Source organism: Typopeltis vanoorti, chromosome 9 (genome assembly GCF_054136105.1).
Source record: "Typopeltis vanoorti isolate ZY-2024b chromosome 9, IOZ_Tvanoo_1.0, whole genome shotgun sequence".
Lineage (NCBI taxonomy): Eukaryota > Metazoa > Arthropoda > Arachnida > Uropygi > Thelyphonidae > Typopeltis > Typopeltis vanoorti.
The window spans coordinates 144,509,953-144,654,131 of record NC_143557.1 but is presented as its reverse complement, the minus strand read 5'-3'; the positions used below and the strand labels follow the sequence as shown (position 1 = coordinate 144,654,131).

General features: G+C 38.0%; 1 protein-coding gene and 1 non-coding gene across 4 annotated transcripts; both read left to right on the top strand.

Moving 5' to 3' along the window:
* Nucleotides 1–26,229: 26,229 nt before the first annotated feature.
* LOC150103654 (QRFP-like peptide receptor) lies at nt 26,230–115,222 on the top strand. Of its 3 annotated transcripts, XM_090397805.1 has the most exons (6): nt 26,230–26,861; nt 77,757–77,944; nt 85,172–85,429; nt 106,823–106,921; nt 109,363–109,525; nt 113,477–115,222. In XM_090397805.1, exons 1-6 carry the CDS (start codon nt 26,531–26,533, stop codon nt 113,518–113,520), a joined length of 1,083 nt encoding a protein of 360 aa, XP_090253931.1. In that variant the 5' UTR covers nt 26,230–26,530; the 3' UTR covers nt 113,521–115,222. The 3 variants fall into 3 exon arrangements, with proteins under 3 accessions (XP_090253931.1, XP_090253933.1, XP_090253932.1); XM_090397807.1 differs by lacking the exon at nt 85,172–85,429; XM_090397806.1 differs by lacking the exon at nt 106,823–106,921.
* Nucleotides 115,223–127,876: 12,654 nt separating this feature from the next.
* TRNAL-UAG (transfer RNA leucine (anticodon UAG)) lies at nt 127,877–127,957 on the top strand. Its single transcript has one exon. It is a non-coding gene; the product is annotated as a tRNA-Leu (tRNA).
* Nucleotides 127,958–144,179: the final 16,222 nt, after the last annotated feature.

Below are 144,179 nucleotides of genomic sequence, written 5' to 3'. Positions count from 1 at the left end.
AAGACTTCGGATTAGCGTGGATTACAATTAATGAGGCCGCAGAGTAATTTAAAAGCGAAGGTTATTTGCGCAAATTACTTCCCCGCTTAAAAATAACTGAGGACACGAAGTTGCAGCAAGATGATGGGTTCAAAATACACCATTATACATACATATTAGAGGGTGGCAAGATCTTTGCAAGGTAGCAGAGGTCCTTCCCCCAAATAACATTGTGGCCAAAAGTTAGTTGGTTTAGTTTTGGTAATAAACGCATTGCAACAAACCCACAATGGTAAAGTGCCAAAGACGGTCAGATTCCTTACTTTTTAAATCTCATCCTGCCTTAAACAATGGCTAACTCTCCTTGAGGATGTTTCTTGATCTATTCAGTCTAGGTTGAATGCTATCGAGGCTTTCTTCTTCTTTTTTTTGGTCGTGACCCGAGCTGAATTAGATGTAGCTTAGACTTTTATTTTTTTGGCATTACGGAGTACGACAAATTCCTTTACTAATGCATTTTCTCATTTGCAAGGTTTCAGCAGGAAAAACCCTGTTACATCCGTATGGGACTGACTAATTCACCTTCTTTCTCGAGTTCCTTATCCCAGATGGAGTTTGAACGAAGGACTTTCCAAATAAAGACCGTCTTCGTTACTGACCAGTCAGCTGAGATGTGTGGCAACGTGCAATTCCCAGTGCAGTTCGTACTTCAAGCTTGAAGGGGAAAATCTGTACACAAATGTGTCCCATCGCATAGTCAAACGTTTTCGAAGTTAATTTTTTTTTCGCAGATGGCATTAAAAACGCCTTTATAATACGTTTTCTACGTATTGTAAAGGCGTCATCACGTTAACAAGTGTTGCGTGCGAACGCACCATTTGTTAACGTGATGATTGAAATGTTTTAGAAAAATCAAATAATTTTAGGATAAAATTTTATAAAAAAAACTCTTTAATGAAGTAGAGGAGAAGTGAAAACGTAGGACTTGACAAAAATTTTGGAAAAGAATATGGGTTTTAGGGTTTAGGACACATCAAGCGATGGTGACAGATGCCTACTGTACTATCGTCCCAATGTTTATAAAGCATCGATGGCCATATGCTTACAATTGGTAGAGACAAGGGAAGAGACCTGCCGCCCACTGATTTCAAACTTTAGGAATAAAAACACCCCCACTGTTGTGGGAATCTGAATGAGATGATGGCGGATTTTTATATAAAAAGTGGAGGTCAGAAAAGAGATGTTGATGGACTGTTTTAGATAAAAATTGTTGATCATTCCCATTTTTATTTGAGTTGAATTATTTCAAGCACAAAGGGTCAAATGCGTCGAAATAATATATTGTATTATTATTATAATTATTATAATTATTATTATTATTATTATTATTATTATTATTATTACGGGCACCTCCAAGGAGTAATTAGACTCATCGAGGGAGGCCCTAACATTATGTCAAGAACAACTATTCAACGTCCACACAGTATCTATCATAATTTGCCTTGAACTCATTCACGGTTGTAGCACCCACAACAGACTCTGGCAACTTATTCCACTCATTCACCACTCTCCAACTAAAAAACCTAGTTCTAACATCCTTGCTAACTACAGTCTTGCTCAGTTTCCATGGATGGTCCCCTAGTCCTCCGACCACCAGTCCTATTTTCAAAAATATCTTCTGGATTAATCTTATAGAAACCCTTCAGTAATTTGAATGTCTCAATCATATCACCCCTTTCTGCCTATCGACCAATTTCTGCAACCCACAAATCTTCAAACTGTTATCATAAGGTTCATTCCATAGACCTGTTATCATCTTGGTCACTCGCCTATGGATCCTCTTCACCTCCTCCCCATCAAGAAGAAACCCTGACGCCCAGATCTGGGCACAGTAGTCAAGATGGGGTTTTATCAAGGCTCTATACAGAGGAACAATAACTTGCTTATCTCTGCTCGTCAAAGTATTCTTCAGTAACCAAGTGATTTGATGAGCTGATTTGGCCCCTTTTGCAATGTGCCCCCTAAACTTGAACTCCCTATCCACCAACACTCCCAAATCCCTGGCATCGTCAATCTCCTGGAGTACAGTTCCACCAATGTGGTATACTGCTGCTAATTGTTTCACCCAAAAATGCATAACATTACACTTTGCCACATTAAATTGACATCCATTCTCCTTAGCCCAGTCCTGCAATCTATTCAAATCATCCTGAAAAATGTTGACATCATATGCATTCACTATTGCTCTACCCAACTTTGCATCATCAGCAAACAAATGAACAGTTCTTCTCAGATCCTTTCCTATATCATTAATGAACAAATTAAACAGCAGTGGTCCAAGACAGAACCCTGCGGCACGCCACTAGTCACAAGTCCTCTTTTGGACTCTACCCCTGAATAAACTACTCTCTGATATCTCTCCATCAACCACCCTCCTATCCATCTCACCAACCCTATACCCCCATCCCCCATATGCTGTAGTTTACTGATTAGAATTCCATGTGGTATCCTGTCAATGGCCTTAGCAAGGCATTTGACAGGATACATATTATTATTATTTTTTTTTTATTATTATATCACACCTTCAGGGAGTCCAAAGACTCATTGAGGGAGGGCATCAACTCTACAACTCTTCGTCTCACTACTCCACCAACCTTCATCATCTAACACCAACGCCATCTACCGCCGACTATCACCACTAGTACTTTCACAGACAATCACAAACATCCATGCCCACGGCGGGATTCGAACCCGCAGCCTTTTGGCTGGAGAGCGAATACGCTAACCTCGGCAACCAGGCCGGCTTATATCTTTTGAGATAGAGTTGATTTCGCTTTCCGTTAGCTCCTTATTATTGGAAAATTGCCGAAATGATTCAAAATTAGGTTATGAATAATTCCATAGTATGGAGTACTTGAATGGAGTTTAATCAAATTTGTTATTTAGGATATCTTGTAATAATTTGTCAAGTCTCCTCAATTTCAATGGGACCATTTATAGTAGCAAAATCAGGCGAAACAATCAAATATGGAAAGTGTATATAAGCCAACTGATCGATGTGTCGGGAATGCACTATACCTTTTAACCGCCACTTCAGATTTTTACGAAAGAACGCGCACTCAATGGACTTCTTTCGATGATATATCTGCGTAGCCCTATGAACATGGCATTTATCTCCATGGACTGCATTGACCCGAATGATTGTTATAAGTTCGATTCTAGTTGCTGATCAAAGGTGTTTTTTTCTAGGACTTTTTCAACCCATTTCTGGAATGAGACGATCTCTGGTACCGGCGAAGTAGTTTTTCATCCAGCAGAAAGATCAGTCTGAGTTCAATTGTAGTCACCAACTGGAGGAACGTTTTCAAGTCCTTTTTTTTTTGTCTATCCTCGAGTTAGTCTATCTTTAGCACTGGCAATAAGTTTATTTCTCTTCGGAGCCAGCTCGGTTTTTAACATCAGAACTCAAGAAAATCGACTGTAGAACATGCACCATTTCACAATATGTAGTTAGGATTAGAGACCATGAGATGACTACAATTATCAGTCGTGCTGTGCTCTCTGGATGCTTATGGAATCATTAATAGTCTTCAGCTGGCCATCAGCGACAGTTGAGAGTGGCGTTTGGCTGTCTGATAATCTTCAGAAAATTTGTAAAGCTAAAACGTCTTTGCCTACTCGCTTTGGAATAAAAGACAATTTTGTTTTGTTTTTAACTCACAGACAGGACCGTACTTATGCACAAATGCACGAGACACTAGCTGAGGGCGCCGAAAAATTAGAGCGAATTTAAGGGCCCCAAACAATGTGAGAGGGATCCAAAGCCCTCTAGCGCCTAGGCCCTTCCCGCCTCGGGAAAAGTGTAAGTACGGCCCTGCTCACAGACAGTTCTAGCGTAAATTACAGTAATATCAACAATCGAAAATTCAGGTCTTTGATAATATTACAGCATATACAAATAATAATTTGTTTTTGTGCTTAAAGAAGTGCTTAGCTGAAATCTATCAGAGAAGTTTCGTTTTTATATAGATTATTATATTTTATATTAGCAAAACGATTTCAAAGAATTTTTTTTTTTTTTTTGTATAATTGCTGAGAATGAATGCCGCTAAGAAGGAGTGAGATCTAAATTGTTCTCTCATAGAGTGGTGCGTGATTGGAATGGATTACCACTAGATGTTGTGTGTGTGCAAGCAGTGTGAACGAATTCAAGAACAAGCATAATAGCAGGTACGTGTAGTATGTGGCCTCCCTCGATGAGTGCCTGGAGATCACTCTAATAATAATAATAATAATAATAATAATAATAATAATAATAATAATAATAATAATAATAATAATAGGGTTCCGTTGCTCTAAGCATTGGAAGACTAGAAGCAGCCAATCTCCAACAGTAGCCATCAACGAATTTCATGGCAATCTGGGCAGGAGATTATATCAGATAATTGCCACCATCTCATGGTTCCAAACCTTAACAATATGTCTGAAATGAAAGTTCTGTGGTCGATTTTCTTGAAGTGGTTGAAGAAAAAAAAACTAGACTCGAACTTAGAACACTCTTTCTTTGGGACGCCCACGCATGCAAACGTCACTTCCACAGGACTACTCGGACACCCTTCAAGTATGTTACAGCATTTTTTAAATTTGTTTATTATTTTCATTTTATATAAAAATTAAAATTTTTCAATTCTACCGATTTTTTAATTTGAAATATTTTGATATTATTGTATATTTTTTAAATTAACAATTTCAGTTTTCAGTTTACAATTTATAATGATGCACTATTTCGTTGAGAAATCTGTTTACATTACCTTAGCATAAATATTGCGTCAGATGTAATTTTTAACCAATTTTATTGTCAGAATAACAATTATTATTATTAGTAGTAATAGTATTAATAGTAATAGTAGTAGTTATTAGTAAGCAGAGAAATTACTTCTCATCCAAGATGTATCCTATGTAACCAAATGCATGTAATGTACGTATCACATGTAATCAAATATATGTAAAGTATGTATTATATGTAAACAAATGTATGTAATGTATGTAATAACTGTAACAAATGTATGCAATGTAATAAAAATATTATTATTGTATTATTATTAATGTATATGGATATGTACAGAATGTATTTGTATAGAAAAAAATTATTATTATTAAAAAAATATGTTAGCAGTACGTGTAAATACCTGTATGCAGATTAGTGTGCAAGTACGTATTGTAAATATTATATGTGAATAATAATAATAAAGTTATTATTATTAAAAAAAAGAGTAGTAGTAGTAATCTCGTGGTAAAACTCATTCTTCAATGTCAGAATGTCAGACATGTTTCATAATAATAATAATAATAACTTTCATTGACTTAATGGTTTAATAATGATTTGATTTTATAATTCTAAGGCGTCTCGTACGTTAATAAATTCCTTACGAAACGAATTTCATTTATTTTATTAACGCAGGGATTTTTTGAAATATAGGGAAAATATATCCCACCTAAATTTTAGGGATTTTCCTGGAGGAAAAAAAACTGACAATTATTGTTCAGTTGCTAATATGCCGTGAAACGTGTTTAATAAATGTTGGTTGTTTTCTATGAATGTTTGTTTATCTGATTTAAATTATGATTAATCGAGAAAAATAATGTGTCGAAATATTCAGTCAGTTTATGTAATATTTTGAGAAAGGTAAGATAACTATTTTTCATACTTTAAATAGCATTTATCAGCCACAAGATTATTTATTTTGTATTATACAAGCGCGGTATTGTAATACCGGAATTCTAGTAAGGAATGCATGCCACATGTCGCTGAATACTAGGACTGTTTGGATTTTTTTTTTTATCTTTGCCTTATGTGTTTGCCACTCAAAAACCAGAATATATGATTTTCAAGTGATTTTAATTCTTGCCACATTATGTTTATATTTTAGTTATATATTTTATTAATTGAACAACAGCCGGGTCGTTTTACTCCTAAATTGGTTTAAGCCTTTTTTTTTTGTTTTGTTTTGCATTTATTTGTTACCTGTCATCCATGTTTCATAGCAAACCAAGGAGTGGTTCCATTAAAATTTTATTGAAAATTATATGATACGCTGGAAGAAATATAAGAGGAAAGCAAAAAAAAAAAAAATTATTATTATTATTATTATGTAACCCAATATGATTGAAAATGGGGGGGGGGGCTCCGCCCCCTAGTTAAAATATAAAATCTCTTCCGTAAACAACTTAAAAGATTGCATCAAATAGATGATCATCCTTCCGCTTAAGAATTTTTCAAGAGTCATTTTCATTAGTAATTATAGTAAATACTTAATTTCTTTTTTAAATTTATTTATTTAGTAATAGTAAACATTAAATTGGAAGTCTATTTTAACCTTGTTTAAAATAGGCTTCAAAATGAGCTAGACGTATAATTAATAAATATCGCGGATTTGAGCCGATGATCACACACCTAGACGTAATAGGTTTAGCAGAAACATGGCGTCATCCTGATATTCGGAACTCCTCATCTGAAAATGGAACTTGCCTCTACACTTTCCGGAATGTTTCCTTCTCATACAGATATCCAGGTGATGCACAAAAATCAATAGTAACTTGATTAGTGTGCTTATTCAGTTTCACCACTTGTCACCTTTCTTCTCTTTGTAGCAGCAATTTTCTGCGTAACCTTTGGGACTTTTATAATCTGTCTCTTGTACTTTGGTTCCCTATATGTACACCCAACTCCCTCCATCTCCTGGAGGGAGGTTTACATCTCATTCATCTTTTCGGTTCAAAATTCGGGCTTTACACTTAGCAACGTTGAACTTACCCACAGCGGCAACCTCTTCCAATCCTCATGTAACATCCCATTAGAGCCCCCCCACATTCCTCCCCTTAATTGAGCATCATCAGCAAACAGCTGAATATCTCCTTTTAATCTCGGTGTAGAATCGCAGGTCAAAACCGTTTGGTGCACTGCTTTTTTATTTTTATTTTTAAGGCATTGCTCTTCTACGCCTATCGCGCTGGCTTCTATCAGCAAACCATCTCATCCTTGTATCCACAGCTACCTATCAGGAAACGAAACCACACATGCCGGTCGCTGAATGAGAAACCTTCATGCAGATGGACGTAAACATCACTTACGCAGCGTATATGCAAAACACTTGGTCACGTGCATCGCCACGTATTCCAGGCAACTATTTAAGAATGATACTAGTCAGTAATCGTCAATAGCGTTGATCACACTAATAAAAACAAAGGATCTTTCGGAGTTCGAGAAAGGGCTTATTGTGGGTGTCCGTCTGGCTGCAGCCACGATTTTGAAAATAGCAGAGCTGAGTGGTTTCTCGAGAGGTGAAATATCAGTGGAAAAATAATCCCCGTTACTTGTCTAAGAGGCGTAACTATGGTCCCAAGATAGTCTATCAGGAACGAGATCGTCGTCGTCCGAGATTGCTTGTATGGGCAAACAGAACTTTCTGTGTACAGCATCGACCCAACCATTTAACGAAGGCTGTTCCCTCCCAGATCTCACCGAAGTATGCGCAGAGAACTGAAGAGTATTGGCAATCGCATGCCCCTGTACGGAAAAACCACTGATGAATGACAGGTTGCAATTCATTAGGCGGGATGTGCAGCTTACTGAAATAATCTTTCTTAATAAGCCTACAACTGCTCTTTGGAAAGATTCGAGATGCAGAAACGAGTTTCGATATCAATTTATATTTTAGTAAGACATTCGTTATTGCACAAAGTATGTATTGTACAATATACAAAAAACATACAAAGTATGTGAATACAATATCCATTTTATTAACAAACTTGGGAAATATGGCATTCAGCAAGGGACACCGAAGTGGTTCAAAGGATGGCGAAGGCAGAAAGTGATGATTCTGAATAGTTATGCTCCGACTTTACTCAAGTAAGTGGAGTTTTTCAGGTCGTCCGCTATTGTCCTGAATTTTTATCACTTTTCATTGATAATGCAAATAAGGTTGTCTAAATGTGAATGACACCAAAGTGGGTTGGATAGTTTATATTATTCCTTTATGGAGATTTGAAGAAGATATTTCGTCACTCTGAGAGGAAGTTAGCATTAAATTGCTTACAGTGTGATTGGTTTATGGTTGGTTTATAGTTTATTTGGCACAAAGACAACACAGGTTATTTTGCGCCATACCAAAGGTTACAACTAACTAGTTACAGAAAATTGTAAACAAAATGTCTGTACAAAAATCTCGTTCCACAAAGCAGCTTCTACAGATAAACAGAACTGCTGCAGAGGGCACAGCAACACACAAGGTCAGAGGTTATTACGGTAGTGTAAAAATAGTTAACAATATAAATTAATACATAATATACGAAACACTAAGCCAAGGAATGCAGTATCTACATATATGTAAAATTATAATAGATGCCTTTATAGCAGTACAAAAAAAAATAGGCAAAAAGGGATTATTATTCAATATGCATGGATGAAAATTAAATTTAGCAAAGCAGTAGAAACAGAATTAGCAATACATATAAACGGAATTACTAAAAGGTACACAAATAGACAAGGTGTCTTACAGCAATACACGATTATTCGAAAAATAAAGTAGTAAATAAGATGCACAAACAAAATGTATGTTAAGCAATGCAGTATCTACATATAAACAAAATTACTGCAGAGGTTTCAGAGGTTTCAGAAGTACATAAATAGATAACAGTAGGTTAACATATGCATATACAAAACAAGTCAAGGAAAGCAGTGTCTACATCTAGTAAGATTACAACAAACATTATTATACTAATACTTAGAGAGTCAGAATGGAATTATTATACAGCACATATGCATAAAAATTAAGTTTAGCATTATGGTATTTACATATTAACAAAATTACAGCAGGGTGATACAAATATACAAGATCAAGGCCCATGGTAATACATAATTGGGCAGATTTAACTTAATGAATAATATGTATGTATAAAAGTTAAGTTAAGCAAAAAAACAGTATTTACATATAAACAAATTTATGATCAAATGTGTTCGTACAAATTAATTCTTTCTAAAAAATTAAAAACTTCGTGCAATTTGCCTGAGTCTGCTAGCATTTCCCCGAGTGTATATGGCTTGGTTAGACAGGTGAAAATTTCGTTCCTCTCTCGTGTACATTTTTGACAATCTACCAGAATATGATGAATAGTGAGATGTGTGTTGCATTTTTCACATATGGGAGGGTTATCAGCTCTCAGTAAATGAGAATGCATAAGTTGACTGTGACCTATGCAGAGCCTAGCAAGGACAACCTTCTCCCTTCTCTTTGTACGTTGACTAGAATGCCAGTGCTTATTTTCAGGTTTAATGTCATATAATTTGTTTGTCAATGTTTCCTGCCATGTTAACTCCCACTGAGCAATTAGCTTTGATCTTATAAGTTGTCTGTAGTCTGTATATGGAACTGTCAAATAGTATGTGGAGAAGGTATGGGCTGATTTAGCAGCTGCATCTGCAGCCTCATTGCCTTTGATTCCGATGTGGCTGGGAATCCAGCAGAACTGAACATCAAAATTATGGATTTTCATTTTGTGAAGCAGGTGTAGCACTTCATAAAGTACTGGATGTGGACTGTACATAGGAGAGGAGATAGCCTGTAAAGAGCTCAATGAGTCTGTATAAATTATACACTTTTGGCAGCAGTTTTCTTTTATATGCATAAGTGCAAGCTGAATGGCATGTAACTCTGCTGTATAATTACTGCAGTCTGGTGGGACCTGATTTGAGATAATAATGTCAGGAAACACAGCAGCACAGCCAACAGAGGTGTTAGTTCTTGAACCATCAGTTTACAGTGCGAAGTGTGTGTGGCCCTGTGTTTTGAAATGGCCTTTGGGTCTAGAGCGCTAGGCTTTCTTAAGAAAGTCTGTTATAGATTCCATTCTAGTTACCGAGGAAGGAAACTTTTTTAGCCTTTTTTCCGGCTGATTCCTGAGTTAATCGAACTTTTGACATGGCTAAATCGAGTTTTTAACCCCTCATCTCAAAATTGACAGATTATTTCATTCTATTACAGTACGAGGGTTTCCGTTTAGGATCACAAGATGGTGGCAGTTATTTTTCATAACGTGTGAAGTCCATCTAGATAGCAAAAATCCAAAGGTACAAATCCATAATATGATATTTATATAAAGTAACATAATATTTGGATAAACTGTAAACAGTAGAGGATGAAGTGAAACCAGGAATAGTAGTGCAGTCCAGTATGAAATTTTCTAAACAATATGGTAAAAGGCATTCTTTCCTTGATGCGCAATAATTTTGCTCGTGTACCAGAGGTTTACCACCTTTCGTGCGTGGGAATCTCATTAAAAAATAGGCACAAAAAAATGTTATTCCCCTATACAAAACATTGGCTTGGAATCATTGGATGTAATTTCGCTATAAAAGAGAAACAGGAAATTAAAAAAAAACGTCCAAAATCTTTCCCTTACTATTTGGTTTGCAATGCCCTGTCGACAGGGCCATCGCCAGATGAGATCGCGACCTGAGGCAAACAATTATATATCGTCCCTGATGGATTATAAGACAAAAATATAAGAAAATCTCCAATTGCTATTTTGTTTTTATTACAAGAGAAACATTAATGCAAAATGATTACATAATAACATTAATCAAATGTTGGCTCTACGGGGATATCGCACAATTAAAATGTTTATAAGCTCTTCTAAATTTAAATTATAAGCTGTGTCCGCCTCTGCCGATATAGTTGCTACACCGACCAATCTTTCTTGGGTCATTGCTGTTCGCGAATAGTTTTTAATCAGTTTAAGCTTGGAAAAACTGCTTTCCGCACTTGCTACGCTAACAGGAATTGTTAGCGAAGCGACGGCGCCTACCGCAATATGGCTGAACGAGCTCCCTTATTAAGCCGCGCCGTGAGGAAGGCTACCTCTATGCTACACCCTGTCCACGGTACTGCCTGTCGAAAACTCAGACCCACTCGTGCTTATGATCTTTCTACCAACTGTTAGCTTATGACATTCCCATGACGACATCCAGAGCGCACGAGAACGGTCCCATTCAGTCTTCTGTTAGTGCTGAGTTGCTCTTCGTTTCATTCGTTTTATTTAAATGTATTTCATAATTTGCTACAATTCGTGTTACAAGCTGATTGTGTTGTGCTTTCCTTTTTTCTAGTGCGACTTCTAATGGCTGCAGTTAGACAAGGTTTTCAGTCGGAACGAACGCTCCAGTTTTTTGTCCCCGCCGATATTAGCGAAAGGGATGTATTTAAAGATGTCATTGATTGCGTTGGCGACGTGAGTCAGGTGGAGGCCTTGGTCACTTACCCGAAAGGAAGGTACAAACTGACTTTGTTTTCTCCCGAAATCTGCAAGCATTTGCTGAACGGAATCACCGTGCGTGGAGATCGCATCGAGACCGCCAGGATTGACGACGTTTTTCAGTACATCGTTTTGCACCGGTGTCCAGAGACACTTTCGGATAACACTGTCAAGACCGCCGTATCGGGTTGGGGGAAGGTCCTGCAGTACGGCAGGGGTGCTTTTCATAATCCCGTTTTTCAGGCCAATCACAGACACCTTCGCGTCATCATGAAACGGGTGCCTTTTCCGTCCAATCTTAACATCGGCGGACAGACACTTCTCGTCTCCTATCACGGAATTGTTCTGCAGTGCTTCAGCTGTGCGGCAGTTGGCCACACGGCTTCCGTGTGTCCCCGGTCGAGGTGCACCAATTGTTCTGTCGTGGGGCACACTGCTAGGAAGTGTCCCGTGCGCTTTCCTGATTTCTCCTGCGCTGATCGCACCACCCATCCCCAGAGAGTGCAGCCCTTCGGAGGAACTGGTGGCTTAGCTATGAAATGCCTCAGCTTCCAAGAAGAACCATCGGAGCCTTTCGGTGATGAACCAGACGACTTCCCTCTCCGCTCTGTTTCTGCCGAAGAAGCGATATCAGCGCGTATTTCTTCTGTCCAACGATCTTTCTCGTCCCTTGCAATCGGGGCTCCAAGCGAAAAACCTTTTGCTCATCTGGCACCAGCGGCGTTTCGCTCTGCAAGGTGCGCCAACTGTCGCGGCAGGGGACACACCATCGAGACCTGTTCCGTCCACTGCTGTAGATGTTACAATGTCATTCATGCCAGCAGTGCACCCCGAGAAAAGTTTCGAGCACCGAGCAGTCCTCGCAGATGTATCACTTACGAAGAGAGCTCTTCTCGAGACGTGCTGGAGGAGTTTCAGCCACCTTTCTCCGGAAGAACCCGCAAAGTGAAAAAGCGGAGACTCAAGAAAAGAAATTGCAACAGGACCAAGGCAAGTCGCAAACGTTGCCGTAGTGGAAAAGCTACTCAGCGATGAAGTGCGACAATTTTAGAACTTTTTTTTTTTTGGCTCTTTTCCATAAACATTCTCCTATTAATGGTTTCCTTTTTTTTTTCTCTCAGAGGATGTTTGTTTTTCGCGTAAAAAATGAGAAACAAATCTCTTTTTTTGTGTAAAAAACAATGGAAATCGTTAAGGAAGGTAAATATTTTAGCTGTTATTAGTAGCATGCACTGACTTTCTTTAAATTTACTGTTCTTGAATAAAATAGTGTTAAATCCCCGTTCAAGTGTTATTTTTTAATATTTTGACAAGCGGAGATGGAGCCTCCGGTGACAATACAATTTCTCATAACCTACGTAACCATCCAATACTCACCTGCGGTGGGACCACCCACGCTCCAGTTGTCAGGCTACACCGGAGTATATCCAGCCAACTCATCCATTTTTATTGCGACACCCTAACTATAAAGGCTTTCTGAAGGACAAGGACCGCTTGAACTCTTGGAGTGCAAGAAATAATCGAAAGTTGGATGCCAAAAGTGTCCAAGGGGAAGCGTTTTACCAAATCGTTGTTTATTGTCGCTTTTTACACTATTTTGCTGTCGGCCTCACTTGGAAACTCGGGGGTTTGTACCCATCTGCAAACACGGCAGCACAATTCACTGTATCGCAGTCAGTAATACTCTGTGTAATAATCAGTTTGTGCGACAGCATAAACTGATTATTACACAAATAATCAGGAAAATATTACACATTATATTTATAAAATTTATAAAAATTTTTTATTTATAAAACTATTACAGAATAATAGGAAAATATCCTACAGAGACTCTGTGGCACAACCGGTGGTTCAAGAGCCTCTACCCTCCAGACAACAGCCCTTGTCCTGATATTCTCAAGTGCTGATTATTGTGCTTCTGTGTGGCTAAATAGCCCTCACATGAGGATTATCGATTCTCAATTGAATAATACCTTAAGATTAATTACAGGCTCTATTAGATCGACTCCAACATACTGGTTACCTCTTTTAGCAGGCATTATCCTTACGGAACTACATAGATTGAATTCTTTAGTCCGTGAATTCCAAAAAATTGCTGGTAATCCGAACCTACCTATTCATCAGGATCTCCAAACTCTTAGCGTCAGTAGATTGAAATCTCGCCATCCATCACTACGAGCAGCAGAAGAACTAGTGCTAAATAATTTTAATCCTTTATCAAAGTGGGAAGAAAGATGGAAGGAAAATACGAAAGAACATTTGCATAACATCTTTAAAGGTGATCAAATCATCACAGGATCAGATCTACCTCGCAAAACATGGACGGTACTAAATAGAATTCGGACAAATCATGGCCTATGTGGAGATACTCTCTATAAATGGAACAGACAAACATCTCCAGAATGCGACTGTGGTGCTCCACGACAGACTATGCAACATATTGTAACAGAATGCATCTTCCGTGCTTACCAGAATGAATGGAATGACTTTTTACAAACGGCTCCTGAAGCTGTGACCTGGATTACGAACTTAGATCTGAATTTATAATGATCTATATATGTTACTTTTCCTTATTATAACATATTAAGACTTTAAATTTAACTTATTTTAATTTTCCAACTTCTTCGATTAGATCTGTGTTTTCCTTCAAAGTTTTAACTTAAAATATTTTAAATTCTTCACTTCTGTTAATATATAATGACATCATGCTTCTCTTTTTTAACATCATGTTTTTGCCATGAGCTATGTATACATGTATGTATGTGCGACAGCACAGGAACCTTTTTCATTTTTCCCGCTTATCGTAAAAGGTTTTCATTAAATATTGATTTTGAAATTTGTAAATTTACAAATGATTAGTGACCATTTAAATCGTTTAAGCCAGTGGCCATTTAAATGGTCACTGGCTTAATGGATCAGATATGTTAACTGTGAAACTGAGTGTTTTACTTGCGTATGTTATCTAGCGTGCAACTCACATCCAGTGCTCTTACGAGGATCACATTCTTTAATTATGTTTATAAGATGAGGGCGCTTAGCTAGTCAAGTAGTTCGTTTCTTGTGTATTCCCAGCCACATTGGAATCAGAGGGAAAGTAGACCAAATCTGCACCCACTTACCGTTTGCCAGTTACAGACTGCATACAGTCAACAAAAGTCCATTTAACTGTTAGTGGCAATGATCCTAGCAGGAGCAGGCTTTGACGCTCCAGTCTACGTAGGAATAGGAGACAGGAAGTTTTTCTTGATAGACTCTGCGTAGGTCACGGTCAGGTTACTCATTCTTTCTTTATCACTCATCTTACCATTTGTCATCAGTAGTAGGGGTGGCACTTTGAACAAGATCAAGAAAAGATAAGGAATCGTGACGTCATTGGTTGATAAGAATGCGACATCATGTGCTTGGAATGTTTGGAATTTCCCTGGGGGAATATGTGTCAGTAACGTGATTTCTTCTGTTTTGGTTCACGTATGGAATTTTGGCTGATGGTAGAGATAAGGATTCGTGTTGTGATTGGGGGTACACCTCTGACAAGATCAAGATAAGATAAGGAATCGTGACGTGAATGTTTGTTGCTATCAGATGAAGATAAGTGACGTCATTTGTTAGTTGTAAATAAGTGACGTTATTGTTTTGAATGGAAAAGGGAGATATATTAGTGGATAAGGAATCGTGTCGTGATTGGTGGGACACTTCTGACAAGATCAAGATAAGATAAGGAATCGTGACGTGGATATTTGTTATTATAGATTTTGGAATGTTTGGAATTTCGCTGGGCTCTCATCTGTCAGGGACATCACCTCGTGTTTTTGGTTCGCTTGTTGCATTTTGGGTGATATTTAGAGATAAGAATCGTGACGTTATGTGTTTGGAAATTTCTGGGGAACATATGTCCCTCTGTGATATCATATGGTGTTTTAGTTTAGCTATGGAATAGTGGGCAATGTTTTTGAGATAAGATATCTTGGAATTTTCCCAGAGTGATACACATCCGGCATTGTCGTCATGTTTTGTGCTTGGTTGTCTATAGATGGCTGTACTAATTTTCTAATACATTTTGGGGTATTTCTTTTCTGTTAACACTTTCATTGCCAAGCTGAAAATTGGAATTTCGTGTGGTGGCCAAATTTGTTTTATTTTTTTATTTAGTTAGCGACGTCAACGCGATAACGCGTGATCGGCCGCTTGGTGAGAACTCGCATCGCGCGATATCGCGTGATTGGCAATGAACGTGTTAAAGGGGTGGGAATTCTTACAGTAGATTCGTGATGGCGGGTGTGTTTAGGGTTTTCTGAATAATTTAATTATATGCTAATGTCACTCAAACATACAGTTTTTTCCTTCTAGAGATGGCTGTACCAATTTTCCAATACATTTTGGGATATTTCTTTTCTGTTAAAGGTGGAAATTGTTAGAGTAGAGTCTAGTGGCGGCACTGTTTCGAGGTTTTCTGAATAATTTAATTATATGTTGGTGTCCCTCAAACACACATTATTTTTTTAAACATTTTGGGGTATTTCTTTCCTGTTAAAGGGTGGGAATTTTTAGAGTACAGTAGAGTCTGGTGGCAGTTGTGATTTGACTTTTCTGAATAATTCAATTATATGCCGGTGTCCCTGAAATATACACTTTTCTTTTCTTTTTTTTTGCTCCGATGTTATCACTATCAGTTGGAGGTGACATCACTAAAAGATTATTCTCAAATGACAACCTCTTTTCGAATTAACGTTATGTTTTTTTACAAATGTTTGGGTAATGGTGTTTTTTAGTTTACATGAAGAGAAAAAACCAAACGGTATTTTAAAAAATAAATTAAAAATAAACGGAGACTTAAACGCTTACAATAACTTTTTTGTATTCTAATGCTAATTTAAATTTACTTACAGTTTTCCAGAATGATTCTTCTTAATGCAAATAGATATTCCAAAATAGTTGAATTTTTATCCTCCACAGCAGAACACACACACACACACACACACACACACACACACACACACACACACACACACACACACACACACACACACACACACACACACACACACACACACACACACACACACACACACACACACACACACACACACACACACACACACACACACACACACACACACACACACACACACACACACACACACACACACACACACACACACACACACACACACACACACACACACACACACACACACACACACACACACACACACACACACACACACACACACACACACACACACACACACACACACACACACACACACACACACACACACAGATGTTGAAAGAACGAAATTTCTGTAATAACCTGAAAAACTATTTGACCGTTAATTCCTACGCATTGGGTCATTCTGTCTTTTGCTGACTAATATATCCAGCAGCGATCGGTGATTGTTGTGTCTACTTGAGAACTTTTCTGACTGGCAGGGATTGGAATTCTCCTGGTCTTACTTGAGGGTTTGATAATACATTCCAAATGTCATATTTTTCACGACTCATATTCTTCCTTTGATGTTTTGCGTGATATTATCAGTTCGAGGAAGTACCTGACTATTTAATTTAGATTACTATCCGATTGGTTCTCTGTTAAAAATTCCTTCCTACAGTTGTTCATGCTATGTTTTCCTCAGCTTGGTGGGAAAGTCTATGCGTTAGGATATGGAATTCTGACAAGTGAAATTTAATTTTTTTTTTTCAAATTGAATGGTTATTTTCTGTATTTTACTTTTAAAATTCAGTTTAACTACATATTCTAACAGAATAACTGAGCAAAATTAATGAATAAATAAAATATATGTGAATTTATTTTCCAACACTATAGATTTCCCTTTAAGTCTTATCTTAAAGATCTCTCTCTTATGTGGTCGCCTATTTTGTTGTACGTAGGTGAGAGTCTTTAGGTTGGAGCTCTTCGTTCCCGTGGGAAATTATTGCTGTAGTAAATTAATGCTTACATTTATTATTTTTTTTAAAACCAATATGACTATTAATTTTACCTTCGATTCCCGGTGCTGTTAACCTATTTCTGTAACTGGAATTTATTTACTTTATTTATTTTTTCTTTAGCATTAATAATTTTAAGTAACAGATATGAGACATACAAGGTTTTGAACTCTCTGCACAGTTTTTCTACAGCAATCTTTTTAAGAGTTTTAGTAATGTGTCGGCTTAAAATATCTAATGGCTGTGTAAAATAACCAAACTCTAACAGTATTGTGACTTTTTAGGTGAAATCTTCTCCACTAAACTTCTGCCTATTAATTTAATACCCGATTATTCCTTTTGGTTCCAAGAGTTGACAGTTTCATGAAATATTTGAGGGCTTGCATGAACAAATAAGACTTTTAATTCACTGAGTCAAAATAAAAGTCTCTGGCTACTTTGTGGCATGAAATTTCACAAGGGAAAAAATGTTATGGTCTTACTTAAATTTGTATAACACATCAACAACAGCCAATTGTTCATTTAAATTGACAAATTTTATTTGAGTGAAATATTATTTACAAATTGTATTTACTGAATCTAACAATACAGAAAATAAATAAATTGAAAAATACATCAAAAGTTCTTCCCATGCTTGTCGAATTGCCATCATGTGGTTTTTGACAATGTGACTCTCATCTGAAAGTTACTTTTTAATTTGGTGATCGTTGGAAATTTATTACTGTAGTAAAATTATGGGTTGCATATTTATTTTTTTGAAACCAATACATATACTTCTGAGAATTATTAAGAGCTCAGAATCTTTCGTTATGTTACCAAAAGCATTTAAAAGTACACGTTATGTTATCACGTTTTGGGCATCAAATTTCATTTAAATCAAGAACAGGCCTCCCTATTAACTTCGTTAATGTTTTTGATTTTTCTCTTCCTTTGGTGAGTAATATTCGATATTTGCATGTTGATTCTATCATCCAATTTCTTAGTTTGTCCAGAGATAGTGAACCAATTTCCCACTTCAGCTGATGGTTATATTTTATTACCCAAGAATTCTGTTTTTTAACTCTTTCAGGTAATTCTTTCCAAGTACAAGGTGATTTTGTCAATGTATATCTTACAATAATTCCATCAGAAATACAAATTTGTTCAGGAAATAAATTTGATGTCTTATTGAAAAGAAATTGACAATCAATCATAGAAATGATAACCGAAAATTCATATTTTTTTTCACCCACTGTCGATTTTTCATAATCGTTTTCCTTCATTCTTCTTCTTTGGTTACTTCATATGGCACCACAAATAAATAGTTATTTATTATTATTATTATTATTATTATTATTATTATTATTATTATTATTATTATTATTATTATTATTTCACTGATTATTAGCTCTGATCTTATATTTTGTGTTAATGTTCTGTTACAAAATTCTGAATAATTAGAACTTTTCACAAAGAAACTTGCAAAGAATTTTGTGGCTCACCCATTATTTTTACATTACGAAACAAAACACCACAACACAAAACAGCAGCTGCAGTGGATGATCGATTACCTTAAGTCCAAACTCACTTGACTCTATGGTTTTTTTTTATAGTAATGTTTACCCTTACTATATGCCCTACCCTGACCGTTCCTTCAAAAATGAACCTTTTGCACAGATGACTCAACGATATGCTTTCACATACTGTTGGATATACTGTTGGTGTGTTTTTATCTTACTTTGTGTAGGGAAAGGTAAAATTTGTATATGTGTTATCTGGAGAGTACAAACATTTTTCTATACCAAACTTTAAGAGTTAAAGTCACATTTTGGGTTAATTATCAGGTATGTCTCTGTAAAACAACCAAATTCTAACAGTTCGGATTTTCTATTATGTGAACGAATTGTGTTCAGATAACTCAAATAATGTCAATAGGTAGCATTAGACAATTTCTAAAATAATCAATACATGGATATCAGTTTTCAACACGTTTTTTCCAATTCCTGGCATTAATTTCACAGTTGTGATTTTTTTATAATTATTAAAAAGAATTGCATTGAGGTATAAAGTTGTGAATTTAATATCAAGTTCTAATCAGAATAACTGAGTAAAAATTCACTTTGGAAAAACGCAACAACAAAAACACACATCTTTGTTCATTTAAGTTTACAAATGCACATTTTATTTTGCTGAAATACTATTTACAAGTATATTCACAGAGAAAAATTCGAAACATGCAATTACCTAAAAATATTTCACAATATTTAGTTTAGACTCAATATTTTCCAGAGAGTTCAATGAATAAAATTTTTTGTTACTCAATGTTACTTGGTTACATTACATCAAAATAGCTGGTCATGCAAAAGAGTTTTTAAATCAGATACCATGGTAACCACACTTTCCATACATTTGATATTGTGTTGTCAGTCTGGAAATGACACCATGCTTCCATAAACATTCTGTGTATTCTTTTGTCACCAAATATACACAAACAGTTTTCATAAAATGTTTGTAAATGTTCCAAAATAAAGAATCTTTATCGAATTGGATAAAATCTTGAAAGTCTCATTTTACCATTGATGAATTTAAATGAATAGCGATAATTTTCCCCATGATACGAATAGATGGTAATTCAGTTTCCAAAAATAGTAAATGATTATCAGTGTCATACATTTTTGGTGAAAATCTCTCAGCTTCTTCACAACTAATAGAAAAAACTTTACTTCCATCAGCTCCTGTATCATCAAGTATTAGTTCCCCATCTTAGCATTTCAGAATATAACACTGACCGATGTCCATTTCGTAGTCAACTCTTCTTTGCAAGTAGCCGAGGATATCAGAGCACTTCCTGCATAACTTTTCCCAAGTGGTCCTGGATCAATACATCACAATGTACGTGTCTTCTAAAATAATAATCATTTTCCATCCTTTTAGAGCTATGTGAAGAGTTTTGTCTCGTGCTGTTTTCCTGAAGAAAGAAAATTTCAATGACTTTTTTGGCTCACCCATTATTTTACTTTACTTTCCGGGATACAAAATACCAGAACACAATACAATAGCTGCACAGGATGAATGAATTGCCATAACTGCAAAGACACTTGACTCGTTTGTTGTTCCATATAGTACTGTTTACCTGACCCCTAACCCTGACCATTCCTTCCAAAATGAAACTTTCGCACAGATGATTAATCACGGACATGTTTCTACATGCTGTTGGATATGATATTTATGTGAGATTATCTTGCTTTGAGACATCATAGGGCAAATCTTATCTCTGTGGCTCGAAGGGTATTCTATATTATTTGTCCTTATTATGTTAAGTATTTTATCCTCAAAAAATGTTTTTGATGTTAGACCACGTGACTCTTTCTCGAACTCATATGTCCGAAATTGTTGGGATGGGAAAAAAAATAGCATTAGGTGGTGGAAGTGAAAAGGTCGTCAAGAGGGTGACAGAGGTCTTCACTGCAATGCTCCCCCACCCCCTTAACCCATCATCCCTCTATTCTCCACACTCTCCTCCAGAAGATGTCTGCTCAGGCTAATGGAGATGAGGGAGCTTATCATTTGCGGATATCTTTTAGTGATGTCACCTCCAACTGATACTGATAGCTTTGGAGGGGAAAAAATAGTATTAGTTGGTGGAAGTGAAAGGGTGGGCAAGAGGTTGACAGAGGTCTTCCCTGCAATACTCCCCCCCTCATCCCCTCTCTTCCAGAAGATGTCTGCTCAAGCTAGTGGAGATGAGCGAGCTCATTATTTGCGGATATCTTTTAGTGATGTTTCCTCCAACTGATACTGATAACTTTGGGAGGAAAAAAAATAAAAACCACGTTTTTTTATTTTATTATTATTAGTTTTATTTTATATGTTAAGTATTTTATCATCAAAAAGTGTTTTTGATGTTAGACCATGTGACTATATCTCTCACTTATATGTCCGAAATTGTTGGGATGGGGGAAAAAAATAGCATTAGGTGGTGGAAGTGAAAAGGTCGTCAAGAGGGTGACAGAGGCCTTCGCTGCAATGATCCCCATCCCACATCCTAACCCCAGCACCCCCTATTCTTCCCCCTTTCCTCCAGAAGATGTCTGTTCAGGCTAGTGGAGATGAGCGAGCTCATCTTTGGCGGATATCTTTTAGTGATGTCACTTCCAACTGATACTGATAACTTTTTGAGGGAAAATAAAAAAAAAAAAACGCGTTTTTTTTATTCTGCCGTTGCGTACAGAAGGAATCTGCTGATTTTTTTATTTTTTTATTTATTTTTTTTGAACAAGACCGTAGTCCTGAGCAAAAACTGTATGCTGGAGACTTTTCTAGGTTAGAAGAAGTGAAAAAGATCCCCTAAATCAAGAATATTCAGTACACGGTGAACCCCTTGAAACTTCTCTGCTTCTGTTGTATCAGAGAAAGCGCAGTTAAAGCAAATACACTTCAGACACTGTAAGGAACGAGGCGCGACATTAAATCAACTTAGTAATTCTTTTCCAGTCATCCCGAATCCCTTTAGGAGTGGTCGATTCTTATCTTTGTCACTAACTGACACTCTCGTTTGAAATCCGCCACGATCTCTTTTGCTCAGACTTACCTCGAATTTTGATTCGAGGTAAGTCTGTTGTTCATTTCTGCGAATCGCACCGAAGATACGCACTAATTTATGAACAGAACTCAGCCAATCTATTCTACATTCATTTAATGCTTCAAATATTCATCGGAGCTCATCTTAGTTAAATTCTCGTAGTCATCAAACGAGGTATTGAGGGTTTGTTGCATTCCATCTGATTTTGAAGAAAGCTTCCCACTTTTTTTTTTAGATATTTTTTATTTTAAGCTTCGTATTATAACGCAAAAGTTTGAACGATCTGATGTGTAACGTAAGAGCAACAGCTCGTCCAGGTTACGATATGCATAAAGTCACAAAACGTTATGTAATGCATATTCATTATACACACACACACATGTACATTCATATAGTATACACATTATATATTATTGTAATATAATAACATAATAAAATCACACGAGACATGCTAATATGTACTGAAAAGGTAGCATAGCATTAATTAGGTTTTGGAACCGAGTAGTTAAATCCCTTTTTAATAGTTCGATAGCATTCTTTAGATGCAGTCAAGTTTATCTTTCATGGACTTTTTACGGTTTTTTTAACCTGGCAACGCGTTTGTTTTTTATTTAAGAGCGGATGAATGAAAGCAATAATACAGCAGATGTTTTTGCGATGAGCAGAGAACATGTAAATCCTCGTGCATGTAAATCCCGCTCTTCTTTATTAAAGATATGCACGCTCTCGAATTACGAAGAAAGGTAAAAAAAAAAAATCCGCTCTTGGCAACAATTTTTAACGGCACCGCGAGGGTATTGTGGAACCAGTCGCAGAAAAAGAGTAATATTTGGATTATGAATCGTCCCTTAAGAGGGCTTCCCCAATACTCGAATGAAAGGCGAACAAACCCAGCGGGGATTTGATCGCACTGTGAGCACGGAAGTTCATTTCGCTTCTATGAAAACAGTTTCGTGAAAGGTTTTCATGGAAACGATGATCTTTACTCGCACCGTTTACTTAAACCCACCCGTTATGCAAATGCCAGTGCCATGGCAACGGAAACAACTTGCGGAAGCCGTTGTTACGTTATCAAGAAAACCCTCTCGGTGACATGCCTCGAGAAAGTGCGACAGAAATGACATCAGAGGCGGAAATCGATCAACGCAGATTACACTTTCCAGTGTTAGCGAGAAAATGCGCGGAAAACCATTTCAGAAATTAAAAAAAAAAAAAATTGTTGGTGAGCGTAGTCCTCACAAACAGAAGATTTTCCACAAACTGTATCGAATGTAAATGAGTACAAGTTTTTATTTATTTTTTTAAGCACTACCAGCCTAAACATGCCTCTCCGATTTCAGAATTCGGCCCTCCGTTCCACGGCATTCGAACATTGTGCTGTCCAGTGACGACGAGCTTTGCACCACACAAACGAAACATTGTTTTCGGTGATATTTCCCTTGCGTACCGAACGACACGTCCAGAGAATGGATACGAAGAAAATAAGCAGACCTGTAAGAGCTAATGCCCTGCAACTCTTGCATGAGAAACTCAGAGATGAATCATCCAACGACAGCTTTTTCACCAGCTACCTGTTTTCTTCTTTTTTTTTTCTTTCATCATCAGGATTTTTTTAACGACGTTAGTCCCAGTTCATCACCGATTTTGTGTGTGTGTGTGTGTGTGTGTGTGACACAATCAGAGCATTGGTGATGAATTATCCCCTCTATCTCGGCTTTAACAGGTCTTTAAGGCCCACAACCTTCCAAGCATGCTCGGATTTCGTAACCGAAATACGAGGATAGAATGGTCACTCCCTGAAGGTATTTTTGGCTGTATCCGTGTGTGTTCACGGGGCCGGTTTGCCTGCTTGCGGGATGAAAAACACCAGATAAACTGGCGAAAAAAACCCTACTGCCCGCGCCCAAGACCGGCTAACTTGGCTATGGCTGAGGAAGATCCTTCAGCTCCTCACGTCTCCGACGGGAATCGAACCTAGGACACTCCTTCCCCAGGCATATGATTGCGAAGCGCAAAGCTACTGGGCTAACCGCGCGGACATTGGTGATGAACTGCGAACTAATATTGTTAGAAAAAAAAAAAAAGACATCCTGATGATGTTAAAAAAAAAGAAGAAGAAATTGGTAACTGGTGAAAAAAGCTGCCTTTTGATGTTTCATTCTGTGGGTTTCTCATGCAAGAGTTTGTAGGGCATTAGCTGCCCTACAAATGCTGCCCAGTACATATTGTCAGAACAAGCCGAATAGCATTTTCTTTCATTATTATTATTTCAATTTTATTGATTTTATACATAAAATTCATTCGTTTGGTGAAGTGAGGCCGTTCTGTTAGGGAAAAATTTACGTGAATTCCCTTAATCGCATCCCCAAGAGCGATCTTTGATTTATGGACAAGCATTTTCTTAAAGTGCTTATGTAATAATTTTTTCTTCTCTTTGTGCCTCCCCCCATCACGCAGATAAGCCTCACAGCAGTGCCATTTGCAGAGACGTGTGTGGAGAAGAGACAGTTGTTGTCCGCACATTTGTTTGGGTCGCTTTAGGGGTTCGCGGGCAGCAACGAAGCTCAGTTGCTTCTCCGCGAATACCGTGAAGTGTCCATTTAACGACAAAACCCAAAATGAGTGATGTGGCAAACGAAACACTTTGAAATCAAAGCACTTGTGACGGCTGCAACTGCAGGATAAAATATTTTGCTGGTAGCTCCGTAGCTGCGAAACTGACAAAGATATTCGTCGAAACTGAGGGGCGTTGAGACGTCATTTGAGCTTTTAGAAATCAAATTTCAAACGAGTGAGTGAATAAAATGTGAAGGGAGAAATTCGTTTTCTCTTTTCAGTTTTGCAGTTTGCAGCCTCCCATTAATTCAAAATACCTTTTGTGCTTCATCCGAAATCAGTAAGTTTTCCCATTTGTTTCAAAATTCGAAAAGGATCATGACAGTAAAAAAAAAAAAATAATAATAAAATAAATAAAAAATAAAAATTCGACCAATTGAAAATATTGTGTCGATTTTTTTCTTCCTATTTTCATAGATTTCAGAGCGCGAATTCTTTACCGTTCCTCTTATAGGCCTGCCCTCAGAACCAATGATTTTTTTTTTTTTTTTTGTTATGTGCATATTTTCACTGTCTATCGAGATTTGTATCATGTTTCTTGAACCACACCAATACGAGCCTTCTCTTAGCTCAGTTGGTGCTGGCGTTGCTTCGGAAAGACCTAGGGATAGTTTAGGAAGTAAAGAACATTCCGAAGGGCTTGTTTTAACTGAATATGAGTTAGCAGGTCTCGTGTGGCGGTGAAAGGATTTCCCAGAAACCCATCAGAAGAATGCACGCACCTTACATACAAAAACAGTGAACAAATTAATCACTTAAAGTTCGGTCAAATAAGCCAATCTTGGCAGGTCGAAACCCTTAAACGCGTGTAAGTATGAGTATATTACTCAATTAATGTTTATTGGACGTGTTGGATCCATACCGGACGATTTATTCTTCGCCAAGGAGTTCGTAACACAAAACAGCCTCTTTTGGACAGCAGGTCATTCGTACATCTGCTACAAAGGAAACGGAAAGAGAGGTTAGAGATGTACGGCAAGGTAGAAGAATGCTCGCCAGCTAAAATAATAATAATAATAAAAATAATAACGAGCAGGCAGAAGCGTAACACTAGTAGTGAGAGAAATGGCCTGGAAATGAACAGACCGAGGATACGAAACGGTCGTCTTGGAGAAAGACCAGAAGTACGGAGTGTGAAGCGTCTTCGTTGTTAACCGAGCCTTCTCATTGGTGCAGCTCAGTTGCACGAGAAGAGCTTTGACTTCCATTCAAGAATGCAGCAGCGAAGCTGTTGCGAGGATCTGCCTCGAACAATGGATCAGACGGAAAGGTCAATTAATTAGGCGGCTTCTGGATCACCCGGCGAGTGAAGTGACGCCGACTGCGCTTGGAGAGAGTCCAACTGGAGAAGTGTGAGACTCCAGCGTGGAAAGACGCGACCTTCTCGACAGACAGACAGACAGTGCAGCTAAAAATTTCATTTCTCACTTCTTTCAACCAGACGGTGCCAAGCGCACGAGATGTTTGGCAGGCTCTGGTCGTCGCTTCATTCCGTTTATCCGTTTGCCTGCTCGTAAACAAATAAATAAACAGAAAAGGCCATTTTGACCAAGGGCTGTGGGAAAAGCACTCTCCTTAACACAAACCGTCCTCGTAAACAACCTTTCGCAAGATAGGACATTCCTTTTTAATAAGATTTAGAAAAACGATTTCGTAATGGATTACTAAAGTTGTTTGTATTCAATACGTGAACGATCTTCGCTCGATCACCCCTTTGACGACCGAAAAAAATCAAAAACGCAATTTCTCTTCAACTGTGATCACGAAGGAAATTGTTCACCACTCAACCCTTTTCCAACTATGTTTACCACGAGCACGTCCTCCTCCTTCGCCGTAGCGACGCTCGAGTGAGCAGCCCAGAAGGGAATCGGCGCATCTCGTTGATAACACAGAACGCTGTTCGTCCGTGGCTACAATGAACGCGACTGCGCGAGAATTGATAGATAAAACGAGTGCACCCTCTTCCGCCGAGAGGAGAAGAGATGTCGCGGGACGGGACCGCTTGGCACGACACGCCATCCGAAAAGTGCTTCGGGAATTTAATCTTCGACGGCGATCAAAGAAGTCGTCTTCGCCGATAGGTGACGCGGGAAGGACTTTAATCCGTCCCTCACGGAGATGAACGACACGTCTTGTCCGGTCCTGAATGCTTCTCATTACGCGTACCGAGGGTCAACGGAGGTGTTCCGACCCTTTCTCGTTGGCGATTACTTCAAGATCGCTTTCTGTGTGATGATGATGGCGATCGCCCTCGTCGGCAACATCACCGTGATTCTGACCGTGGCTTTCGTTCGATCCATGAGGACCACCACGAACTTTTACGTGGCGAATTTGGCCTTCGCCGACATCACGATTTGCGTTTGCTGCATGTGGGTTCATCTCGTCGACTCCCTCACTAATTATTACGTGCTGGGAGAGCTCGTGTGCAAGGTCGGCCCCTTTGTCCAAAGTGAGTTATTTTACTCTTTGCATTTGTTATTGTTTATTTTCATGTCAAGCTTTTTCAAGCGCATGTTTGTGGTGTGCATACTACTGCTGCTCGGTAGCGTCGCGCAAGAGCCACACTCCCTGTCTGCATGCCCTGTCTACCTTCCACAAAAAGTTCAAAGGACCACTGAGATACTTTAGTACAGAAAATTAGATCCGAAAAATACTTTACAAATATTCCCAAATATGCATCTAAGCAGCCTAAGTTTGTGATCCAGCTTAGTGCCGACGGTGAAGCTTGGAGAAAATCGACCCGTCACTTGGAGTAGCACGCGAGCTGCATTCAGCGATGATGTGACGAATGGTTTGTTTAGGAGCACCGCAGTCACATTGGGGAGAAAGGCGTTTTCTCCACTTTAAGAAGTCTGCACACATTCCGTGGTTCGTACGAATTCTATTCAGGCTCACTCAAGTCTTACAGGGAAGTTCAGGAACAGAAGATTGCTCACCTACACCTCGAAACCACATTTGTAGTTCAGGACCGTCAGCGTTTGTAACCCGCCATCTTATTCTTCTCTGGAGATGAAACTTTTGTGATTGAATTTTCTACTTCACACGTTGGTGGTCTTCTACATTTTAATCAACTTACTCTCGATGTCCATCCCTGTGTGTAGTCACAAGAGGATTATCACGAATCTTCTTGTACTCTAGAAGGAGAGCTTCAGCTCTTCGAAGATGTGGAGACAGGATGTTGCTCGAGGCAGGGAGGCAACAAGTGTTTGTTGATTTCGTTGCACCAGATGTCAGCCGCAGGTGTTAAGAAGAGTGGCGTTGCTGAGCCAAATAGGTGACCCACATTCGGCAACAGAGAATACCCCACCTAGAAGTGATGAACGTGAGATGGTAGCAGAGGATCCACAAAGTTTTTGTTTGATCTTGTTGAGAGTGTTGGTTTCAGCCGCTGAGTTCTCCCGGTGTTCCAGCGTACGGTCCCGTGTGACACCTCAATACTTGGGAAACTTCTTATGTCATAATGTTTCCTTAATTATTTAAGGTGATCTCAGTTGGAATTGAGCACAGTCTCCATTTCTTAAAGCAGTTCCGTGCAGTCCGTAGATCAGATTGTCTTCCATACTTTTAAATAGACAACGTCTGGTAGCAAGAGCGATGACAGTTTTGTGGCTTGCGTATCAGAGAGGTCTGAAATATAAAAAGGAGAGGGGCGAGCACTGACCCCTGGGACAGACTTTTTTCTGTTTAATAATTTCTTTGCACTCGAAGCTATGTATTGCTCAGCAGATTGTTTACTAGGCGGATTGCAGTTAGGTAAGGGATGGCGTTAATAAGTTTATATATTAGACCCTCCCTCCGTACGGTGTCATAAGCCGCTCTGAGATCGATGATTTACTGCAGATGTTTTTAGTTGTTGTTTTTTTTAAATTCCTGCTTGTATGAATGATGTCAAAGATATGAGCTGATCACATCAGCTACGGTTGAGCTTAAAACCTACTTGTTGCAGAGGTATTTGATCTGCGATAATGTGGTGAATTAGATAGGGGAAGCATTTCGATTGATTATGTGTAAAATATAATTTATTTTTATGGCATCATTTAAGGAATTCCAGAATTATGCCCTGTCCCGTCATAAGGATATTATGTTTAGACATTGTGTAACCGTGGTTGCACTCCTCTGGTATTATCATTGTGTTATTGTATCTTCTTGATCTTCTTTCGATGCCTCCATTATTTTTGTGAGTTCTCACAAAAGTAATGGAGGCATCGAAAATTCATTACAAATGTCTTCGATGTAAAGAAAGGCTGACCCTGCTTGGTCGAAGGCAATCATTTTCGTTGTTAAACTAGACATACGTTAAATGTTTTTCTATTCTATCGGACAAGCGATTTGAAATTGTAATATTTTTCTTCCTTTTTCACTCCAACTGACCCTTTTATTAGCGCTAATACGAAGAAGAGAATTCCCACTTCGCCAATATCGTGTAATGCAAAAAGAGGTTCAGAGTTGCTGCAGTAGCGAATGCTGTTCATTGCGCCATTAGCCAATAAAAGTTCTCTTTATGAAGTCGGTCGCCGAAGTGTCTCCCCCCCCCCTGTAGATTTTTGTATTCTTAAATTGTTTCGGTGTCTTCAGAATATTAGCTGTATTGTGCAAGCCACTTGTGGTTCAGGAGAAATTCCGTACGAAGGCCATCTAAGCTAAGTTAAATCAACGTCCTTGGTAGAGGAGGTGTCGATACTTTCGATTCCGATGGACTAATTGATTTAAAATGGTAAAGTTCTCTTTGAATAAGTTTTGTGCGTTTTTTTTTTAATCTTTCACAGACCTTGAAGTATTTGGGATCTGGTGGTGTTTCCATTTAGTGAACTTTCAGGTTGCTTCATGGATCTCGCGTAAAACGCTGCGTGCTTTTCTGCCTGAGGGTTTCCGCAAACTTTCTCCACGGCTTCAAGAAGGCTTGGCCTTCTTGAAGCCGTGGAGAAAGTTTGCGCAACCTCAGACGTCGCTCTTAATGAAATCATCATTATAGTCGCTTTATCTTCATTCCGGCCAGGGACTTTATCCTTTCGGTTATGCCGTAGGGATTGTCGATATCATCGTTCAGACAAACACCACGATTGGTGTGGCGAATAACCTTTTGTAAAGCTCGCCAGAAGTTTTAACAGTGCTGTTGTACATCCCCGTGCATGCTGTGCCGAATAGTTTAACACTGGTAAGTGGTAGTTCGTGGCATCCTTCGTTCACTTACGCTGCCACCACACTTTCCTGTTTGCAATTAATCCGAATTTAAGCGGGTCCTTTTCCCCTCCTTCCATGCATCCTACGATACTTCCTCTCATAGAGAGAGAGAGAGAGAAGAAGGGACATTTTCTCTATTGAATAAACTGCTGCGGATGTGCAGTGGTGAAATGTAAAACTCGCTGCATGTTAAGCGCTAAGAACATGACGGAGAAGCCCCCATAACTGCGCGTCATTATATCCGCCAAGCTCAACTTAATGTGTTATTTTGAACCAGAACAACTTCCCTCGACTGTGGGGTGGGGGGGGGCACTTCGGCGACCGACGTCATAAAGAGAACTTTTATTGGCTAATGGTGCAATGAACAGCATTCGCTACTGCAGCAACTCTGAACCTCTTTTTGCATTACACGATATTGGCGAAGTGGGAATTCTCTTCTTCGTATTAGCGCTAATAAAAGGGTCAGTTGGAGTGAAAAAGGAAGAAAAATTACAATTTCAAATCTCTTGTCCAATAGAATAGAAAAACGTTCATCGTACGTCTAGTTTAACAACGAAAATGATTGCCTTCGACCAAGCAGGGTCAGCCTTATTTACATCGAAGGCATTTGTAATGAATTTTCGATGTCCCCATTATTTTTGTGAGAACACTTGCGATGCCACGCGATGGTAGAGTTCAAAGCATTCGATAGAGAAAGGTTATTTCTATAAAAACCGGATCAGTAGTGAGTATTGGGGGGGGGGGGGGAAACGCGCCTTTCATCACGTTGATCTGCTTTTAGCATGTGTAACAATTTGGCTCGAAACATATTTATTATTATTATTATTTTATTTTATTTACTGCTTACAAACTAGTCCGAACGAAAAATAAATGAAAATTGAAATGATCCCACTTTCATTGACATTCTGAACACTCAAATTTATTTCAGTTCTATCCAGCCAGTCCACGGGTAATAAATATCAGTTCGAATGAGCGAGTGTGTGTGTGTGCGTGTTATTTTCCTCCATATTTTTCCAATAAAATTATGTGATTGAAGCCAGAATTGGAAGCATCGTAAATCCAAGATGTTATTAAATTGTTTTGACTAAAACGAGTCCAAGCAGGGACGTTTTGTCCCTTTGCGCCCCCCCCCCCCCGCAATTTAAGCGAACTGAGAGGAAAAGAGGACTTTTACTGTTTGTTTTGCACGTTATGCCAAAAGAACACACCGAAATTAAAAGGAAGCAAGAACACCCTTGGAACAAAAGTCTCATCTCAGCAAATACACACGAAATACGGAAGGTTATTTTGGTGCTTACGCTGAGATGGCTGAACACACATAGGGCTGCCCGTAGCATGGTGGCGGTGCATTGCCGTAGCTCTGTGGTCAATTTTCGCACGAAACTTTCATAGTTGCTGTATTCGGCTTTGAAATGATGTTGCATTTATTATCCGCTTAATTTATACCGAAGGTTATCCTAGAATCACTACTCTCTCTCACTCTCTCTCTCTCTCTCCCGAGTATTCGGAGACAAACGTCTGCGGGATCGCTGACGGAGGAGCTTTCAATTTTCGATCGATCTGTTCCTAATTCAATATTTATTTCTGCGTAACCCGGCGGTCATCGCAGTCACCAAATGTGAACGGTCACAGTGAGCTCCGTTTGCTAATTCAAACAAGCGTCCTAAATATACTGTAAATTCAGTTCGTTTTGGTAGAAATTGAAATCTTTTCTTATCTTTTTAACATTTTCGGGGGGGGGGGGTTCATTTCTTACTGGCTACTAAAACTTTTGATGTTTAAAAGGTTTTCTTAAAAGTGTATTGTGACTTATGTTCATTCCTCTCTTTCCTTATAATGCGATGTGTGTTATCCCAATTTCGGGAAATTTGACCATAAAGAAAAACAAAAATACCCTTACTCCTAGTTTCCGCCGTCTCCTTCGAAGTAGTCCCCTTGCGGTGGTAGTACATAATGGTTATTAATTGCCTTCATTGGGTTTCACATAGAGACCTGAATTTGTGGGAGTATTTTTAGTGATATAAAATTTTCCACTGTTATGCTTTGCTTTGCTGATTTTGTTTTGCTGTTGATTTATGTTGCGTCTCCATTCATCCCTGGAAGTCCTCTTGTGTGACTGTATTGAGCACCCTGCGATTCTGCATGCGTCTCTTCAAAACGCTCTTTCAGCCATCGTGGGGAAAAAGGGAAAAGTCTCAGGGGGGCGAGTTGACGAAAAGAAGGGATGGAGAATGACTGTCGTGTTTTTGCAAGCCAGGACCTGTAGAAAAGCGAGTGACGTGGGTGGGCACATTTTTTCCGCGATGAATTTGGTGACTTCCAAACACTTTTTTTAGGTATTTGATGGATTTTTGCAGCAGTTTTTGTTTTCTTTTTTTGATGTTGAAGCAAAATTTGATGAAGATTTTTTGCTCCTTAAAATTCGCCATTTTAGTTGGAGAAGAAAAGCATGGAAATGATAGGAGAAGCTAATAATAGAACGATAAAAAAGCTTTTGTAATGGCATCCGTGACTTTATTCATCATCGCAGAAATTGAATCTAAGTTTATCCATCTCTTTTTTGTTCTTTTTTTTTTTTATTAGACCCGTTTCCGCAACAACCCACTGAATTCATCGCATATTTGGTTGAGCTGCAAAATGCAGTTACCATTTCGGCAACGCGTCTTGCCAAATTGTAAATGATCACGTGGTGATTAAACAAACTTCAGATAGCTGAGCACATTTGAACACACTTTAATAAAGAGTTTCAAGAATTTCATTAAAAGTTGACGTCATCGTGACATGCGCGCGAAATGAAGTTAATCAGCGCAGTTTGCGAAAAAATGAATTTTGTTAAAAACCAATGCAAATTCTTTATTTACGTTTAAAGTGGCAAATTACGTCATCTTTAAATTACGAAATTAATATAATGCAAGTCGACTCATGCAGTACTACCGTAGCATCTGCTTAAATGATAGCAATCAATACAATTTCTGAGCGGCAATTCAGAGAATATCGCTCAACTGGTTTTTTTGCCCACAGGATGACGTCATTTGTAGCGTCAGTGCTAATACCGTGGCAGAAAGCATTTCTTTGAACCTTCCGGCGTTCGATGGCAAAAAAAGATTTTGTTTTTATCATTTTTGAAATCAATCACGTTTTTTGCAAATTGCTGTCTTTTATGTCGTCTGGGGAGAATTCCACAGAACTATCCACCCTAAGTGAAGACCCTGCTTTCATCTACTCAATACAGGCATTAATCACTTGTCAAAATATGGTTAATTAAGCAATTAATTAACCATATTTTGACAAGTGCAGCCTCACGTATGGAAGAGCATTGATAAATGTTATCGCGATGCAAGCTGTCACTCACTGACATTTCCGCATTCAGTGTAAACTGGCGAAATCCTCCGTCAAGGAGATGCGATCTTCTCTTTGAGGAGCTCACATCTCCCCGACCTCAAAGAAAACTTTATTTATTTAAAACACTAAATTAGCTGTGTACAAGACAGTGTTCAAACCAGTTTTAACTTATGGATCTGAGAGCTGGGTCAGAAGTAAAACACTTGACCAAAGACTAGAGACCGCAGATATGAGAGGCCTGTACAAGGGACCGAACAAATGGCATTAATAGCAATGTCATATTAAATACGAGGATATTAGGAAAGAACTTGACATTGTCAGCATCCAGGAATGCATTAGCAGAACTAATCAGGTGGTATGGTCACTTAAACAGAATGGGAGAGGATAGATTAGCAAAACAAGTGTTCTTTGCCAGGTTAGAAGGGAAAAGACCCAGAGGAAGACCAAGATATAGGTAGATTGATACGGTACAAAGTGCCTTAGACGATAGAAATATAAGATCTGGTAATGTTGGAGTCTTGACAGATAACAGAGAAAATTCTGAGAAAAATTACTGATTGGAAATTAGTAATAGTGTAACTTTTTCATGTAGCACTATCATATCCTGTACACCCCTTGTGGATACATGGCAGGAATTTGATTATGATGTAGAAATAAAGAGTCTTAATCTGAAAAACAAAACAACAAATTATCATCACCCAAAAGGAGTGAATTTTTTCTAGTTTGCTTTTTCTAGTCAAAGAACTAAATTTTTTAGGGAAAATGTGAGCAGTTTTTCTCACGGACTGCGAAGGGTCGATTAGTAACGCACTTCAGGAACTTGCTACATATAAACGCAAATTCCGACTTTTCCTTTCATTTCCAGATTTGAACCGGAGAACACTGGATTTGGACGTTCATCTTCATGCTCCAAGATTAATACTGAAATATCTGAATTTGATTTCTTTTTTTTTTTTTTTTAATTTTCAAACGTGTTGACGAAAACTGTTTATTTTTGCGAGAAACATAATATCATCTGTACTTTATCCAATTAATTTTTTTATTTTATATATATATATATATATATACAGGGTGTTCGGGATAAATTTGACAGTTTCGTAAGGAAAAAGAAAATCTTCTTTGTATCTATTAAATTTAATGAATTGACAAAAAAACATTACACGCAGAGTTAATTACAATACTATCAACAAGATTTACTCAAAATAACCACCATTAGCATCGATCACAGCTTCAATTCTGCTTCGGAACCTCGAACAAGCTGATGCTACAGTCTCCCTGGGAAGGGCCGCAAAAACTGTTTTAATTTTATCCATTAACTGGGCTTTTGTATTACTGGAAGTGCGATTGGTGTCTTTTTCAACTGCGCCCCATACAAAATAATCCATGGGGTTAAGGTCTGGGGAGTTTGGAGGCCAAACATTTGGACTGGTGAAGTCGTAGAAATTTTCAGACAACCATTTTTGACTTTTCCCAGAGGTGTGGCAAGGGGCCGAATCCTGCTGCCATACATACGGCCTACCATTGGCTACCCTTGTTATCCAGGGCTTGACTACAGTTAGCAACTCCACGAACAAAGCCCGAATTCCAATGCCAGGGTTCTTCAACACCTGTTCCTGCAGATTTGCGAGGAATTCTGCTGTACGAACTCAATCAGATCGTCTGCTAGGGATCTTTCTTCTTGCTACATCCTCGTAGTCACCATTGCAAGTCTCTAGTTCATGCCTGATTGTTTTTACTGTATTCAGGGAGCATTGGGCAGCAGTCGTAATATCCTTATTTTGATGGCGGGCACGAATCATCATGATACAAGTTATTCTCTTCCATGATTCAGGTGGGTTCCAGCTATCCATCCTTTCTGACATCTTGTATATGAATGAAGAAAGGTCCAAACTTTTAAATGAAGAGAAGTGTGTGTTAATACATGTAACTTACGGAAAAATATAATTAATTATAAATATGTCAAATTTATCCCGAACACCCTGTATATATATATACACACACACACAAGAGTATATATATATATATATATATATATATATTTATAAAAGCGTACGTGTGTGTGTGTGTGTGTGTGTGTGTGTGTGTGTGTGTGTGTGTGTGTGTGTGTGTGTGTGTGTGTGTGTGTGCCTTAAAGAAGAAATCCTCAAATGTGTAAGACATGTTTTTGTTAACACTCTCAGTTGTACACAAAGTGGGTCACATTTACTGTTGCAAATAAGCCTTTTGATAGCAGCATCTTCATAATGTACACTGATTTCCATAAATTAAGGAACAAACAGAAAAATAAGAAAAAAAGGAAAGGACATCTGAAAAGCAGGTATATTTTGTAAAAAAGTGACGATGAGTCTGATTATCGTCAGACATATGAATGGCGCTGTCAGCAGTATACGAGGGTGATCTGAAACGTCCTGGCCTAACAATGAAACAACGAATTTTAATTTCAAAATTATGTTTATTATTTTTCAACATAATCTCCCTTAAGACTAATACATTCATTCCAACAATGCTCCAGCGCCATTATCCCGTCCCTGTAGTGGTTCTCAGTAAGATCTGCAAAATACCCGTCTACAGCTGCAATCACCTCTTGATTCGAAGAAAAACGCTGACCAGCGAGGAAGAGTTTTAGTTTTGGGAAGAGACAGAAGTAAGAGGGAGCCAAATCTGGGGAATAGGCTGGATGGTCCAACAATTCATAGTTCCTTAATCCCTTAATTTTTCCATTGCCAAAACACCTTTGTGCGCAGGTGCATTGTCCTGATAAACGATGACTTTTTTCTTATTCAAACCAGGTCTTTTATCACGAAATTTCGTCTAGTCTGGTTAGAAGATCGGAATAATATTCCCCGGTTAATGTTTTCCCCTTTTCAAGATAATTAATAAACAAAATGCCTTTAGCATCCCAAAACACCAATGCCATAACATTTCCTGCTGATGCAGCCAACTTTGTCTTCTTTGGTGCTGAACAAGCGGCTTCTGTCCATTGTTTTGACTGCTGTTTGGATTCTGGTGCATAATGGGGAATCCAAATCTCATCCATAGTAAAAATAGACGCACAAAGTCAGTTTTATTTTTGTTAAAAAGTTCCAAGCACTGTTCAGAGATTTTCATGCGAGTGCATTTTTGATCTACTATGAGCAAGTGCGGCACCCATCTTGCGCAAAGCTTTTTCATTTGCAATTCTTCATTCAAAATATATCCTACACGTTCTTTTGAAATGCCTATAGTCTCAGCAATTTCACTCAGCAACACAAATCAAAAGTGTTGATACACTTTTTGGACGTCCTTCACGTGGATCATCTTGAAGGCTGGTACGGCAACGTTTAAACTCGGCAGCCGATTTGTCGAAAACTAAGGAGAAGAGTGCCAATAAACTTCGAATGAATTTATTTTGGCGTAAAACCTCCTTTTACGAAGAATTTTATAACCACACGATACTCAACTTTATCCATTTCAAAGGATGCAGACTACACTTTTGCTTCAGACAGCTGTATAAAACAAACAGCTTGATAGCATGACTTGCAGTTTCACATGGATGCGTATGAGTGCCAACTTAAAAAAAAAAGTCTTGTCGATAGTGTTGCTATCTATGGTTAAGGCTGAGAACTTTTCAGACCACCCTCGTATGCAAATAAGTCACGGCATAAAAGTGGACGTTTTGGAGTGGTTTTCCATTTTGTATTGGACGAAACAACATGAAACATCTGGAGTGAGAACAGGACATTTCGAAATTCTTGCGCATAGCTGCTAAAGATGAGTTTAGGTGGTGAGCTATTGGAAGTTCAGAGTCAGCCAAATGGTTGCATGCGAGTCGTTCCGTGGTTCACAGACTGTAGAACCGATTCCAACAGTCACCGACATCATTCCGGAGATAAGTGAAGGAAGGTTACAGGATACAATCGCTGCGCTTGACCAATACTTCGATTATCTGATATCTGATATCTGAAGCGGGAGTGCTGGCCCAAATTGGTATCTGCTTCCACTGTTCGCAGAAAGGCTTCAGGAAGGTGGTCTGTATGCTAGACGACCGTTTGCGTGCCCTTATCCCCATGCAACGGAGAGAACTTTTGGAATGGATAAGGCTACACGTTGAGTGCACCCGAAACCCATGGGAGTTAGAATTACAGCCGAGTCCCGACTTGCTCTAGAAAGCGATACCAGGCGTGATCTGATCTGAACCGAATTAGGGACAAGTCATCATCTAATCGGCGAATGGGATATTTAATGTGGAGGTAGCGCAATAGTTTGGGGAGGCATCTCATTGGGTGGACGCACCGACATATATGCGCTTCCTAGCTGAACCATGAATGCCGCAACTTATAGAGATGTGGTCCTGTAACCTCTTTACGTTCGTTCGTATGTGGATGCGATAGGAGAAACATTTATCCTACAACTTGGTAATCTAGCGGAGCTCACGGACAAATATCTTCAACTGGTCAGCCAGGTCTTGTGTTCTTAATCCTAATGAAGATGTCTCGAATGCTGTAGGTAGACGTGTTGCTGCTCCAACCTGTTTGTAATCCAAACTTTCATAGACTTAGGATAGCTTTGAAAAAGCAATCAACTTGAGTTTGTGGACACCATCATAAACAACATGAAACATCGTCGTGAGCGCTGCGGGAATGATCCCATTCCTTAGGCACTTTAACAATCTCATTTTGACCTCTTGTTTTTGAACATTGTTTTGATGTACCCATTTGTTACGCGTTATTCTTTCACATCTCATATCGTATTCTCCTATGAGAGAATAATTCAGGAATAGCTTGCCGTTGGATGCTGTGTATGTGTGTGTGTGTGTGTGTGTGTGTGTGTGTGTGTGTGTGTGTGTGTGTGTGTGTGTGTGTGTGTGTGTGCGAGCAGCGTGTATGAATCCAAGAACAGATATTACAGCTGGTGCAAGTAGTATGACCTCTCTCGACGAGTTCCCCTAATAATAATAATACTGCCTTTGACCTAATTGCATAAAAATTCATCATACGGTTTTTGAGTTATTGTGATTTTTCTCTTTGTTCTTAATTTATGGAAACCAGTGTAGATGAAGGCAACAATTATCTGTTACGCAATAGAAACTATGAGGATGCCTCCTCAGCTGAGAAAGGCACTGACACCAATGCCGACGGATCAACGTGATGGTATGTAGATGATATTTGTCCACGAGCTTCGCTCGCTTACGGTCTTTCCAAAATTTCCAGAGAATTTCGACACCGCTTTTAATTCTGGAAAGAGGGAAAAAATTATCCTACACCGCGGTAATCGAGCGAAGCGCGTGGTCAAATGTCGTCTAATAACGTACCATATGGCACGTGAATGATGGACGATTTTTTTTAATTATAAAAGCATGAAAAATAAACTACTAAACATTCCACCCCGTCTAAAGAAAAATGATTATTTGTTTTACTTGTCTTTTTGAAGTCTGAAAATCGTCAAAAATAAATAAATAAACGTTTTTCAGCAGCCTGTGATATGTGCGCGAAGTTGTTTTGTCGGTAGTTACACTAGTGAAGGGAGGCCCATTCTCCGTTGCCACGAAAAGCAGCTGCTCGTAATCCAAACGTCAACTGTGACAATCAACTGCATAAATTTCATCGATGTAAAAACTCTCAGGGGACCCTGTAACCCCTAGAGAGCGCGTCCCCTGGGTGGCAGATAGGGGAGCCCACCATGTGTGTGTGTGTGTATATATATATATGGTGGGGTGGTCCGAATATACTGAATAAGGACTCGTGGACCAACAGGGCCATAAGGGCAATCATCTTGATTGTAAGGGAAGCGGCACTCCCATGGACCCCTAGCTGGATCTATCCTCTCCTTCTTCTACTTTGAGGAAGACCCACTTACTTTAATCTTTCCTATAAGGCCTTATCAGCCAACTCTTCTTACTTTATGACCCTTCTGCTATTAGAGTACTCGAGGGCCATGGGGTCTTTTCATTTCTGGCTTTACAACTATGTCCTCTCTATAAACCTTACTATATTTCTTCTATAATCTACTCTTTCCCCTTCATTATACCCTATTCCTCCTATGGGTTTAAATTCGGAAGAAGGCTAGTTTAGAAGCCTTAAGGTAGCAGCCCTACCACTGAACTATTCCATCGTCAGGCTAGTCCCCTGACATGGAGAAACATAATCCTACTTGTAAGCTGACAGAAAAAGATAATCGGATTGAATCTATGGGAAACGACCCTGGAATGGAAAAGGGAAAACGAAAATGGAAACGACAAAATATAATACACATAGCAAACTGGAATGCAAGAGGAATAGCATATAAAGAAATAGAATTAGACCAGTTATTAAATGAAAGAAATTTTAAAATAGCAGTAATCACTGAAACAAAAAAGAAATTAAAAGGAACTATGAGAACTGAAAATTTTAATGTGATATACAGTGGAGTTGACAGAGACCAAAGAGCACAAGCAGGAGTCATGATTTGGATTCATAACTCCCTTTCAAAACAGTTAACACATTATAAATTATGGAATGAAAGAATAATATAAGCTAGAATAAAAATAGATAGAGGCTATTTAACAATAATTGGTTTATATGCCCCAGAAGAAGGAAGAGAACAGGATAATATTGATTTTTATAATCAGCTACAAAACATATATAATAAAATAAATTAAAATCATTACATAATTTTAGCAGGAGACTTAAATGCAAGAATTGGAAACACGAAAATTAATAAAAATATAGGAATACATGGAGAACATACTCTAAACAGAAATGGTAAAAAATTGATTGACTTCGTAGTTTATAATAACCTAAAAATAATGAATTCCTTCTATAAACATAAAGACATACATAAATATACTTGGGCAGCAAGAGGATGGAAATCAATATTAGATTACTTCATATTAAATGAAAAGACATCAAAATTTTCACTAGATGTTAGAGTTCACAGAGGATATCAAATAAGCAGTGACCACTTCCTTGTTAAAATAAAATTAAGATTACCACCTAAATGGCTACAAGTAACAAGAACAGAAAGAAAAATTGAAACATTTGTTTATAGAGTATTGAATGACACAAATGTACATGGCTATATGAACAAAGAATTAACCAGTATCTAGATAAAATAAAACCAAATGAAGAAATAGAAATAGAATGGCTTAATATAAAAACGATACTAAATGCAGCAGCAAATGAAAGCTTAGGAAAGACCAAAAAATTCAATAAAAGGAAAAAACTGAAGATCTGGGATGATACAATCAAAGAAATAATCAAAAAGAAAAAAGAAGCCTATCACAAATGGTTAAGCAGTAAACGATTAGAAGATGAAATAGAATATAAAGGAATAAGAGCCGTAGCTCTTATTCCTTTATATTCTATTTCAGAAAAAGACATTGAGAATCATGGAATAAATTTGTTTCTAATTTAGAACATGATTTGCATAAAATAAGACCCAATGTATATAAGATTTTGAAACACCTAAATGCAGATACCAAAGAAAACATAAAATTAACACTGAATTGAAATTAGAAGAATTTCTAAATTACTACACAGAATTGTGGACAGACAAATATTTTAAAAAAGACAACTGGCAAACAATTAACGAAAATGAAAAGGAAATAACTGAAGAAGAATTCGAAATCAGCCTGAAAGAAACAAGAAACGGAAAATCACCTGGAGAAGATAAGCTAGGTTCAGAACTATATAAATACGCAGGAACAAGATTCAAAGGAAGACTCTTATTATTTTTAAATAAAATTTACTCAACTGGTATCCCCCCAATAGAATGGAAAAAGCAATTGTGATTCCTCTCTTTAAGAAAGGTAATAGAGATGACCCTAAAAACTATAGAGGTATCAGTATACTAAATTCATGTTACAAAATATACAGCAGAATCTTAAATAACAAACTAATGAAATATTCCGAAAACTTTATTCTAGAGGTACAAAATGGATTTAGAAAAGGATATAGACCCAGCTTTCTGCCTAAAATTAATAATAGAGAAAAGAAGAGAATATAATTTAGAAACACATATTGCATTTATTGACTTTGAAAAAGCATTTGACAAAGTTAAAAGAAACATATTATTTAACATATTAAAAGAAAGACAAATACCAAATAATATCCTAAAAGCTGTCACAAGTATATATGAAAATAATCAAATACAAATAAGATTAAATCACAAGCTATCATATACAAGAGAGATAAACCAAGTGGTTCAACAGGGATGTCCCCTCTCAGCAACTCTTTTTAATGTCTACTTAAATGAAATAATAATAAAATGGAATAAAAATTTACATCAAGGAATTAAACTTTCACCTACAGTTAACTTAAACACTCTCCTCTTTGCCGACGACCAAATAATAATTACAAATTCTGAAGATAACTTGCAAAAAGCTATTTTAAATCTAAATAAGATATCCAAAGATTATGGTATGATAATATCAACAGAAAAATCAAAAAGGATGGCCTTTAAAGGACAAGATCCAGCAAGAACTAAAATAGTATTAAATAACAAGATCTTAGAACAGGTGAATTCATTTAACTACCTAGGATGTATGATCACTTATGAAAATGAAAAAGATATAAACGTAAAAATTGCAAAATATTTAAAAATAACAGGAGTAATTAACTCTATATTTAAACCAAACCTAGTTCAAAAACAAACCAGGCTAAAAGTATACAATGCATTAGCCCTACCGGTCTTAATGTATGGAAGCGAAATCTGGACAATAAAACAAAAAGACAAACAAAGATTAACAACAGCAGAAATGAAGTTTATGAGGAAAACTGCAAAGTATACCCTATTTGATCACAAAAGAAACGAAGAAATTATGAAAGAATTAAACCAAGAACCGGTAATAGAAAAAATTAAAAAATATAAACATAGATGGATGGAACACGTTCAAAGAATGAAAACAGAAAGATTACCAAAACAAGCCTTAAAGTACAAGCCATTAGGAAAAAGAAAACCAGGACGTCCTCTTAAACGATTCAACGACGACTTCTAAGGCCGGAACAGGCCATACTAGGCCTAAATCCTTGATACGTATGATGATGATGATGATGATGTAAAAACGTTGCTGCTGTCAGCAGAGCGGCGTTGGAAGTGCGTGATATGGAGTTACACTCTTCTGCGCTCGTATGGGCGGAAGTGGTGTAGGGGTAACTGAGGAACCCCATTCACTTAGGAGACTAATAGATTAACATGGACATGAAATCAAACCGTGTAAGGTGAGCCCTCATAGATGCGGTCACTGGACTCGCAGTGACTGTTTCGAACTAATTAATTCTCTAGTAACCAGTGTGGCTACGGCCCTTGGTTACACATAAATACACAAAGTAACTTACTTTATCACTAAAACCAGTAACTTATTACAAACTACGAAAACTATTCGAAATGTATTCTACTCTATTTGTATATATATACATATGGGGGGGGGGGGGGGGACTCTGGCGCCTACGGCGCCAAATCCCTCGAGTTCCGCGCTGGTTGGCCGGTTCTTTATGAACCTTACTTTAATTATTCAACATCACGAAATGAAAATAAAATATTATTCAGTATATAATCAGTCATGACATGCGCGTTATGCTAATTTCAGTAATGAATCCTAACACGTACTGTTCTAATGGTCGACAATGAGTTTGATTGTTGTAATCCTGAAACGATAAAAGTGTTGTCTCATGAAGGCAAACACATTGTTGGACGTTTCAAAACAATGAAGACGTGACATAAAAAACTTGACAAATTTCGTTTCAAATTTCGGCTTATCTTTAAGCCTTCAGCTTATCGGCTTAACAAATTTTTGCTCATGAAGGCAAACACATTGTTGGACGTTTCAAAACGTGACATAAAAACTATTATGCTTTTTTTATAATGTTAGTTAAGTTGATATTTATTTTATCGTCCTACATGTTTCGCCAATGTTTCTATCGGCATCTTCAGGATATACAAACTAGTAAGCTAAAATGAAGGTTACAGACTAGGTTATAACCGATGGTTCTAATTCATACAAAAAAATTAGTATTGAACGAGGCAATGCGCGCGTCTCGGGAACGTGATTTATTCGTTATGGTTCATGATGTAATTGTCATGAAAGTTTATTTCTTTGATGTTTAATGATCTGATTAAAGCTTTCCAAATTTCTGGTAAGGTTAGACCTTGATTCTTGTTTAGGTTTTCAGTTTTACGGGTGACTGTAGCTACTTCCTTGAAGGTTCTTGAATTGTAGTTATCTTCTATATAGGGCATAAGGCTTTTATCCCACTCAATGTGATGGTTAGTAGAGGCAAAGTGGCAAGAAAGGCCTGAAATGTCTTGTCTGTTGTTTCTGACATATCCTATGTGTTCTTTCCTTCTCGTTTCAAAGCTTCTAGATGTCTGACCTACGTAACTAATACCACATGAGCAAGGTATATTATATACTCCAGAGTACTTGTAGAATGGATGAGGGTCTTTAGGTGATCTTAAAAATTTCCGAATAGTATTGATTGGTTTGAATGCCACTCTGATATTATGTGGTTTTAGAAGGTTAACTAATTTTTTGGAAATGCTGCTAACAAATGGAATAGTAATAGTACTGATGTATTGGACGTCATCACGTTGTCTTTGTGGTATATCAGTCAAGAGAATCTTGTTGTAGAGTCTTTTTGGATAACCATTTAAAGATAGCTCTCTGGATATTGTAGTTAATTCCGTTTGTAGGTCATCTTGGTCTGTTGTGTATTGTATAGCTCTTTTCTTGAGCATATGGATAATGCTAAGTTTCTGCGCTATATGATGAGACGAGTTGAAATGGAGGTAACGTCCAGTATTTGTAGATTTTCTATAAACAGATAGGTTGATACTATTATTGGTTTGTTTCTTTATTAGGATGTCAAGGAATGGCAGTTTTCCATCTTTTTCAATTTCTAATGTGAATTTGATGGTATGGTGGAAACTATTGATTTGGTTGAGTTAATCCATTAGTTCTTCTTTCGTATGAATGCCATCACACCAAATGAGAAAGATATCATCCACATATCTGTACCAAATTTTCGGTTTTGGAATGATCTGGGATAAGCTTTTTTCTTCTAGATCTTCCATGAATACGTTAGCACAAGGAGGGGAGAGGGGGGGGGGGCTACCCATGGCTAATCCGGGGAGTTGTTTGTAGACAGTTGATCGCCAAATAAAATAGTTAGAAGTAAAAAGTAACCAATCATACTTCGCGACGTGGTTCATGGGAAATATTTGTGTGGAAAAACTTCACCGTCCTGAACGGAGTCGAAAACGATCTCAATCCAATGCACTGCCTTTGGAATGGAATATCGGCTGAAGGGCAAACTATCAGCTCGAGCATTGTTAGAGGAAGAATCGTCCAAAATATCACTTATGACACACACTCTGGTAGAGAGAATGAAAAGCGAAAAAAGTGTGATGGCAGTGCACGCACGCACACACACACACACACACACACACACTGACAACTGTATCAAACCTCGGATATAGAATAATTGTTTCGAACAGCGAAATAGAAGTTTCCTTCCCCATTCAGCGCAACAACCGAAGATCTCATCGCATATGCACGCTGGAAAGTTTCAAACTGCTTAAGGTTTTGGCTGTTCACGCCCTCCTCAGGATTCGTTCAATGGGAAAGTATTCTGCTCTCTTTCACTCCTCATTCTGCATATCTCTCTGTCTACATGCGCAATGTGTTTGTTCAAAGGGAAAACACCGTTTGGACCTGCTGCTAATGCTAATCATTGAATCATCGCGCAGTTAGCACGCGAACCATTCGACTGGATGACGTTGAAATACGTTTTTTGTTTTTTTTAAAATCGGGTTTGTCCTGTTGCTGAATTGCATTGCTGTTTTGATGCCTCGAAGCTGCTATCTGTAGCGTTTGCAACCAACGAAGGGGTGTTATGGAGTGATCATTAAACGTAACGTTCCTGACTCTCATCCTCAGCACAACAAGAGAGGGCCCCCTCCTTTGTCACGTGTTACAGTTTAAAATATACACAAAATTCTGCCTTTATAAATTCTACGTCAATTTATTTCCATTTCCGACGCTTCAACATCAACATTTTCATTCACGTAACCGAATATTCACACGCGCAGAGAATTATTTTAATTCAAATTCCAACACGAATATATATTTCGTTTTATGGTTCAGCATGTTACATACTTTGATTCAAGTTTATTAAGTAAAGGTAAACACTTTATCCACGTCAAATCTTCAAAAAAAAATCATACCTCCCCCCCCCCAACAGTTGTTCTGTTCTTGTTTCGTTTATTCTGTTGATGCTTCTGCACGAATTCTCGAAGTCTCAGGCAAGGAAACATCTGAGGACATCTTCACACTGAGCATCTATTACGATATATATATGTGTGTGTGTGTGTGTGTGTGTGTGTGTGTGTGTGTGTGTGTGTGTGTGTGTGTGTGTGTGTAGAGAGAGTTTTTGAAAGAAACTCTCTACATCTATCTCTCATCCTGAGATTTTGTTTAATAAGGTCAAAGCAACTTGTGGCAACTTGTTTAGGTAAAATTCATATAAGCCCTGCATTACTTCAACCTTGGCATTGTCAGTTCTGGCTCCCACTGACGAGACCTTAATAAAGGTCGAAACCGATTGGAAGCTTGGGTGATGACTGGCAATGCTGTAGCCTGTGAAGTTAATTGACGCAGGGCTGTTGCTGTTACCCCTTCCAAATGAGCGGCTGTGCTCGGTGGTGGGGGAGCCAACTGAGTTTCTGACTTTCTGATCCTGCGAGTCCGTAATTACTGGTGATCCGGGATATTTTACGAGTTTTTGGAAAGGTATCCCCGCACTTAAACAAAGGTATGGGTAGTGGCCGTTACCTTTAATGCATAGCATCATGCATCTCCGCAAGGGGATGTGCTTTACATTAAGGGAAAAATACGAAGGAAAGTGATCAGAGCTTAGTCCACCTTTACCACGAGTTGCCCAGAGTGGTACTACCACGAGTTGCCTTGCACTTGCACTACGTGCAGGCGCAAACTTGACTTTCTTGTCTATTTGCTCGCTTGGGAAATAGGATTAAAAACCAAGTTTATATAAAAATTACTTGGGATCTTGAATGTATATATAAAATATTTTCACAGAAAGCGTATAAAGCCCTGATGATGAGTGTTTGTTTTGTGCAGTTACAGATGGTTTTTATTCTCTATAGCAGCGCGTGCGTGGTAAAAAGACTTGGTGGTATGTAAATGACGGAGTTTTGAATTTTTTTAAATTATCCAAGTATGAAGAATAAAATACCAAAAATCCCCAACGATGTACAACGACTTGTTCATTTCCACCCCCTAATTTAGAGGAGCCGACAAATCACTTGCTGAATTTCAAATATTTTGTTTGTTCGACCTCCGAGTGGTAGCAATATTTTTCTCGGAAAGCTTAAATATCGCTAGCGAATCTTATCTCGCGTTCATTTCTGTTCCTTCCTGGAGAACAGTTTTACACGGCAATGTTGCTGTCCGTACGCATTGTTGCTTTAATAAGTTACCGTGCAGCGTTGAGGATTTAGCAAAGTCAAGGTCTCGTCAATTGACGTAATCCGTGTCCTGAGTGTGTCCACATAATTTAACGTCACATCAACATTTCCTTTCGTTCTTCGACTACATTACGCTTTCGGGCGAATCGTGGCAACAGACATGCGCAGAAATTAACTCGCTCATCATGCCAATACCCTATTTTATGGTTCCTTTTGCATTGTACGCTTTTAATAAGTGGTACCGATTTTTTTTTGTTTTTTCGCTTTGGTTGAACGAGTATTAAAAAAGGTTCAGAACCTTTTTGAGGTTGAGAACCTTTTTTAATTTTCCGTAGCTTGCAATCCAGCGTTTGCTTTTTATACAATCTTTCTGTCTATTCCCATTTAGATCAGTTAAGTCCGCGGTATCGTCTTGCAGTGATCTACGCCAGCGCTTCCCAAATTGTGGGCTGCGCCCCCCCCCCCCTTGAGGGCCGTTAGATTTGTTAAGGGAAGGACCGTGAAAGAATGAAAACAAATTTAAAATGTTTTAAGACTAAGTGGGCCATGTGAAATGTGCATGTAAGATGCTAAAAATGCAATATTTGCATTTGATGCTTGCAATATTCGCTGCGTATGTTTTGTATTGAATATAAATACAATAAATATTAGAATAATATATGTCTGTATTACGATTTTTTTTTCCGATGGAGGTCGTGAAATATTTTAATTTTTCCAAGGGGCCTTGACATCCATAAGTTTGGGAAGCACTGATCTGCGCGATAGTTTGGGTTTCACTGGAGTAGTTTGTGTTTTGTGGGCTCATCTCACGATCAGTCGGAGTATTTAAAATCATTTTATGAGAACCTCTTTCAGCAGACAAAGAAAAGTAAAAGCAGACACGAAGCCCATTCGAATCGAATGTTTTGCACATCTGAATAGGTTATCGCATTAAAAGGAACATTAATCATGTGGAAAAGAATGAGAACAACCCCATCAATCAATCGGGGGGCCAAATCACTCCTTAATACATTGGCTACTGCCATATCGTTGCCACAGGCTTCCATGCAGAGAGGACATGCTCAGTTTTTTGTTTGTTTGTTGTTGTTCTTTGTGTGCGTGTGTTATTCGACAGGAATGAGCCAGATGGGATAGAATGCAAATTTTATTGACTATTCGACCAGTTTAGTGAAAATTCTAGTTTCCCATCACCGGGAGAAATACGTTATCTGTTTTTTTAGTTGATTCGCGCATTTCTCCTCATGCGAAACACAAGAATTTCCACGAAACCAGTAGCGTGATGAATAACAAAAAAATAATAATATTCGACTACATTTTGGTTGTTTCATGTGGAGTTCACATACCGGCGAAAAACATTTCGAAAAGCCATATTCTGGACTCGATAATTATTTGCTTGAAAGCGGTGCTATGACAGAGAAAATGGACTTTCTGCATATCTTCCACCTAATATTAGAAATCCTGTCTCCTCCTAAAGGCTTGTCTGAAGAGTTATTATCTACATATATCGCTAGGGATTAATCAAGCGATCTGAGTGGATTAGTCTTAACCGAAGTTTTCCGAACAAACAAGGAAGCGACCCCTCGGTGACTTTCATCAACAGTAAACCAAACAGTGCAGTGGAATAACAAATGCAGTCTTTTGTGGGATATCTGGATTAAAATTCAGATATACGAAAAGTTTAAAATATTTAAATGAAGCTAAGAACTTAATAACGCGTTATTTGTAAAGTCGATAGTTAAACGTTTGTTTACATAAGTATGCCCTCACGAGCCACACGTTTTGAAATGTTTTTATTTTTCGCTACTGAAGTCTTGCTTAGATAACAAATAAATTCATTTAAATTAGCGGTCAACATTATAACGTCGTACGAGATGTCAAAAGTTCTGTAATGTTGGTGCTGTTTATCTAAACCATAGGTTCCCAAAGTGGGCAGTACCTCCCCCCCCCCCCCAGAGGGAGCTGAAGCCTTCTAGGGGGGGGGGGGGGAGGGGGCTATAGTGGGATCAGAAGCATTTGGGGGCGTTCAGGCGGTCTAGGAGTCGGTGGCTCTTTATAGAAGAAATTAATAATATATATTTAAAAATTAATTATTTTCGTGATTTTGCGATTAGATAATCGTTTAAAATTTAAATATTGCATTTTAATTCATCTTATGCCCGTCTTACACGATCAATTTTTTTTATCAGTTTTCTATTTCAATTATTTAATCATTTGAAAATTTACCATGTCAGATAGAAATAGATGTCAATTTTCTGTCAATGAGAAAATAGAGCATGTATACATGTGTGTATAATCGGTTATGTTTACAGTAGCAAATATATTCGTTATATTTCATTTCAAGATATATATAAAACCACTTTTCTAATTGATTTGTACAAAAATAAACCCAATTTTATATAATTTAATATTACGAGTAAAAATAACAATGGCAAGAAAGAAATAAAATCGTAAATTTTAGTTAGCCTAGTTAGTACGAACTTATATTGCTAACTAGAGGGAAAAAACAAAGCAAATATTATTCGAAACTTATTATACTGCTTTCTGTGGTTATGTTTTGTAGGTTTGTTGTTTATATCTTGTGTAATTATTTTATTTATTAATTATTATTTATAATTATTCGGACAATGTCGTGGTCGGACGAACAAAATGCGCTTGCGTGCAAAATAAAAAACTGAACGTGTCATACAGGATATTTTAACTTCTATTTTTTATATACTTAAAACATTTATTCATTTTTTGCTATTGTAAAAATTGATTGTGCCATACAGGCTTTAGTCGATCCACGCAGCAGACGAGTCTTAACTAGTAGTATGTCGGTCAACTATTACGTAGGTAATTCACTCAATTCAGCATGTTTTGACAGGAATGTGGGTGCTTGCAGTGACTTTTCAAACCACGAGTACGATGGTATCGCAAACAAGTCAACGCATGCAAGTCGATTCGAGCTAGATTTCAAATCTATAAAGACCAGTGGTTTAGGAATAAGTTTCATTATTTTTTGTGCGCTTTGCCAACAATCATCAGTCGAAAGTGTGATAGATAAGTGGAGTCATACAAAGTGTAAATTAAATCTTATATTTTGTGAATATTTTTGCAAATTTTATTACTTCATTATGTCTGAATATAAGAAGAAATGTCGACAGTACAGTATTGAGTATTTGAAGTATGGTTTTATTCAGTCTCCTACGAACCAGTTATTACCCATGTGCTTGATTTGCCAAAAAGTGTTTTTAAATGAAGCCTTCTAGGCTAGAAGAGCATTTGACTAAAATGCATGCTGACAAAAAGGATAAAGATTTGTCCTATTTTCAAGTACTAGAAGAAAAATATTTTAAACGTCTAACTATATCAAAACTTTTTACGTCGTCCACTAAACAAGATAATGACGGATTACAAGCTTCTTATAATATTTCATTATTAATCGCAAAAGCGGGACAACCACACACAATTGGTGAGGAATTAATCTTGCCGGCAGTAAAAGAAGTAATAAACATTGTGCTTCATAAGCCAGTGTCAGATATCATCAGGAAAATTCCTTCGAGCAATAACTCAGTGCAAAGAAGAAGAATCGATGAAATGGCTGAAGTCGTTGAAAAATCATTGTGCGGTTATTTGAAGCCATGCCAATTTTCCATTCAACTCGATGAATCAACTCTCCCAAATAATGAACCACTACTCTTATCATACGTACGATTCATAAAAGAAGAAAACGTTTGTCAAGAATTATTATTTGCTAAAAACTTGGAAACGGATACAAAGGGAGAATCTGTTTAATATCATGAATAAGTTTTCTCAAGAGAAAGACATTCCTATTGGTAATACTTTGTCTGCTGCTACTGATGGTGCTCCAGCAATGCAGAACGCCACAAGGGTTTCATAGCGCATTTGAAACAAGCAGTACCAAATGCACTCGCTATACATTGTGTTCTTCATCGTCAACATTTGGTTGCGAAAAATTTAAACGAACGCCTGCACACGTCGCTCCATTACGTTATTAGACTAGTCAACAAGATTAGAAGCAATTCATTGAGTGACAGATTGGTTAGCCAACTTTGTAGTGAAAACGATGAAGATTTCAATCGTTTGCTGCTTCATACAGAAGTTCGCTGGCTTTCAAAAGGTATTTGTCTGAATCGATTTTACAATTTGTTTGATTCAGTACTAGAGTTCCTAGAAAACAGAGACGACGGATTGCGGGCCAACCTGATTACATCCAAAAATGACATCGCTTATTTGACAAACCTCTATAAAATATTTAATGAAGTCAATCTACAACTACAAGGGGATGAATTGAATTGAATTAAAACAAAAAATGTTATTGCCGCTTTTGTAGGGAAATTTCTTCTGTTCGAGCGGAATATGGGCCGAGGGGAATATAGCCACTTTTCAAATTTATCAGCAGTGTCTCTCAAAAGGGAAGATTTACTTACATACTGCCAGCACTTGGAGGTTCTCCATGCTGATTTCAATGAGCGATTCAAGGATATTCTAAACATGAATATACCAAATTGGGTTCTAAATCCTTTCTCACATGTAAGCACAGCAGGATCGTCAAATTTAGAAGTGGAACTCATAGAACAAATGAAGAACTAAAAAGAAAATTCAAAATTGGATACCAAGAGTTCTGGCTTCAAAAATCAATGTCGATACTGCACCCTGGATCATGGGAAATAATGCAGATATTTTTAATTGCATTTCGATCTTCTTATTTGGATGAGGGTGGGTTTAGTGCTGTAGTGAATTTACTATCTAAGAAAAGGAACCGATTGCATATAACTGATCGTGGCGATTTACGACTGTTTTTAACGAAAGTTGAACCCGATATTAACAAACTTTTAAAAATGCACGAGGTTCATCCTTCACATTAATTTGTTATTTTTTCTTTGTATTTTTACTTTGTAAGTTCGAAATAAACAATTTTCTAATACATTTGATGATGTTTTAATTATTACAATAAGATTCTTACTAATGTAATGCAATCTCTTAATATGTATTTCGAATTTTCATATTTAAACCATTGTATGAAACTGTGCATAATGTTATTCGAGGATACATTTTACAATCTTTACATGTGGGCTACGTTTCACCAAAATCGGTGTAGCAATAACTGTGTTCAAGATGAAGCACACATTGCCCACTTCTTTTTAAAAATTTTACGCCATAAGCAGTAAGGTATCATCAGTTGCTATTTACGTCAAAAATATCAAACGGCTTGAACGCGGAAAACTTTATTATGGGGGCGTTACAAAATTTTTCTTGCAAAGTGGGCGGTGGCCCGAAAAAGTTTGGGAACCTATGATCTAAACCAGGGGTCGCCAAACGTCTTTGGCCGTCGACCCCTTGAAGAGTTTCTTGATGCTTTATCGACCCCCTCTATTTTACTATTACGTAATTATAAGAGGACACGCAAAAAAAGACGCTTATGAGAGTTTTTAAATTGTTTATTTTATAGTTGCAGTGTTTATTGTATGTATACTATAGTATATATTATTATATTACTATTACTACTACTATTGCTATCACTAGTAATATCACTGGTATTATTAGTGATATTAATGAACTACTGATATTAATATCACTGGTATTACTACTAGCGCTTCTCAACTCTTCAACATAGAGAAGTTTAGTTCGTGAATGAATAACGATTGAATTATAATATGTATGTTGATAAATTTGAGAACATCAACGCTCACTTGTATGTCGATGCGCAAAAATGAGACCGGGATCAAATACGTATAAGTAAATAAGCAACCGCGCACGTGTTGCCATCTCGCTCCCGCCGCGCCGGACGGGAGCGAACACAGACATCCGTTTATTGCTAAATACGTCATTTTGGCCTACTTGATTGGCCTCCGTAACTATTTTCATGACCTTGCTCCATCTTACAGGTCCTGTTCATGTCACTGTTCCCACGATTCACTCTTAATTGCGTTATCATTCAGGATGGAGGTAATCCAAGTTAACCGAATTAAATATTACCCGTACAATGATGTCTTATATTTTTCTGTCGACCCCTGAGCCCGAATCGACCCCTAACAATGTTATATCGACCCCTGGGGGGGTCGATATCGACCACTTTGGCGACGAATGATCTAAACAAACGTTGTTTACGAAATGTCGAATGAAGAGGGAAGCGAAAATCACTGCTGTCTTATCGGAAGTGATCGAACGAGCTTACCTCAGCGTGAGAAGATTGTGAAGTTACGAATTGTTATCAGTTTTGGCCGTTTCGTTACGAAATTGCGATTAATTAAACGTTTCTGTACTTTGAAAAAGAACTTCGTCAGTAGTATGGGAGGCGGTTTGAACCAAATGCTTCCGGTGGGCGTGGCTTCCTGACGTCATGAGTTTGGAATGTTCGGAATTTCCCTGTGGGCATATGTGTCAATGGCTTCAGTTGTTGTGTTTTGGTTCGCGTATGGCATTATGGGTGATGATAGAGATAAGGAATCGTGTTGTGATTGGTGGGACATTTTGAACAAAATGCTTCCGGCGTGCGTGGCTTCCTGAGTCAGGAATTTCCCTGGGAACATATGTGGTCAATGGCTTCAGTTCTAGTGTTTTGGTTTGTTTGTAAATAACTGTCGTCATTTGTTAGTTGTAAATAAGTGGCGTTGTTGTTTTGAATGGAAAAAGGAGATATATTAGAGATAAGTATTCGTGTTGTGATTGGTGGGACAGTTTAAACCAAATGCTTCCAGTGTGCGTGGGTTCATGGGTGTGGAATGTTTGGAATTTCCCTGTGGGCATATGTGTCACTGGCTTCAGTTCTTGTGTTTTGGTTCGCGTATGGCATTATGGGTGATGGTAGAGATAAGGATTCGTGTTGTGATTGGTGGGACACTTCTGACAAAAGGCTTCCGGTGGGCGTGGCTTCCTGACGTCATTGTGAGTGACGTCATGAGTTTGGAATGTGTTGGTATTTCCCTGTGGGCATATGTGTCAATGGCTTCAGTTCTCGTGTTGTGGTTCGCGTATGGCATTATGGGTGATGATAGAGATAAGGAATCGTGTTGTGATTGGTGGGACATTTTGAACAAAATGCTTCCGGCGTGCGTGGCTTCCTGAGTCAGGAATTTCCCTGGGAACATATGTGGTCAATGGCTTCAGTTCTAGTGTTTTGGTTTGTTTGTAAATAAATATCGTCATTTGTTAGTTGTAAATAAGTGGCGTTGTTGTTTTGAATGGAAAAAGGAGATATATTAGAGATAAGTATTCGTGTTGTGATTGGTGGGACAGTTTAAACCAAATGCTTCCAGTGTGCGTGGGTTCATGGGTGTGGAATGTTTGGAATTTCCCTGTGGGCATATGTGTCACTGGCTTCAGTTCTTGTGTTTTGGTTCGCGTATGGCATTATGGGTGATGGTAGAGATAAGGATTCGTGTTGTGATTGGTGGGACACTTCTGACAAAATGCTTCCGGTGTGCACGGCTTCATGGGTGTGGAATGTTTGGAATTTCCCTGTGGGCATATGTGTCACTGGCTTCAGTTCTTGTGTTTTGGTTCACGTATGGAATTATGGGTGATGGTAGAGATAAGGAATCGTGTCGTGGGTGTGTGTTGTTTTCAGATGTAGATAAGTGACGTAATTTGTTATTTGTAAATAAGTGATGTTGTTGTTTTGAATGGAAAGGATGATATTAGTGGATAAGAAATCGTGTCGTGATTAGTGGGACACTTTAAACAAGATCAAGATCAAGATAAGATAAGGAATCGTGACGTGAATGTTTGTTGTTGTCAGATGAATATCAGTGACATCATTTGTTAGTTGTAAATAAGTGACGTTGTTGTTTTGAATGGAAAGGATGATATTAGTGTATAAGAAATCGTGTCGTGATTGTTGGGACACTTTAAACAAGATCAAGATAAGATAAGGAATCGTGACGCGAATGTTTATTGAGTTTGGAATTTCGCTGGGGCCCTTGTCTGTCGGGGACATCACGTGGTGTGTTTGGTGATATTTAGAGATAAGAATCGTGACGTTATGTGTTTGGAAATTCACAGTTTCGAGATTTTCTGAATAATTTAATTATATGGTATGTCACTCAAACATACAGTGTTTTTGTTTTTTTTCTTCTATAGATGGTAGTACTAATTTCCAATTCATTATGGGGTATTTCTTTCCTGTTAAAGGGTGGGAATTCTTAGAGTAAGTCGCGATGGTGGCAGTCTTTCGAGCTTTTCTGAATAATTAATTATATACTTAAAATACCTGTCCTTAAACACACACAAACACACATACACATTAGACATAAAAAATCGCTAATGTATCCATGTTGATACTCTAATATATACCCTATGATTATTCTTATGGAAAAAAAACTATTCAGTATTAGAATTACGCTTACCAAAAACCATACGAGCAGTTGTTATGTTTAAGTTAAAAAAGTACTTACAGCTTTCCAGATGACTCTTCTAAATAAGAATATTCCAAAATAGTTCAATTTTATATCCACAACACAACACAAACACAAAAACCACAAAGAATGAAATTTCTGTAAATACTGTAACCTGAACTAGTTACTTCGTCCTTTAGATTACAGACCATAGATGCTGTGGTTTCGTCATTTGCAATATCCCCCAGCGAGCGGTTTTCTTCAAAGGGGATGACATGAGTCACATCCGTAAATTGGGGTATTGTTCAAAAGGTAGCATTTCCTCAAGTTTGGATATTTCTCAAATAATTACATATGACTAAGGGATTAGTATCCACATGTTTGAATGACACATATTCTAAAATTATTCATTCTTCGTTACCGTCGGAATTCATTGGTGTAGTAAATTAATGCTTACATTTAATTTTAATTTAGAGCACTATCTGATTGGTTGTCTGTATTAATTCTTTGCCACTGTTGCCCAAGCTTGGTGGGAAAGTCTATGCACCGTTTTGTTTAGGTTAAGTGTTATTTCCGGTTTCGAATTCCGATTGTTGTTAGAGTATGGAATTCTGACAAGTGAAATTATTATTTTTTTTTTCAAACTGAATGGCTATTTTCTGTATTTTACTTTTAAAGGTCATTTTCTAACAGAATAACTGAGCAGAATTAATAAATATATAAAGCATATGTGAATTTATTTTCCAACACTGAATATTTCTCATTACGTCTTATCTTAAAGTTGCCCAAGCTTGGTGGGAAAGTCTATGCGCCGTTTTGTTTAGGGTAAGTGTTATTTCCGGTTTCGAATTCAGATTGCTGTTAGAGTATGGAATTCTGACAAGTGAAATTATGATTATTTTTTTTCAAATTGATTCGTTATTTTCTGTATTTTACTTTTACAGGTCATATTCTAACAGAATAACTGAGCAGAATTAATAAATATATAAAGTATATGTGAATTTATTTTCCAACACTGTATATTTCTCAGTAAGTCTTATCTTTAAGGTATCTATCTTAACTGGTCACCTTTTGTTGTACGTAGGTGAGAAATCGTGTGTTTTGTTTCGAACTCTTGGTTTCCTTTGGGAAATTACCAATATAACTATTAATTTTACCTTCGATTCATTGTGCTCTTAACCTGTTTCTGTAAGTAGAATATATTTGTGAATTATTTTCCCACACTGTTAATTTTCATTAACCTTGTTTGTAGATAACAAACAAATAAGACTTTTAATTCAATGAATCAAAAAAAAAATTCTCTGGTTACATTGTGGCATGAAATTTCACAAGGGAAAAAAAATGTTACCTTCCTGCTTAAATTTTTATAACACATATACTACACCCCATTTGTTCATTTAAATTTACACATTTTATTGAACAAAATATTATTTACAAATTGTATTTACTGAATCTTACAATACAGAAAATAAATAAATTGAAAAATACATCAAAGGTTCTTATATGGTTGTGGAATTGCCATCGTATGGTTTTGACAATGTGACTCTAATCTGAAAGTTAATTTTTCGTTTGGCGTTCGTTGGGAATTTATTACTGTAGTAAAATTAAGGGTTGTGTATTTATTTCTTTGAATCCAATACGTATACTTCGGAGAATTATTAAAAGCACAGAATCATTCGTTATGTTTCCAAAAGCATTTAAACGTACACGTTATGTTTTCACGTTTTGGGCATCCAATTTCATTTAAATCAAGAACAGGCCTCCCTATTAACTTCGTTAATGTTTTTGATTTTGCTCTTCCTTTAGCAAGTAATATATGATATTTGCATGTTGATTCTATCATCCAATCTCTTAGTTTGTCCAAAGCTAGTGAACCAATTTCCCACTTCAGCTGATGGTTATATTTTATTAACCAAGAATTCTGTTTTTTAACTCTTTCAGGTAATTCTTTCCAACTACAAGGTGATTTTGTCACTGCATATCTTACACTAATTCCATCAGAAATACAAATTTCTTTAGGAAATAAATTTGAACTGTTATTCAACAAAAATTGTACATCAATTATCCCAATGATAACTGAAAATTCGTATTTTTCACCCACTGTCGATTTTTCATAATCGTTTTCCTTCATTCTTCTTCTTCTTCTTCTTAGATTACTTCATATGACACCACAAATAAATAGTTATTTATTATTATTTCACCGATTATTAGCTCTGATCGTATATTTTATGGTAACTTTCGTTTACAAAATTCTAAACAATTAGAACTTTTCACAAAGAAACTTTCAAAGAATTTGTGGCTCACCCATTATTTTTGCATTACCAACACAAATCACAAAACAGCAGCTGCAGTGGATGAACGATTACCTTAAGTTCAAAGTCACTCGACTCTATGGTATTTTCTTATAGTACTCTTTACACTTACCATCCCCTACCCTGACCGTTCCTTCAAAAATGAACCTTTTGCACAGATGACTCAACGACATGTTTTCACATGCTGTTGGATATACTGTTGGTGTGTTTTTATCTTACTTTGTGTAGGGAAAGGTAAAATTTGTATATGTGTTATCTGTAGAGTACAAACATTTTCTCTATGCCAAACTTTAAAGAAGTGTTAAAGTCACGTTTTGTTGGTTTAATTAGGTGCTTCTCTCTCTCTCTCTCTCTCTCTGTAAAATAACCGAATTCTAACAGTTCGGATTTTCGATTATGTGAACGATTTGTTTTCAGATAACTCAAATAATATCAATAGGTAGCATTAGACAATTTCTAAAATAATCAATACATGGATATTCGTTTTCAACACTTTTTTTTCCTGTCCTGGCATTAATTTCACAGTTGTGATTTTTTTAATAATTAAACAGAATTGCATTAAGATATAAAGTTGTGGATTTAAATATCAAGATCTAATCAGAATAACTGAGTAAAAATTCACTGTGGAAAAACACAACAACAAAAACACACATCTTTGTTCATTTAAGTTTACAAATGCACATTTTATTTTGCTGAAATACTATTTACAAGTATATTCATGGAGAAAAATTCGAAACCTGTAATTACTTAAAAATATTTCACAATATTTAGTTTAGACTCTTAACATTTTCCAAAGAGTTCAATGAATAACATTTTTGTTACTCACTGTTTCTTGGTTACATTACATCAAAATAGCTGGTCACGCAAAAGAATTTTTAAATCAGATACCATGGTAACCACACTTCCATACGTTTGATATTGTGTCAGTCTGGAAATGACACCATGCCTCACTAAACATTCTGTGTATTCTTTTGTCAGCAAATATACACAAACAGTTTTTGTAAAATGTTCGTAAATGTCCCAAAATAAAGAATCTTTATCGAATTGGATAAAATCTTGAAAGTCTAATTTTACCATTGATGAATTTAAATGTTGAGCGATAATTTTTCCCATTATACGAACAGATGGTAATTCAGTTTCCAAAAATAGTAAATGATTATCAATGTCGTACATTTTTGTTGAAAATCTCTCAGCTTCTTCACAACTAATAGAAAAAACCTTACTTCCATCAGCTCCTGTATCATCAAGTATTAGTTCCCCATCTTGGCATTTCAGAATATAACACTCACCGAGGTCCATTTCGTAATCAACTTTTCTTTGCAAGTAGCTGAGGATATCACACCACTTCCTGCGTAATTTTTCCCAAGTGGTCCTGGATAAATACATCACAATGTACATGTCTTCTAAAATAATAATCATTTTCCATCCTTTTAGAGCTAGGTGAAGAGTTTTGTCTCGTGCTTTTTCCTGAAGAGAGAAAATTTCAATGACTTTTGTGGCTCACCCATTATTTTACTTTACTTTACTTTCCTGGATACCAATCACCACAACACAATACGGTAACTTCACAGGATGAACGAATTGTCGTAACTGCAAAGACACTTGACTCGTTTATTTTTCCTTATAGTACTGTTTACCTGACCCTTAACCCTGACCGTTCCTTCCAAAATGAAACTTTTGTGCAGATGATTCATGGACATGTTTCTGCATGGTGTTGGATAAACCATGACGACAATGACGGATGTGTGTCACCCTGTGAAAATTCCAAGATATCTTATCTCAAAAACATCACCCACAATTCCATAGCCAAACAAAACATGACAACAATGTCGTTATGTGTTTGGATATTTCTGGGGAACATATGTCTCTCATACTGTGATATCACAGAGGATGACAGATGTCTTCCCTGCAATGCTCCCCCACCTAACCCCATCACCCTAGTCTCTCACCATCCCCTCTCCTCCAGAAGATGTCTGCTCAGCCTAGTGGAGATGAGTGAGCTCATCGTTTGCGGATATCTTTTAGCGATATCACCTCCAATTGATACTGATAACTTTTTTGGGAAAAAAAATTTAAATAACTGTTTTTTTATGATAACTTTTTAGGAAAAAACGTGTTTTTTATGAAAACTTTTTTGGAAAAAAAATAAAAAAACGCGTTTTTTTATTTTTTTAGGAAAAAACGCATTTTCTCCTAAAAGTTATCATAAAAAACCAGTTTTTTAAATTTTTTTTTCCCAAAAAAGTTATCAGTATCAATTGGAGGTGATATCACTAAAAGATATCCACAAACAATGAGCTCACTCATCTCCACTAGGCTGAGCAGACATCTTCTGGAGGAGAGGGGATGGTGAGAGACTAGGGTGATGGGGTTATTTGGGGGAGCATTGCAGGGAAGACATCTGTCATCCTCTGTGATATCACAGTATGAGAGACATATGTTCCCCAGAAATATCCAAACACATAACGACATTGTTGTCATGTTTTGTTTGGCTATGGAATTGTGGGTGATGTTTTTGAGATAAGATATCTTGGAATTTTCCCAGTGTGACACACACATCCATCATTGTCGTCATGGTTTATCCAACACCATGTAGAAACATGTCCATGAATCATCTGCACAAAAGTTTCATTTTGGAAGGAACGGTCAGGGTTAAGGGTCAGGTAAACAGTACTATAAGGAAAAATAATCGAGTCAAGTGTCTTTGCAGTTACGAAAATTCGTTCATCCTCTGAAGTTATCATATTGTGTTGTGGTGATTGGTATCCAGGAAAGTAAAGTAAAGTAAAATAATGGGTGAGCCACAAAAGTCATTGAAATTTTCTTTCTTCAGGAAAATAGCACGAGACAAAACTCTTCACCTAGCTCTAAAAGGATGGAAAATGATTATTATTTTAGAAGACACGTACATTGTGATGTATTTATCCAGGACCACTTGGGAAAAATTATGCAGGAAGTGGTGTGATATCCTCGGCTACTTGCAAAGAAGAGTTGACTACAAAATGGACCTCAGTGAGTGTTATATTCTGAAATGCCAAGATGGGGAACTAATACTTGATGATACAGGAGCTGATGGAAGTAAGGTTTTTTCTATTAGTTGTGAAGAAGCTGAGAGATTTTCAACAAAAATGTACGACATTGATAATCATTTACTATTTTTGGAAACTGAATTACCATCTGTTCGTATAATGGGAAAAATTATCACTCAACATTTAAATTCATCAATGGTAAAATTAGACTTTCAAGATTTTATCCAATTCGATAAAGATTCTTTATTTTGGGACATTTACGAACATTTTACAAAAACTGTTTGTGTATATTTGCTGACAAAAGAATACACAGAATGTTTAGTGAGGAATGGTGTCATTACCAGACTGACACAATATCAAACGTATGGAAGTGTGGTTACCATGGTATCTGATTTAAAAATTCTTTTGCGTGACCAGCTATTTTGATGTAATGTAACCAAGAAACAGTGAGTAACAAAAATGTTATTCATTGAACTCTTTGGAAAATGTTAAGAGTCTAAACTAAATATTGTGAAATATTTTTAGGTAATTACATGTTTCGAATTTTTCTCAGTGAATATACTTGTAAATAGTATTTCAGCAAAATAAAATGTGCATTTGTATACTTAAATGAACAAAGATGTGTGTTTTTGTTGTTGTGTTTTTCCACAGTGAATTTTTACTCAGTTATTCTGATTAGATCTTGATATTTAAATCCACAACTTTATATCTTAATGCAATTCTCTTTAATTATTAAAAAAAATCACAACTGTGAAATTAATGCCAGGACAGGAAAAAAAAGTGTTGAAAACGAATATCCATGTATTGATTATTTTAGAAATTGTCTAATGCTACCTATTGATATTATTTGAGTTATCTGAAAACAAATCGTTCACATAATCGAAAATCCGAACTGTTAAAATTTGGTTATTTTACAGAGAGAGAGAGAGAAGCACCTAATTAAACCAACAAAACGTGACTTTAACACTTCTTTAAAGTTTGGCATAGAGAAAATGTTTGTACTCTACAGATAACACATATACAAATTTTACCTTTCCCTACACAAAGTAAGATAAAAACACACCAACAGTATATCCAACAGCATGTGAAAACATGTCGTTGAGTCATCTGCGCAAAAGGTTCATTTTTGAAGGAACGGTCAGGGTAGGGGATGGTAAGTGGAAACAGTACTATAAGAAAATACCATAGAGTGGAGTGACTTTTGACTTAAGGTAATCGTTCATCCACTGCAGCTGCTGTTTTGTGATTTGTGTTGGTAATGCAAAAATAATGGGTGAGCCACAAATTCTTTGAAAGTTTCTTTGTGAAAAGTTCTAATTGTTTAGAATTTTGTAAACGAAAGTTACCATAAAGTATACGATCAGAGCTAATAATCAGTGAAATAATAATAAATAACTATTTATTTGTGGTGTCATATGAAGTAATCTAAGAAGAAGGAGAAGAATGAAGGAAAACGATTATGAGAAATCGACAGTGGGTGAAAAATACGAATTTTCAGTTATCATTGGGATAATTGATGTACAATTTTTGTTGAATAACAGTTCAAATTTATTTCCTAAAGAAATTTGTATTTCTGATGGAATTAGTGTAAGATATGCAGTGACAAAATCACCTTGTAGTTGGAAAGAATTACCTGAAAGAGTTAAAAAACAGAATTCTTGGTTAATAAAATATAACCATCAGCTGAAGTGGGAAATTGGTTCACTAGCTTTGGACAAACTAAGAGATTGGATGATAGAATCAACATGCAAATATCATATATTACTTGCCAAAGGAAGAGAAAAATCAAAAACATTAACGAAGTTAATAGGGGGCCTGTTCTTGATTTAAATGAAATTGGATGCCCAAAACGTGAAAACATAACGTGTACTTTTAAATGCTTTTGGAAACATAACGAATGATTCTGTGCTTTTAATAATTCTCCGAAGTATACGTATTGGATTCAAAGAAATAAATACACAACCCTTAATTTTACTACAGTAATAAATTCCCAACGAACGCCAAACGAAAAATTAACTTTCAGATGAGAGTCACATTGTCAAAACCATACGATGGCAATTCCACAACCATGGAAGAACCTTTGATGTATTTTTCAATTTATTTATTTTCTGTATTGTTAGATTCAGTAAATACAATTTGTAAATAATATTTTGTTCAATAAATGTGTAAATTTAAATGAACAAATTGGGTGTAGTATATGTGTTATACAAATTTAAGAAGGAAGATAACATTTTTTTTTTTCCTTGTGAAATTTCATGCCACAAAGTAACCAGAGAATTTTTTTTTGATTCATTGAATTAAAAGTCTTATTTGTTTGTTATCTACAAACAAGGTTAATGAAAATTAACAGTGTGGGAAAATAATTCACAAATAAATTCTACTTACAGAAATAGGTTAAGAGCACAAGGAATCGAAGGTAAAATTAATAGTTATATTAGTAATTTCCCAACGGAAACCAAGAGTTCGAAACAAAACACGATTTCTCACCTATGTACAACAAAAGGCGACCGGATAAGATAGATACCTTAAAGATAAGACTTACTGAGAAATATACAGTGTTGGAAAATAAATTCACATATACTTTATATATTTATTAATTCTGCTCAGTTATTCTGTTAGAATATGACCTGTAAAAGTAAAATACAGAAAATAACGAATCAATTTGAAAAAAAAAAATAATAATTTCACATGTCAGAATTCCATACTCTAACAGCAATCGGAATTCGAAACCGGAAATAACACTTACCCTAAACAAAACGGCGCATAGACTTTCCCACCAAGCTTAGGCAACTTTAAGATAAGATGTAATGAGAAATATTCAGTTTTGGAAAATAAATTCACATAATCTTTATATATTTATTAATTCTGCTCAGTTATTCTGTTAGAAAATGACCTTTAAAAGGAAAATACAGAAAATAACCATTAGTTTGAAAAAAAAAATAATAATTTCACTTGTCAGAATTCCATACTCTAACAACAATCGGAATTCGAAACCGGAAATAACACTTAACCTAAACAAAACGGTGCATAGACTTTCCCACCAAGCTTGGGCAACAGTGGCAAAGAATTAATACAGACAACCAATTAGATAGTACTCTAAATTAAAATTAAATGTAAGCATTAATTTACTACACCAATGAATTCCGACGGTAACGAAGAATGAATAATTTTAGAATATGTATCATTCAAACATGTGGATACTAATCCCTTAGTCATATGTAATTATTTGAGAAATATCCAAACTTGAGGAAATGCTACCTTTTGAACAATACCCCAATTTACGGATGTGACTCATGTCATCCCCTTTGAAGAAAACCGCTCGCTGGGGGATATTGCAAATGATGAAACCACAGCATCCACGGTCTGTAATCTAAAGGACGAAGTAACTAGTTCAGGTTACAGTATTTACAGAAATTTCATTCTTTGTGGTGTTTGTGTTTGTGTTGTGTTGTGGATATAAAATTGAACTATTTTGGAAAATTCGTATTTAGAAGAGTCATCTGGAAAGCTGTAAGTACTTTTTTTACTTAAACATAACAACTGCTCGTATGTTTTTTGGTAAGCGTAATTCTAATACTGAATAGTTTTTTTTTCCATAAGAATAATCATAGGGTATATATTAGAGTATCAACATGGATACATTAGCGATTTTTTATGTCTAATGTGTATGTGTGTTTGTGTGTGTTTAAGGACAGGTATTTTAAGTATATAATTAATTATTCAGAAAAGCTCGAAAGACTGCCGCCATCACGACTTACTCTAAGAATTCCCACCCTTTAACAGGAAAGAAATACCCCATAATGTATTGGAAATTAGTACTACCATCTATAGAAGAAAAAAAACAAAAACACTGTATGTTTGTGTGACATACCATATAATTAAATTATTCAGAAAATCTCGAAACTGTGAATTTCCAAACACATAACATCACGATTCTTATCTCTAAATATCACCAAACACACCACGTGATGTCCCCGACAGACAAGGGCCCCAGCGAAATTCCAAACTCAATAAACATTCGCGTCACGATAGCTTATCTTATCTTGATCTTGTTTAAAGTGTCCCTCCAATCACGACACACGATTTCGTATACACTAATATCAAAACAATGTCACTTATTTACAACTAACAAATGACGTCACTGATATTCATCTGACAACAACAAACATTCACGTCACGATTCCTTATCTTATCTTGATCTTGATCTTGTTTAAAGTGTCCCACCAATCACGACACGATTTCTTATCCACTAATATCATCCTTTCCATTCAAAACAACAACGTCACTTATTTACAAATAACAAATAATGACATTTATTTACAAATAACAAATGATGTCACTTATCTACATCTGAAAACAACACACACCCACGACATGATTCCTTATCTCTACCATCACCCATAATTCCATACGCGAACCAAAACACAAGAACTGAAGCCAGTGACACATATGCCCACAGGGAAATTCCAAACATTCCACACCCATGAAGCCATGCACACCGGAAGCATTTTGTCAGAAGTGTCCCACCAATCACAACACAAATCCTTATCTCTACCATCACCCATAATGCCATACACAAACCAAAACACGAGAACTGAAGCCATTGACACATATGCCCACAGGGAAATACCAACACATTCCAAACTCATGACGTCACTCACAATGACGTCAGAAAGCCACGCCCACCGGAAGCATTTTTCAGAAGTGTCCCACCAATCAACACGAATCCTTATCTCTACCATCACCCGTAATGCCATACGTGAACCAAAACACAAGAACTGAAGCCAGTGACACATATGCCCACAGGGAAATTCCAAACATTCCACACCCATGAAGCCATGCACACCGGAAGCATTTTGTCAGAAGTGTCCCACCAATCACAACATGAATCCTTATCTCTACCATCACCCATAATGCCATACGTGAACCAAAACACGAGAACTGAAGCCATTGACACATATGCCCACAGGGAAATTCCAAACATTCCAAACCCATGAACCCATGCACACCGGAAGCATTTGGTTTAAACTGTCCCACCAATCACAACACGAATACTTATCTCTAATATATCTCCCTTTTCCAATCAAAACAACAACGTCACTTATTTACAAATAACAAATGACGACATTTATTTACAAACAAACCAAAACACTAGAACTGAAGCCATTGACCACATATGTTCCCAGGGAAATTCCTGACTCAGGAAGCCACGCACGCCGGAAGCATTTTGTTCAAAATGTCCCACCAATCACAACACGATTCCTTATCTCTATCATCACCCATAATGCCATACGCGAACCAAAACACAACAACTGAAGCCATTGACACATATGCCCACAGGGAAATTCCAAACATTCCAAACTCATTACTTCACTCACAATGACGTCAGGAAGCCACACCCACTGGAAGCATTTGGTTCAAACCGCCTCCCATACTACTTTCGTCGTTTCAAGCCCAACGTTGGAAAGCAGTGCTGACAGCACACGATGGTGGACTCGAGTGGAAATTTGTCATTTACGTACATGTGGGGAAAGAAATGTAAGTTAATTTTTTTTCAACTTAAACATAACAATTGTCAATTGTAATTTCAATAAGCACTGCTCGTATGTTTTGGTAAGTGTAATTCTAATACTGAATATATATTTTTTTTACATAAGAATAATCATAGGGTACATATTAGAGTATCAACATGGATACATTAGCAACTTTTCATGTCTAATGTGTGTGTGCGTGCGTGCGTGTGTGTGTGTGTGAGGGACACCAGCATATAATTAAATTATTCAGAAAAGCCGAAACACGTCCGCCATCACGACTCTACTCTAAGATTTCCCACCCTTTAACAGGAAAGAAATAACTCAAAATGTATTCGAAAATTAGTACAACCATCTATAGACAACCTCTCAGGGGACCCTGTAACCCCTAGAGAGCGCGTCCCGTTGGTGGCGGATAGGGGAGCCCACCATGTGTGTGTGTGTACATGCACGTGCGTGTGTGTATATATATATATATGGTGGGGTGTATATATATATACTGAATAAGGACTCGTGGACCAACAGGGCCATAAGGGGCAATCATCTTGATTGTAAGGGAAACGGCACTCCCATGGACCCCTAGCTGGATCTATCCTCTCCTTCTTCTACTTTGAGGAAGACCCACTTACTTTAATCTTTCCTATAAGGCCTTATCAGCCAACTCTTCTTACTTTATGACCCTTCTGCTATTAGAGTACTCGAGGGCCATGGGGTCTTTTCATTTCTGGCTTTACAACTATGTCCTCTCTATAAACCTTACTATATTTCTACTATAATCTACCCTTTCCCCTTCAATATACCCTATTCCTCCTATGGGTTTAAATTCGGAAGAAGGCTAGTTCAGAAGCCTTAAGGTAGCAGCCCTACCACTGAACTATTCCATCGTCAGGCTAGTCCCCTGACATGGAGAACATAACCATACTTGTAAGCTGACAGAAAAAGATAATCGGATTGAATCTATGGGAAACGACCCTGGAATGGAAAAGGGAAAACGAAAATGGAAACGACAAAATATAATATTCATAGCAAACTGGAATGTAAGAGGAATAGCATATAAAGAAATAGAATTAGACCAGTTATTAAATGAAAGAAATTTTAAAATAGCAGTAATCACTGAAACAAAAAAGAAATTAAAAGGAACTATGAGAACTGAAAATTTTAATGTGATATACAGTGCAGTCGACAGAGACCAAAGAGCACAAGCAGGAATCATGATTTGGATTCATAACTCCCTTTGAAAACAATTAAAACATTATAAATTATGGAATGAAAGAATAATGGAAGCTAGAATAAAAATAGATAGAGGCTATTTAACAATAATTGGTTTATATGCCCCAGAAGAAGGAAGAGAACAGGATAATATTGATTTTTATAATCAGCTACAAAACATATATAATAAAATAAATAAAAATGATTACATAATTTTAGCAGGAGACTTAAATGCAAGCATTGGAAACACGAAAATTAAAAATAATATAGGAATACATGGAGAACACACTCTAAACAGAAATGGTAAAAAATTGATTGACTTTGTAGTTTATAATAACCTAAAAATAATGAATTCCTTCTATAAACATAAAGACATACATAAATATACTTGGGCAGCAAGAGGATGGAAATCAATATTAGATTACTTCATATTAAATGAAAAGACATCAAAATTTTCACTAGATGTTAGAGTTCACAGAGGATATGAAATAAGCAGTGACCACTTCCTTGTTAAAATAAAATTAAGATTACCACCTAAATGGCTACAAGTAACAAGAACAGAAAGAAAAAATGAAACATTTGTTTATAAAACTAGACTATTGAATGACACAAATGTACATGGCTATATGAACAAAGAATTAACCAGTATCCAGATAAAATAAAACCAAATGAAGAAATAGAAATAGAATGGCTTAATATAAAAACGATACTAAATGCAGCAGCAAATGAAAGCTTAGGAAAGACCAAAAAATTCAATAAAAGAAAAAAACTGAAGATCTGGGATGATACAATCAAAGAAATAATCAAAAAGAAAAAAGAAGCCTATCAGAAATGGTTAAGCAGTAAAAGATTAGAAGATGAAATAGAATATAAAAGAATAAGAGCCATAGCTAAAAGAGAAGTCAGAAAAAGGCAAAGAGAATCATGGAATAAATTTGTTTCTAATTTAGAACATGATTTATATAAAATAAGACCCAGTGTATATAAGATTTTGAAACACCTAAATGCAGATACCAAAGAAAACATAAAATTAAACACTGAATTGAAATTAAAAGAATTTCTAAATTACTACACAGAACTGTGGACAGACAAATATTTTAAAAAAGACAACTGGCAAACAATTAACGAAAATGAAAAGGAAATAACTGAAGAAGAATTCGAAATCAGCCTGAAAGAAACAAGAAACGGAAAATCACCTGGAGAAGATAAGCTAGGTTCAGAACTATATAAATACGCAGGAACAAGATTCAAAGGAAGACCCTTATTATTTTTAAATAAAATTTACTCAACTGGTATCCCCCCAATAGAATGGAAAAAAGCAATTGTGATTCCTATCTTTAAGAAAGGTAATAGAGATGACCCTAAAAACTATAGAGGTATCAGTATACTAAATTCATGTTACAAAATATACAGCAGAATCTTAAATAACAAACTAATGAAATATTCCGAAAATTTATTCTAGAGGTACAAAATGGATTTAGAAAAGGACGATCATGTATAGACTCAGCCTTCTGCCTAAAATTAATAATAGAGAAAAGAAGAGAATATAATTTTGAAACGCATATTGCATTTATTGACTTTGAAAAAGCATTTGACAAAGTTAAAAGAAACATATTATTTAACATATTAAAAGAAAGAAAAATACCAAATAATATCCTAAAAGCTGTCACAAGTATATATGAAAATAATCAAATACAAATAAGATTAAATCATGAGCTATCATATACAAGAGAGATAAACCAAGGGGTCCAACAGGGATGTCCCCTCTCAGCAACTCCTTTTAATATCTACATAAATGAAATAATAATAAAATGGAGTAAACATTTACATCAAGGAATTAAACTTTCACCTACAGTTAACTTAAACACTCTCCTCTTTGCAGGCGACCAAATAATAATTACAAATTCTGAAGATAACTTACAGAAAGCTACTTTAAATCTAAATGAGATATCCAAAGATTATGGTATGATAATATCAACGGAAAAATCAAAAACTATGGCCTTTAATGGACAAGATCCAGCAAGAACTAAAATAGTATTAGATAACAAGATCTTAGAACAGGTGAATTCATTTAACTACCTAGGATGTATGATCACTTATGAAAATGAAAAAGATATAAACATAAAAATTGCAAAATATTTAAAAATAACAGGAGTAATTAACTCTATATTTAAACCAAACCTAGTTCAAAAACAAACCAGGCTAAAAGTATACAATACATTAGCCCTACCGGTCTTAATGTATGGAAGCGAAATCTGGACAATAAAACAAAAAGACAAACAAAGATTAACAACAGCAGAAATGAAGTTTATGAGAAAAACTGCAAAGTATACCCTATTTGATCACAAAAGAAACGAAGATATTATGAAAGAATTAAACCAAGAACCAGTAGTTGAAAAAATTAAAAAATATAAACATAGATGGATGGAACTCGTTCAAAGAATGAAAACAGAAAGATTACCAAAACAAGCCTTAAAGTACAAGCCATTAGGAAAAAGAAAACCAGGACGTCCTCTTAAACGACTCAACGATGACTTCTAAGGCCGGAACAGGCCATACTAGGCCTAAATCCTTGATACGTATGATGATGATGATGATGATCTATACACAACCAAACACAAAACATGACGACAATGATGGATGTGTGTTACCCTGGGAAAATTCCAAGATATCTTATCTCAAAAACATCACCCACAATTCCATAGCCAAACCAAAACACCATGTGATATCACAGAGAGACATATGTTCCCCAGAAATTTCCAAACACATAACGTCACGATTCTAATCTCTAAATATCGGCCACAATGCATTAAGGGAACCAAACACACCACGTGATGTCCCTGACAGACGAGGGCCCCAGCGAAATTCCCAATATTCCAAACTCTATAACAACAAACATCCACGTCAGGATTCCTTATCTTATCTTGATCTGGTCAAAAGTGTCCCACCAATCACGACACAACTCCTTATGCACTAATATATCTTATTTTCCATTCAAAACAATAACGTCACTTATCTACAAATAACAAATGACATCACTTATCTTCATCTGATAACAACAAACATTGACGTCATGATTTCTTAGCTTATCTTGAACTTGATCTTTTCAGAAGTGCACACCAATCACGACACGAATCCTATCTCTAATTATCACCCATAATTGCATACGCGAACAAAACAAACAACGAGACGTCACACACACATATGTCCCCAGGGAAATTCGAAACATTCCAAAATCATGACGTAACACACAGTGACGTTATCAATTGAACAACCAATCACGTCACGATTCCTTATCTTATCTTGATCTTGATTTTGTCAATAGTGGCTAGTCTACTACTTTGCCATCATATAGCCAGCAGGTTTGTGTTAGTGTTTCTCCCGTGTGAACTCAGGAAGGAACAAAGGTTCTGCTGGAGACAAGAGAGACTTGGGTTGCAGAAGTTTTGTCGCTATAGGACGATATCTGTTGGTTTAGGTGATTGCAAAGAAGTTGTGCAGATGCAGTGTTTTTCTTGTTTTGATTTCAAGAAAGACTTGCACATGCATAGCAATCAAGTAATTTGATGTTGCACAGCTTTGTGTTTTTTGTGGATTTTTAATTTCGTTTTCGAAAGAATGCGAAGACTCAATCTCTTAATGGGTTTAAAAAGAGAAATTAAGAGATGAAGTTGCGTGTGTGATATCCTGGGATACGGACCTCTGTGCAAGGTTAATTAGAAATTTATTTATTTATTTATTTTTTAATTTAAGAGTTCAAACCACTGAGAGTGTGTGTGAGTGAGGGAAGTAAGTAGAAACATAATCAACGTTTTCTGATTTCACGTAAAAAATTGATTAACGGCAATTAATAAATTGAAATATTTTATAATTTTATAAAAATAGTCTCCGACTAGGATTACAGAAGTTTCCGGGTCACTCGATCTCGGGTAAGTAAGGCCTGTCCTCTTCCTGTTTTCTACCAAATATCTCGAACAGCGATCGCATGAGTGATGCTTTCACAGACTGTGATACGATGGTGTTAGAGTTTAAGCTACGAGATGACGTTTGCCATTCTCTCTTTTTGCCTCCTGAAAATTCATTTAATGACTTGGGGATTACTATCTGTGAACGCTTGAAGGATGGAGATTGGCTGCCCATCTGTCTTCAGAAAGTGGCTTAGAACGGTTTAGATTTTTTTTTTGTTTTCTAGTTTAAAAAAAGAAGTGCTGAAGTGTTTATCGTTATGAAAGGAAATGTCAGCATTTACTGAAGAGGTGGCGTTTAAATAACGACCTGTTAACAAAATGAGATTGAAGAATTGCGGTTGCTCGCACGATCATTTACTTGTTTCGCTAACGTAAGCCTTCTTCATTTCGTGGGTAGCGTTCCCATAAATAATAAGTACCGTATATACAGGGGAGCTCGTGCATAGGCACTGCAGAACTGCAGCACCCCCAATTTTTCTCGATATATTTATTAATTTATTTATATTTGCTTGTAATATTTAATTTTATCATCACCAATCCTATACAATTCTCTTATTTTATATAAAAAATAATAAAAATTCATCTTGTAGCACTTAGGAGGGCGAAGGACGCCAGCAGCACTGGGTTTACCACAGTGTCATATTGCTACGCGCGCAAGCATATGCACGTCATAGTGAGATGCGAGCTATTAGCGTAATGCGGCACTGTCCGTCGCGCAGTTCCACTGTTGTTTATATGCAGTTTGCGCCAGTAGTAGAGTGTTCGTAGTGCTTATCGTGTTGACTCCGTCTCTTTAAATATTTGGACATCACAATTAAAGGATTTAATTGTAATGTCCAAAAATTGTAAATCCATTCCCAATTGAAGGAATGGATTTTATTTTTAAGTAATTTTTGAATTATACCAAACTGTATAATTTAATCGATAATAAACAATATTTTTTCATGTTTATATTTTTTTAAAAATTTTTTACCGTAATTTTGATATTTTATCCAAACACGTGTACACTGTACTTGCAGTGTGTATTTCGAAAGTTTCAGTACCCCCACGATTTCAACCACGAACCGCCGCTGCGTATATGTAAAAAAACGTCGTCATGTACATTAAGATGGAGAAAGAAAATTATCGCATTTTGACACGAAGGACACCTTTGATTTCTCGTAATGAAGTCTGTGGTGTGCATTCATTTGTTGCGGATGTAAACGAGAAGCGAAGCTACTTTTTTTTTTTTTTTGGTTTCGCGTTCCCTACGGTTATGTTTATATAATCGGAGAAAACAGACCAATGAAATGGCAGCAACAAGAATATGTATTGGAAAATTGAATAAATGCTTCAGATAATTGTCATTCCCGTATGGTACTGTTAAGCCTGAAATGGGTTTTCATCAAATCCTCATTTCGAACTGTATACGTGTTAAAAAAAAAAATAAAAGCCTAAATGGAATTAGCATTCCATTTAAGCTTTTATTTTTGTAGACAGAAGACGTCTTAAGCTTGCGCGGCAATAATTGAGCTTTGCGTCGTGTATCGAAGGCCGATGCTTGCTCGTCTAGTCAAAGCTACCTTGGCTCGCTTCCAAGTAGGAGCTTCCAGATCCTCGCAGCAGCACTGTGATTTCATGCGCGCGCATAGCCATTTTCGCTCCCTTCACGTGGTCTTAAACACAGGCCATATACGCAGTGAAAGTAGCTCTAGCCAGTGAGCTTCAGCCAGCCTTCACAAGTGTGCGTGTTGCTTGGGAAAATTAAGTTACAACCAACTTTTGATGACGATGTGATTGACCAGTTCATAAAGAAGAACTGGAGGGTAGAATTTGTATTCAAGTAGCTAAATTGAAAAAATAAAATATAATTTGTAAAATGAATGTTGTATTTGTATGATTAAACGTGCATACATTTCTAAATATATAGTTTTAAATGGTCAGTAATTCATTATTCCGCTAATCAGACTTCAATCACACTCCCTGAATGATAACAAGAACATTTCAAGACCCGCATTCGCCCCTGCTTGGACTATATCCATTCTCAAAGAAAAAACAAACCAAAGAACGCCTAGTTGACTTTTCTACTTTAAATTTCTGTTTGCCCTTTGGAGAGTGCTCGAGCAGATTCTCGCGTGACTGACACGTTTTTAAAAGCAATAAATAACGCTGCCTTCCCGCGGTTCTGGAAAAGGTGGCGAAGAAGATTAATCGCGGCTTTGACGGCGAAGATTGATCTGAAAAAACCAAGCGACGAAACACTCGCAGAAACGATTGCGTTTTGAAACTTTCTTCCCTTCCCGAGCGATCGTCCTTTTTAAGCTCACGTGAAAGAGCCATTGTTAACCAACTTGGCGAGATGGGTGGGTGCGTGCGTGCGTTTGCTAGAACGCCCTCTTTAAACGTCGCTCGTGTTTATCCTCATCGTTGACGTCATCCGTTTATTTTGAACTTGGAAATTCTTCAAATTAGCCTCGGCGCGAGCGGGACGATGACGTCCGAAGCTGCTGCTTTGATCCGCGTCACTTCAGACGCACGTTCGTTAAACAGTCGGTGTTAATCGGCTGATTAACGAAGGGGAAGGTTTCTCCACTTAAACACTATCGTCGTTTTACAGGCGTGATCGTAAATTATGCAACTGCGTTTTTCGGGTGTTTATATCCGCCCTCCGTTCTTAATGTAACAATTCACGATTGCCCCTCCGCACGACACACTCACAATTAACAGTTTTGAAGAGTTAAAAACCCCTTCGTAGTAAAATCCTCTTCGTAGACCACAGGGGTCGATCAAAAACGTCACTTTGACATCTCGATTTCGTACTGTAAATCTCAAGTAATGATAAAAGCAAGTAATATAGTCATCGCATATCAAATAATTTTCTCATTTCTTGCAGTATTTTGTATTTTATTTTTCTTTTCTGTAATCAACAGTGCGTAGGCGTAGCCTTCCAATAAAATCACCTCAGACTCTCTCTCTCTCTCTCTCTCTCTTATGCATACATCCTTGACTTGGACGGAATGAAAATGATGTTTACCCTTGAAGCGGACTCGGGAGTAAGTTTGTTATCGCGACAACTCTTGTTGAAATGCCTGCCTTTTTAATAGTTTCTGTGTACACAGTTTGACTCGCAGGAGTCGTCAGCAGCCGCTGATTTTCTTCCGTAAAGTCTTCATTCCTTTTTATTTCCCCAAAGAGACGATGCTGCCCAAACATCAGCTAACTCGAAAACTCCTGGGGAGAGGGGGGGGGGAGAATTCCCGTGAAAGTCAACTAGAATTGAACCTCGCGTAACAATTTAGAGTATGACACAGCAGTGAGTTCAAGTAATTGTTAAATTCACTGTCTGAAGTTTATTAAACGTCTTAATAAACCAAAGAAATTCTCTGATGTGTCCAAGAATGTTTCAACGTCCCCCCCCCACTACGGAAAGCACCCGTTTAATGAATACGCCGAAAAAGTAACGCAAGGGTTTCATCATCATCATCATCGTATATTTCATTAGAGCGATGCGGCTCATCCACTTCACAAAACGGATCCGTGCATGAGCTGCTATTTTACGGGAATACAGGGACCAATCATGGCACTTGATTTCAAGCCACTAAGGCCTCTGGTTAAGTAAGTGGTGGTGGCGGTGGTGTCACACCGGGTGATAAAATTCATCTCCTCTCTAAAGCCATTTTATAAAATAGCCGTGCTCACGGTGGGATTCGAACCCACAGCCTGTTCTTTGAAGAGCGGGGGGGGGGGGCTATCTGTTCAGCGGACCAGTCCAGTAAATAAATTGAGGACTACTTCTGACGACAGAGGGAGCTTCAAATAATAATAATAAAGTCGTATCAGCGCTGAATAGCAAATTAGAAAAATAAAAAATTCTCTATAAGTAGGACATTTTCGTTGAAATGTGCCAATTCTCAACGCCGTCTGGTGGTCTCTTTTACACTAATGATGCTAATTAGTAGGATTTGCTGGCAACATTGAAACCTGTTAGACAACAACAACAACAAAAAAAAAAAATTCCGTTTCTTGCAGACTTCTTTATGAACAGTTTGCAGTAAAAGCGTACAATCAGCTTTTCTAATCCCCCCCCCCCCCAATTTCCCTAAAATGCTAATAATGCTGGTAATAGCGATTAAATACTTTTGGGAATATAATCTCTGAAAATGATTTAAGTTTAAGCCGGATTAAACAAACAATTTTTTTTTTTTTGAGACCTCCTTGCGTAGCTGAAAGGACAAAAAAAAAAAACTTTTCAAGGATGGAAAATTTTTTCCCGTAAGTAATCCTTGCTGCTAAAATTTCTGACAATCGCTCAGGCGATTGCAAATAGTTATACGTGTGTGTGTGTGTGTGTGTGTGTGGTTATTCGGAGCAGTGCCTTATCTTGTAACATGCCCACCATTATTGATTCCTTATTAACAGAATTCGTGTGTTGCACTGTCACAGAGACCTAAGAAACTGGATTGGGTAAACTGGATAATCCATCGAATAACTCTCACCAACGACCTTGCATCACAGGAGAAATTGTCGGAAGAATAACCAAGAAACTTTTCTGCAGGCAACTTCGCTTGAGACATGCAAGGGTAGCACAGCAGAATCCCCTGAAATATCTTTGTGATGCACGAAAGTTTCTGACTTCGTTCCAAACTGGCAACGCTACAAAACCAAAAACTGCGCATTCAAAATCTAACAATTGTTAACGAATTCTGTTAGAATATCGTACGGGGATAGCAGGAGTTTCCTTCCAAGAAACTCGGGCTTTGCCATCCATGAAACAAACAAATAGGCCAAAGAACACACGCAATGGACACATGAAAGTACAAGTCCCATTGACGAATGTATTTTCGTCTGGATCTGGACTGGGGGAAGTGGAATGTAATGCGGTCTCTTGAGATGAGTGCGTGCATTTAATGGAGGTATCAGGCGTTGACAACACGAATGAGTTGGTCAGTAACCCTACCCTCCAGCAGGAAGATTTACACACTGAACTGTTCCATTCTTTTTGTATCAATTTGGGGAATACACAGTTCACTGGACTAAAACATTATTTCTACCAGTTTTGATATTAAACTTCTTTTTATTAAAATGAATATTAAGAAGTACAACTGAATGCCGAACCTCGCGGATCATCCCCAGAACCAGTTTCATATTCCCGAGATTGCGGCATTTCTATTAATCCAATTCTTCTCAGTTATATGCTCCTTCTGGAAGCATTCCAGATGGAAATGTTCCCTTCCAGTCGCGATTCTTTCAGTTGGATTCGCCTCGAAAAATCAGAATCAGAAAAACTGAGTGAACTCATAGTCAGTCGCAATAAATTAAGACCATTTAGGAGAAAGTCCTTCGGAGTGGGCGTCTGGGAAGTTGCCAAATAATTTAGTCGATAGCATAAGTAGGCAATAACTTTTGTATAACGAGGTCATAGTAATTCGGAGAGAGAGAGAGAGAGAAACATGACCCACTTTGAGCGGATTGCCAAATCTCAGTGTGACAAAAGTTCTTTTTTATTTCTTTTATTTTCTACGACATCGTCATTTTCCCGTTCTTCTTTCGTACATCAACAACTAACTGTTTTCTCTTTAATTAGTGTTTCTTTTACAAAGTGCAGCGCAAAAAAAAAAGCTCATACCGTTTCTCCAAGATAACGGCATTTACTATGCCGGCTGTCCCACACTTCCGTGGTTGTTACGAACTTTTGCAAGTCGGCAATTTTTCAATATCATGGCGATGTCGAAAATCGTCTTTCTTAAATTGAAAATTGGAGTATTCCCTGGAAAGTGTGGCACCAGATATGGAATATAAAGAAGCCGAGGACCAATAATCTTTCGCTTAGGGCAGAAATTCCTCCGCAGTGAATCACAATGAGCTGGCGCATTGTGGTGGTGATAGTAGAAGTAGTAGCGAAGAGAATAATCTTCAATGTGTCAACGCTCTTCTTTTAAAAGACACACATCTTGCAACAGATAACGAAGAACATTGGAACAAAAGTGTCAATTCCCAGAAGTACCCCTGGGAACGTTTCGGACATCGAAGCCGTTTATCAGAGTCTTAATCACCAACTGACATCATGCACTTTAGAAATGAAACTTGGAAGTACACGTTCGAATTCCGTTCCACTTGAAAAGCATGGTTTAACAGCTTATACGTCTCCTGACAGATTTCCTCAAGTCTGAAGCCAAAACGGATTCCATTCTCTGACGTCTGTCATTCCCTGGTAGCAATGAGCACAGCATGCGATTGTGCTTTTCAATGTATTTCTTCCGATACTCGCGAGCTTGGGCAATCAACGGATAGTTGTTCGCACCTAGTGGTGGAGCTATGTACGAACGTCAGTAGCTCCACCTGGTGTTTAGTCGAGGAGCCGTTTGATGACACCTCATCCTTTATTTTCTCCCGCTTCATACGCAATTTTCTGGGTATTCTTTTTGTCTAAGCAGAGTTCGCTATGAATTAAGCTTTTCAATTCACAGTGCGGAGAACCAGCAGAGTTGAGCGCACTGCAGAAAGGATTAACCGGTAGGTTAACTCGTTGCTTCGAAATTAAAGGGATTTCTGATGTTGTCTGTTGAGTAAATGTGTTCGCAGTCAAAAGTATTAAATCCGATTAGAAGGACGAACTTTGGTGATGCTGAAAGCAGATTTGAAAAGAACTTCAGTCGGTATCAGATTATCTTCATTTTTCATTGCTTTTTCCTTCTGAGTTTTTTTTTTCTTTATTCTTACCTTTTTTTAAGTGCATTTTATCCATTGTGGTTTAAAACACAAAATAGTATCGCCGACAATGAGGCGATTTTTTAATTTCACGCATATTCAATGAAATCAATTTTTATCGACTTCAGTGTATAAAATTTCGTTTTTGTTTATTAATTTTAATAAATAATTTTATTATCAGCTAAACTATACAAAAATATTTTTCTTAGCAAATTCGATGCGATTGTTTTTTCTATTTATGCCATTTTATTTTATTCTTTTTTTTCGTTAAGCGTAGTTCACTTTTGACGTTAATGTTTCGTATTCCAGTGGCCTGCTTGATCGCAAGTGTTCTGACGCTGCTGGCCATTTGTTGCGATCGCTTCGTCGCGATCATCTACCCTCTCCACAGGCGCATTTTCAAGCGACGAATCGGCTCGGTGATTGCGGCGAGTTGGTTAGTGTCGATCCTCGCCTCAGTGCCCTTCCTCGTGTACCGACAGCATCGAGATTTTGAGGTAAGCAGTTCTCCTCCGAGCACTTGGAATAAAATCTTGTGAATGGTCTTTCCTTCTTTCTTACAACACGCAATTCACCCACCTTGGCACTTGAACGTCAGTTGATCCGCCCGTATGTCTATCTACACTGCTTGGAAAGAAGACAACAGACGCCCACACCCCATAGGCAAGGTGCCTCGTGCCATGTAATGAGTCACATGTTTATAGCTGGTATAAACTGGAGGCATATGATGCTCCCAAGTAAGGTCAACTGCGTCCGGGCGAAATGGCTGCTAGAAGAGAATTGCCTGAGTAAGAAAGACGCATTATGATAGGATGTCATGTTGAAGTCCTATCTGTTGGGCGAATTGTTAACGAATTGGGTCATCCCAGTTCAATAATCAGTGATAACATACTGATATTGAAGCTAGGACTGCGATATGCAATCCCACATTACCCTAACCAACAACTGTGTTATGGAGCGACGAATCACACTACGTCCTCTATTGAGGAGATGGACGGGTGTGGGTATAGCGGATGCCCGGTGAACGTCCCTTACCGGAGTGCGTGACCACAACTACGAAATTCGGAGATGGTTGCATGATTATATGGTCCTGTTTTTCCTGGTTTGACCTCGGACCTCTGTTTGTGGGGCCACCAAGATTGAACTCCAGCAGGTATCTGAACATTCTGGACAATGCCATGTTTCCTACTCTGTGGCGTTTCTACAGAACTGACCACTGTTTTTTTCAGCAAGACAATGCAGCGTGTCATGAGGCTGCTGCTGTAACAGCGGGGTTTGTGGGCATGAACCTCGCTACACTTGACTGGCCTCCACAGAGATCTGATCTCAACTCTATTGAACATCGTGAGGTCAAGGGACGTCCAGGACCTTATTGCATGGCTACAGGAAGATTGGTCTAAAATTCCCAGCTGCTTAGGATTAATGTAGTCATCACAACGAAAGGAGGTCTACATCTTATTAAGGCGAGTGCCGCGGCTGTTTTTTTCTAGCACTGTGGTGTCCGTTGGTTTCTTTCCAAGCAGTGTAATTATCCAATAGCTTCTTGACAATAGGCAGCATTCCATGTTTGTCTTTCAAAGTAACTAAATTGGTCAACCTCCCCCCACCACACACATATTATCCTAAGCTTCTAATTGTATTGACTGATGTTCACTTTTGCTAGGAGTTCAATCTTTTAACTCTGTATGATGTCCACACAACAGCTGAGATCTCGAGAACTGTTACCAAATCATTATGAAATTCATTACTTTGCTTGTAAAACAATAGGTGCCGCTACTCATTCTTTGCTATCAGGAAAAAATTGAAAATTAGAAGGATACGAAAAGGAAACTAAAAAATATATATATACAGGGTGTTCGGGATAAATTTGACATATTTATAATTAATTATATTTTTCCGTAAGTTACATGTATTAACACACACTTCTCTTCATTTAAAAGTTTGGACCCTTCTTCATTCATATACAAGATGTCAGAAAGGATGGATAGCTGGAACCCACCTGAATCATGGAAGAGAATAACTTGTATCATGATGATTCGTGCCCGCCATCAAAATAAGGATATTACGACTGCTGCCCAATGCTCCCTGAATACAGTAAAAACAATCAGGCATGAACTAGAGACTTGCAATGGTGACTACGAGGATGTAGCAAGAAGAAAGATCCCTAGCAGACGATCTGATTGCGTTCGTACAGCAGAATTCCTCGCAAATCTGCAGGAACAGGTGTTGAAGAACCCTGGCATTGGAATTCGGGCTTTGTTCGTGGAGTTGCTAACTGTAGTCAAGCCCTGGATAACAAGGGTAGCCAATGGTAGGCCGTATGTATGGCAGCAGGATTCGGCCCCTTGCCACACCTCTGGGAAAAGTCAAAAATGGTTGTCTGAAAATTTCTACGACTTCACCAGTCCAAATGTTTGGCCTCCAAACTCCCCAGACCTTAACCCCATGGATTATTTTGTATGGGGCGCAGTTGAAAAAGACACCAATCGCACTTCCAGTAATACAAAAGCCCAGTTAATGGATAAAATTAAAACAGTTTTTGCGGCCCTTCCCAGGGAGACTGTAGCATCAGCTTGTTCGAGGTTCCGAAGCAGAATTGAAGCTGTGATCGATGCTAATGGTGGTTATTTTGAGTAAATCTTGTTGATAGTATTGTAATTAACTCTGCCTGTAATGTTTTTTGTCAATTCATTAAATTTAATAGATACAAAGAAGATTTTCTTTTTCCTTACGAAACTGTCAAATTTATCCCGAACACCCTGTATATATATATATATATATATTGATACTGTTACTTCATATTGATACTGTTACTTCATATTTGAGAATGTTTATGGAATAAGAATATCAAATTAGCACACAGTTTATTAATCATAAATTTATGGTACGATATACATATAAAATATAATAAATAATAAAAATGACAAATATAATATAATAAAAAATAAATAAAATCTCTACAATAATTTTTAATAAAACTTTTATGTAGCAAACATCTTAAAACGTGAAAAATCTAAATTTCATTAATTAACTGAGCTTATTTGCATACCAGCAAGCGTGTGAAAAATTACCTCATCGTGTTATCACCCATTTCTAAATGGACCGCGTTCGTATGTCACACCTCGTTGCTAATAAAGTTGCTGGTATGCCGTATCGCTGCGTACCGTCCCCCAAAAGAAGCCCTGGTGCCATCCAGGTGCACCAAAGGGTCAACGATTGCCTCAACCGCTATGTGCCGTCAAATCTGCACTTCAGCCATCATCTTTCTTTGTAAGAACAGGAAGCACCGGTTGGAGAGGCGTCAGGCTGTGGCGGTCCACTTATTGAAATTGATCAGTCCTTCCTCTGACATTGGGCTGCTAATTTATCCAATGGGCCTCGAGGTGTTTTTTCTCTGACTTTGATTCTTGAGGGGAAAAAAATACAAAACGAACATATTGGGACTTTTGTGGTGTTTCTTTCAAAAGTATTCTGACGTCGGGATGATGGGAGAGCTACTGATAGCTTTCTTTTGTTCATCTTGTGTTCTATAGATTCAGATATATTGTTAACATTACAACGAATACCATTTAGGCACAAAGAAGAAGAGGAAGAGGTTTATACACATTGAAAAAAAGAACCGAGGCTGCTCAATCTTGTATTTTTTTTTTCGGGTAGTGGGTGGGTTAAATTTAATTTAATAGCATTAATAAGTCCAATCATTTTGGTAAATTTACTAAGTTTATATCCCCGACGTGCTTCTCTCATTTAGTTAAAATATAATTTTGTATTAGAATTGCAAAAGAAAAGAATCGCAACGGATAAAGGGCAGTGGGTCCATTACTCGCATCGGAACATAAAAGATAAAAAGCATTGATTCAGATCGAAAAGAGCAGCCTTTCATCCCACTCTTATAAACACGATGACTTCGTTAAAGGTTAATGTCCCAAGAGTTTATGTCCCGAAGATTGCGTATTTGAGAGGCGGAGAACCCACGGGCGTGGTCAGTCGGTGAAAGCAGAGCAGGGTGTGTCGAAGGAAATGCGCGCTTTTAGGAGACATTGAAGCCAGTTCACGTGCGATGATAGACGAACGTCTTGTCGACGAAATACAAGCGGGTGCGGTTATCTCTAAATGGACCTCGAGGGAAAACGGGATTAAACTCTCTCGGCGCAGATGCTGCGGAGCGATGGGGAAAATGAAAACTCGCAGTTCCTGGTTTTTCTGGGAATGGCCAGCAAAACCACTTGAAGAGCGATGGACGGAAAACCGAAAAGCATCGACTGATGTCAACGCATACGGTCGAATGCTTTATAACGTGGTTTTGTAACCATAATAGTGGTCAGTTTTGTAAACACACAACAAGCAACTAATCTGACAATTCCTTTTTTCTATTTTTTTTTGTTTTGTTTTCAACCCCATTTTTCTTACAATAATGCATAGCTTTTTGTAGGCATTTTTATTTTACTTGCATTGGCCATCTTTTTGGTTTACTAGCGCCATCTATCAACACATCGATCGGAATAAAAAAAAGAGTTGAAAATGCAAAACCTCAACATTGCGATGGCTGCGGTTGGAGTTAAAAGGCCCAACACGTGCGCTTTGCGCTATTTCAGGCCACCAGAAAGTATTAGGAAGGGTTTACTTTATATTTTAAACTTTAACGATACCAAGAAATTTTATTCTTGGTTTTAATCATTTTCCTAAGGAAGCAAACCACTGTTTTGCGTTTGAAAAATATTCGCGCCTGAACTACTTGTACATAGAGGCTAATGACTTCATATCACTTGCCTTATGTATCCTATAATGCAACCCCCCCTTTTCGAACGTGTATAATGCAATGCGTAATGGGAGGGGTCACTACCTAGACCGATTTCAACCTTTATTGAGGTCTCATTAGTGGGAGCCAGACCCGGGAGAGATATCAAGGTTGAAGTATACTTCACGCGCAAAATCATTGTTTTCGCTTCCTTGGGAAAAGGATTAAAACCAAGTATAAAATTTCTTGGTATCTTTAACGTATAATAACCCATGGCAAAAAAAAAAAAAAATTCTACATCTTTCTCTGATCCAGAGATGTTTATTATGGTCAATCACCTTTTGTCTACTTGTATATGAGATATATATGACTTCTGCATTATTTCAACCTTGGTATCTCTTCCGGGTTTGGCTCCCACTGATGAGACCTCAATAAAGGTCGAAATCAGTCTAGGTAGTGATCCTTCCCATTACGCATTGCATTATACACGTCCGAAAGGGAGCGCGCTTTGCATCATGGGATATAATGCAAATATATCTACTATATATTTGCATTATATCTGATATAATCTAATGTACTACCTGAGATACTTGTATATGCAAGTAGCTCAGACGTAAATATATTTCACGTGCAAAACTTGTTTTGCTTCCTTAGGAAAAGGATTTAAAAAACGAGTATAAAATTTCTTGGTATCTTTAACGTTGTAAAATTCGATGCAGTAGGAATTTGTTGTCTTACCTTTGCAACGATTTTTACAGAGATCGCAAATGGTGTACATAGAAGGAAACTGTAATTTAACGCTGATTGTGGAATTTTGTTATTAGCGATTTTGTATATAAAGTTTATATTAACTGTAGCTATAAAAAGGTTTGTGATTTGAAAAACCATACAAGTATGTATTGAAAAGGTAGGAATGTTAAACTGTGTACTTCAAGGCCTTAGAAAGCGGCCTGTCGTTTTTAAGTGGTTTCAATTTCAAAGAAAGAGCTTAGAAGCTTTGTTTGTAAAACGTAAAGTGCCTTCAATTGTTCGGAGCTTAACCTAATGCATCTCTCAAGGACAGTGCATCAACAGGCGGCAAACAACTAAGGATCTCCCGTGTGTAGCGAATAAGATTGTTTTTGTGTGTTCAAGGGGAAACAGAAATTATCAACAACTCTGAAGGTCACATCCCCTTTTGCGCGGGAATGTTAGGGGTTCTCAACCCTCAATCCAGGTACCGCAAGAGGAAGTTTAAGAAAGGAGCCAAGGGTATGCAGAGGTCTCTTCTTACCCAGGTATCCAGAGGCAGAAGATCCAGTATATGTAGTAGGAGGAGGTAGTATGCAGCGAATGCGAGGGCTGTATGCCGGATGCAGACGCAGAAGGAATTGCAGTCTCCTTCTCGTAGTGTCTCGGAATCCAACATCGCGGGTCCGTTGGACGTCCGGAGAGAAGTAGGGAATTGCCTACGGAGAAGTCCACCTGTAATTTGCATCAAGTCCCGGGAATTCTTCACGCTGCGATGGCGCTAACGGAAAGAAGCCCACACGAATGTTGAGGCCCAGGACGGAAGCCAGTTCAGAAGAACTGTGAGCGCAACTTTTATGTGAATGTTTAACATTTCGGAAGATTGACTGATATTTGGCGGGATAATTCTAAAGTTAATGTGTGGTTATGTTCCAGACTATGAAGTTATAGAAATATTGGTAGTAATTTAGATACTTGTTGTTTGAAGTGTATATATGTTCGGCGGGACATCTATAAAGTTAAATTATGTTTGTATGTTCCAGACTATGAGGTTAGAGAAAAACTGGTATAATTTAGATATGGTATACTTGTTTGAGATATATGTATATTCGGCGGGACATATATAAAGTTAAATTGTGATAATTTGTCCCGGACTAAGAGGCTAAAGAATAGTTTTGATTATTTAGATATGAGAAACTTGTTGAGTGAAATATGTGTACATTGCTGGAACAGATTAGTTCTAGGATGAGAACATAGTTTCTTGTAGCTGCATGTTTATTATGTACGTACAATGTGTGAGATTATAATTCTTAGCAGCAGAATGAATGAGATTATAGATTGGTACTTGATAGTATTGCTGTGTATTTCAACGGGTGTATATTAAATGAGATTATAATTCTTAGCTTTTGATTTTCTGAAGAGTCAATAAATTTAAGAAAACTGTATTAATGTATCCTAGTTTAATAAATGTGTTTGTTATGCTAAAGAATGTGTATTCACTGATCCTTAATCCAAGGCACTGTTTCTAGAAAGAAAAAAAAAATGCGAACCTGTGTGCCAAGTTAGATCAAAAGTAGCCACGACTGTCAATAATGCCTGAGACAGATTTAGAGAAATACCGCAGGTGATCTTAATTATATTTAATGCCTACAAACGGGAATCTTGGTGGCGCAGGCTAAACATTTAATGAATTCCCCAAGGTATTAGATACTAGAACAACCTTATGATAACAGTATTGACAAGATAAAGTAAGTAAGAGAAAATATACAAAAGGAGCTAAGAGACCTCATTTACAACGTATCATAAACCCAAGGTAAAAAACGTTTTACTTTATATTGGTGGATAAAATCCATCTAAACAGGTTAGGTTGCTATGTAAAAGTCCATCCAAATAGTTATTTATTGAAGAATCATTATTGAGAAACTTTGCCTCAATTAAAAGCACCAGTTTGTCAAACATAATTTTCATATCATATCTGCAAGAGAAAATGCAAACAAAGAATCTTAAGCCTCATCCGAATTCGTAACCTGATTTCTTAACTCCTCTTTCGAATACCGCAGAAGAGGGATATTCAATGATGGCTCCCACTTCGCGAACAAAACACCCATCGCAACGTTGCGCTAAAAATGTTCACAGGTTGGTGACCCAACAAAATGTTCATTTTAGTTACCGAAATAAAAGTGAAAACAAAATTTATCTTCCGCTGTTCATTGTGTCGAAGAATGTGTTGCTTCAAAACATCGATTGTATCTTTCAGTGGGCCAACTTTACGGAGGCCACTTGCGGGGAATATTGGCCCGTGGAGAAGGTGTACGACTTCGATCTGAAAGGGTGCATCAACAGGTTCCCCACGAAGAAGGTCTACTACATTTTCGTGGGAGTGACGCTCTTCTTCTTGCCTGTCACCATCATGGTCGTCGCTTACGCCCTCATCGTCCGAAGGTTATGGAGCAAACCCCCACCAGGGGAGAGAAATGAAACAAGCTTCAAACTTCATGAACGAGCCAAGAAAAGAGTAAGCATGCGTGCAATTCTCAATACGAGTTATCTGCTTTTTTAAAAATTAAATAATGATAGAATTAATTAAAACTTAATTAATTGACATATTTAGTGGCACTGATAACGATGGAAAATATTAGAATATAATAATAAATTTCGAAGATCCGAAAAAGTGGAAGCAAAATACACTCTCACTTTATTTATTTATTTTTAATTCATTGTTTCACACTACTGTATTTCAGAAAACGATGTACTGTATAAATATTACGTACATAGGTGGCGATAGCTGTCATCCGTACTCTCGCTCCCGAAGTCTCCAAATTGTTAGTAGGATTATACCTAACAATTTCCGAAATGTTAGGGTAAATCACCGACTACTCCCTGTGCGAATAAAAAAAAAAGAGATACAGAATTTATTTCTTTATTTATTGATTGCTGAAATTTCCTTTAATGGCAATTAAACATTGCTGATATTACGAAATGCACGTGTTTTTCTTCAGGAGGAAAAACATGCATAACCGGCTTGTTTTGGCTTCTCTTGGAGTGTAGTAGCAAACATTCATTGTAAAATTGGAATGACGTCAGTTGTACTGATTTTAATACTGTGTGTGTGTGCGTATTATTCCAGATAATAACTCTACAAGGAGCTAATTGATTTCTTACATGCTCCATTGCATACAATACATATATATTACATACGTCCATATTTATATTTTTTTGTTTACAGATATAAATCCACTTTGCAATCCAAACATTATGAGTAGTTTATATTACACTATTTGGCAAAATTAAATAATTCTGAGTACTACTTTTTGATAAGTCTCTGTTTTGACACTGGTCACTTGTCTCCGGTAGTGATGACCTGTTGGATTAGGGGCATCCGGATGGTGTCCAATAGCTGGCGGCCGTAAAGTATGTGGTCAACAGTCTGTTGAAGGTGTCGACAACAAATGCATGATGGCGATCCCAGGATATGGCATCTGTGTAAGTAGTGTTTAATTTTCCATGTCCAATTAATAGCGTCGTTAAACCTAAAGGGATGGAGTTTATTTTCAGCAGGGGGCTTCCGATACTTGGAAAGAATTCTTTTTTTGTTATTGTTCTTTTTTTTTTTTTTTTTTGATGTTTTCCATTCTTCCCACAAATCTAGGCTTTGCTCTTCTGCAAGTGTTTTTATAGCAGATTTCGAGTACTTTTGGTAACTCGTTTCTAGCCGCTTCTTTAGCCAGCTGATCCAATGCTACCATCACCCAGCAGAACTTAATTTCTTATGTCTCTAGAGGGAGATTCCTTACCAGATTGCTTGTCTCCTCTGTTAAAGCCAAGTGGTTGTTCTGGTTTTCATGTGGTCAATAGTGCTTCTACTGTCACTATGAATTGTTGCATTCTGATTCCCGGAGATATGCAAGCGAATAAACAACAACAAGGTATTCTACATGGCTGTTTGAACCGCTTTAGACTGCATCTAAAACAACCTTCTTATATAACGGACTGTATGTGATATACACGTACCGTCCACTGAATTAGAAACCTTGAAGAAGATGTACATGAACGTTACTTACACAGCGTTCATGCAAAATACTTTGAAAGCAGCAGAACTGACTCAGATATCCCGGATGTATAATCAGGGGGAAATAACCCACATTGCTTGTGTTCGAGGCGTAACTGTGGTCCTAAGAAGGAGATCGCCGTCGTCTGAGCAAACGGATAAACAGAACTATTGACTGAAGGCTGCTCTCGACCCAGGGAACTGAAGAGGATCGGTATTGGCAGTCCCATGCCTGGAGGCCAGGCCCAACACAGTATTAAATAAAAGTTTCTAATTCGGTGTCCGGTCTGTATTATGAAAGAACAGCCGACATTCGTCACTTTCAGAGTTTTCCTTCCCCTTAATATTTGCTTATTTGCTGGGTGAGGCCACCCGCTCTAGTGAAGCGGAAGTTCGTATTAGTTTGCATCAAAGATGGAATTTCCGTTATATCTTCCGGAAGTGACTTCATATGTAAGAGAGAATTCTCATTCGCACCGGTCTGAATTTTCAGGCAGATCGGTGTTAGACTAGCAATAACCAGCTCGAAATATATTGTCCTTTAATTATTCGCATGCAGAATAAGATATCAATGGTAGTATACCTCCGGTGTATGTCGTTTTCGTGGCTCGCTGGCCTAAACCCAATTTATCACGTCGACTTGTAGATGGTTTAGTATTTGCAAGCTCTTTTCGGCAACTTATGAGATGCGCTTGTCGAAGTTAAATTTGTTGTCGGTTGTTTTAACAAGCTGGCTACCACTAGAATTTTCCCACTGAGGAAGAGGGGTGGATTGTTTTGTTTAATATAAGATGCGGAGCACTTTAGCCTAGATGTCGTTGAGTGTAACTTTCCTTTCACGCGTCCATTCTGCAATTTTCAAGAGTTCTTCTTTGTCCCCCCTTGCTTCAAACTGTAAGCCATCGCGTCTTCGAATCATCATCATCATCGCACCATTGGCAAAATCTGTGACTTTGCCAATGGTGCGATGTTTGTTTCAGTTGTGAAAGGAAATCTTAATAACGAGTCGCACTGCATGTTCCAGAAACCACAGCAAGAACCTTGTGGACAGCCTCGTTTGACTTCTTTCGTGACAGCTGTGGCTTTCAATGCCAGTGTTGCCCCTCTGACTGTGAAATTTTTTTTAATATTTTTTTTGGACATTTTAAATCTCTTAATTGATAATTATGGCTGGCCACTCACGCAGCATTGAAGGCTGATTGTACGACGGTTATCTGAAAAGTTCTCGGCCTAACAATGAAAAAAACGAATTTATAATTTCAAAATTATTTTTATTTTTCAGCATAATCTCCTTTAAGACTAATATATTTATTCCAGCGATGCTCCAGCACCGTTATCCCGTCCCTGTAGTGGTTCTCAGTAAGATCTGCAAAATACCCCTCTACAGCTGCAATCGCCTCTTGATTCGAAGAAAAACGCTGACTAGCGAGGAAGAGTTTTAGTTTTGGGAAGAGACAGAAGTAAGAGAGACGAAATGTAGGGAATAGTGTGGATGTTCCAACAATTCATAGTGCAGATCCCTTAATTTTCCCATCGCAAAACGCGTTTGTGAGCAGGTGCATTATCCTGATGAAAGATGATTTTTTTTTCTTCTTCAAAGCAGGTCTTTTATCACGAAATTTTTCATCTAGTCTAGTTAAAAGATCGGAATGATATTCCCCGGTTATTGTTTTCCTCTTTTCAAGATAATTAATAAACAAAATACCTTAATAATATGAATTCATCTCAAAACACCAATACATAACATTTCCTACTGATGGAATCGACTTGGTCTTCTTTGGCGCTGAACAACCGGATTCTGTCCACTGTTTTGACTGCTGTTTGGATTCTGGGGTGTAATGCTGAATCCAAGTCTGATCTATAGTAATAAGTCGAAGCACAAAATCAGTTTTATTCTTGTTAAAACTCTACAAACACTGTTCAGAGATTTTCATGTGAGTACGTTTTTGATCTGCTGTGAGCCGCAGCACCCATCTTGCACAAAATTTTTTCATTTGCAATTCTTCATGCAAAATATATCCTACACGTTCCTTTGAAATTGCTATAGTCTCAGCAATTTCACGCAGGTTTACTCGCCGCTGGTCCAATATCATATCGTGCACTTGATTTTGCTTCAAACAGCTGTATAAAACCAACTACTTGATAGAATCACTTGCAATTTCACATGGATGCTTATGACAGATGTAGCAACTTAGAAAAAAAAATCTTGCTGATAGTATTGTCATCTATGGTCGATGCCGAGAACTTTTCAGACCACCCTCGTACATCGAGTAAGATCAATAATACGTGTTTTTATGCTGTAGACCAGTGATGGCGAACCTTTTTACCCAGGTGTGTCAAACTCTTTGAGTTTCTTATTCGGCTAAGAAACTATATGGGATGTAATATCCCCTAACTTAAACAAGTTATATGTCGCCGAATTGAAGCCTTTGGCTCTTCACATATCTAATAATTTATTAGAGCACCTCACGGCAATACTCGTAGAAGGGGTACAAGTTCTGTTCGCTACAAACTTGATATTAACTAGGTCTGGCTACTCACTGATGAGACCTCAATAAAGGTCGAAACCGGTCTGGGTAGTGACCTCTCATAATGTGAACAAAAATACAGTTCCTAGGAGCTAAGTTCACATTATGGGCAAATATCAAGAATAGTGATCGGAGCTCGCTCCACTTCTACCACGAGTTGCCCCAGCTTGCACTACCCTTTGGGATCAGTGCTGCAGTATCCAGGTATTTGCTTACGCTTGGAATCGCCGAACTTTATATATATATATATAGTTTCTACTATATTCGGCATGAAACTTTGAGTTTCTTATTCGGCTAAGAAACTATATGGGATGTAATATCCCTTAACTTAAACATCATTTTTTTAAAATATTGACGTTGTTGATGTGCCACTTGCATACATGCATTATAAATTTAACTACATAATCATAGATGATGACTTATACATATCATATTAGGCTATTTATTTAATAGGACATTGATATAAAATCTATGAATTCATTTTTTTTTTATTTGAGTTAAGGGATATTATATCCCTTATTGTTTCTTAGCCGAATAATATATGGGATAAAATATCCCTTAACTTAAATAAGTTCATGTCGCCGAATTGAAGCCTTTGGCTCTTCATATAATTACTATGAATTCATATTATACAATTAATTGAATAAACTGAAATAATATGAATTCATAGATTTTATATCAATATCAAATTGTTGCTGAGTGCTGGTAGAAAGTTGCTTTATAGAAGAAGTATGTAGTGTGTACATTTTAATGCTACACAGGCAGAGCTCAATTCATTGCTCAATCTATTTCTCCCTTTCGATTTGATATTATTTAAGGCAGAAAATAGAGTATGTAGAAGAGAAAATTGTTAGAAGAGCTTCAGCAAAGATTTTAAGAGCATGAAAGTATTCGGGAATGCTATTCCACATGCTTAGAATTTCACAGTCTGAATTGTTACACGTGGTATCATGCAGACTTTCCACTCAAGTTCTTCGAATTCATTTCTAAGAGCAGTAAACTTTATTTTCCTGATAGGATTACACTGGAAGTCGGCTATTGCATTTCTAGATATTTTAAATCCAACCATTCAAAGCCATCTAATTTAAGATCCATGAATTCTGTTTCATCAGGATACTTTATGAATTGGATTGTTTGTTCCAATATTCGATATTGTTCAAATCTAGAAGAAAACTGCTCAGTTACTGACTAGAACTTCGATAAATTGGTTGATATGTTGTTCAAGATTTTTGGGGCTGGTTGCGTTAAAAAAAATTTTCACTCTTGGGAAATACTTAAAATTGTTACTTTCTAAATCACGTTGAAATATTTTGAGTTTATTCTCAAAGCCGAAACCTACCTTCATCTTAACTCAGAGCGATCTTACACGATTTATCGCAGTTTTTTCATCAGAATATCAAATATCTTTCAACATCCAAGGTGTGTCACCTGAAACCCTCAAGTGTGTCAGTGCTGACGCGCGTGTCATAGGTTCGCCATCACTGCTGTAGACTGTCTAAATTCACATCGATTGCGGCCAAACAGGTCTCTTTAATTGAATAGACAAGCTGAATTGCATTATTCAGTTTATCAAACATTTTTCTACTGCATTACCAGCTACATTTTTGTATTTGCTAATTTCGTCGGATGTTTCTTTTTCTGGTTTGTTTGAGGGTATAACTTTTAGAGCGTTTTCATAATAAAGGTAAATCGCCCTTTCTTGAGGCATTCGTTGTAAACGGTTGCTATAAATTCAGGCACTTCAAGAAAACTTCTTAAGAGGATGGTTATCCCGCCATCTCCAGGGGTTTTTCTTGTATCCGTTGATCTTAATATTGATTTGATTTCCTTGCATGCCATTAGAAGTGTGTTTGTCTGCTTCCATTCTTCGTCTGTAAGTTTTGTGAATTTCTTCATCGGTTGATTCCTCGTCATCAGGAGTAAACTGGTATATGACCACAGCTGCAATTTCGGTTAAGTTCTTATTATAAGAGCCATCTTTTTTATTTTTTTATTTTAAATAGTTGATAATACGAGTGTTGTTTTATTTTTGTTTGGTGCTAATTTATGCATACAGTGCCCAGGATTCGATGCATTCGAAAGAATCTTTTCCATGATTCTGTTTTCGCGTTTGTAATTTTGGTCTGATAGCTGCATTTGGGGCTTTATAATAATCCTGTCGTCCGCTCTGCCTTAAATCTTAATCGTTGCGGTTCTTTGTGTCGTCCCAGTGCATTAACGCGTTTTCCTAAGAGGGTTAGATCGTCGTTCCACCAAGCTACTGATTTTTTTCCATCATGTTTAGCTTCTTAGGTGTTCTGAGAGTTTGGTCCCAGAATTGTTTTAGACATGATGAAAGCTCAGAAACAAAAAAGGAAGCCTTTTGTGTCGTTTTGTGTCGATGCCCTAATGGCTAACTGCTTGTCTAGGTTAAGCTGTTGCTAGCTGACCCCAGCGAAGTGAAGCTCTGAGATTAGACTTTCAGATTCTCCTTTCAATGCTTTTGTAGTAAGGATGGTTTTCTTCGTGATGCACTTAAAGTTGCTGCATTAGTTTGACTCGTGCATTCCGTTTAAATCTTTCTTGCCAATGACGAAACTTAATATGCGATGATCAGAACAAATTTCTTCTTCCTCTCATCTCCATTCAGAAATCCGGGATAAAATAGCATCGTTTGCTGTTGTCAGGTAGATAAATTGCTTCTTCTGGTATTTTGAAACGATGGAGTATTTCTGTCGTTATTCGGTATGTGTAGGAAATTGAAGGCTCTAAAAGCTCTTCCAACTTCTATCATTTAAGCTCTCGTTGAGCCATAAAAAACAATGGGCGTTGCTGTCTATTGCCAGGATTAAGCCACGAAACCCACGGTATTATGTTGCCCAATTTTTCAAAGGCGTGTTTTGTGTTGCTATGGCATTCCAAAGGACCAGCATTTGGGATTTTATGAGAAACTGACCGAGCCCTTCATGCTGCATTGAGAGGCAGTTCGCATATACCGGATTTCATCCCGAACACGACTTATCCAATCAAAACAAAGAAATAGGACGAATTGTGATGGGCGTAAAAACCATAGTTTTTTATTTAATTCCTTTCCAGTCAAACGAATAGCAGACTATGTTATTCTCTCTCTCTCTCTGTTCATTCTATTCACTTAATCTTTATATTTTTTTAAATATTTAAATTTATTCTAATTTTATATCCCTTTTTAATTTTTCATTATTTCAGTTTACTTTGACAATATGCTAATAGCAGGAACAGTCTCTCTCCCTAATCGTAACAGTTGTTAATGCGTTCATAGTTTCAAATGGCAAATTGCATGGAAGTCAATAATATATGCTGGTTAATTAACGCATCGTTTTAGTCCGTTGTTGTTGTTGTTGTTTCGGAATTACAGCGAAGCAGCTAAGCCTACAAGACCAGCGTACTTGAGTCTGTAAATTGCTTGTGGTCATCAGTTTGCATGTCTGTCTCTCTCTCTCTTTCTCTCTCTCCCTCTGTCTCTCTCTGGAGTGAAAACACTTCCACTTCTATATAGTGAAATAGACTAATTTACCTTCAATCCTGCTAGACTGGATTCGAACCTGTTTACAATCAAAGGCAAATCTTCATCGACTGAGAGTTACGCAGGATCCCCGTTCTGAATATTATTAATTGCAGTAATAATAAATTATTAATGTTACTGCATTCCCTGGTCTACTTTTTAATGACGAATTGGTTTCCTCCATTTTCTTTTGAGCACGAAGGTTTCGTCTGGACGATTAGCTGAGTCTAATAATTCGAGCAAAAGAAATATTTGAATGGCAGCCGTGCGTGTATAAAAGTGGAGCGCAAACGTAACTGAAATACGAGGATAGAATGGTCACTCCTATGCCTCAAGGCATTCTTGACTGTATCCCTATGTGGGGCCGGTTTGCCTGCTTGCGGGATGAAAAACACCAGATAAACTGGCGGAAAAAACCCCTACTGCCAGCGCCCAAGACCGGCTAACTTGGCTATGGCTGAGGAAGATCCTTCAGCTCCTCACGTCTCCGACGGGAATAGAACCTAGGACACTCCTTCTCCAGGCATATGGTTGCGAAGCGCAAAGCCACTAGGCTAACCGCGCGGACTCTCATCTCCTCTATACCTCCTTAAAACTTTCCCCAATTGTTGCTTACTAAATCTCAAAACGTTATACTTTGCAACATTCAACTGACAGTTCTTCCCCATTCATTCACTCTATCCAGGTCCTCCTGTAAAGCCATACCATCCGCTTGACTCTTCATCGCTCTCCCCAATTTCGTCAGCAAACAGCTACATATCACGAGTTAAACCCATCCCAATACATATGGGGACTTTTCTTTTCTGAAAATGAGGTTGTTCATCTTTTAAACAAACTATTCAGATAATGTGTTTTAGCAGACTAGTTAATCCTATCTTCAAGATCTACCCTATTATGGCAATAGTGAGATTCGTGCTTGCTTATCACAAGGTAGGCATTAAAATTTCAGTTCTTTTTCCTCCCACCCTCGCAGAAGGTTATAAACCTGGTCTACATTTAGAATCAAGGATGTGCTAAGGATTATATAATCCAGGAACCTGCACTTTAGAGCCGTGCTCTTGGATTGTGTAACCAAATCCTTGATACTAAATACCGAACCTATCACTTTTTTAGCTTCGTGAGCTGCATCATCAAAATTGTCTGCCTGGAATAAATTTACATACAGTTAAAAAAGATCATATTTCGAAGGATCTTTACTGTTGTAAACATAACATATACATACTTTGCACTTTTTTTAATCAAATGTTCTTATAATTATTAGGTACCAATTCATTTATATACGGTTATATGAATAATTCATTCTAAGTAAAGACTTCACAAAACTGCCGTTAGACTAGCCATATTGCATATGATATTAACAAGAGATTCAAGTTTCAAGATTGAAGAGATTCAAATGTATCGTATATTTCATGTAAAGATGGTAAAACGAGAGAATTAGAAATACCGAAGTGCTATTGATTATTTCAAGGGGAAATTGGTAAACACAATTTCTTCTCCCTCTTGAAAGGGTTGCGTTTTATCGAGTTTTGCCCGTCTGGTACTGGAATTGTTTCAGTGGGATGGAGAGATCGATGGCCACATGAAAAAGAAGAAGAACGCATCAGAAAATCAATAATGATTGTTTGCGTGGGCGTCGTCCTATTTTATATTACATTGTAACCATGACAGTTTTCCATTAAATGTTTAAATATTCATACGTTGGAAATAATCATAAAAAACAATCAAGTCGCGCGCAAGTTTTCTTGTAAACGGGAAATTACATTTCTGGAAAGGATCCTTCAACAACTGCTTTTCAAAAAATGTGTTTTAGCGAGAGCGTGCAGAATCTCAGTCAGCATCAGCGATGCCCTTTGACTGGAAAGAACGTGGTTTCCAATCCTGTCTGGTGCAAAGAACATTTGTAACTCCTTTTTTAAGTTAAGGAAAGTTAGGCGGTCTTGTGCGGAGGTTGCGAAAGCTTTAATTCCTCAAACCGACAAGAAAACAACACAATTTACACCGGAAAATACATCGGCAGGCATAAGACTCACCGCCATGTCATCGTATTAAAATTATTGAAACGGAAGACCGTGATTTGGCTCGGGAAGGAAAGGACTCGTAAGCGCTACTGATCAGTGAATGTTTTCGGTACTCATATTGTTTTTTTTGGGAGGTGCTTAAGGGTCAAAGCCATATAACTGAGAGGAGACCTCCACATAGCCATTAAAGGAATGCGCAGAACCGACCAGACCATAATGTCCAGCATTCACCTTCTCGTGGTGCACCCTGTTGGGTATCTTTTGGGTATCCAGGTAGATATCCAACACGGTATCTACCAGGATACTGAACGAACGAAGATGGGCTCGCAATTTGGGATTTAGCTGACCAAATTGTATTTTTATTGGCTTAAACCAAAATACAAAATGATGGCACAACGTGACAAAATTTCATGCCAGGTGGGGAGTCGCCCAGTTAAACAAGGCCCCCGTTGTTTTCGCCAGGGAACCAGGACAAACAGCGAAAACCCAGCTACTGGAACAAATCCTAAAACTTACCCTAACTCAACATAACCAGAGTTCAAGATCGGTACTATCAACCAAAGAAGCCTGAATGGCAAAGAAATGGAACTGGCTAAGTACCAGATCGACATAATAGAGGTGACTGAAACAAAAAAAGACATAAACTGGTGAGATCTTTCTGAGCAATAAACACAAAATGTTATAATCAGGCAATGACAATCAAGGAAAAGAAGGAGTAGCCATAGTATTCAACACTAAATACGTGGCTAATCTTCTTGAATGGCAGTCAGTCTCAAGTAGAGTAATGTGGGCAAATATGAGAATGGGGAACTGGACAATGAGACTTATTTGTGCGTATGGTCCCACAGAAGGTTCTACTAAGATAGAAGTGGAGGAATTTTTTGAAGCTCTAGAGACAGCTACTGACACAATGAAAAAGGAAAAGTTGGTCCTTGTTGGGGATCTAAATAGCAGAGTAGGAAGTGATTGTGAGAGATACAAAAATATTTTGTATCTCTCACAATCACTAAAAATTTGGAGAAAAGAGCAAAGCTAATAATAATGGCAAATACTAGTTGGATGTCTACTCAGGACATGGACTGGTTATTACTAACACCATGTTCCTACATAAAAATGTGCACAAATTCACATGGAGAGAAGAGGCAAGGAATAAGAAAGTCTCCTTGACTATATTATTGTTGATAGTGATCTTTTCTCTCTGGTGAAGGACACCAGAGTGTACAGAGGATTTGAAATTGGAAGTGATCACTATTTAGTCTTGAGCAGGATAAAATTGAATTTCATATTGAAAAGAATAACACGTAAGAAAGTTTTAAAGCGAATAAAAGTTGAGGAGATCCCAGATGTGAGCTGTAGACTAAAATACACAAAGATTATTGAAGAAAAAATGAAAGAGTTTGAGAACAGGAACCAAACCTTGGAGATTCAGTGGCAAGCCTTGAAGAAAACCCTGATTGATTCAGCTAGAGAAGCATGTGGTGAGGTTGTCTGCAAGGATAAAAAAATCAGAACTCCATGGTGGACAGAGGAAGTTAAAGAGGCAGTGAAGGAAAAGCAGAAAACATATCAAAAGTTCCTGGCAAATAAGTCAAATTATGCTGTTAGAAATACAGAGACAAATGTAAGAAAACTAAACACTGTGTAAAACTAGCTAAACAATAGCCATGGGAAGACTTTGGTAAGAACAAAAAATAAATATCAAGAACGTAGTACGATATTCTGGAAGTTGTTGAAGAAGCTTAGAAATGAAGGAAAGAGTGCTGTAAAAGGAGTTAGAGATGATAAAGGTGACATGAAAACGGAAGAAAAATATCCTTGAAGTATGGAGTAATTACTTCAAAAATTGCTAAATGAAACAAGCAGTGATGACAGTACAGTGGTAAAAAACAAATGACCAAGCATGCACTCAAGAATACATATCAAGTAGGGAGGTATAACAGTCTTACAATGGCCGCACTGCATGGTTCAGTAGGCCTGGACAGAGGGACGAATTCCAGATGATTGGAGTAGAGCTCTCATAGTACCCATATATAAAAAGGGAAATAAAACTGCATGTGAGAATTACAGAGGTATTTCCCTACTGAGTGTTCCTGGCAAGATCTATGCAAGTATACTTGAGAAACGGTTGAGAAGAATTGTGGAAGAAAAGCTTGGTGAAGAACAAGCTGGATTCAGGCCAAATAGAGGCTGTCAGGATCAGATCTTCACTTTACGGCAAATAGTAGAGAAAGCATGGGAATATAACAAAGATCTGTATTTAAGTTTTGTCGATCTGGAAAAGGCATACGACAAGGTGCCAAGAGTGAAACTATTCAATACGCTGCAGTTATATGATGTCAATGGGGCATTATATCAAGCAATACTTAGTCTTTATTTGAGTTGTAAGTCAGCAGTTAGAATTGAAGGAAGTACAGGAAGATGGTTTAATGTTAAATCTGGTGTGAGACAAGGATGTACATTATCCCCTCTGTTATTCATTATCCATATGGATCACATTATGAAGGAAAGTGGTATTAAACATGATATCAAAATTGGAGATGTTAATGTCAGCTCTTTGCTTTATGCGGATGATGTTATACTTCTAAATAAATCCGCTACAAGTCTACAAGATTCTCTGACTAAATTGAATAACTGTTGTAGTAGATATGGTATGAAGATCAGCAGCAAAAAGTCAAAGACAATGAAAATAGGCAGAAGTTGAAAATATCAACTGCATTGTGAATGAAGAAACCATATAACAAGTAAAACAGTTCAGCTACTTAGGCACGATTTTTACTGAAGATGGTAAATTAAATATAGAAGAAGACAACAGAATCAGCAAAGCTGGTATGGTGGGAAGTCAATTGAATAAATTCATATGGAATAAGAAAGAAATTAGTCGGAACACTAAATTAGCTGTATACAAGACAGTGTTCAAACCAGTTTTAACTTATGGATCTGAGAGCTGGGTCAGAAGTAAAACACTGAACCAAAGACTAGAGACCGCAGATATGAGAGTCCTGAGAAAGATTATAGGCGTGAACTGATGGCATCAATGGCAATATCATATTAAAAACGAGGATATTAGGAAAGAACTTGACATTGTCAGCATCCAAGAATGCATTAGCAGAGCTAATCTCAGGTGGTATGGTCACTTAAACAGAATCGCTGAAGAATGATTAGCAAAACAAGTGTTCTCTACCAGGTTGGCAGGAAAACGACCCAGAGGAAGACCAAGATATAGGTGGATTGATACGGTACAAAGTGCCTTAGATGATAGAAATATAAGATCTGATTATGCTGGAGTCTTGACAAGTAACAGACTGATTTGGAGGAAAATTGTAGATAGGAAGTTAGTAATGATGTAATTTTTTCATGTAGTACTGTCATATCCTGTACATCCCTTGAGGATACATGGCAGGAATTTGATTATTATGTATTGCCTTTTTTCCTTAAGCCAGGACTGTGATTCGAATTGAGTTGGCTCTCCTCAATGTTCAATAAATACGTGATTGTCTTGCTGTTGAAGTCCGTCGGTCGGAAAATAAATGCTTTTGACACGTCGTCGAGAGAGGCTCCACAGTGAAGTTGTGCATTTGTGCCTCCCTTTAGCTCTCCTCTGACTATAATATCACTGCAAGAGAGAGAGAGAGAGAGAGAGGGAGAGAGAGAGTGTGTGTGTGTGTGTTTAAAATCGGTTAATAAAGGAGCTGTTGTGTCCCGCTCGTCAATCGCAATCACAGTTGAATGATTTAACAGACTGAAGTGTGTTGATGGAGTCTGATTCGGCTTTGCTGTTCCACGTTTACGCGCCGAAAACGCAGAAAAGAAAAAGTTATTCAGGGCGTTGCTCGTTTAAGGGCTACACGCGTGTCAAAGTCGATACGGAAAAGCATATTTTTAACCGTCCGCCAATAACGGGGATAAAAATATTCGCGTTCAGATTGCACAACCTCCGCGCAGAACTATTTCCGGACTGGACGAAGAAGGCTTCGCTACTCGAACCTCATTACGGTCTATACAGTGTACGAAAAAAAAAAAAAAAAACTGAAAGAGAAGGAACGTTTTGTTGAAATGGTTTCGTCCTCTTTTGCGTGTCTGAAGAAATCGAAACGAGGCTGAAACGAGTGCAACAACATGTCTGTTTAAAAAAAGACGAAGTCACAGTCCGGAATAATGAGATCGGCAATGCGAACAAACACGGAGGGGCGGAGATTAAAACAGAAACATTGCAGACTTCGGGTGCATCCAATCACGTTGAAATGTTGGAAGAGATGCTTGATGCCGAGGTCGGAAACCTTCATTACAGCGAAAGCTCACTAGTAAGACAGAGATTATTGCATTTTTCATAGTTTTAAAAGAAGAGAACCGAAACAGATGAAAATACTAAATGAAAGGAGAATAAGCATCGATTTTCATTTTGTTATGCCTTGGAAAGCTAAACACTTCCAACAGACTTAACGAAGTGTAATTTAGGGCCTCTCAATGGGTTCAGTGCCCCGATGGTGTTTTTAACTGTCGGTTTGCATCGGTGTCAATTCTCTTTGAGCAAACCCCCTCTCACTCCCCACCCCCAGATTAGAATATGGTAGATATCTAACGGATAATTAACACGTGATTCCAAAATTTTTCATGTGATGCACGAAAAGTTGTAAACAATGCTGTGTCAGTGCACTACTGGGATTTTAAATTATTTTTAAAAAAATGATATTTTTTTTTACATGTTTCGGAAGCCCTGCTCTTGAGACCGAACGTGGAACCTTTTCAAGCCACTTCAGAGACCCCCAGTAAGCAGGGGTGGTGGTCTTACACCGGCGATGGACAACGAGAAACATCCTTGCCCACCGCACGATTCGTACCCACAGCCTGTTGGACGGAGAGCGGATGCGCCAACCTCTCGGTCAATATCTGCGCGGGCTTTCACGGCATCCAACACTTCGCAGTAGGTGTCAAGGATAGCGAGTGCTTTGATGAAAACTGTAATTAAAGCAAATCAGAATCTTCGGGCTCGGGGTTAGAGTTCGTCGTCTGCAATCTATGAGTTTAAAAGAAATTTCCCGGTGATTAAACTTATTCATCATCATCATACGCATCAAGGATTTAGGCCTAGTATGGCCTGTTCCTACCTTAGAAGTCATCGTTGAACCGTTTAAGAGGACGTCCTGGTTTTCTTTTTCCTAATGGCTTGTACTTTAAGGCTTGTTTTGGTAATCTTTCTGTTTTCATTCTTTGAACGTGTTCCATCCATTTATGTTTATATTTTTTAATTTTTTCTATTACTGGTTCTTGGTTTAATTCTTTCATAATTTCTTCGTTTCTTTTGTGATCAAATAGGGTATACTTTGCAGTTTTTCTCATAAACTTCATTTCTGCTGTTATTAATCTTTGTTTGTCTTTTTGGTTTATTGTCCAGATTTCGCTTCCATACATTAAGACCGGGGTACGGCTAATGTATTGTATACTTTTAGCCTGGTTTGTTTTTGAACTAGGTTTGGTTTAAATATAGAGTTAATTACTCCTGTTATTTTTAAATATTTTGCAATTTTTATGTTTATATCTTTTTCATTTTCATATGTGATCGTACATCCTAGGTAGTTAAATGACTTCACCTGTTCTAAGATCTTGTTATCTATTACTATTTTAGTTCTTGCTGGATCTTGTCCTTTAAAGGGCATAATTTTTGATTTTTCCGTTGATATTATCATACAATAATCTTTGGATATCTTATTTAGATCTAAAATAGCTTTCTGTAAGTTATCTTCAGAATTTATAATTATTATTTGGTCGTCGGCAAAGAGGAGAGTGTTTAAGTTAACTGTAGGTGAAAGTTTAATTCCTTGATGTAAATTTTTACTCCATTTTATTATTATTTCATTTAAGTAGATATTAAAAAGAATTTCTGAAAGGGGACATCCCTGTCGGACCCCTTGGGTTATCTCTCTCGTATATGATAGCTCGTGATTTAATCTTATTTGTATTTGATTATTTTCATATATACTTATGATAGCTTTTAGGATATTATTTGGTTTTTGTCTTTCTTTTAATATGTTAAATAATATGTTTCTTTTAACTTTGTCAAATGCTTTTTCGAAGTCAATAAATGCAATATGTGTTTCTAAATTATATTCTATTCTTTTCTCTACTATTAATTTTAGGCAAAAGGCTGGGTCAATACATGATCGTCCTTTTCTAAATCCATTCTGTACCTCTAGAATAAAGTTTTCGGAATATTTCATTAGTTTGTTATTTAAGATTCTGCTGTATATTTTGTAACATGAATTTAGTATACTGATACCTCTGTAGTTTTTAGGGTCATCTCTATTACCTTTCTTAAAGATAGGAATCACAGTTGCTTTTTTCCATTCTATTGGGGGGATACCAGTTGAGTAAATTTTATTTAAAAATAATAAGAGTCTTCCTTTGAATATTGTTCCTGCGTATTTATATAGTTCTTAACCTAGCTTATCTTCTCCAGGTGATTTTCCGTTTCTTGTTTCTTTCAGGCTGATTTCTAATTCTTCTTCAGTTATTTCCTTTTCATTTTCGTTAATTGTTTGCCAGTTGTCTTTTTTAAAATATTCGTCTGTCAACAATTCTGTGTAGTAATTTAGAAATTCTTCTAATTTCAATTCAGTGTTTAATTTTATGTTTTCTTTGGTATCTGCATTTAGGTGTTTCAAAATCTTATATACACTGGGTCTTATTTTATATAAATCATGTTCTAAATTAGAAACAAATTTATTCCATGATTCTCTGTCTTTTTCTGACTTCTCTTTTAGCTATGGCTCTTATTCTTTTATATTCTATTTCATCTTCTAATCTTTTACTGCTTAACCATTTGTGATAGGCTTCTTTTTTCTTTTTGATTATTTCTTTGATTGTATCATCCCAGATCTTCAGTTTTTTCCTTTTATTGAATTTTTTGGTCTTTCCTAAGCTTTTATTTGCTGCTGCATTTAGTATCGTTTTTATATTAAGCCATTCTATTTCTATTTCTTCATTTTGTTTTATTTTATCTAGATACTGGTTAATTCTTTGTTCATATAGCCATTGTACATTTGTGTCATTCAATAGTCTAGTTTTATAAACAAATGTTTCAATTTTTCTTTCTGTTCTTGTTACTTGTAGCCATTTAGGTGGTAATCTTAACTTTATTTTAACAAGGAAGTGGTCACTGCTTATTTCATATCCTCGATGAACTCTAACATCTAGTGAAAATGTTGATGTCTTTTAATTTAATATGAAGTAATCTAATATTGATTTCCATCCTCTTGCTGCCGAAGTATATTTATGTATGTCTTTATGTTTATAGAATGAATTCATTATTTTTAGGTTATTATAAACTACAAAGTCAGTCAATTTTTTACCATTTCTGTTTAGAGTGTGTTTTCCATGTATTCCTATATTTTTATTAATTTTCGTGTTTCCAATGCTTGCATTTAAGTCTCCTGCTAAAATTATGTAGTCATTTTTATTTATTTTATTATATATGTTTTGTAGCTGATTATAAAAATCCATATTATCCTGTTCTCTTCCTTCTTCTGGGGCATATAAACCAATTATTGTTAAATGGCCTGTATCTATTTTTATTCTAGCTTCTATTATTCTTTCATTCCATAATTTATAATGTGTTAACTGTTTGGAAAGGGAGTTATGAATCCAAATCATGACTCCTGCTTGTGCTCTTTGGTCTCTGTCGACTCCACTGTATATCACATTAAAATTTTCAGTTCTCATAGTTCCTTTTAATTTCTTTTTTGTTTCTTTCATTTAGTAATCGGTCTAATTCTATATCTTTGTATGCTATTCCTCTTACATTCCAGTTTGCTATGTGTATTATATTTTGTCGTTTCCATTTTCGTTTTCCCTTTTCCATTCCAGGGTCGTTTCGTTTCCCATAGATTCAATCCGATTATCTTTTTCTGTCAGTTTACAAGTAGGATTATGTTCCTCCATGTCAGGGGACTAGCCTGACGATGGAATAGTTCAGTGGTAGGGCTGCTACCTTAAGGCTTCTGAACTAGCCTTCTTCCGAATTTAAACCCATAGGAGGAATAGGGTATAATGAAGGGGAAAGAGTAGATTATAGAAGAAATATAGTAAGGTTTATAGAGAGGGCATAGTTGTAAGGCCAGAAATGAAAAGACCCCATGGCCTTCGAGTACTCTAATAGCAGAAGCATCATAAAGTAAGAAGAGTTGGCTGATAAGGCCTTATAGGAAAGATTAAAGTAAGTGGGTCTTCCTCAAAGTAGAAGAAGGAGAGGATAGATCCAGCTAGGGGTCCATGGGAGTGCCGCTTCCCTTACAATCAAGATGATTGCCCTTATGGCCCTGTTGGTCCACGAGTCCTTATTCAGTATATTCGGACCACCCCACCATATATATATATACACACACACACACACACACACATGGTGGGCTCCCCTATCCGCCACCCAGGGGACGCGTTCTCTAGGGGTTACAGGGTCCCCTGAGAGTGTTTAAACTTATTAAAAAGGTAAAATATATTAAAAGAGGCTTCTCTTATTCCTTCGTTTAATTTACTTCAAGTAATCAATGTTTCTAAACAGCACATCTTTTATTTATTTATATATATTTACTCTATCTGCAAATGCAGACTCGTCATTCAACTTGCACAAATCGCCGGTTTGTCACCAGACCAATTTTATTGTTCTAAAATCCTGTCCGCTAACGAGACATTTTAACACTCAAGCAGACCACATTAAAGATTCCGTGCTTCCGACGGCACAGACGAAGTCCAAAGACTTCGATTCGAATCCAGTCTAGAAAACGATGAACTTCATCAAGACTTTTCAACTGAACATGAGTTAGCCGGTCTCATACGGAGGTGGAAGACCTTTTTCATCCCTCAAACAAGCTAGAACACACACACACACACACACACACACACACACACACACACACACACACACACACACACACACACACACACACACACACACACACACACACACGCACACACACACACACACACACACACACACACACACACACACACACACACACACACACACACACACACAAATATACATTATGGGAGACCGCAGAAAAAAGTTAACTACCCTATTCCGTGTCAGATCTGGTTTCCAGCACCTCCATGGTGAGGTGTTGCTGCATACTTCTCTTAGCAGAAGGCTTCACCCCCCCCTCCCAAAAAAACCCAGTGAGGTACGGAAGTTTCAAAATGATGACGTCACGTGTGAATATGTAACTACTCAACACTCGTTGCGAGTGAATATTATTTGAACTCTTCTTATGTTTGAATGAGTGGATTACTTTATTTTCAAATTATCGCAATCGATCCAAATTTAATTTTTTCAGCAGTACGTTGGTTTACTAAACAATAATCAAAAACAATTGCAGATGAGTAAAATTCTTCTGTCTTTTTATTTTATATTTATTTATATTTCATTTAAATTTTAAAAAGGTTTTAATCCATTAACAATAGAAAAAATCCTCCAAAATTATTTAATTTATTATTATTATTATTATCATCATCATCACACCTCCATGACGTCAAGAGACAGTGGGGCCTGTCATCGCGAGAGATCCCACTGTCACACGCTCATCATACCTTCACTCAAATGCGTCAACTGTTTCCACGTCATTGCCTTTGCCAGAGGCAATGCATTTTATTTACAATCCATTTTATAAATATTTCACGACAGTACCCTCTTCTCCCCCCCTGTTGGTGGGAGGAGAAAGTACTTTCGACTCCTGGAACTTTGATGCAACCCTTATGTATCGTCAGTATGTTCCTTAACAGAATTTACTTAAAACCCACAGAAAATGTGAAGGTGGCTTCAAAAGAAAAATTTTGCTCGTGCTATAAACCCAATATATCACTTGGCATTGCTGCAGCCCGAAAATGATAACACACACACACACGCTGGCTGAGTGGTCAGAGTATCTGCTCTCCATCCTAGAGGCTGTGGGTTCGAATCCGCCAGGGACAGGGATGTTTGTGATTGTTCTTCTAACCAATTATATATTGGGTTTTATCCTTTTTGTAAGCAAACAAAGTTTGCGCCTGAAGTATCTTCAGGACTGAGGCAACTCGTGGCAAAGGTGGACTAAGCTCTCATCATTTGTCTTAGTCTCCCATAATGCAAAGCACATCTCCTTGCGGACATGTATAATTAATGCTATGCATTAAGGGACGGGCGACTACCCAGACCGGTTTCGACCTTTATTGAGGTCTCATCAGTGGGAGCAAGACTCAGAGGTGGTACTACTAAGGTCGTACACTTGGATTACACCAAATATATAAATGGTAGCATAGCCAAGTGAAAAAACTTCCATCATGTTTTACTAACCGTTTACCCTATCCACTGTTGTGACCTGTGACCTTGCGAAGTATGACCTTTGATGTCTTTCCGCCAAATTCTCAAAATTAACTAACACGCACATTTATGCCTCTGGAAACAGAACCGAAAGTGGGTCAAGTAGTCAACTTAAATATTGAGCTAAAATTGGCTTCGTTTTCTTGGGGGGGGGGGAGAGAAACAATGTCGCTCAACTCCCAACTGCCTTCTCTGTGAAGCACATAAAAAGAGTTCCTCTCTCTCTCTCTCGCTCTCTCTCTTTCTCTCTCTCTCTCTGTCATGATCAATTCTAACTCTGTGTTCTGTTGGTCTTTAATTCTCCTCCCATCGATCTTTCGTGGATCGTAACATGCCCCGTCTACTCGTAGGAACACGTCACATGTGCTCAAACACACACCTCCGCCAAGAATAAACAGAAAGAGTCCATCGCGAGCAGGATTCTTGGCTGCTCTGATGACGTCTTCTCTTTCGCCCACTAAAACAACCAGCGCTTCCACCCCCATCCCTCCACGGAATTATTTTCTTATTTCTTCTCGAATGTGGGGAAAAAACAAAGCAAAGAAAGAATCAATTTCGCAATTCTTTTTTTCCTGCAATGAAAAGAAATGAAGCCGATGATTTATTCGACGATTTATTCATTTAAGAATTCAAACGAACTTGGAAGCTCGTCTTAAACGGGAACAGAAGTCTTCTTTCATCTGCATCTCCATAAATAAGAAAATCAAATCGCTTCCCTCCGACCTTCAGTCGCCTGAAGCAGCAATCAAAAGCTGTTTACGGACATCGCAACCACTTCGCCAGTTCCGTGCTTCAGTCGCGGTTCTTCGAGCAATCGATTTTGCTTGCGTTTGAACACACGCGCTTGTGGATCACACTTCTCGACTCGTTTTTCAAAATGGCTTAAATGGAAAAAAGGAGATCCGAGAAAGCGGGAAATTAAATAAGCTTTTAACGTATTAATGAAATAGCAGGAATGTGATTTATTTTTATTTTATGACGAAGAACATCAGCAGAGCATTTTGAGAATCCAGTTCGCGAGCAGAACTCGAAGAAACTGATTTAACACACGAGAGTGAAAGAAATGCTTCCGGGTTGTTTAGAGCCTGTGATTGAAAGAGCTCGACGAAGTCTGTTATGTGTTCTCTGGTCAGCGTGTCCGTTTTGGGGAATGAAAAACCCGAGCTTCCGAAATAAAACAACCCTTGAACCCGGTATGAGACCGGCTAACTCTCCTTCTGTTTGAAAAGTTCTAAGAAATGTTCTTCGCATCTAAAGAGAGATTCGAAGACGCACGACTCGTTCTTCTTTCGACCTCAGAGACAGGGAAAGTCCCTTCTTCGGTTGAACTTTGTATTCTTCCTCATATTTGGAAACGCGTCTGCAAATTGTGTAGTGAAAATATCTCACGTGGATTATCGTGCGAATGGCATGCGTGCACTAACGAAGCCGTTTTTTGTCTGTTTTCAGGTGGTGAAGATGGTGGGCGTCGTTCTAATCGTATTCATCCTGTGGATGCCTCTGCAAGTGCTCATGTTGTACTCCCAGTTTGGATCCCTCCCAGGAGCGGTAATATTTGCAAGCCATTTACAAATACTCTGTTAACAAATTAAAATGACGTGTCGTCAACTGATCAATTCGTAAGCTTTATATAATTCCAAATAAACCTGTCACGAGGTATCCAATAGCACATAAGCAGAATCCCATTCCATTCATAATCTTCATTGTCAGCATTGCTCTAACGACGACTTTTACACTTCTCTTGAAACGTCAAATATTTGGTAAAATTTGGACTCAGGTAAAAGTATTCTTACATCAGCGAAATTCGTAGTTTTCGATATAAAAAATAAACACACGAGTTTGTCCACAGAGCAGTGCTTTTTTATTCATCCTCCCTTCAATTCAGCACGTTTCTTCGTATGTGAGAATGAAAATGCAAAAAGGGTGGACGAAAAGGGAGATTCCAGAAATTGTGCATACTATTTACTCGTATAACAGCTGAATAAAAAAAGAGGAGGACACGAGGGTTTCTTTTTTAAGACCAAGGAGACTGAATGTGAGGGGTTTGTGTTAAGAAAGACTAAACAGGGGTGTATCACGCCAAGAAGTATCTTGAGATCTTGGTATTATTAAACGTGTAGTGAATTCTCTCGTGCGAGAAAGAAGATGGAATTGTTTGTGGGTTGTCGGAGCATTCAAGTTAACAAGATTATTATCATGAACAGCAAGAAAATGAGTGTTTAAGAATGCAGAAGCGCTTGTAATGGGTGGACAGGGCAACGTTTGCCCCGCATTTATCATGTGAACAGAGTACTCGCAGCGAGAGGTCGTATATGTGGGAGGAAGAGCATGGACGGCCCTACAGCTTTGTTAGAAAATCACTGAAGAGAAGAAACCATCTACCATGGGATGCAGTTAACTACCAGGTGGGGGGGGACATAAAGATGGCAGTTTGAGAAGAAGGCTTGTTTGCTGGACTCCATCAAATGTTCTGGAAATCTTCCAGCAAAGGTTGGTTGGAAGATCTGCTGTGGAACGGGAATGGAGAGATCCGTGCTGGTGATTACCAAATAAACGGTGGGTGGTCTTCGGGTAGTGAAGAAATTGTTAATGATCCTCTCCATAATTTTTAAACGAATTGAGATTAACTTCACATTTTCATGACGGTTTCATCCTCTTTTATGACAATGAACTAAAGAGAGACGCGCTTATCTTTCAGTATCGATTCGGCTAGCTAAGCACGCCTATATTTAGTCCACTCAAAAAATGGATGCAAAAAACTTTCCTTTCTGGCAAAAGACCAGGGCACACGTGAACTAAGCTGCTGTTCGTAGAACGAGAGGTCATGTTCTTTGAGAATGACGGCAGCATAGTTCTTCGCGCCATCTGGATGCGAGATGAAATATAAGAGAGAAGTTGCACCCAGTAAATTTGATTACCGACCAGAACACTATTGCTGGTTGAGCACGAGGCACGTGTTCTGCAAGTCATTCTAAAAATAACACCCACTAGTTTAAGATATTATATTGCTTAAAATAATATTGATAAATTCAATACAGGAGAGTGAATTATAGACTGCATGTGGCAGATTGATAGCTGCTGCAATAATCAAGCATTGAAGTGATTGCTATTAGAGATATTATCGTCATAAAAAGATTTTTTTAGGGGGGGTTAAAGGAACGTATGGTAAACTCCATGATGAAAACCCCCAATTTACCTGGGATTTTTCATCCTGCAAGCAGGCAAACCGGCCCCGTGAACACACACGGATACAGTCATGAATATTTCCATTAGGGATGCAGCAGAGGACTGGCGTACCGACTGCATTATTTCGCCGTGACTCCTCATTAGGAGGAGACCCAACCCGTCTGTAACAGACGGAAGGGAAGAGACAGAGATGGTAAACTTGGTATGCGTACTGTAACCAACAGGAATGGTTGCAAATGCAGTCGGTTTATTAACAGGCCACATTTACAGACTCTCACTTCTGAAGGAGGAGTAGAAGCAGGCCGCGAACAGCTGCCTGCATTGGACGTTTTATTTAAAAATAAATGGATATAATCCATGGTGGCCCATAAGTCACGAAGGGATATAAACATTTAATGACGTTTTTTATTTATTAATTATTTTATGCTTTTTTGTCATAATGAAATACCGAACCCGGATGTGTTTTTATTAATTATGAAAACCTACTTATTTTAAACTTCTTCGTGGCCGCCCTGTACAAATAAAGTTCAACAACAGTCCAGACAAATATCTGCTACTAATAATAACCTGCTGTCCTTACAAGTCGCTGAAAAGCACACGACCTACTCAGTTGGCGTTCATAACCCTAATTTTAGGATAAGATGGTTAGTCTGTTGCATAAATATATCTTTGTGTGTGTGTGTGTGTGTGTGTGTGTGTGTGTGTGTGTGTGTGTGTGTGAGGGTTCGAGTCGCAGTATGCAAATTGTTGAAGAAAGTTAAATTTGTGTCATTGCAATGAATTATGTTTTTGTGTGCTCGCAGCTGCCCGACTGGCTCGTGGAATTCACGCATTTCGTGATCTACTCGACGTACGCCAACAGCGCCCTCAATCCCATCATCTACCCGGCTTTTAACGAAGACTTCAGACAAAGCATGTGCATGGTGTTGAAGTGCAGATTCCCGCAGGTAGCGATCATCGGAACACGTAAGTAATTCCCTACCCCATGTTTGCGTCCGTCTTCTTAAGAAATTCTAAGAATAAAATGTTCAATTCAATAACCTGTTTAGGAAATAAAAACAACCGTTTCTCGAATGTGATGACGCACGGGACACGTTTGAAAACAAGCGGAACATATTTTATTTCACTTGCCTATTTTATATTTTGTATTCACGCACATAAAGTAAATCGAAAACGCAAGTTATTTCGCTACAGACACGATAGATTGCAGTGTTATTTGCGAAGTTTTTTTTAAAATTTATTTTTATAATTTTTTTTCAAACTCCCATTCGCGAAAGGTTTTAAATTTATAGTACGGTCTTGGACGGACTAAGGATTTCTTTACCTGGAGATTTTTGTTGCTGATATCATAGAGCAATTTTTTCTATAATACCGCTATTATAGAGATTTAAAAGAAAAAAAAGTGTCTTCGCCGGCTAGGTTCAACAAACGGTTTCGTTGTTGTTATCTTCCATCGAGTCGTTTTCGATTCCTGGTGACTCTATGAACATACATTCTCCATTCCGATCTGTCCCTGACGATGTCTTTCAGAACATCCAAGCGCACTCCAGTTGCTTCTTTAACTCCATCCACCCATATAATTCTTGGTCCTCCTCTTCTCCTGCTTCCATCAACTTTAGCAAGCATCATCATCTTCTCCAGGCTGTCATTGCTCGTAATATGTATGACAATTTTTGGATGACGATGATAGCTTCGAGGGAGCAATCTGGCTTTATTCTGTCTCTCACTGATTTATTGGTTTGCTTTGCAGTCCATGGTATTCTTAGTAAGCGTCTACAAACCCATATTTCAAATGCATCTATCTTCCTTCTTTCACTCTTTCTCAGGGTCCAATTTCACATCCATACAGCCCCACAAGGAATCCCATTGCTTTCACGATTCTGATTTTTGTTGCGAGGCTAATATCTTTAAAGATCTTGCTTAAATTTTTCATTGCTTTCTTTCCGAGTAATAATCTTCTAACTTCTTCAGTACAATAACCATCTTTATCAATTCGGGATCCTAGGAGCACAAAATTGTTAATTGCTTCCATTTTCTCCCCATCTACTTCAAAATCATTAAGTTCACACGTTGCCATAACTTTTGTATTTTTGAGGTTAAGTTTAAGACCATATTTAGCACGTTCTTCTTTAACTTTCATAATAAGTTCCTTCAAATCTTCTTTGCATTCTGCTAGCAAGGTGGTATCATCTGCATACCTCAAATTATTAATGTTTCTTCCCCCAATTTTAAACCCAACTGAAGACTCCTCCAGCTTTGCCATTCTTAAAATGTATTCGTTGTAGAAGTTAAACAGATACGGAGATAAAATGCATCCTTGTCGCACCCCTTTACCTATAGTGAAATACTCAGTTTCTCCAAGATCTGTTCGGACAGTAGCTTCTTGTTCATAATAATGATTCCTTGAAGGATAATGAAATGCTCTGGGACTCCCATTGTTCTTAACACATTCCACAGTTTTACAGAGTCAAAAGGCTTGCTATAGCAAGGAAACAAAGGTAGACATTGTTTTGATATTCCAACAAGTGGTTTCTGTACCCATTATCCGACCAACTGGCTGTGGGTTCGAATCCCGCCGTGGGAATGGATGTTCGTGAGAGTATTTAGGTGGGAGATGAATTTCATCGCCCGGTGTGAGACCACTGCCTTGCTTATTGGAGCCCTGAAGTGGCTTGAAAAACTTCCACGTTTGGGCTCCCGGACCAGATAAAAACAATCAAAATTAATAAAATAAACGAATCCTTAATCCACTAATTTCTACAGATTTACATCGTGGGTGGGCGATATTAAATATTCGACATTAAATTCAACACTCGTATATTAAAGGGATTTTGTCAAATAATCAGAATCCCCCCCCCGCACACACACACACAAAGCGCTTTTAAAATGTGGTCACGTAGAATATTTCGGTCCGCTGTATTTCGGAGAAGGTTCTCACCTTCAAAAGAGATTGTAATTTTTGTATTTCGCCTGCCATGTTAGGGATCGTATTCAACCCATTCTCGATCACTTTGTGTCGCTTAAGCCTGAGAAAAGAAAGAAGCTTAAAACAATCTGCAGACGTCGGTTCAAGTATTTCATGAGTGCGGTTTCATTTCGCACTAAGGTTGATCTCCTGTTTCTTACAGCTGATACACTGCTTGGAAAGAAGCCGAATGACATCACAGTTTGAGGAACAAACAGACAGCCCTGGTGCCCACCGCATAAGATGGAGCACCTCCTTTCGCTGCAATGATTGCAGCAATCCTACGGGGAATAACTTCCACAAGCAGCGACAATTTTGGACCATTCTTCTTGTAGGCAAATAACGAGGTCCCGGACTAGTGAGGCAGACGTCCCTTGACCTCACCAGATGCTCCAGTTCATCCCACAGATATTCAATAGGGTTGAGATCAGGGCTCTGGGGAAGCCAGTCAAGTGAGGTGACGTTCATGTCTACCAACCGCGCAGTTACTGTAGCAGCTTTAATGCGCGTCACACCGTCTTGCTGAAAGAGCCAAGTTCAGTAGAAATGTCACAAAGTAAGAAACATCGCGTTGTTCAGAAGGTTCAATGTTCGTGACGCCAAAACAGAGGCCAAACCAGGAAAAACAGGACCATACCATTACGATGCCACCTCCGAATTTCATAGTTGAGGCATCCGCCACACCTGCTCGGTACGGGGGTGTAGCACGATTTGTCTCTCCATAAACAGGCTTCCCATCCCATTATACACGCTCTCTGCACCGCTGAAGTGCATGTGGGTTCTGGTGATGTGGGGCTTGCGTATTGCGGGTCTGCCATGTTGTGAGCCTCGGTTCGGAATGTTTTTGTGGAGATTCGTGTTCCACTCGATGCCTGGAACTCCGCATTCAAGGTGTCGGTCAACGAATGGCGGTTTTTATATATTATCCTTCGTAGCAACCTACGGCACGTTCAGTGAGTCGTCCACTGCGAGTGGCACTTCAAGTTGACTCCGTGCGCTTCCATCTCAGTGTGGTATCACTGACTGGTGACCCGGAATGTCCCCAATTTGCTGAGGGCCTGCAATATGGCATCCTCTCACTTTGAAGCGTGACATTTTGGTTTGGAGGAAACATCTGAGTTGGGGAAGCGTTTCGCTACTCGTGAGAAGCGCAGTAATAATTACACACTGGAAACGGCGGAGATTTGGCTTGAGGGTACACAGCATTTCCACGCTAACTTGCAGGTTTTAGTTTTGTTGAGGAGTTAAGAAAAGTGCGATTTGACGCCTTCCGCAGCTCAAGACATTTCAGTGGCTGGTTATCGAAGACAGACGGCATTGACTTTGCCCAGACTTACGTGCGGTAGGATGAGAAGGGGACCGACAGTTCTTGCGTGCAACTGAGAAACAGAATACGTCAGCAATGAAGTTTTGTTTCAGATCCAGTTTCGCCCAAATCTAATTTGCTTTGAGGTCTGCTAACTGCGCGTGCTGTTCTGACCACTTTCTCTCTTTTGAGGGATCTTAAGTCTTTATCGAGGGAAAAACTTTCCACATCCGTTTTGAGACAAGCTGAACCACCCTCCTTTGAAAACTACCCTTGTGAAGGTTCCTAGCATGTTCATAACACACTTCGAACCCGGGTTGCTTCAAGCGAAATTCAAATTCGAAAAAACAAGAACGGTGGTGTTCAATTAACGTTTTCGCATTCATTTTGTTGATGAATGAATGAATCAGGCGTAATAAGAGGGGGGGGGTGCTCGGATGTAATGTGCGGAGGGAGTGAACTTCAAAATAGAAGGAATTTCTATTAAGCTGAATTTTAGGCGGTTGTACGGGACTTCGAGGTTTTTAGCAGAATTACCTAAAATTAGATTTAGCACACATTTCTTTTTGAATGAAAAAAAATTAACTCGCTTATTTAAAATTAAGAAAGAAAAAAATCAATCTTTCAAATGTGTTAATCTTTGCAGGTTCCTCGACGAACACACGGACGACCACCACCACCGCCGTTTGAAGTGGGTTTCGCTGACTCCGCAGGCAGTGGGGTGCGCAGAACTTTCAGAAGGACGTCTGACGTGTGTGTTTCTCTTCGGATGCGAATCAGATGAAGATTCTGTTTAGCTGCACGATCATCACACGTTTGTGTCCTCACAAACTGGTTAGTGGAGAGTAAGAAGAAATCACGAACTGCCTTCAAAAGTGCATCCAGGTCTTTTCGAAGGTGGATGGACAGCTCGTGTCCCTTGGGGATTCCCCCGGTTTTCGGCAGCCAATCCCCGATTTCCTGAAATTCCTTAAATTCAATTTTGCCACTCACGCGAGTCGTTCGTTCATTTTTTTCATTTCATTCTCTTCTTTCGTTCCTTCTGGTTCGGTTCAACTCTCACGTAATTCCCGAGGGTCTGTGTTTTACTCGTGACGGCAAACGGATTTTCGAAGTTCACAGCGGTTGAATGAAAATCATTACGAGTCACTGGAATGAAGATCTGAGAGAATCCCAATGCAACTGGACGTCAGACTTCTGTGGCTCTGACAATTCTTACATCTCTAGAAATAAACGTTTCTCGAAGAATGGAAAAATCGTCTAATTATGCAATATTTTTGCAGTCTTGTGAAAATTAATTCTGAACAAGGGACCTGGATTATCCTGCCAGGTTTGTCCATCGCACTAGAAAATTCTTCTTTCTGGTTGGACATCTTTTCGTTTTTTCAAGTATACCTTAGCAAAGTCTTACGACTCCCGTTAAGGAATGTCAATTGTGACATCGTCTGAAAAGCAGAGGAATGTCTCAACTTTGTATCCCGCACCTTGTGCACATGGGAAGGTGAATCACCTTGGAAAAATTCTCCGAAGTATCTTTCGGTGCGGATTCTCCTTTGCTATTAGTAAACACGTGCGATCCACGAGCCATTAATTACTGGATCGACGAACAGGAAAGCACCTTCATTAACGATCAGACCTTTCTTTTGACCCGATGACAATACAGATGACGTCATAACAGTCCAATCAGGATGTGAGGCAGAATTTTAGATTATTTTGGGACCACGTGATTACAAGCGGAATTCCACAGCCTGGTTTACACGAGACAACTTCCACGTCAATGTCCAACCTGTTCCAGTGTGTTTCAACACAATGCCGAGTTCCTTGTGATATCAAACCCAATCGTGTCAGTCTCCATTACTTTTCTGCTTCCTCATCATGAGCGATGCAACCGACGGATCCCATTCATTCTTGTTTGCTCTCTTTCCACTGATTGTCGCAGGCAGAATGATCCTCCTAACATTCCCCCTAAACAGATTGTATTCTGCCTGTTAATTAGAAATCTCCTCCTCCAGCTGATAATTTTTGCCAAGCACATTATTAACCCCTCTGTATTAACCCCTTTCCTTTCCTTTAGTGTGTGTGTGTGTGTGTGCGCTCGCGCGCGCGCGCGCTAATCGACTCCGTTCTTTGCTTTCAATATTTTGGAACGTGTTATAATTTATTTCTTCACTCATAAATAACACACGATTTTTCTCGAAAATTTCTACTGTTGAGCTACGTCGCACAGAGCTTCAGAAGTGTTATGATGTATTGTATTTTAAATTCTTTACCGGTTCAAGTTACTCACTAGTCAACCTGTTAAAATGTCATTTTAACACGACCACAACCACCGAATATTTCATCAATCCCAGTGTTATAAGAAACATTTACGTTAATAAAATATATTTTGGAATTACAGTGTTGTGTGCTTTCTTTCGAGGAGCATTTACGAGGTTGGTCTGAAAAGTTCTCGTCCTCGACCATAAATGGCAAAACTATCGAAGATTTTTTTTTCCCTAAGTTGTTACATCTGTCATAAGCATCCAGGTGGAATTGCAAGTCATTCTATCAAGTAGTTTGTTTTATACAGCTGTCTGAAGCAAACGTGTTGTTTGTATCCCTTGAAATGGATAAAATTGAGTATCGTGCGGTTATAAAATTCTTTGAAAAAGAAGGTTTAACGCCAAAAGTAATTCATTCGAAGTTCATAAAAGTTCACGGGCACACTTCTCCTTCGTTTTCGAAAATTAAGAAATGGGCTACCGAGTGTAAACGTGGCCGTACCAGCCTTGAAGATGATCCACGCGAAGGATGTCCAAAAAGTGTAACAACACCAGAAATCATTGATCAAGTGCACGATATGGTATTGGATGACCAGCAAGTCAAAGTGTGTGAAATAGCTGAGACTATAGGCATTTCAAAAGAACGTGTACGATATATTTGGAATGAAGAATTGCAAATGAAAAAGCTTTGCGGAAGACGTGCGACAGAAAATCAAAAACGCACTCACATAAAAATCTCTGAACAGTGCTTGGAGCATTTTAACAAGAATAAAACTGATTTTCTGTGTCGATTGATTACTATGGATGAGACTTGGATTCACCATTACACACCAGAATCCAAACAGCAGTCAAAACAGTGGACAGAAGCAGGTTGTTCAGCGCCAAAGAAGACAAAGTCGGTTCCATCAGCAGGAAAGGTTATGGCATTGGTGTTTTAGGATGCTAAAGGCGTTTTGTTTATTAATTATCTTGAAAAGGGAAAAACTATAACCAGGGAATATTATTCCGATCTTTTAACCAGACTAGACGAAAAATTCGTGAAAAAATACCCGGTTTGCAGAAGAAAAAAATCATCTTTCATCAGTACAATGCACCTGTCCCCAAAGTTGTTTTGGCGATGGGAAAATTAAGGGATCTGCGCTATGAATTGTTGGACCATCCACCCTATTCCCCAGATTTGGCTCCCTCTGACTTCTGTCTCTTCTCAAAACTAAAACTCTTCCTTGCTGGTCAGCTTTTTCCTTCGAATCAAAGAGGTGATTGCAGCTGTAGAGGGATATTTTGCAGATCTTACTGAGAACCACTACAGGGGACGGGATAATGGCCCTGCAGCATCGCTGGAATAAATGTATTAGTCTTAAGGGAGATAATGTTGAAAAACAAAAATAATTTTGAAATTATAAATTCGTTTTTTCTTTGTTAGGCCGAGAACTTTTCAGACCACCCTCGTATTACTAGAATATTCATGGAATAGTTGGTCCATTTCCCCAGAAAAAGACATCGATGAATAATAAAAGAAAAGTTTAATTCCAAAGTACTTTTCGTTTCCACGAATGCGAAAATAATTTCAAGAATGTCTGTTTGCAGTGTAGTCTTATTTCATTTCGTTTGGTGTTTCCCCTTTCCTCCCCCGTCCCTTAGGACGGGTGGAGCCCTGCTAATGTGGGATTCAGTATATGTTTTATGACTGTAGACCTGTGTGTGTGTTCGCGATGCCCGTTTGCCTGTTCTGGGGAGAGACCAGATAAAGATTCCTCACGTCATGGACGGGAATCGAACCGAGGTCTTTCCGACCAAAGAGCTTCGTCTATACGATTGAACTACGGAGCCGAGGAAGTGACCGATCAATAACAAGAGGATGTCGATCGGTCACTTCCTCCCAGCTTTTAAAGCGGATTCTACAGAGTGTGCGCAAATGCGAGACAAGTTTTCATCTGTCTTCGTCTGTGAACATATGGCAAGAAATAGGACCCTTGTGCGTTCTTGGCGTATTAAAGAAACGTCCACACGATTACCAAAACATCCAAAATATGTGCGCTGCTTACTCTAGAAAAGAAAAACGGATAAATAAATAAACCACGCACTTGCACATATCCATTAGAATGGGAATCAAATACGTTACACAATTGAAACTTATTATTGTTATTACTCACCAAATGCGGCCACTTAAGAAAGCCTTTTTAAAGGTTCGGATCGGTCTGCTGAGTGTCGATATTTTGCTTGTTTCTAAGCCCTGCCACGAGCGCGAAAAAACAAAAACAAACACAAAAAAAAAGACCATTGGCGATAAGGGGGGTAATTCTGCGCGTCAGTAGCATTGGAGTGCTACGCGCACTTTGCGAATAAGCACGGCGATTTTAATGAAGTGCGCATTCAATTTCCTATGCTACATCACGGGACGAAGCAGAAATACCACTGCAGCCGCGTGACAACATGTTTCCCACTGTGGTCATCGAGATTCCGGCGAACTTGGCTTCATTTGCATATCACGAAAGTACTACAAACTCCGGAAGTTTCCAACGACTGGAAAATGGCGCCGTGGGCAGGAATTGTCACCGATTAAACGTCCAGAGAAGTGAAAAGCGCATTCGAATCATACGTCAGAGACCCGTAGTGTGCAGTTCCTTCCATTTTACCATTTGAACGACGAAAAATAAATCGATAACACCAGGAAAAAAGGCCCACACGGGTCGCCAACTGATCCGGATTCGTTTGCGACTGTTCTAAAAGATACGCAAAGCCTCGTCGATGACGTGAAGAGGACAACATTACAGCTGACCAAAAACGGCCACGACCACTGGTTTTTGTATTAATCTTTTCAGAAGTTTCATCATAGTGGCAAAAATTGCAAAAACTGTGCGTATTTTAGCACACACTCAAACGTGCAACGAAGCTCTCATTCCAACAATACTCGCACAGGCAAAACTACTGACTGACTCATGCAACACATTAATCGCATGTCGCATGAGTCAGTGCTTCTGAAATATATGAATACCGTTATCGTTTCTATGACACCCGTCACGGGCATGCGCTTGGCCGACGAAAGATTGTGGCTTACGTTGCATAAGTGCGTGAAACATGAAATTAGTTTACACGAGTCTCTTCTCGGAATTCGCAAAAAGGACTTCGAGTCGCCATGAATTAACACTCCTTCAGTCTCACATTGTTTATCGCTTTTAAATAACAAACATACTGAAATATTCCGAAAACTTTATTTTAGAAGTGCAGAATGGATTTAGAAAAGGACGATCATGTATAGACCCAGCCTTTTGCCTAAAATTAATAATAGAGAAAAGAAGAGAATACAATTTTGAAACACATATTGCATTTATTGACTTCGAAAAAGCATTTGACAAAGTTAAAAGAAACATATTATTTAACATATTAAAAGAAAGACAAATACCAAATAATATCCTAAAAGCTGTCACAAGTATATATGAAAATAATCAAATACAAATGAGATTAACTCACGAGCTATCGTATACGAGAGAGATAAACCAAGGAGTCCGACAGGGATGTCCCCTCTCAGCAACACTTTTTAATATCTACTTAAATGAAATAATAATAAAATGGAGTAAAAATTTACATCAAGGAATTAAACTTTCACCTACAGTTAACTTAAACACTCTCCTCTTTGCAGACGACCAAATAATAATTACAAATTCTGAAGATAACTTGCAAAAAGCTATTTTAGATCTAAATGAGATATCCAAAGATTATGGTTATCATTCCAAATATTATTATTCTTGAATATTATTATTCCTCAAGAATAATAATATTCCTCAAGAATATTATTATTCTTGAGGAATAATAATACAAACAGAAAAATCAAAAACGATGGCCTTTAAAGGACAAGATCCAGCAAGAACTAAAATAGTAATAGATAACAAGATCTTAGAGCAGATGAATTCATTTAAGTACCTAGGATGTACGATCACATATGAAAAAGATAAACCTAAAAATTGCAAAATATTTAAAAATAACAGGAGTAATTAACTCTATATTTAAACCAAACCTAGTTCAAAAACAAACCAGGCTAAAAGTATACAATACATTAGCCTTACCGGTCTTAATGTATGGAAGCGAAATCTGGACAATAAAACAAAAAGACAAACAAAGATTAATAACAGCAGAAATGACTGCAAAGTATACCCTATTTGATCACAAAAGAAACGAAGAAATTATGAAAGAATTAAACCAATAATTAGTAATAGAAAAAATATAAACATAAATGGATGGAACACGTTGAAAGAAAAAAAAAACAGAATGATTAACAAAACAAGTATTAAATTATAAACCATTAGGAAAACCAGGACGTCCTCTTAAGAGATTCAACGATGACTTCTAGGAAATAGGCGGGAAGGAAACAGGCCACGCTGGGCCTAAATCCTTGACAGGCATGATGGTGGTGATGATGTATAATCCACAACAGGAAGGAACGCGAATAGGATAGAGAAGAAGAAGGATATTCTTGATGACCAGTAGAAAAACTACAACCAACAAGCATAAAGCTTCAGGCATAAAATGTATTTTGAGGCCATCTGGCGTGAAAAAGTTCAAATTATACAACAGCTGCTACTACAGGTGTGGGGATACAAAGGACGAGAAATTATCATCAGACATTTAATCACGGACGCTGTAGGAGGAAAAAATGAAATAGAATTTATGCAGCTACTAAGAGAGAGAGAGAGAATTACCTAAAGAGTACACGTGATGTGAAGAGGACCCCTTGTTCCAGAGTTTTGAGTTTTGTGATAACATGAGAGGATTTTCCCATAACTCGCAAAATTCTCCGTGCTTTGTCTCCAAATGGCATCACGAGGTCTTAAGTGGTGAAAGGGTGATTAATTTTCAATTAAGAAGGGTCACATGCGGAATTACCAAGCTGTCAATTATGATCGGCTCATGAGGTAGCTTGCAGAAGTGTCATGACTTAAGAAAGAACATAGAAAATGATCGAGGAATAGTTAAGAGAGCTGAATGGATGAGTATCATCATTAAGAAAGAGTTGCAGAAAGGAATGTCGTGGAGCGCATGTTAGGAGAAAATTGATCCTCAGACTCACGAGCAATACAAAGCACACTCGAGAGTCCACTTCTTCACCGAGTCGTGATGTCTCCAGCAGAGTATCAAATTCGTTTCCACGCTCCACAATTCCGACTTTGTCAACTTATTCAAAATCTTTGGCCACCTCAGTTCGAGGCTGACCCTTCTGTAACAGACCCTCATTCTAATCTTTTCAGATCCTACCTGTGCTGAGACTTGAATAAAACGCCTGCCAAACTCTAGTAATCCACGGGCCGATGTCTCATCCAACCTCTGACTGTTTCATATTGATAATTAATAATGTTTTAAGTTTGTATCTACGTCCATTGCCACCTCGGTCACTGCACATTTTCTGTCTGAATCATAGATACAAACCCCCCGCTACACACACACACACGCACACACGTGCCCTTTCAGGATGATCACTCAGCAATCCAATCATTTATTCTCTTCTTTTCACCCCCTTTGCCCTCAGCAATCAGAATTCCTTAAAGTTAGCTTCGAAGGAATTCTGATGGTAGGGAGGTGCAGCTTACTCGCTACGAGGCGAGTAAGAGAAAGAAAGAATGAGTTCCCCCCCCCCCCCCCGCCAATGAATCATTAATTCTGTCACCCTTCCTGCATGTGCTTTTAATTGCTGGCGTTTGGTGATCGCCACCGGCTCATGCGTTACGAGGATGTGCAAGAGAATCAGCGCCTCCTATGAAAGGGCTGTTTGATGGAAGTCTCAGCCCTGGAAGGATCTCATCGTCGGTGATGAACTCCTTCACCGAAAAGAGTGGAAGGATGGTCCTTTACGGAGGGTGTGATGCGAAACAGACCGACCAGTTACTCTTTCATTTCACGAGGGCTTAACAACGACCAACATAAATGATGTGTTTTGAAGTCGTCTGTGCCACGTTCAACGATCATTTCCCAAATCGCAAGTAAGCCTTCGTCTTACCCTTGCGAAGACTTACTTGTGAACAAGTTGACGCGTCATTTAAACACTATCGAAGCGCACTACCCCTAAACCTTTTATTGGCACAGCGAAACCTTCCCCTAAAAATATCCGAGACACTCCTTTAAATGGATGGGTTAACAAACTTTGAAGCTTTCGATAGCAGGGTGGTGAGTGATGGGGATCTTAAAACGAACAAAAATCTACCCACAAATTTAGAAAAACAATAACAAAAATGGGGGGGGTCAAAATCTCCTTGGCCTGATAATAACAATCCACAAGATCCAAAATCGGTTACTGAAATTCAAACCACATTTCTTGTTCTTCTCAGCATTTCAGAATTTTGGGGAAAAGAAAGGAAATTTACCCACATCGCATAAACTGGAAAAGGATCCCTTTCATCTACAAGACAAGAATTATTAAGAATAGAATAAACCAGCACGTGATAATAAAAGCAGGAAAGAATAAACTGGTTTAGAGAAAATGGATGCAAATTCCAGTTGGATGTGGATTGCGTTCGCATGGATTTGAAGTGGGGGAGGGAAAAGTTCAACCCTTAGCCAATCGTCAAATAGCTGGCCCAAGACTATCAACGATTTTAAAAGGCATCTGGAGAAGAGAGCGGTAGACAAGTGCCGCCATCTCATGGTCCGTAACTCTAGCAATACATATTATTATATGAAAATACTGTGAGTTCTGCGGTCGATTTTCTGGAGTTTACGTTGACTGAAAAACTCGACTTTCAGGGAGAAAAAAATGGTCTTGCCAGAGATCGACTAACTCGGGCACTCGTGGAAAGGCAGTTTCCGGTATCGGCTAGAATCAAACTTAGGATGTCTTCTTCTTCTGACAGCCTAGCACTATGGATGAAAACGCCATTTCCCCAGGGCTACACAGGCTCTGAAGAAATAAATAAAAATATTTATTTATTTATTGTGTAACAAACAATGAATTTTCATTCGACCGTTATTGAACTTCAGACTGAAACTTATTACCAAAAAAATATTTACGTCCGCGTATAATTGAAACAGTAAATTTGCAATTTGTTTGAATTGTTCACCAACAGCACCGTTTGCGGTTCACAATTTTCGTTGTCGCAATTTTCAATGCCTTCGTGCAGGTCGAACATTGCTCCCTTCATTGTAACATACCTGGGTTCGATTTCTTCATGACAACAGGAATCTTTAAATGGGCTTGTTTGAACTGAGGGTGAGTTAGTCGATCTCATACCAAGGTGAAGTTTTTTTTTTTTTCTTGCTGCGCGCAAAAAACCTGACCAGAAAAGACACGAAATTTACAAATAATATGGCCATTAATGGATGGTAGATGGCGTGGGGTAAATAGTGGTATTGTGTGTGGAAACAGTGCGTTGAGTGGAGTGGAGTGCTATTAAACGAACTTGATTCATCTAACGAACTTGATTCGCGGTTCTGTTTGTATTGTTAATTGTGCATGTAAATAATTCTGTTTTGGTTATTTAAAATAAAGAGCCAATAGGCTTCGTTTCGGCGATGTAAAGATTGTTTAAATTAAGGGGATGCATCATACATCTTAAGGGGAACATCATACATCTCCTAGGAGATGGGTTTTACATTATGGAAAATACTAAGAATAGTGATCAGAACTTTACCACCTTTGCTGCGAGTCGTCCGGTATTGTACTACGTACTAGGACTACTTGCAAACTTCTGTTTTTGCAAGGAAATTAAATTTCTAATTAGATATTCAAGCAGGTAATAACATTTCTCGTCTTGCAATTATCTGTTACGAGTATATTTCTAAGGGGACAAATCACGTGTCATTTTACAATGATAATCCCCACAAGAAAGGTTGTAAATCTATCGTGCAATCGAGGATTACATAATCCGGATAGCCTCTGCTATCACGTTGGAGTCAGTGCTTTGGCAAGGGCCTCCTCGGATGCATATTCGGTTTCGTGAGGTCACGTATCTGATCCGCATCGCTGAAATGTTTTCTTTTTTGATCCAGTTTCAAACGAACTCGTTTGCTGCTTTCAGATAACATCATCGAGGTTATTATTTTTATTATTATTATTATTATTTTGACACCTCCAGGGAGTCCAAAGACTCATCGAGGGAGAGTGTGCCGACAGCATCGAACGATTGGCACCCTTCCAACTACTAACCGCGCTCAAACATACTTAACTGAGCCATTAGTAGCAGAGGCTCTACCAATCGACCAACCTTCGCCGGCAATTGTTCGTCATTGAACTCCGCAGCAATTAAATCTTGGTTCGATTCCTAAGTGCTCATCGGAGGAATCTTCGCGCTCATCTTCCGACGCCGTGTTTTTATCGGGAGGGGCAGTTGGAGTCATCTGGTCTGCGATGACACACTCCCTTCGACCGTCTGTACGGTGTCCTTGTTGTAATATCGCTTGACAACCACGGAAATGTAGGTCGGAGATAGCAAGGTGACTTTCCCGACAGAGAAATCAATAATGCTTCTCGACCGACCGCCATTTTTATTTTTCCAAACACTTCTCTGAGAACGGAAGGAACTCCATAAACAAACCGAAGATCTCGTAAAAAACTCGAAGAGAAACGAAAGCGCTATTAAGATTATAATTAACCGCCAGACCTTAATCAGATTAAGCACAATCACTTCTCTTGTTCACATTAAGATTTCAGCTCGAGCGGTTGAGGATCACTCGGGGCAACACAATTCCGAAGGCAGCTTCACGACGAGCGAAATAGAAAGCGTCCCTCCCTCTATCTGGCATTTCTGTGCGTTCAACTTCTTCCTCTTGCTGTTAACGTAATTTAGACGTTTTCTTTTTTCGCCTAAAACTGCAAAATTGTAATCAAAGCGTCGAAAGTGAAGATGAAGTGAGGATTTGCAGAGCGTGAAGATTCTCTTCGCACTCGTCCTGAGACGGTTGAAAATGTTTGAGGGAAAGCAAGCGAAATTTCTGTAGAAATATTTCGATCTGATGTCCAGGACGGTTTGCACACGATGGTGACGAGTTTTCAGGAAAGAAATAAAAAAAAATCACAGTAATTTCGTAAACTTGATTGTTTTCCTCCAATATACATTTATTTTATTCATTTGATTTTTTTTTTTTTCCAATTGGCAGTTAGAAGTTTTATTTTTCTTAATAAAAATCCCGCTATTTCTTTGTTACGGATGTTAACAATCCCCCGGAGTAAAGACCCTGAAGCCATAATGAATATGCGCCCCACACATTCTTATGACTGCGAACTGCAACATGAGGTTCAGTTTCGTAATGTATTTCGAGGTGAAACCTGAACATCCTGACGGAGTTCCATTCTCTACATTGCGTATAATAATAATAACAATAATAATAATAATAATAATAATAATAATAATAATAATAATAAATTTAAACACGAAACTGAAGACAAATGAATTTCCACCTTAACTAGTGCTGCATCCCGAACTACAACCCGTTCATTCTGAGTGCTTACGTTGTTCCGTTAGATGTCGCACTGCTCAGGAAATAAAGAAGGCTTTCATTTCGTAATAAAATTAAATCAAAAAACTAACTCCAAGGATTTCATCGCCAGATGTGTGGACCACAATACATGCCGACAATAAAAATCGATCGAAAGTGGCTTCCCTGGTGGACAACAAACGAACTTATCCGATCCCACGGTGTCCGTCTCGCAGAAAGATAAAAATCAAGAGGATACGCTCGACGAGTGCTGCAGTTGTTCTGCATTGACGGCACTAGCATAAATCAACAAACGAGTTGTGGGGGGGGGGGGGAGCAACGTCTGAGTATCATCATGTGAACACTTTGGCCGACCGGCAGCACTCTCTTTCGGAGTGATCATCCCCTTTAGGCGAACGATCGTTTCATGCCTTGAGATTCAGCAAGAACTGAGGACGAGTCTCGTATATATAGAGTGGTATCTCGCTAATCCGAAATAGTAAAAAGCATGCTCGTTCGGATTAGCCAATTTTCCCCCAAGAGACAACAGTGACTAGGTTTAAGACAAAAATAATCAGATTCTAATGGTACATCAATTTAATTCTGTAAATAAATGAAGTAACGGATAGGGAAAAGCTACTGCACTGTATAATGTAAAACAAAAAACGATACAAGTTTATTTGAGTAAAACATTTAGTTTGTATGTACCTGTATCGTTGAGGATTCTGATTTAATAAAATTGCATTGTTCGGTACGCAACTTAATTGGCGTAAAAAATATCACTTTCTTGTACACAACACAAAACAAGGTTTCACAAAATAACACACAAAAAAAAGTTTTTTATTTCTTTGTAAAAAAGTCACTGATTTTCTTTTGCTTCTTGGAAGCTAAACTTTTTTCGAATGCTTCTCCTCGGAGCTGCATCAGCAATCAAAATTTGTGGAATGGCGTGTCATTCCGCTTGGCCCATTCCATACGCATATTAAAACTGTCAACTGCCTCTTCATGTTTTGCTTTTTCTTTCTTCGAGTTCATCATCGTCTTCTAATTCATTCTGCCCCGTCATATTTATAATTTCCGCATCTGATTTGATTCCGAATTCACTTTCGGTTCTGCCCGTAATCCAATCCGTAACATCTGTTTGTGAAATTTCAACATCTGGGTTTATATTTTTAACGAAAGTAGGCACGTTTTGAATTTCCTCTTTTTGTGTATATTTGGGATTCATGCCGACAATCCAGTACGTACTGTACAGCATGAAAATGCAAACGCGAACACACAATACATCAAAATAGGTGTAACCGTACAATCGACAGTATGAAAAAAAAATACTGTACTTCAATAATAAAAAAATAAATATTAAATTTTATTTAATAATAATAATTATTAAATAAAAATAACAGTACACAAAATAATAATACGTAATAAATAAAACCTTTTCTTCTTTCAAACCCAGTTAGGATTACTGGAGGGTTCGGACTAAAGAGGTTCGGATTAGCGAGATTATATATGATTGCCTTCTGAGATAATCATAATGAAGACTGCTGTGCATGGCCAGAAGATCGACTAACTCGAGAACCCCTCTTTTTTGTGGGCGATCTTTCATGATTATTAAAAGCATTGCCAAAAAAAGCGCATGCGCTAAATTTGGATCCATGAAATCCTAATTTGTGTAGTTATTGTGGAACCGATTCAATGGAAATAAAAGGCATCGCTATGAACCCGGATCTAAGATAGCGGGATTCTGATAATTCGCATCTTGAAGTTGTGGGATTATGAAAAATTCCATAAACATCTTTTGGATTTTACACTTCATGAGAGAGAGAGAGAGAGAGAGAGAGAGAGAGAGAGAGAGAGAGAGAGAGACTACCTAAACAAGATACCAAAACAAAACAAACAAACAAAGAAACACGATTATGGGGAGAATAATATGCTTAATGAGGGGAGGGGGGGTAATAATAAGGGAAATGCAAGTTTGTGAGACGGGATTTGGCGAATGAAATGAATTTGAGGGCAGAAAGAAAGAAAGACGAGGTGGAGGGGGGGGGGAATTGTCGGGTGGAATGTGATGCTGAAAGATTAGGGGACGGATACAGTATGATGACCGAAGTGGGCCTCACGCAACGGGGACGACTCCGTCCCAAGGAAGAAAGAAAAGCGTTCAGTCCAATCGTTTCTCGATCTCCCTCCCCTGTGGGAAGGGAAACTGGCGCAGCGGGGGTGTCCGGAGCGAGTGCATTTCGAAACGACACACAAGTGCAGTCAGAAGAGCGTCGAATTGTAGCGGAAAAGCAAGAGAAGGGTTAACTGCAACGTCGACTGTAGGTCAAACGAATTACGGCATGAACTAGTAAGGGAGCAAACACTGGGCGGAAAGATCCCACAGACGCTTAAAATCGCCGCTCAGGTGATTCTGCGAAAGGAATCGAATTCCTTCGCCAACAGCCGAAATTAGCGCTTTCCGCAATTACCCCCGCGCGTAACGCGCACACAATCACCACCAGACGAATTTTCGGTTTGAATAGTTCCGCCATCGATGCATTTCGAGGTGTTGAGGGTTGGCGACTGCGCTGTGGTCGCCAACCCTTCCCCTCAACACCGGTTTTTGGTTCTCTGCAGTCAGGCAGAGGTTACCTGCTCGTACTCTTGTTGAGGTATGTTACATCGAAATGTCAGTTAGAAGGTGAATTTACATTTTTTTTTTTTTAATTCCAGCCATTAACCGTTTTTTTGATGATACTGTATAAGAACATAAGATCTGCCATGTATGTGTAAGAACATAACAGTTGCTGTAGGACAATATTATCTATTTACATGAGAGTGACAGCTGATTAATATTCGCACTGTTAAGCACGAGAAGTCTTTCTTCCCCCTTTTCTTGGGGGGGGGGATGATGTCACTTCTATGCTGGAAAGTGGACTATAATGCAGTCGCCCTTCTCAGCCAGGAGTTGATTCCGTGGATTCCCGTCTTGGTGGAAAAGATGTTGTTGTGCCAAGAGATATCCTCTTGCGTAGTTGCTATGATAGGAAATAGCTTATGTAGATAGCAGCGCCATCTATATTCAAGTACTTTAATTTTCGTCAAAGGGAATTTTCTTAGCAATTTAGAAATCGTAGATCTTTTCTGATATTCGATGTCATTTTCGGATATCTGAAAGGAATTGCGCATCGTCAATGAGAATTGACGTCGTAATGAGATGAATTTTTCTCTTTTTCCCGCAGGTTTATTTCCCTAATCGAATTTTGCGATCTTTATCTAAACCGAGCAGCTCTTCTGACTGTCTTTTATCAGTACAGCCTTTATCAGTAAAGCAACGCGCTGCGAGCGCGTTGCTTTCGGCGTGTCAGCAGTAACACTGCAAATAGACGGCTCCGAATCGATGCGGTAGTGTGGCCGAGCGGTCTAAGGCGCTGGTTTTAGGCACCAGTCTCAATGAGGCGTGGGTTCGAATCCCACCACTGCCAAATGTTTTGCGTTTCTGTAAAGCTAGTGAAAAAAAAAATGTAATAAACTGCGGATTTCTAACTCATTTCGCTGAACACTTCGTAAGTCTTTCTTTTTGTTTCCGGTAAAAAAATTCCCTTCATTTAATTCACCTCACAAGGTGAATTAAATGTCGTTTGATCAGCATTTGACTTTGCTCTGCTGATAGAAGATCCTTCAGCTCCCAGAAGTGGGTGAAGGCCCGTTAAGAAGAGTCTCGTGCACTCAAAACTGAACTCATTTCAATCTCTTACGGCTAAAAATTGTAAGAGATTTTTGTAAGATTGAAAAAAGATATGCAACGAGAGCAAAGATGCAACACACACACACACATACACACACACACACAAATTGCTTTCGTTTTGTCCCTTCCAACTGAAATTTCATACGGGGATAAATATTTAGCCTTTTCTGTTTTCCGCGGTCGCCATCAAGACGCACCACGAATGCAGGAAGTAATGGCGAACACCTGACCACCGAGCTACTAAACGGTGCGTCCTCTTAACTACGCAAGCGGAACAGATCGGTGCTACGGAAACATGAAGGCATAAGGTAGTATCTGTCCCAAGCAAACAAAACTGTTTTATTAGATAGACAGATAGAAAGATAAGCTCGCTTCAATAAACGAAGTACCCGCTCTTGCGATAAATGTCAACTCGAAACATTTTCATTATCGATGATAGAAGACTTAATTTCGAAATAGATGCACGCAGTGCGCGTGTGTTTCAAGGGTGAAATACTTACGAACATGATCTCCACAAGGGATCGGAGAGAATAGCCTGGTTGGCCGAATGGTTAGCGTATCTACTCTCCAATTAAAAGGCTCTGGGTTCGAATCCCGGTGTGGACATGGATGTTTGTGATTGTGAAAATAATAGCGGTGGTGGTGGGCGTTAGATGGCGTTGGTGTAGTTGCGGTTCGTTGGTGGATGGAATGGTGGAGATAGAGAGTTGTAGAGTAAGTGCCCTCCCTCGATGAGTCTTTGGACTTTCTGAAAGCGTCATAATAATAACCAATTTCGTTTCCACGAATCGCCTCGCATTCTCTCCCGTGAACTATCCAGCAGAATAGTTCCAGATAGTTCTAGAACTATCCTGCTTCACTGCTATATTCTCGGACGGGAGAAGATTTGGCATGTTTAGAAGAAGGGCAGCGTGGCACTGCGTGTGGGATGGGAGGGCACTCACAGAAACAGGCCAACTTCCTCTGGGGACCAAATATTGACGCTGGTCATTTCGGATCGTCAGTAATTCAAGCAGCGGTCCTTTATCGGGAGTAAAATGTCTCCCACCCAGAAATGCAGGCTCCATGCTCGATGCAAACCAAAGGCGGAATTTTTAAAAAGGTGATATTTCGATTTTTATTTGTTTCTTGTTTTTCTCACGCTGTTTATTATCACCGGTGGCCGATCAGAGATAGCCGGTCCAAGATCATCACTAATTACAAATGGCATCCGGTGAAGAGACGGCAAACAAGTGCCACCGACTCACGATCCTAACACAATTCGTTATTTTCTTTTCAGAAATGGTTCAAGAAAGGCTTAGAAAAAGTTCCTACAGCGAAACAAATTAGGTTTGCAAATGCACTTCTTTCGTTAAGAAAGTTTATTTGTTAAGCGCGCGTGCATGTGTGTGTGTGTGACAATTTAATCTGTCCATTGCAAATAACCGGGGGGGGGGGAGGCTATCATCACACAAGAAATAGAGCGTTTCCGCGAAGTAATACGAACCAACAGAGATTAGAAACCCACTTGGAATTGCATTTCGCAAAGATTAAACCCGCTGGTTTCTAGGGATGGCAAAAGCAGTCATACCACAGTGCACGTGATGATAATTAAAAAAAAATGTAATAGGTGTTGCTTTGGAGTGTGAATGCACGAAGCTTCCCCTCCCCTTTGTTACCCGACGAGGAATGGAAAATAATCCCCGGGGTCGCCTCGTTCGCCACAGAAACCGTTCTTCAGCGGGAAGCGAGTCTTGACTCGCACGCATTCGAAGTCGGCGAGGTTTTCTCATGCCGGAAATAAATCAGACCGACCTGTCTGTGAACACACGCGATCAGCAGAGAAACACGCATTTAATGGGTGGAGTTCCGAACGGGATGACAATAACGATGTGTCACTCGCAGCAACGGATCTTCTGCAACCGTTGATAGATGGCAGCACACTCCAGCAAGACAGAAACGAAACGTTCCCATATTACAAGCGGTTTTCATTGCAGAGAAAATAAAACAAATTCACAAGAAAAGAGTTGTTTCTAAATGCACACTACATTTAATAAGAATGATTATATTAGCAGTACGAATTATTACTGTAGCAGGAAATATAGCGCACGAGGTGCGCTGTATTTCCTGCCCACTTTTTTTTTTGTTTTTGTTTTTTCTACGACATCTTCAGATCAAGATTTTATTTTTATTCTTTCCCCCTAATTTCAGTGTTGCTTATATTACAGATTCTTCTTTCTGTTGCCGTTTAGCTTCTTACTAGGCATTATTTTTCCTCTTTTATTTCGTTGTGTTCCATGTCTCGTTGTTCATAGAATTTCTGCGAGAGAAATACTGTTAAAAAGGTTTCATCTGCTTTTTAAGTCGATTTTTGGTTTTTAAAGTGTCTTTCATGTGGTTAAAAGCTTTCAAGCAGACTCTTCCGGCTGTTTCATCTGATATTTCATCGTCCATTCCTAATTAAACGCAGCTGTCCACTCTTGCTTGTGATTCTTGCCAGAGTGGATTCGTAATCCTGCCCTTCTGCAATGCGAATCTGTTTCATCCTTTCTTGTTCAGATCGGATATCAGACTCGCATCATCAGAAAGCAGGAGTCGTTTAAAAAAAAAAAAAAAAAAAAAAACATTTTCTCCGTTTATATTTTATCCAGATTTGTCCTTATGAGAGTGTTTTCTATCGTTGATGTAAAGGAGATCACACCCCCTCGTCTTCTTCTTCCTTTTCCGAGAGGTATTTCAAGGGGTTCAATTAAAATGAGTAATCTCGGTTTTGCGGCATAATGTAAAAGTGCGTGGAATATTTAGCCAAATCAGCAGGAAGATTCCTAATTCTGCCCGTCGAAACGAAAAAGATTCCTCCCACATGTGGCGTAGCAAACGCAACCAATCGGGAAATGCCCCCTTGTGAGATTGCAATCTTGTGAGACTGCTCAAATAGAAGGACTTCCACGGAGTATGTATATTCTTATCCCCCCCCCCCCCCCAGTGTAATTTCTTTCAGCACTATCTACAGAGGCGGCTCGTGGCTTGAAATCGTGGGGGTGCTGCAACTTTCGAAATACACACTGTAAGTACAGCGTATACGTGTTTGGATAAAATATCAAAATTATGGTGAAAATTAAAAAAAAAATTAAACATGAAAAAATATTGTTTATTATCGATAAAATTATACAGTTTGGTAGAATTCAAAATTATTTAAAAGTCAATTTATTAACTATAGCAAATGTTATTTCTTTAATTGTAATGTCCAAATATTTAAAGAGACGGAGTAAACGCGATAAGCACTACGAACACTACTACTGGCTCAAACTGCAGATAAACAACAGTGGAACTGCGCAACAGACAGTGCCGCATTACGCTAATAGCTCGCATCTCACTATCACGTGCATACGCTTGCGTGCGTAGCAATATGACACTGCGGTAAACACAGTGCCGCTAGCGCCCTCCTAAGTGCTACAAGATGGATTTTTTATTATTTTTTATACAAAATAAGAAAATTGTATGGGATTGTTGATAATAAAATTAAATATCACAAGCAAATATAAACAAATTAATAAATATATTTATATATCGAGAAAAATTGGGGGTGCTGCAGTTCCGCAGTGCCTATGCACGAGCCACCCCTGACGATCTACCACCATCTTATTTCTTGAAAGGGTCGTTTCAGAAGTCATAAATATTTATGAAGAAACCACACGATTGCTACTCCAAAAATTCTGAAAAATTAATTTTTCTGCATCATAATTTATCGCGAATTCATTTTGATTATTTAATCCATATAAACTATACATATTGGTCATAAAATACTCAAAGAACGAGACTTTTTTGTGGTTATGAGACCATTGGTTCTTTAATTAATACATAGATTAGTATAATCCCGCCTACTAGTTTCGCTAGCTTTGTCAAGGCTGAACGGTACACACAAAAAACACGAGAGAATACAGAAACGTAGCTAACTGTTAGGCAGTTAGGTTTTAAGCACACGCGTGCGTGTGTTGAGAAGCTATCATGAGTATCATGGATACGTGTTGTATGCACACGCGTTAAATGATTTTCGCGTGTTGTAGTTCTGTTAAACTGAGTGAGTTGATTAAGTTTTTCCATATATCTTCCGTTCAGCCTTGACAAAGCTAGCGAAACTAGTAGGCGGGATTATACTAATCTAGGCATTAATTAAAGAACCAATAGTTCTTTAATTAATACATAGATTAACCACAAAAAGTCTCGTTTTTTATTCAATCCATAATTATTCTCCATATTTCACTGTTCAAAATAAGTTCCATTTAATCTTCTTGTTATTTGAAGAAACAAAAGGGCAACATGTTGTTCTGATATTCATGCTGTGCTTTTTTAAATACAATTTCCTTTATGAAATCAAATGAGAGCTTGATTATATCGAAACGGAGGATATTATGGATCCATCTACACTGGTATCCAGAACCTAAGGACGAACACTATTTCTGAAAATTACAACCGCAAATTCAGACAAATCGGCTTGTGGCAATTTGTATAACTGACCATTTCGAGCAGAAAGTGGGGACGCATTCAAAATTGTGAATCGCGCACAAAAGGGTCACGTGGTGGCACCCAACAGGATAAAAGATAAGGCTGCGCTTAGCGATCATAGACATCATCGAGATTGTAGATGATTTCACGCGGGAAAGAATTATCGGAAAGCTTGAAGAAGGCCGCAGAATTACTGATACAGCCCCAGACTTCTAACTGCAAAACGTGACCTTCGATGATCGCCTCTCCATTTTTCAGCGATCTCTTTAAGTCCTGCTTGCACATTTGCTTCTACTTTTCATTGAGGATGATTTCCATCGCTTACGGATTGGGGTACGGAGTGAGCTTTGTTGCTAGAGTTTTGTAAAGAAGATTTCCTCCTGCATTGATATTTTCTTTTCTTATTTATTCTATTCTGTTCTGTTCTTGTTTTATTTATATATAAATTTAATAAATAAATTGGGTTTCATCATTAATTATGGCTGAATGAACAAAGGTTATGACGTCAACTCTATCATGTCAGCCAGTAGCGCACTCAGAATTTAATCTTGGGGGAGGGGCCGAGTTGAGAAGACGATTTGAGAATACACACTACGCATCGCATACTGAGCACCTGCAATGATCGCTAATTCACAAGCAGTACAGAAATAGAAGACACGACGCAACATAAATAAAAAAAAAAAAACTAATTTTAATTAGGAAAAGATTTTTGGAAAATTTCCTTTTTCTTTGGGGTGAGGGACAGGGACCCTTGCCCCCCCCCCCCTCTGGGTGCGCCACTGGTGTCAGTTCATTGTGTGCGTTTTCCATACTCGGTTCTGTCTGATAAAAAAACCCTATTTAAAGAAGGGGAGGCAATCAGGGACAGGTTTCGTAAAGATATACAAATAAACTTCGAGATGAGGATCGCATTTCGAATGCTGTAACTCTTACAAGCAGATTTGCAGTTCATGAGATTTAAAAGTATACAAATAATAACAAAACGAATGAGCTTTCTATTGCACAATTACATATAAACAATTCTAACCCACGGGGGATTTTGTTATATTTTTACGTTTCTGTATTGAGATAAACGTTCTTGACGTGCAGTTCACATATTCTGTTCAACTGCAATGGAAAAGTTCGAAGAACTCTCGATCCATTTATATTAAGCTTTTGGGTTTTAATTTGGCCCTTTTATTAGTGTTGTATGCTGTTTCCAGGGTATTCACATCACAGTAGATTTCCATGTCTGTCTGTCAAGTGTGTGTTCTTTGCCCGATAACTCCGAGAAGTGAAAATCTCCTTCTGCTGTTGTACAACACCCCCTAAAAGCTGATCAGCTAGACTGGAATCAAACACTGGTCACAATAACCGAAGAATGACGTATAGCAGGGGTATTGACGTCATTCAATAGGGGTATCACTATTTATACCAAAGAGGGTATCAATAGTATCTACGTAGTAGTGATACCCCAATAGGGGTATCACTACTACGTAGAGAAAATGTGGATTCAAATCCAGGATTGCAACTACAATATGTAGATCATTATTACCAATGTTTTTGTGTTTTCGCTTTTTGTCATTTTTCTATCGCTTTTAGTGATTAAATACCACAGGCAAGTGTTTGCTTCAAGCAACAAGGTAAGACGTTTGTGTTTTTCAGTTGTTTCGATGCCACCTTATGGAGCTTTAAAATAAAACTGAAATGCGGTGAATAAATGATGGCGCCAACACATGACTGTTCCAGATTCATTTCCGGAAAGAAAGGCGATGGATTCAGCAGTAGATTTATTTTTAATGGCCGCCAGTAATGAAAATGGAAAGGGTGTTAATCATTATGGCTGATTGGAATGCCAAAATAGGAAAAGAAAGAATAAATTCTGTTGTAGGCCCACGTGGATGTGGCAGAAGAAACGATAGATGCATTGAATTTTGTTTAAAACATAAACTGATAATTGCAAACACTTTTCCTGAAAAAGCAAAGTATTCTTGGAGATCTCCCGATGGACACATGCTAAGCAACTAGATTTTATTAGGATCACTCAGAGATAGAAACGGAATCACAAATGCCGAACTTATGCGTGTGGATCACTGACTGTGGATCAGACCATAGACTTGTGAGAGTTACAATAAAGTTAAAAAGGATAATAGATTTAGAACATTCAAGTGTAATACAGATAAACTAAATAACACCAAGACTTTATTTCAGAATAATAACCGCGCTATATTGAAAAAAAGAAGACCACAACAAATGGATCAAGATAAAAGAAGAAATGTTGACTGCGGCAGAAAAATGTATTGGGAAAACAAAGAGTATTTTGTTTTTCCAATACATTCATTCTATAATTAAATAAAAAAAAAAAAAACATGGATGACTGAAGAGACACTAGAACCAATGGATAAAAGAAGAGCGTGGAAAAATACCGCCAGTGGAAATGAAGAATATAAAAGATCAGAGAGACAAATTAAGAAATAAATGTACAAAAGTAAAACGTAGATGGATCGATAATAATTGCTTAGAAGTAGAGAAATTAGATAAAGAAAATAAAATTGTACAGTTACCTTCAAAATAAACATTTCTTAATAACCAAAGACAATAAGAAACCAACAGTAAAAGATAAGAATAAGAATGCTATTATAAATACAGAAGACAAGATACAAAGATGGAAAGAATACCTAACAGAACTGCCTAACAACCAGAGGCCTGGAAAACCCACGATGAGCGTTCATTGACAAAACCAGGTGACTTAAAGAAGAAGAAATAGTAAGTGCAATAAAAGAACTACCTAATGGTAAAGTGATGGGGTGTGATGGAATATCCGCTGAGTTAATAAAAGAGATAGAGGGAAAAGGAACAGATTTTTTAATAGAAATAATACAGAATATATATGATATAGACATACCAGAAAACTTCGTAAAATCTGTTTGATACCAAAACAGAATGATGCAGCGAAATGTGAATATTTTAGAGCAATTAGTATCATCATATCCCAGACTTCAAAAATACTCTTGAAAATAATAATAAAAAAAAAAAAAACGTTTTCTAGAATTAATGGCGCGTAAGTGAGCAACAAGAAAGATTCCTGCCAGGAAAAGTACAATTAATTTAATGCCATTCATGAATTAAAAACTATTATTGAAAGATCAGTAGAAATAAATAATGACGTTTATTTCTGTTTATAATAAATACTAACAATATCTCTGCTTTACGGGCTTTCAAAACATTTGATTTGACACAATAAGTCATTAAAAGTTGATAGAAACATTAAAAGGCATTCGAATTGATTCAAAAGATCTCAGAATAACAGTAGGATTATACTGGAGTCAAAAGACTCAAATCGTAAAGCATTAATATCCAAAGAGGATCGAGACCAGGGTGCATACTTTTCGACATAAGAGCGAAATGATAACGAAAGAAATTGAAGTGGGCGTAAAATTAAATGGCATTCGAATTAACGATGTTAAATTGCCGATGATTTTGTGTTTGCAGCGAAATCGAAAGCAGAGTTACAAAGGAGGGTTGAAATACTAATCGAATCGAGTAGAATTGTGGCTTTGGATTCAATTCGGCTGAACGAAATAAATACAGTACCTTTGCTAATAACACTTCGAAGTTATTAATAACATTCACAATTAGCTTCTCCAGATTGGAGAAGCTGCTTACGAAGAAGAATGAAAATTTTTGACAGGTTTGGTTTCTTTGTAATTCTAGAAATTAATTTCGGGGAGATTTAATAGCGTGTGCCGGTTCGATTTGAGCAGCTTCCTCACTCGCTCTATCTGTATTCATTTTACAACAAAGCCGTGGTGGTTGAATGGCTTTTCGTACCATCCGTTGTGCACAGTGCTCATCATTATTATTATATTCGCTCATTCCGATTCCTCTTCTGTTACCGAAGTAAAAATTTTACTGCAAAATAAGTCGGTTTTATGCTTTTAATGGGAAAATCGAAGCATCCCCAAGAACCCCTTGGACGACGTCATATTGGAGATGTCACATCGGGATCTTAAAAACTGTTTGCAGTTATTCGTGTTTTACGGGAATAAATTATAATTAGTCTATTATAAGTACAAATGACAAGCTTAAAGTAATTATAACAGGCAGAAAAGAAGAACTTTCGCTCATCGTATTTTATCAAAAAAAGTAACGAATAATAAGAAGAATGTGTAAGTAGCAATTAAAAAAAAGTTCGTTCGTTCAAAATTCCAATCACGAAAGAGAAATCCTTTTTTTTTTTCTTTTCACTGAAACGCGATCCACTCAACGTGGCATTTATAATCTCGAACCCAGAATGCGTAACATCAAGAGATATAAGAAATCGCTCTTCATGACGTCATTCAACCCGAGGCAATTAGTGAATCTAATCTCGCACCCCACTTTCTTATTATTAACTTTTGGTAATGTTATGTTAGCAAAGATTGTTAAATTAACTGCGTCAGTTATTTTTAGTTATTTTTGTCTGCAACAGAAAATTATTTTTTTAAATTTAATTATTGAAGCTGAAGACTTCATTATGACGACGATTATTATTAATATAGAGCATCGTTTTTCAAACTGTGGTACATGTACCACTAATGGTACATCACGTTATTATTTGGTGGTACAAAATATTTACATAAATGTTCAGAAAAATCTATTTTAATATTGTAACGAGTTCCAAGAATTTCGCTTGGCGAATCGAATAAAAGAACAAATAAATTTTATTGCAGTTTTATGTGAATTTTCGGATGCGAAGTCTGATTAGCGTATCATAGGGGTTTTCATATTTAATATTTATTTTGAAACAGTATTTTATGCTGGTACATCTATTTTTTGATTCTTATTTAAGTGATACAAAATTTAAAAAGTTTGAGAACCCCTGGTGTAGAGAATAACATACATAATTTTTTTTTCCTTTATAGCAGATCATATTTTATCGAAATATTATGAGAATATAACTTTGGGTCCAGAGATTTGCCTTTTATTAGTGTAGTTAGGTTTCGCTGGCCTTTTACGCCAAATGTTACGGATTTATGGGAAAGAAAAAGAATATCAAATATTAAAATCTTAAAAAAGATAACGAAGCAAACATAATAATATACAAAAATCTGAGGGAAAAAAAGAAATATAGAAAATTGCAGATTAGCAAAAATTATCAGATTACCAAGGAAGGTGTGAAGAAGCACACAAAAAAACTCCAAGGCCATTTATGAAATAGTTAAAAAATTAACTAAAACATACTCACGCAACTGAGTTTCAATACTGCAAAAAGATGGAACCACAACAAGTAGCAGCGAAACAATAAAATAAAATCCTTTAATACATTATAAAGAGATATTCGCAGCTAAAAAAAACATAGATCCGTTTCTGACACAAAATACATACTAAATGAAGAAATACAAAGAGCAACCAAACAAATGAAAAAGCATGGACGACATTCGAAGAGAAATTCTGGGAAAAGGGGAAGATAGCATAATAAATTACCTAAGGGAACTGTTCGACAAAATACTCAAGGAGGGAAATTTACCAAAAGAATGGAGAACAGGCCAGGTCATCCACCCACAAAAAAGGAGATGCCAGATCTTGCACTAATTGCAGGCCCATTACCTTTCTAAGTCACTGTTATAAAATATTCATCAGGATTCTTCAAAAGACAGTTAAACATTTCTATGAAGAACAGATGGAAGAAGATCAAACGGGGTTTAGAAATAGCAGAAGCACAATAGATGCAATTTTCGCACTAAACAGATTAGCAGATCTTATGAGAGACAAAACAAAAAAACTCCACTGCTGATTTATAGATTTCAAACAAGCTTTTGACTCAACAATCAGAAGCAAACTCGTTAAAATTCTAGGAAACAGAGGGTTCAGCAAATACCTATTAAATTGTATCAAGAATTGCGCTTCAGGTGAAATATAAACATAGAAACGGATCAAATAGCAATTAATAAAGGAGTTATGCAAGGCTGTCCATTCTCACCATATTTATTCAACCTGTACCTAAAAGAAGTAGTAGACGAAGGACTACAGATGTGTGAAGGCGAAACTGTAAATGGAAGAAATATAACACATTTAAAGTATGTTGACGACACGTTATCACTACAGACAGCCAAGAAAAATGACTGCATCAAACAAGTAACAAATATGATATGAAAATCAATTTTAGTAAAACAAAACTAAGATTAATTAGGAAGAAAAAAGGAACAATAATATCGAACAAGTAAAGACATTTAATTACCTAGGATTAATGATCACTGAAGATCTAGACTATTTCGAAGCCATCAAGCACAGAATCAATAATGGATGGATTACAATGGGCAGACTACATAAATATGGAACAATAAAAGATTGAGCAAAGAACTCACATTAAAAATATATAAAACAATGGTAATTCCCACAGAACTCTGGATTTCTCAATGCTTTTGAAATGAAATGGCAAAGAAAAATCAAAAATCAATAGAACAAACTGGACAGAAAGAAAAACAAATGAAAAAGTCAGAGAAGAACTTAACTTTAAAGAAACATTGATTACAGCACTAAAAAAGAGCCAGCTAAGCTGGTGTGGACATCCTTCAAGTATAAATCCAGAAAGACTACCAAACATATTATTAAATGGCAGAATTGAAAGACAGCCCAGCAGAGGAAGACCAAGAAAGAAATGGATTGACAACATTAAAGAAAGCACCCACTTAAACTCCATAACAGAACTTTATAAAAAGACAGCAGACAGAGAGAAATTTAATTTTCAATATTTACATTAATGAAATATTAAAACAGTGGAACACCTTAAACAACGAAGGTATAGAAATTTCCCGGAATAACAAAATAAATACGCTATTATTTGCAGAGGATCAGGTAATAATATCAGATAAGGAAGACAATTTACAAAGAGCAATATATAATTTAAACATTAGAGTAGAACAGTTTGGAATGAAAATTTCCAAATATAAAACTAAAACAATGGCATTTTGTGGACAAACTCCAGTTAGAAGCAAAATAGTTATTAATAATAAAATAATAGAACAGATAAATACTTTCAGTTATCTTGGATGTGAAATATCATATGAAGGAGAAAAAGAGAAAATTAAAACTTCAAAATTTTTACAGTTGTAGGCCTCATAAATAGAACACTCAACCCAAATATAGTACAAAAAGAAACACGCTTGAAAATATCCAATACTTTAGCAGTGCCCGCATTATTATATGGCAATGAAATTTGGGCAATAAACAAACAAGATAAACAAAGAATAAAAACAAGTGAAATGAGATTTATGAGAAGAACTGCGAAGTACACATTATTAGACCAAAAAAGAAACGAAGACATTTTAAAAGAACTAAAAACAAAATAGCCTCAGGGGCTCACTTTAGTGAGTACGGGCGTGGCAAACTCGAGGTACCTGATGCTGGCCCATTCCTTACTTCATGTAATATACATCTGTTATATTATGTGTAGACTGGTTCCTCCTCTTCCTCCCTTCTTTCTTTCTTTCTTCTCTTCTTGCTCCTTCCCCCGAATGCTATTAGAGTATTCGAGGGGAATCTTTCTTATTTTGCTGTGTTGTCATTCCGTCTTGTGCTAACAGGACATTATCAAACACTGTAACATGATCAGGCCATCAAAAAATGTTCATACCGCATCGTCCGTCGCGCGGGTTACCAAGGGACGCGTTCGGGTTTTAAGCAGAGGGACCCGTTTGAAAAATATGTTACAGTCTCCCTTAGACAGCACTCTGCTAGAGGAAACTCCATCAAAGGGCCCGCTACCCGTTTGGGGAGGTGTTTAGGGGCAGCGCAAAGAAATGGTTCTGCAAAAGGACGGAAATGACAACGGCACCAGACTATGGCTTTAGGCAACTGGAACATCTTCTCTCTGACAGGGAAGGAGTTGGAACTGGTCGAGGAAGCCAAGCACTACCGGCTAGACTTAGTCGGGCTTTATTTCTTACTCACAAGCTGTCAGACTATGTTGCTGAGTGGATTCCATTGGGAGGACGGGTATGTGTGTTAAGGCTTCAGATGAAAAACCATGATTTGGCTGTGGTGCAAGCCTATGCACCTAATCTGGAGTCAGAATACTCTGTCTTCCAAGAGGAAGTGGATGCTGCTTTTGACAGGGTGGCAGACATGGAATCAGTCCTGCTAATGGGTAACTTCAATGCATATGTTGGAACAGATGACCAGATATCGAGGGGTGTGGTTGGAAGGAACGGTGCCCCCTGACCTTAACGCGAATGGGTTGAAATTATTGCACTTCTGCTGTACTAACAGCTTGTCTGTAATGAATACCTTCTTCCAGCACCGAGAAGTCCATAAGTATACCTGGTACAGGGATGCACTAGAAAAAAGGTCTCTGATTGACTTCTTTATAGTCTCAGCAGACCTATTTTCCTCAGTGTTGGACGTTCGTGTGAGAAGAGAAGAACTATCAACTGACCATCACCTTGTTGTGTGCACTCTACGGCTTCAGAAACCAGATGCTACCATTAACGCTGGTAGGCCTATGCAGCTGTACCGCGTGAAATGGGAGGCATTGGAAAATGAGGATGTGACGAAGAATTTTGCAGATGACATTTCCTCCAGGTTCAAAGAGATTCCCAAGCATACTGCAGATGTTGAGGAGGAGTGGAAGCTGTTCAGAACAGCTGTCACTGCCTCCGCAATCTCATGCTGTGGCAGAAAGCAGCTCGGCGTGACAACGGGCAGTGAGAAAAGAACACCTTGGTGGAACCAAGAAGTCCAAAAAACTGTTCGGGAAAAAAAGGAGTCCTACCTAACATGGTTTAGGGTCAGGTCACCTGAGATGCGTTTGCGGTATGCTGAGGCACGAAAAGCTGCTGCTGAGGTAGCAAAGACAGCAAAGCAGAAGGCTTGGGAATCCTTTGGAGAAAGATTAGACTCATCCAATGCAAATGCAAACAAAGTATTCTGGCAGACCATCCGCCGCCTTCGAGGGAGGAAATCGTGCACAGCAAGGGCAATTAAGGCCTCTGATGATGCACTTTTAACAACCGAGAAGGATATCTTCCACAGATGGAGGGAATACTTTGAGAGCCTTCTTAACCCGCAGTTGTGGACATCCAAGAAGTGCAGATTGGGGCAATGACTAGTCTCACAGCAGAAGAGGTCCATTTAGGAATAAAATTGCTAAAATCGGGCAAATTTGCTGGCGATGATGAAATTCGGTCCGAAATGCTAAAAGCCTTAAATCGAGACGGTGTTTTCTGGCAAACTCGAGTGTGTCAGGCTGCTTGGATATCTGGGCGAGCACCAAAGCAATGGCAGACAGGCATAATAATACCAGTCTTCAAGAAGGGAGACCAGAAGGATTGCAGTAACTATCGTGGCATCTCCCTGCTCAGCCTGCCTGGGAAAGTGCTTGGAAAGACGGTGCAGGAGCATAGTTGAGTCAAAGTTCCAGGAAGAACAATGTGGCTTTCGTCCTGGTAGAAGCACAACTGACCAAATCTTCACTTTAAGGCAAGTCTTTGAGAAATCTTGAGAATATGCCAAGAATGTGTACACATGTTTTGTGGACTTGGAGAAGGCATATGACCGGGTTACTCGGGATAACCTTTGGCAAGTAGTACAGGAGTGTGGAGTGGATGGCCATTTATTAGCTGCCAACAAGTCCCTGCAGAGTTTTGTGTCAGGGTAAACAGCACAAAGTCTGAACCTTTCACAGTCTCCGTTGGCCTCCGCCAAGGGTGTGTTCTGTCACCCCTCCTTTTCATTATATTTATGGACTGCATTGATAGGCATAGCCGAGGCAGTGAGTGTGTCAGAATTGGAAGATGTAGCATTGGACGTCTGGTTTTTGCAGATGACTTAGTTATGCTTAGCTCTTCCACAGATGACCTTCAGCGGACCCTGGATAGGTTTGTAGCTGTTTGTGCAGACGCCGTAATGAAGATCAGTGTGGCCAAAACTGAAACATTTGTGGTCTAAAGACAACCATCCCAGTGCACTCTACATGTAAGTGGAGTCTCAATGAGGCAGGTGGAGAAGTTTAAATACCTTGGGTCCATATTCACGAATGATGGAAAATGGGATGTAGAGCTAGATATTCGAGTTGGCTTAGCAAGCTCAATATTGCGTGAGCTTGGCCGTTCGGTGGTATTGAAGCGGTAGTTAAGCCAGAGTTAAGGCAAAGCTGGCTGTCTTCAATACAATCTATGTCCCCATCCTCACCTATGGTCATGAGAGTTGGGTAATGACCGAAAGAATGCAGACACGAATCGAAGCGGCTGAAATGAGGTCCCTTCAAGTGGTTGCGGGGCTGACAAAACTCGACAGAATCAGAAGCTCTGCAATTCGAGAAACCATCAATACTCAACCCAACCGCTGCTTCTCCGTGTTGAGAGATCACAGTTACGTTGATACGGGCACCTGGTCAGAATGCCACAAGAGAGGCTCCCTCAGCAGGCGCTCTTTGCCAAGCCAGAAGGTTGGAGGCCAAGAACTCGCTGGATAGATTATATCCAAAACCTTGGGTGGACACGTTTGGGAATCCCACCAGAACACCTGAGCTTGGCAGCAGAGGATCGTGACCATTGGAAGTTCCTCTTGCAGCTGTTGCCCCCACCACCCAATTAGAAAAGGGTGGTGGGGCCTTGAAGATGTATGTATGTATGTAAAAACAAAATCAATAGAAGAAAACCTGAACAATTATAAACAAAAATGGATTGAGCATGTAAACCGGATGGCCAACACAAGACTTCTAAAACAAATACTATAATATAAGCCAATTGGAAGGAGAAGGCAGGGTAGACCTCGAAAAAGGACATTGGATTATAATGAGACCGGAACAGACCGAGATGGTCTACACCCGTAATTAGCGTTATGAAGATGATAGAACGAAAATTCGTCTTTGAGGAACTCAACCCGCCATGAGCGGAAGAGAAAGAAAAATGCTTCGTTCTGGCAACGATTATTATTACTATAGTAATAGCGATAACTTTTTTTATTCATTTACGATGTTTTTTCTGATCACTGATTTCGTTTCTTTTTGTAATAATAGTTTATCATAAATCGATAATCGTGAAACAGAAACCCATATGGCGTAGTTTTTTTTTTATAAACCCTCTCCGGCGAAAAAGAAGGGGGGTGCGATAACCATCGCTGATGAAAGCCATTTTTTTGACAATTCAACTCTCTTTCAAGAATTTTTTTCTTCATTCACCGTAGCATCCTCAGTCCATTGAACACTTCAACTGTCGTTGGTCAAATATTTCTGTGGAAATGATTAATGAATTGGGTCATGAAATTCGTTTGTATTTGAATCGTGAGGTTGAAGATCGGAAACGAATATTTCGGAATGACAGAACAGGAGTGAGAATGGAATCGAATTGCCGATAATTAGGAAGGATGTCAAAATCCTTCCGTACATTCATTAAAATATCCCTGGTAAAATTAGATAAAATAAGGAAGAAACCCTTTGACATGCGCTCTAAATGGATTGTGTTTGCGTCGCACAGCAATAAATTTTCGTGATTTTTGCTTTTTATTTTCATCGG

What these genes read in the sequence shown, in the direction of transcription:
- LOC150103654 (XM_090397805.1), top strand. Translation starts at nt 26,531, where the DNA reads ATGAACGACACGTCTTGTCCGGTCCTGAATGCTTCTCATTACGCGTAC. An exon ending in ATGAACGAGCCAAGAAAAGA is followed by an intron (nt 85,430 to 106,822) that starts GTAAGCATGCGT and finishes GTCTGTTTTCAG; the next exon opens with GTGGTGAAGATGGTGGGCGT. An exon ending in TTGGATCCCTCCCAGGAGCG is followed by an intron (nt 106,922 to 109,362) that starts GTAATATTTGCA and finishes GTGTGCTCGCAG; the next exon opens with CTGCCCGACTGGCTCGTGGA.